The following is a 144,179-nucleotide window of genomic DNA, read 5'->3' on the forward strand; positions in this document are numbered from 1 at the left end:
GTGGATGGAGCCCTTAATTCGCTTAACAAGGATTCACGGGTGGTCAATCTGTTGAAATCAGAGCACTACATTTTGGCCACCGTGCTCGATCCTAGATTTAAAACCTACCTTGGATCTCTCTTTCCGGCAGACACAAGTCTGCTGGGGTTCAAAGAACTGCTGGTGACAAAATTGTCAAGTCAAGCGGAACGCGACCTGTCAACATCTCCTCCTTCACATTCTCCCGCAACTGGGGGTGCGAGGAAAAGGCTCAGAATTCCGAGCCCACCCGCTGGCGGTGATGCAGGGCAGTCTGGAGCGACTGCTGATGCTGACATCTGGTCCGGACTGAAGGACCTGACAACGATTACGGACATGTCGTCTACTGTCACTGCATATGATTCTCTCCCCATTGAAAGAATGGTGGAGGATTATATGAGTGACCGCATCCAAGTAGGCACGTCAGACAGTCCGTACTTATACTGGCAGGAAAAAGAGGCAATTTGGAGGCCCTTGCACAAACTGGCTTTATTCTACCTAAGTTGCCCTCCCACAAGTGTGTACTCCGAAAGAGTGTTTAGTGCCGCCGCTCGGGTTCACTACGGCTGGCCGGCGGTCGGGCTCCCGGCGACCAGCATCCCGGCGCCGGGAGCCCGACCGCCAGCTTACCGACAGCTTGGCGAGCGCAAATGAGCCCCTTGCGGGCTCGCTGCGCTCGCCACGCTACGGGCACGGTGGCGCGCTACGCGCGCCACACTATTTTATTCTCCCTCTATGGGGGTCGTGGACCCCCACGAGGGAAAATAATTGTCGGTATTCCGGCTGTCGGGCTCCCGGCGCCGGTATACTGAGCGCCGGGAGCCCGACCGCCGGCAAACAGAAGACCACCCCCGCCGCTCACCTTGTCAGCAATCGGCGTACGAGGTTACATCCAGAAAATGTGGAGAAGATGATGTTCATTAAAATGAATTATAATCAATTCCTCCGTGGAGACATTGACCAGCAGCAATTGCCTCCACAAAGTACACAGGGAGCTGAGATGGTGGATTCCAGTGGGGACGAATTGATAATCTGTGAGGAGGGGGATGTACACGGTGATATATCGGAGGATGATGATGAGGTGGACATCTTGCCTCTGTAGAGCCAGTTTGTGCAAGGAGAGATTAATTGCTTTTTTTTTTGATGGGGGTCCAAACCAACCCGTCATTTCAGTCACAGTCGTGTGGCAGACCCTGTCACTGAAATGATGGGTTGGTTAAAGTGTGCATGTCCTGTTTATACAACATAAGGGTGGGTGGGAGGGCCCAAGGACAATTCCATCTTGCACCTCTTTTTTTCTTTCATTTTTCTTTGCGTCATGTGCTGTTTGGGGGGTGTTTTTTGGAAGGGCCATCCTGCGTGACACTGCAGTGCCACTCCTAGATGGGCCAGGTGTTTGTGTCGGCCACTAGGGTCGCTTAGCTTACTCACACAGCTACCTCATTGCGCCTCTTTTTTTCTTTGCGTCATGTGCTGTTTGGGGAGTGTTTTTTGGAAGGGCCATCCTGCGTGACACTGCAGTGCCACTCCTAGATGGGCCAGGTGTTTGTGTCGGCCACTAGGGTCGCTTAGCTTACTCACACAGCTACCTCATTGCGCCTCTTTTTTTCTTTGCGTCATGTGCTGTTTGGGGAGTGTTTTTTGGAAGGGCCATCCTGCGTGACACTGCAGTGCCACTCCTAGATGGGCCAGGTGTTTGTGTCAGCCACTAGGGTCGCTTAGCTTACTCACACAGCTACCTCATTGCGCCTCTTTTTTTCTTTGCGTCATGTGCTGTTTGGGGAGTGTTTTTTGGAAGGGCCATCCTGCGTGACACTGCAGTGCCACTCCTAGATGGGCCAGGTGTTTGTGTCGGCCACTAGGGTCGCTTAGCTTACTCACACAGCTACCTCATTGCGCCTCTTTTTTTCTTTGCGTCATGTGCTATTTAGGGAGTGTTTTTTGGAAGGGCCATCCTGCGTGACACTGCAGTGCCACTCCTAGATGGGCCAGGTGTTTGTGTCGGCCACTAGGGTCGCTTAGCTTACTCACACAGCTACCTCATTGCGCCTCTTTTTTTCTTTGCATCATGTGCTGTTTGGGGAGTGTTTTTTGGAAGGGCCATCCTGCGTGACACTGCAGTGACACTCCTAGATGGGCCAGGTGTTTGTGTCGGCCACTTGGGTCGCTTAGCTTAGCCATCCAGCAACCTCGGTGCAAATTTTAGGACTAAAAATAATATTGTGAGGTGTGAGGTGTTCAGAATAGACTGAAAATGAGTGGAAATTATGGTAATTGAGGTTAATAATACTTTGGGATCAAAATGACCCCTAAATTCTATGATTTAAGCTGTTTTTTAGGGTTTTTTGAAAAAAACACCCGAATCCAAAACACACCCGAATCCGACAAAAAAAATTCGGTGAGGTTTTGCCAAAACGCGTTCGAACCCAAAACACGGACGCGGAACCGAACCCAAAACCAAAACACAAAACCCGAAAAATTTCCGATGCTCATCACTAATAGCACCCCACATGGACTGATACAGCAGAGCACTCCTTTCAGATACAGCAGACAGAGCACCCCTTTTTCAGATACAGCAGACAGAGCACCCCTTTTACAGATACAGCAGATAAAGCACCCCTTTTTCAGATACAGCAGACAGAGCACCCCTTTTTCAGATACAGCAGACAGAGCACCCCGCCTGGACTGATACAGCAGAGAGAGCACCCCTTTTTCAGATACAGCAGACAGAGCACCCCTTTCAGATACAGCAGACAGAGCACCCCTTTCAGATACAGCAGACAGAGCACCCCTTTTAGATACAGCAGACAGAGCACCCCGCCTGGACTGATACAGCAGAGAAAGCACCCCTTTTTCAGATACAGCAGACAGAGCACCCCTTTCAGATACAGCAGACAGAGCACCCATTTCAGATACAGCAGACAGAGCATCCACCCCACGCCAGACAACACAATACTGAGATGGACTGGGGACCTTTATAGAATCCTAAACCTGTAAGAATCCGACAGCGGGATGATAGGAGAACCGGACCCACTCATCTCTACTTATGAGTGAGTCTTTGTGGCTTTTCCATGCAAATACATATGCCACCGTAATTACTCATACCACGCGCTAATACGCACTACCGCGTAAGCGGCCATACGCAACTTGTGAATATGCGCACGCACGGTAGAATAAGTACGCGCACGGAGGCCATCTGTGTGGTGTTTGTACTTGGTGCGTATGGCTGCAATAGTTACGACTTCGACACTAGGAAAATGTCCTTACTTAGTTAAGCAAAAGTCAACTGGCAGCAGCAAACCTTTATACTTTATCCACTTGCCTGGTGTGATCGCATCAGATGCGACCAAACCAAGCTAGACTTTCCCTGACATGAGCGCATCAGACGCGACCATGTCAAATTTCCCACCGGTGGCTGCTATTAGGTAATCTTCCAGCAACTGCAGGGCTCTTCAGGTACCTTCCCCAGTCCCCTCCATCTGCCCTAGGCATAGAGAAGGGTGATCCTAAAGAAGACAATTTTCTTGCAGTCTGATCTCAGGGTGCTTAGGTCAGCTGTGGGCGGCTCCAGACACTACTCTCAACGGTGACACACAGTCTGTGATCAGCTATCCTAACATGGTCGCCCACCATCTGAACTCTCTGCAACAAGCTGCACCTCCTACCAGTCTCTCCCCCTCTTCCAGGAAGAACAGTAGCAGAAATATATGATCCTTATGATGACCCACCCCTTGTAGCTGGGTTCTTTTTGTGAAGTCCTGTAAGAAGTAGTTTTATACAACTTAAAAAAACAAAAACTGTACTGTGTGAACGATAGATTCCATACACAATGCTCTGTTCCTGGACTTCCTTGCCAGTGGCTGCTCTCTAGGGGGGCATGTGCCCCAGGGTGCCGGACTTGAGGGGGCGACTGACCTGGACATAGCAGGGACTATCATAAACTCATTTTCTTCCATGGCTGTAACATTTAAAATCACTAGTGCATTCTCTCAGTGGGGGTCATTCCGAGTCGATCGTAGTTGTGCTAAATTTAGCACAGCTACGATCAGGCACTCAGACATGGGGGGGGACGCCCAGCACAGGGCAGAGGCGATCGCTACGGAACTGCGGCGCCAGCGCATGCGCAGATCCGACCCGATCGCTGCGCTGCGATAAACTGGAGGGCATTTCCATGCTGGGCGGCCTTGTGCGATCGAAGCCAGTTGCAGTTTTGCTATTTCAGCAAAACTGCAACTGAAGCTAAATAAGGTCCAATATACAGCACATGTTACAGGCAAAGTGGAAAATCCAGGCATTGTGAACAATTCCGGAAGCTTTTAGGCCAATTAGGAAATGTAGGAACTGTGACCTGCTTTGCCTAAGTATTGTGCACAACACCTTAATGCATTTAGGCAAAGTGTTAAATACTTGCAGCTTCTTCACTGCCTATATTTCAAAAAATACAATGAGAATAGAGAGGTTGCGGTGGTGAATTATGTCATCATGGAGTTAGAGATGAAGTCCCGGAGACATCACGCCCACAGGCACCCAGCTCTGTTGCTCACTGCCCTCTTTGCAGATCATGGCACCCCCTGCAGCAATCGTGGTGCCCCCTGTAGCACTCACGCTGACAGTATTTTTTAATTTTAGGGGAAGGGATGTGGCTACACCTTCTAGATTTTGCTCTGCCCCCCACAGTACCCGGGCTCATCCCTGCTCTCATTGGCCCTGATAATGTTATAGTTTTGAACAAACCCCTAATAACAAAAGTTTTAGAGTTTACAGATCAAGGTTTAGTGTGCTTCAAATAAAGTTTTAATGTGAATATTAATAGACAATATGTATTAATAACTGTACATATTATATATAAAATTGTACAGTTGTATGTGAAAGAGGGAAATTTTATATATATGTACAGTTATTAATTGGTTTTATCCATATAACTTACTTATATTTTCAATAAACTGTGTACTTTTTATGTTTAAGCTTTATATTGTCTGCCTGTCCATCATATAGAATTATGTCACTGGAGCACAACTCTACCTACTGTACATATTGCCTATTAGTAATCTCTAAATGAGCTCAGAAACTCATAGGGGTATATGCAATTCTAGCCGAATTGCGTCTTTTTTTCGTCCGTTTTAGGATTCGAATGTACTCGACAGCCGAACCCCTCCGCCCGGGACCATGAATTCGACATATGCAATACAAAACGCATTCGACACTCCCCTTGTCGAATAACGGACCAATCGTTGAGTAGTGGGTGTCCTGGATTCGACTTCCCGCCATTTTCAGCCCTTTAAAGGGCTTGTTTGCTGCGTGCTCAGCAGCCATTTTGTGAACCTGCAGAGAGGTGTGTGGAGGTGCTGCAGAGCTAGCAAATTGGTGTTGTTTGCTGTGGTTTTCGTTTGGACACCCAGCAGGCTTTAATCCAGGACGGACAGGAGACCTGTTACCCCAGAGGAGAGTCGTTTTAGGAGCGATTTCTACATTTGTAGGTAAGTACCACATGTAGTTTGGCGTTGCATGTATGTGTTTGTGTAGTGGGGGGGTGCCATGAGGTGTACATGTGGCGTTGCTTTGGGGTGTTTGGGGTATGTATATGTGTGCAGGTATGTGTATATAGCTCCTGCTTGTATTGCTGCATGTTTTTTTGGGAGTTGTTTGTTTGTTGGTAGTTTTTCACGTTTTTTTTTTTTTCATAAAGTGGTTTTTGGGTCATGCTTTTGCATTGGTGTAGCATTGGTGTACCTCCAGCATGTGCAGGAATGCTTTTTGGCTTGTTTGGGGTGATTTTAGAGTGTGTTGGTATCCGACATGTGGTCGACATGTGATGTTGTTTGTTCCCAAAACATGTTTTTTTGCTCATATTTTAGCACTGGTGCATGCCTGCACATGCTGGAGGTACTTTTTGGCTTGTTTGGGCTGACTTTGACCGTGTCGGTATCTGGCATATGGCCGACATGTGGTGTAGATTGTTTCCAAAACATGTTTTTTGCTCCTGCTTTAGCACTGGTAGACCTCCAGCAAGTGCAGGGATGCTTTTTGGCTTGTTTGGGGTGATTTTAGAGTGTGTCGGTATCCGACATGTGATGTCGTTTGTTCCCAAAACATGTTTTTTGGCTCATATTTTAGCACTGGTGCATGCCTACACATGCTGGAGGTACTTTTTGGCTTGTTTGGGCTGACTTTGACTGTGTCGGTATCTGGCATATGGCCGACATGTGGTGTAGATTGTTTCCAAAACATGTTTTTTGCTCCTGCTTTAGCACTGGTAGACCTCCAGCAAGTGCAGGGATGCTTTTTGGCTTGTTTTGGGTGATTTTAGAGTGTGTCGGTATCCGACATGTGATGTCGTTTGTTCCCAAAACATGTTTTTTGGCTCATATTTTAGCACTGGTGCATGCCTGCACATGCTGGAGGTACTTTTTGGCTTGTTTGGGCTGACTTTGACCGTGTCGGTATCTGCCATGTGTCCGACAGTGGTGTAGATTGTTTCCAAAACATGTTTTTTGCTCCTACTTTAGCACTGGTTGACCTCCAGCATGTTCAGGCTTGCTTGTACTGGGGTTTTGGCTTGTTTGGCTGTGGTTTTTTTCAAATTTTCATTTTTTTTTCTTGTTTGGTCCTGCTTGAGTACTGGGGTCCCAGCAGCATGACGTGTGGTTGCATGTAATTTTGTAATGTGTGTTAAATTTGTAAAAATATATATATTTTTTTTTTTACAACAGAGATGTCCAGGGACAAGCGGCCCGATCCCCCCTTCCCCCCACCCCTCAGAAGAACTTTCCCTGCATAGCAACGAGGAGTGGGAGCCGACCCAGGAGGAGGATACGACCGACCAGGCATGCAGTGACCAGCCGCGGTCGTCAAGGGACCAAATGGAGAAGTCAAAGAAAAAGAAAAAGCCTAGAAAGGTAAATACCGACGACACCTGCAGACACAATAGCATCCAACTTGACACACCCTAGTTTGCGCCCTGCCATGCACACCTACAGGTATTTTTGCGCACTGCCAGGGATACTGACACTCACAGGTACATACCGATCTTATTAAATGCACGTTTTTGTTTTTTTAATCCCTAAAGGCAAGAAGCCAGCCAGAGGAGCAGTCGGAGGAGGAAGCCTCTGGTGAAGATGCAGGACCAAAGAAGCCGCGTGGACCCAGATACACTGAGGCGGAAAACTGTGCCCTAGTGGATGGCGTCGACAGGTCCTACGACATTCTGTATGGACCAAGGGCACAGAGCACAGCAGCTAAGACCAAGCAAAACATCTGGGAGGTCATCGCGAGACAAGTCACTGCAGTATCTGGAAACCACCGGAGCACCAGAAACTGCATGAAGCGGTACAGTGATTGCCGCAGACAGACCAAGAAGAAGATGGGGATTCAGCGCCGACATGAGACAGCTACGGGAGGTGGCCTGGCTCTCAATCTGAAGTGGCTACCCTGGGAGGAAGTTATTAAAAGGCACATGAACCCTGCCATGGTCCAAGGAGTATGCGGAGGTGTGGACTCTAGCCGTCCTGCTGGCTTTCCCGAGGAGGAAGAACCGCCCAGAAGATGGAAGACGGCGGGAGACAAGCAGTCCAAAAGGGGGCCTGATGGTAAGAATACATTCAGATGAGCTGTACTAAATCTTTTTTTTTATTTTTTTTATTTGCTAATGTGTTTGTTCTTTTTCCCCAGACACGCCTGCCCAGAGGACATCACCTGCTCGCAGGACATCACCAGCGCGTGGACCATCACCTGCGCAGCAGGCATTGGCAGCAGCGCGCGGACCATCACCTGCGCAGCAAGCATCAGCAGCGCGCAGATCATCACCTGCGCGCCAGACATCGTCAGCGCGCAGACCATCACCTGCGCGCCAGACATCAGCGCACAGAACGTCACCTGTGCGCCAGACACCGTCGGCGACCACACCAGCAGCTGGGCGCCAAACTACATCTCCTGTGTGCTAAATCTTTTTTTTTATTTTTTTTATTTGCTAATGTGTTTGTTCTTTTTCCCCAGACATGCCTGCCCAGAGGACATCACCTGCGCGCAGGACATCGCCAGCGCGCGGACCATCACCTGCGCAGCAGGCATTGGCAGCAGCGCGCGGACCATCACCTGCGCAGCAAGCATCAGCAGCGCGCTGATCATCACCTGCGCGCCAGACATCGTCAGCGCGCAGACCATCACCTGCGCGCCAGACATCAGCGCACAGAACGTCACCTGTGCGCCAGACACCGTCGGCGACCACACCACCAGCTGGGCGCCAAACTACATCTCCTGTGTGCTGGCCATCACCAGTTCATCATCTCTCCAGGAGTTCTGGGACTGTGACCGAAGAGCCTCAACAAGACACTACCCTTGTGGACCCATCACCCGAACTGTTTGAGTCTACAGGGTTAACGGACGAAACTTTTCTTGGGTTTGAAGACAGCCGTGCAGAAGTATCCAGCCAGACCCTTGAAAAGTCTCCGGAATTGAGGACAAGTGAAGCTCCTGGAGCAGCGGCACCACCGGATGGAGAAGGTTTTTATTTTTATTTTTTTGGGGGAGGGGGCGGGAGGGGGGGGTGCGCCATTTTTGTATAGTTTATTAACTTTAATTTTTTTGTTTTCTTTTGCAAACAGAGGTGCCACGGACCAGCAGCGGACTTGCATCGGGGATTGGTCTCTTCTTCAGGCCGGATCCCCTACAGGATTCGTCGGATGACGAGGTGGAAGTGCAGCAGCCTGCTGTTTCTACATCCCTGTGTGAGTAAATATTGAATTGTGAGCCTTCAAACAAATGTATGATTGTGTATACTAATTTCTAATTTTCTTTTCAGCTCCACAAATGCAATTGGTGGCAGACGTACAGGAAGGGCAGGATCCCTCAAATGTTCAGAGGGTACACACCCTGGCAGCCGAGACTTCCCGCCAGGATACTTACACGAATGTCGTTGGATCCAGACTGGACGCCATTGAGAAGATAATGGAGAAGATGGCAAACGGTCTGGTTGAAATGCAAAAGGCTCATGCCGACAGCACGGCCTGAATGCAAAAGACCAGAAGAGAAGATCACAGGGAGACTATGGACATCCTTCACATTCTGGCCACATCCATCAACCGGCTGGTGGATAACACATCATGCCTGGCACACAGCTTTGACAACATGTCGGAGAGCCAACGACATTCGGCATCCAGCCAACAGATCATCGCAACCACACTGCAGATGATGTATGATAAGCTCCCAGAGCCAGCTCATCAACACGCTGGTGAACCACCACTTCCGCCATCACAAGCCACACGGACGCCTCCTTCCCTTCCTCCACCGCCATCCTGGTATGGACGGTCACAGCTGTACCAAGGATATACAGGGATGTACCACACCCACCAGATGCCTCCACCACCAACACCGGCCGCATCATCTACACCCGCACGGCCACCGAGGCCAAGTCAACGCACTCCACAGCCGCCCAGGGCATCGACGCCCCATCAGGAGGAAGAAGAGGATCCGGACGGACAACCACCATAAGCCCGGTCGTATTGTTTTATTATTTACTCTTATGTTTTTCATGTTTCCCTTTCTCCCCCTCCCATTAGTTTGTTTTTTTTCTTAATAATGTTATGTTTGTGTTGGGCTCCACCACTCTCGACCGGATACTACATGTATGATGGGCCAAAGAGCTATTCTGATACCACTTATTTTTTTTTAACAAAAAAACTCCTTTTTGTATTGATGTACAATAGGCTTTCACTGTTGTGTGATTTTACTATTCATTAGTGTTTATTTTTGGCTTATTCATAGGATTGGGTGGAAAATTGAAGTGGACGGCGTAGTTCGTGTTGTGCATACCAAGGTGAGTAAAGCCATGTTTCAATGTATATATTCAATCCACTTTGGACCGCCTGCCCTTGTGGAACCACACAGCCCAGCAATGGGTCATGCTGGGCTGTGTGGTTCCACGAGTGCAGGCGTGTCAAAGTGCTGACCACTGACACCACTATTCCACTTTGGACCGCCTGCCCTTGTGGAACCATACAGCCCAGCAATGGGTCATGCTGGGCTGTGTGGTTCCACGAGTGCAGGCGTGTCAAAGTGCTGACCACTGACACCACTATTCCACTTTGGACCGCCTGCCCTTGTGGAACCACACAGCCCAGCAATGGCTCATGCTGGGCTGTGTGGTTCCACGAGTGCAGGCGTGTCAAAGTGCTGACCACTGACACCACTATTCCACTTTGGACCGCCTGCCCTTGTCGAACCACACAGCCCAGCAATGGGTCATGCTGGGCTGTGTGGTTCCACGAGTGCAGGCATGTCAAAGTGCTGACCACTGACACCACTATTCCACTTTGGACTGCCTGCCCTTGTGGAACCACACAGCCCAGCAATGGGTCATGCTGGGCTGTGTGGTTCCACAAATGTTCTTGGGAAAGGAATGAACATGACATCATTAGTGTCTTTACTTAATATGTTTTTTTTTCACAGATATCTACACAAGAAAAGAAAGTAAAGAAGAACAAACACTACCTTTTTTGTTTTATTACATTTTATTTTTTATTCCAAAATAAAATACAATTATATATTTCTTCAATACATTTTTCAAATGAGAAGTTTTCTGTGGTTTTTCTTTAAATTATTAGTAAATAAAATATAAAATATGAGATGCAGTGGTATTGTGTTAGGTTGCCCATGGTACAGCAGGGGAACTGTTGTGTCCCTTTTCATCCATGATGATTCAAGCAACTTGGGAAGGATTCTCCGCAAGACCTGTGGAAGAGAATAGTATGAGGTTCCAGCTATTGGTAATAGTGTCACCCTTGTATGGAAAAGAAAAGGTACAAGCAACACTTTTTGACACAAGCAGGTTACAGCGGCCTTTGTCCCAAATGCAGCCCTCCGGGCGTAAGCTTTGCTGTCAGGGCATGATTGGATGTGCAGTTTTGCAAATGCCGGAGGGCTGCACTTTGGACATGCCGGGGTGACTTGGACAAGAGGGAGTTTTGAGCAATACATCTCACCTGAGGGGGGTTGTCTGCTACATGGCGGAGGTTCAGGTCCACATCACAAGTAGGTTGCCCATGGTACATCAGGGGAACTGTCGTGTCTCTTCACATCCACGCAACTTTGGAAGGATACTCTGCAAGACCTGTAGAAGAGAATAGTATGAGGTTCCAGCTATTGGTAATAGTGTCACCCTTGTATGGAAAAGAAAAGGTACAAGCAACACTTTTTGACACAAGCAGGTTACAGCGGCCTTTGTCCCAAATGCAGCCCTCCGGGCGTAAGCTTTGCTGTCAGGGCATGATTGGATGTGCAGTTTTCCAAATGCCGGAGGGCTGCACTTTGGACATGCCGGGGTGACTTGGACAAGAGGGAGTTTTGGGCAATACATCTCACCTGAGGGGGGTTGTCTGCTACATGGCGGAGGTTCAGGTCCACATCACAAGTAGGTCGCCCATGCCATGGTACATCAGGGGAACTGTCGTGTCTCTTCACATCCACGCCACTTGGGAAGGATACTCCGCAAAACCTGTGGAAGAGAATAGTATGAGGTTCCAGCTATTGGAAAAGACAAGGTACATGCAACACTTTGACACAAGCTGGTTACAGCGGCCTTTGTCCCAAATGCAACCCTCCGGCACTTGAGAAACTACACATCCAAACATTCCCTGACGCAGCGTAAGCATTGCTGTCAGGGCATGATTGAATGTGCAGTTTTGCAAATGCTGGAGGGCTGCACTTTGGACATGCCGGGGTGACTTGGACAAGAGGGAGTTTTGGGCAATACATCTCACCTGAGGGGGGTTGTCTGCTACATCACGGAGGTTCAGGTCCACATCACAAGTAGGTTGCCCATGGTAGAGTTAGAGAGACGGGTCCAATATTTGCGACAACCCAACAACAGGAAAAAAACAGGAGGTAACAGGTCATCATCAGGACAAAACTTGGAAAACAGGCCTGGGAATGTGCGTCAACAGGACATAAATAAAGATTTTTTTTTTAGAATATTACAATCTCAGTTTACACGATAATACAAATGTTACAAGTATACTCACAGGCAGTGGAAAAAAAGCTTTGGATCAATGTCCGTCGGGAATCATCTCCTTCGTCCATACCAACCGGTAGAGCAGAAGAACGGTTCCTGCGTCGGAAAGTACTGCGACGAAGAGTCACTGGCAAACGGTTTGCGACACATATGTTGTGTAAAATACAACATGCATTTACCATGCCGCAAACCTTTGCCGGTGAGTACAAAAGAGCACCACCGGAAGTGTCTAAACATCTAAACCGGCTTTTAAGTACACCGAAGGCACGCTCAATTATTTGCCTCGATGCTTTGTGTGTCTCTTGGTAACGTTTTTCTGCTCTACCAACCGGATTAGACAATGGGGTCAAGAGCCACGATTTGTTGGGATAACCCGCATCGCCTATGGAAATGAAAAAAAAAAGGTGGGTAATATAAAAATAAATAAATAAAAAAAAAAAAAAAAAAACAATTAAAATAAATACCTAACAGCCAGCCACCCGGCATGTTTCCTGTTTCGAACTTCTCAAACAGCGATGACTGGCTTAGGATGAAGGAGTCGTGAGATGATCCAGGAAATCCCACAAAAATTTCATGTTGACATCACAGACCGCCTGTACATTCATGGAATGGAAATGTTTTTGGTTCCGAAAACATTCTTCCGAATTCCGTGGCGGTCTGATCTGCACGTGGGTACAGTCAATCGCGCCCAGAACATTGGGAAAATTGTATTTGGTAAAAGAGCCTAATTTGATCTCACGACATCCGCTGTCCGTATCTGGAAATGTGATGAACTGGATCGTCAATTTGCGGAAAGCCCTAATGACCTGGGTTATACAGCGCGACAGTGTCGACTGTGAAAAACTGCATGTTTGAGACAGTGCAGGCTGGAATGTGCCTGACGCCCAAAAAAATGTAACGTAGCCAGCAGTTTCTGGAAACCGCTGACTGCGCGATTGGTCCTTGCCCGAGGTTCCAGGTCGGCCTCCAACAGAGCGTACAGCGAATATATGTCGCGAGTCGATAAGTGATAATTTTGAATCACCTCAAACTCGCTGAGATCCTCCAGTTCACGCCTAGTGTGATACTGGCGTGGACGTGGATATGAAACACGTACTACTGACTCACCCAATGCAGACATTTGCTGACTTTGATTCTGATGTTCACCAGCTATTTCTTCCTCCATGCTTGCAGCCAGCATGAACATCACAATGTGGTCAGAAAAAGGCTCCATTATTGTAGTCAGTACAAAAATGGGATTGTGTTTTAAAACGCAGGGATTGTCCTAAAAAAACGATTCCACAAGAGAGCTGACTGTAATGGCTCCTCTCCCATGAGTCTCAAAAACGGGAGTGAGGAGATAGGAGGGGCTTTGCAGAAGTGTATCCTGGGTAAAACTGTGGAATCATGGGTACATTTCCCTCAGCAGAGTGAAGAAAAAAATATTATTTTAAAAAATCAATTAAATAATACTTGTGAGTCAAAAAAAGACAACCAAGTAGATAATCCCTTCAAATATAAATAGATATGCTATTAGCAATACAAAAAGAAAAAAAAAATACATTTAAAAAAAAAAATGTAATTAGATACCGCCAGCAAAGTGAGGCGGACTGAAAATGACGAAATTGCTGTCGAAAAGCACTGTTGTCGAATCGACATTCTTCAATTGAATATACTTTTGTCGAAAAGCCGCATTTTGACCATTGCAGACATGTCGAATTTTGAAAATGTCGATTTGCAAAAAGTCGAATCTGAAACGGCAGGTATTTTGTCGAAAAGTACTGTATTGCATTGACGAATCCAATTCGACATGTTTTATTTGTCGAAAATGTCCCGTTTTTCGACTTTCGCGTCAATTCGACCGCAATTGCATATACCCATAGAGTTGCAGCTGAATTGACCAGATTCTACTGAGAGAACCTAATTAACTTACTTAACTGTTCAGCGCCCCAAAGGTCAGTTTTTATAGATTGTGAATATTGGGGGTCATTCCAAGTTGTTTGCTCGCTAGCTGCTTTTAGCAGCATTGCACACGCTAAGCCGCCGCCCTCTGGGAGTGAATCTTAGCATAGCAGAATTGCGAACGAAAGATTAGCAGAATTGCGTATAGAAAGCTCTTAGCAGTTTCTGAGTAGCTCGAGACTTACTCCTACACTGCGATCAGCTCAGGCCGTTTCGTTCCTGGTTTGACGTCACAAACACACCCTGCGTTCGCCCAGCCACTCCCCCGTTTCTCCAGACACTCCCGCGTTTTTCCCTGACACGCCTGCGTTTTTTAGCAAACGCCGGGAAAACACTGAGTTGCCACCAGAAACGCCCCTTTCCTGTCAATCATTTACCGAACACCAGTGCGACTGAAAAGCGCCGCAGACGCTACAGCAAAACAGCTAAGTTTTTAGTAAAATAACTAAGCGCATGCGCTCTGCGTACCTTGCACATGCGCAGTAAGCGACTAATCGCAGTATATAGCGAAAATCGGCAACGAGCGAACAACTCGGAATGACCCCCCTTGCCTTTTTCAAATCCCCCAACTAAACAAAATTACAGCATTTTTGGTTTAAAACAGGCCAGAAAATGTAAAAAAAAAATTGTGTTTTGAACACACCAACAAAACAAAATTACACTATTTTTGCCCCCCCCCCCCCCAAAAAAAATAACATAAAAATAAAATAAAAATCAATAACTCAAGTTTTTGATATGTCAAACATCAGTTTCTGTAGCCAGTGGCGCAGAGAGGGGGCAAGTGTGTGGTAATTACGCAGGTCTCTGTAAGGGCTCGGGATTGCAGGGAGGCATTGCCACTAACTGATGCCATGCCCCCATATGAGGTGACATTGGCAACAACCCCAGGAATGCTTGGAACTGCCTTGTTGCCTAGCAGAACATTATACAGATATCAAGCCAGAGAGTGTAGGGAATGTGGCCGTGCCCCCTTCCCAGCACCCGGGCATTCCAGGGTTCTCAGTCGCCTTGTTTGTTGCCACAAAACACAATCATTTGTTACAAGAGAGGATTTATTGACATCTTGTCCCACATTACCTAACATACATTAGGCATTGTTAACATTTCCTAGACAAAGCAGGTGATTAACATTGGGGGTGATTCCAAGTTGATCGCAGCAGGATTTTTGTTAGCAATTGAGCAAAACCATGTGCACTGCAGGGGAGGCAGATATAGCATGTGCAGAGAGAGTTAGATTTGGGTGGGGTGTGTTCAATCTGCAATCTAATTTGCAGTATAAAAATAAAGCAGCCAGTATTTACCCTGCACAGAAATAAAATAACCCACCCAAATCTATCTCTTTCTGCACATGTTATATCTGCCTCCCCTGCAGTGCACATGGTTTTGCCCAATTGCTAAAAACTTTCCTGCTGCGATCAACTTGGAATTACCCCCATTATTTCCTACTTTTTAACAAGTAAAGTAAATAAATATATATATATAAAAAAAGACTGCACTATTTTACAGAACACACACACTAAAAAGTTTCAATATCAAATTTTAATTTTTCTGCCAACTTTGACATTGATGATGAGTGAAAAAATCCATGTAGTCGGCTGCATTTGGAAAACAACTTGGAAAAGCATTTTCACCTGGCTGGTTTCATCAGCTCTGTGCAGCATTTCACTACGTCCTGCCACAGGAAATGCTGTATAAAATGAAATGATTTTTCTATCACACACAGAATTGTAAATAGCAACAACATCTGAATATACAGCATACTGTACTTCATTCCACACAACGGATCAGAAATAGAATCTTACATTGCTTTATATGATAACACTTACAGGCTTCATTTTTTTGGTGATTCGTCAGTGATTGTATGTAGCATTACAAAAACCACAAAGATTTACTAGGATATTCTGGGAGTAGTTCAACAACATATTAAGAACATAAAATAAATGTAACCCTGGTTGAGAATATAATGATCTTCCAATTAGGCTTCAGTATCATATGTACTGGTTCACTTGCTCATATCTTTCTTTTATATATCAAGTGATTGTACAGTATATCATGCATTCCGTGAGGTCCTATTTAAATGAAAATTTTCAGAGGTAGGGAAGATACGATACATCGTTGTCAGCTGTGTGAAAGGGCTGTCTGTCCTCATGCACCCAGAGGTAGACTTACCAACCCCAGAAAATAAATACAATGTTAATTGTCTGTGTTTTTAAAATAGCACCTGTCACTCAAACCCATGCAGCCAGAGGTGGCAGATGAGGTTACTCCCACTTGCTCACTGTTTCAAGACATATACAGTAGCTAGCAGAGAGGCAGAGCAGTGTCACATCCACATTTATTTACCAGACTCATCAAGACAAAACAGCGCAACAGTAAGACTGAAATGCCTTTAATTATAAAAGAGTTGTACCGTGTGTGCAATTAGAATATTTATAGCATGATTATTGAAACTTACAAGCTTCCTTTTGTTAGACTTTTTAAGCATTAAGTTATAGTATGTTTACAATTTTTTATTGATTTATGTGTAGAACACTGTAGGGCAGATGTACTAAGCCTTGGAGAATGAAAAAGTGGAGAGAGATAAACTACCAGCCAACCAGCTCCTGTCATTTTTCAAACGCAGCCTGTAACATGACAGGAGCTGATTGGCTGGTACTTTATTTCTCTCCACTTTATCAGTCTTCAAGGCTTAGTACATCTCCCCCTGTGTATGCTAATCTGATTGTAGGTCCCATTTATACAGCAAAATTACAATTCTGTCTATAATAATAATAATAATAATAACAATAATGGATGTCTTGTGCACATATTCTTATTTGTGTTATTTACCATCTCCCGACCAACAGCAGTCACACAAACTTATGATCTTCATGTTTTCCCATGTTATTGTAATTAGGCAGAATACAGGCTATTAATAATGACACAAAGTTTAACAATAAAAATGAACATACATTTCTATTTCTACAAATTTGCATTCATCTTTTCATTCTGTGCAATCCAGGGTATACACTACCAGCCACTTTTTAACATGTAACCCGTACAATGGGAAGCCTGTACATGTATTTATTATACCTCATAATCTCATCAAATGTATACTAAACCAATGTGTGCGTGCGTGCAAACATTTTTATTTAGATATTTTTATGTATTCTATACTTTACTAATAATGTTGATGGTAATAGTAATGGTAGACTGAAGCACCCCTTGAATGCATGTACAACAGATAGAGAACCTAAGGTGTAGACCATGTAGAGTCTTGTTTCTTCTTAAGGTAGATGAGGTTTACCCTAATTAAGGAATACTAAAATTATTCTTCTCTTAAAGCCTTCTATTTTGATTTGATGCTGTCTATAATATACTTACAGGCAAATAATCTGTTGCATTGTCAATCTCATTAAAATGATAGAAAGATTCAAACCTCTTATCTAACCATTAGGTGGCACTAACTGTGCTGCAAAATAATTACTATAGGGCATACTGCATCTTGTATTGTAGAGTATGTAGATACTGAACAAGAAGATCTGTCTGAGACCTTTACGGTTAACGACTAATATCTTAATAATCAATGTCGCAATATATTCGTTTTTCCTTTTTAACAATCTTGAACAAATCATTTTAATACAATAGTGATATGGTTAGTCCCTGGCTGCGCTGTCCTGCATGTACAGTATAAGGGTCGCTGACGTTTCTATAATGGGTACAGTGTGTGGTGCACAGGGGACCCTGAGTCCAGAGGGGGACCCCACCGCACACGCTGCACCCATTTTTAATATACTCACCCCTCCGGAGTCCAGCCCCATTATCCGCAGCGCTGTTAAAACACCAGAAAAATGGCTCAGCGCCCATATTCACGGAGTTCTGCGCATGCGCAGTAGAGAAATTCCAGGAAAAATGGCCACCACGCCATTCTCCTGGAGATCTACGCATGCGCAGTAGAGTCTGACCCCTCTAGTGCTCAGACTCTCAGCGCTGCCAGCAGAGAGGCATGGGCCCCGAACGGAGAAGGCTGAACATGGGCCTCCTCCTCTCTTAAAATGCCCCTGATAAGGGTCCTCCCTCTCTTTAGAAATTTATACAGAAGATACTGAAATAATGGCGCTGGATAGGCTTAAAGTAATTCTCTGATGTTACATTTTCTTTCTGAATAATATTAATACACAGTGTCTGTTCTTATATAACCTTCGGTACAAGATACTGAAGTAGCAGTGATGCTGATCGCAGGGACAGCAGCTGTCTCTGCATCGGAGCAATGCTTAATTGCTCCAGTAAGTGTCCCCCCGCTACAACTCAACTGGCCCCTGATGATGAATAGGCCCCTATGTAGGTACATTATTGCTGCAAGGTCCCATAGCCATAACTAGACATGTGTGTTCCCTCTATAACCCTATGTGTATGTTCGGAAGAACTAAAGATACACTGCAGTTTGCAGCAACATTAAAATGACACAGCAGTACTGGCAATCTAAAGCTCGGGATCTCGGCGTCAGTATGGTGACCAGCGGGATCCCAAACGCAGCTCACCCGAACCCAACCTGAAGTATGCAGCCCAAACGTCTGTATGCTACTTAGGGGTCTATTTACTAAGCCTCGGATGGAGATAAAGTGGACGGAGATAAAGTACCAGCCAATCCCTGCCTAACTGCCATGTTACAGGCTGGGTCTGAAAAATGTCAGTTAGGAGCTGATTGGCTGGTACTTTATCTCCGTCCACTTTATCTCCATCCAAGGCTTAGTAAATAGACCCCTTAGTACTTTTAGGCATGAAGAAGTGGTGCCATGGAGACATGCCTGTTCAAAGGAGGGTACCAGTCTCCCATAGATAATATCAACAACAGAGATAGTGAGTGCTAATATGTCATCTAATATATTGCAAATTCAAGACAAATTATAAAAAAAAATGGTTTGGTTATAATAATATTAACCTTTTAATACTAAACAGGGAAATGGATTACAATTAGAATATATAAAATCAGCATAAAATCGATATTATTGATAGTATGAAGGAATGCAACACCTGCGCTTTTTCTATCGCCCTCTTTATCTGGATACCAACCATCTCCATGTTGTGGGGTTTTATGGATGTGTGTTGGGACCAGGGCCATAGCTACACCTTTGGTGGCCCCATAGCACAATGTCCACGGACCTCCCAGCGCATTGCCTTCCCCCCATCCCCGGCCAGACTACTTAGGGCTCAGTCCCTCAATTCCCTCCCACAACCCCTTCCCCCAGATGGACAGAGAGCGGGTGGAGCCGGCGTGCAGGCACTCACCTTCAAAGCCCTGCATTGGCTGCACTGCAGGATATCCCGGCCTTGCTCTGTCTCTCTCTCCTCACTGACTGAAACAGGGTGGAGGCAGGGCTGTGGTCCGGGGATGTCCCTGTAGGCACATCTGTGCCTCCTCCCAGCATCAGTAACTGTGAGGAGAGACGGGGCGGCCAGGACAGCAGATAAATAAAAAGCAGTTAGCAGCACAACTAGGTGCAGGGAGAGAGCAGGACCAGGAGGCAGTCACACTCCCTGCACCTACTGTAGCTACGCCCTTGGGTGAGACTGCTTACTGCCGTCTATGCAGGGCACAGTCAGTGTCGGAGTACAGTGTGTTGGGTGAGGGATGGAGGAGTATGATCTGTTACATAGAGGTCACTAGTCACCATTTGTGGGTACGGAGGGGGCGACAACAGAGACCATTACATAAAACAAGGGCAATTCGCTCCCGTTTTGAGTGTGTGCTGTGGACAGGGTCTGCATCTTTTGACGCAGATTTCTTGGCCCTGGCAGTGCGAATTCCTTAACCAATGCTCACGCAGAGTGATCCCATGCTGTGTCTTTGGATGCAGCAGTGGATCACAGAAGCCGGCATGTGGTGTCTATTTACACAGGACGCCTCTGCGGCATTTCCATATCTATGTACAGCGGCTACGTCCAAAGTTTCAGCTGCTGTGCAAACTACATACATCTCTGAATCAGATCCAGTATTAATCTATATATATTAATGCGAAAGCCCTCAGTCACTGACTGACTGACTCATTCATTCACTCACTCACTGGCTCATTACTAATTCTCTTACTTCCCGACAGTGTCTGACTGGGGCATGTAGGGTCCACCGGGGGAATGCAGTGGTAGGGGCCCAGTCTGCAGAGGGGGAGTGGCCTGCCACCTCATTGGTCTGACTAACCATTAGAGAGTGCAACGTCTGGACCCCTTCCAAAATATGTACAGTAAATTCAGCTGCTGCAGGCATGATAATGATCCAGATTAATAACAGATTAATAACAGCAATGCACTGTAGAAAATACTAGTGATGAGCGGGTTCGGTTCCTCGGAAACCGAACACCCCCAAACTTCACCCATTTTACACGGGTCCGAGGCATACTCGGATTCTCCCGTATGGCTCGGTTAACCCGAGCGCGCCCCGAACAGCATCATCCCGCTGTCGGATTCTCGCGAGATTCGGATTCTATATAAGCAGCCGCACGTCGCCGCCATTTTCACTCGTGCATTTGAAATGTATGGGAGAGGACGTGGCTGGCGCTCCGTTTATTAATCTTGATGCAAAAATATTTGTGCTTATTCCTTAATTGTGGGGACTGGGGAGCAGCTGTATTATATAGGAGGAGTACAGTGCAGAGTTTTGCTGACAGTGACCACCAGTATACGTTGTCTGCCTGAAAAACACTCCATATCTGTGCTCAGTGTGCTGCATATATCTGTGCTCACACTGCTTAATTGTGGGGACTGGGGAGCAGCAGTATTATATAGGAGGAGTACAGTGCAGAGTTTTGCTGACAGTGACCACCAGTATACGTTGTCTGCCTGAAAAACACTCTATATCTGTGCTCAGTGTGCTGCATATATCTGTGCTCACACTGCTTTATTGTGGGCACTGGGGACCACCAGTATATTATATAGGAGGAGTACAGTGCAGAGTTTTGCTGACCAGTGACCACCAGTATACGTTGTCTGCCTGAAAAACACTCCATATCTGTGCTCAGTGTGCTGCATATATCTGTGCTCACACTGCTCTATTGTGGGCACTGGGGACCACCAGTATATTATATAGGAGGAGTACAGTGCAGAGTTTTGCTGACCAGTGACCACCAGTATACGTTGTCTGCCTGAAAAACACTCCATATCTGTGCTCAGTGTGCTGCATATATCTGTGCTCACACTGCTTTATTTTGGGCACTGGGGACCACCAGTATATTATATAGGAGGAGTACAGTGCAGAGTTTTGCTGACCAGTAACCACCAGTATACGTTGTCTGTCTGAAAAACACTCCATATCTGTGCTCAGTTTGCTGCATATATCTGTGCTCACACTGCTTAATTGTGGGCACTGGGGAGCAGCTGTATTATATAGGAGGAGTACAGTGCAGAGTTTTGCTGACAGTGACCACCAGTATACGTTGTCTGCCTGAAAAACACTCCATATCTGTGCTCAGTGTGCTGCATATATCTGTGCTCACACTGCTTTATTGTGGGCACTGGGGACCACCAGTATATTATATAGGAGGAGTACAGTGCAGAGTTTTGCTGACCAGTGACCACCAGTATACGTTGTCTGCCTGAAAAACACGTCATATCTGTGCTCAGTGTGCTGCATATATCTGTGCTCACACTGCTTAATTGTGGGGACTGGGGAGCAGCTGTATTATATAGGAGGAGTACAGTGCAGAGTTTTGCTGACAGTGACCACCGGTATACGTTGTCTGCCTGAAAAACACTCCATATCTGTGCTCAGTGTGCTGCATATATCTGTGCTCACACTGCTTAATTGTGGGCACTGGGGACCACCAGTATATTATATAGGAGGAGTACAGTGCAGAGTTTTGCTGACAGTGACCACCAGTATATATAGCAGTACGGTACAGAAGGCCACTGTTCTACCTACCTCTGTGTCGTCAAGTATACTATCCATCCATACCTGTGGTGCATTTCAGTTGTGCGCAGGATATATAGTAGTAGGCCATTGCTATTGATACTGGCATATAATTTCACACATTAAAAAATGGAGAACAAAAATGTGGAGGTTAAAATAGGGAAAGATCAAGATCCACTTCCACCTCATGCTGAAGCTGCAGCCACTAGTCATGGCTGAGATGATGAAATGCCATCAACGTCGTCTGCCAAGGCCGATGCCCAATGTCATAGTAGAGAGCATGTAAAATCCAAAAAACAAAAGTTCAGTAAAATGACCCAAAAATCAAAATTGATAGCGTCTGATGAGAAGCGTAAACTTGCGCTTCTTATCATTTACGGCACGGAGTGGCAAGGAACGGCTGAGGCCCTGGCTTATGTTCATGGCTAGTGGTTCAGATTCACATGAGGATGGAAGCACTCATCCTCTCGCTAGAAAACTGCAGTGCCACTCCTAGATGGGCCAGGTGTTTGTGTCGGCCACTTGTGTCGCTTAGCTTAGTCACACAGCGACCTTGGTGCGCCTCTTTTTTTCTTTGCATCATGTGCTGTTTGGGGACTATTTTTTTGAAGTGCCATCCTGCCTGACACTGCAGTGCCACTCCTAGATGGGCCAGGTGTTTGTGTCGGCCACTTGGGTCGCTTAGCTTAGTCACACAGCGACCTTGGTGCGCCTCTTTTTTTCTTTGCATCATGTGCTGTTTGGGGACTATTTTTTTGAAGTGCCATCCTGCCTGACACTGCAGTGCCACTCCTAGATGGGCCAGGTGTTTGTGTCAGCCACTTGTGTCGCTTAGCTTAGCCATCCAGCGACCTTGGTGCACCTCTTTTTTTCTTTGCATCATGTGCTGTTTGGGGACTATTTTTTTGAAGTGCCATCCTGTCTGACACTGCAGTGCCACTCCTAGATGGGCCAGGTGTTTGTGTCAGCCACTTGTGTCGCTTAGCTTAGCCATCCAGCGACCTTGGTGCACCTCTTTTTTTCTTTGCATCATGTGCTGTTTGGGGACTATTTTTTTGAAGTGCCATCCTGTCTGACACTGCAGTGCCACTCCTAGATGGGCCAGGTGTTTGTGTCGGCCACTTGTGTTGCTTAGATTAGCCATCCAGCGACCTTGGTGCAAATTTTAGGACTGAAAATAATATTGTGAGGTGTTCAGAATAGACTGAAAATTAGTGTAAATTATGGTTATTGAGGTTAATAATACTATGGGATCAAAATGACCCCAAAATTCTATGATTTAAGCTGTTTTTGAGGGTTTTTTGTAAAAAAACACCCGAATCCAAAACACACCCGAATCCGACAAAAAATTTTCAGGGAGGTTTTGCCAAAACGCGTCCGAATCCAAAACACGGCCGCGGACCCGAATCTAAACCAAAACACAAAACCCGAAAAATTTCCGGTGCACATCACTAGAAAATACACCATAGTCCAGTATAAGGTAACATATGTATAATGTATAATTCAAGTGCACAGTCTACAACCTGATCCTTAAAGCAGGAGGTGGGCCCCCAGGCAGTGAGGCCACCGGTGGTTTCCCCTGTACACCTGTGGGCCAGTCCAAGCCTGCTTCCCGATATGTTAGGAAGCTGAAATTCAACTTAGGTATTCTGCAGGTGGGACATAGGAAAACTACGTAATTGTAATTTTAATAAACCTCCCCTAAGGGGGTGAAAAGGGGGTTGACATAATGATGTCATTACCGATGTGTGGCTTGCATTGCGTGAACTTATAACGTTCAAACAGACAATCGCATCAAAATTTGGATTGTACCTCCAGTGTGTAGAATTTAATAAACTACAAAAATGGTCCTGTCACTTTTTACCGTATCTTCTACGGGTGCTCCTCTGGTAACGCCAAGAACCATGGATTAATATTTACCTACATTAACATATCTCAAATTTACATCTCTATAGATTTACCAAATTATTAACATTCATTTATATTTACAACCGTGAAAATCAGAAACTCCCGTGTGAAGAACGGGTAGAACAGCTACACTGTAGTAATATATAAGTCACATTTCACAAATACTCCCTTAATATATGTAATTCTGTATATCATTATCAGTGTGGGAACCAAACAGCAATGGAAAAATAGGCCTTTTATAAAGCCTGTTAAAAATGTTTAAAAATCTAGCCAAAAATGTACTAAAAGAATTCTTATTTTTATATGTGAAGAAAAAGTAATTAACTTAAGTATGTCTTCTCGCAACTTTTCATTTCTAGACCAACTTTTTAATTATACATTACTTGCTTTTAGTAATCTTTTGATTTTAAATATGTAGATGTTCAGAAATGCCATTTAAATGTAAAGGGTTTTAGATGAAGCATATCATGAAATCATTACTTAAAGGAAAAAAGAGAAGACGTACTGTAAATGTCTATGGTTTCTAAACTCAATGCCTGTAAAAACGTCCAGTATATTTACAGTGAAATGACCAGACAACTGGCGACAAGCATAAACATGATTTACATGGAACAATCTAATAACCTCAGAAGGCACTACTCCCCAGCTGCCATGCCACAGAAGGCACATTTCCAGACATTTTATACGCTATACTCTACATAGTACACAGTATACAGTTCAGCTATAGGACATGATCTTTTATAGTAACATTTACAGCAACCTTGTTCAGCCTTTGCTTGCTAGATCATTAAAAACACTGGCGGCCCTACCAGCACTGGGTAATGTTGCAGTAGAGGCCATTAGGAGAAAGGGCATATTGCTTTATATTCACAACCCTGACGGATAACCAATCAATTTCACAGCCCTTTTGTTTTTCAGTGCATATCCTTTTATATCGCAGAGTCAGGAAAGCAAATTAAATCACACAACATAATCTTTATTCTCAGCTATTACATTTTTGATTTGAGCACATTAAGTGAATCTTCCATCAAACCTGGAACAACCAGACAGAAAGGGAAGGCATAATGTAAATACATTATACTTCTAAACAACATGATTTATTCTTTATCTTGTATAATTTCCAACTTTAGGCTGTATGTTCTACTGCTTCAAGCGGTATAAAGAATCATTAATTTGTTACATAAAGCTGAGATTCACAAATGCCAACACTATATCATAGCCAGAAACAGCAGACAAACATATTTATTAATAATATTTGCATCCGCTCCTTGAAGCAAAGTAGTGTTCTGCTGCTTCAGAATATGCCCAAAATATATCCAAACTTACAATACTAACCATACACTGTATTGAGAGAAATTTATGAAACCAACATGACTAAGGGTCTTATTCAGGTTTGTTAGCAAACCAAAAAACGTAAGCAATTTGGAAAAACCATGTTGCAGTGCAGGTGGGGCAGATGTAACACATGCAGAGAGAGTTAGATTTGGGTGGGATGCGCTCAAACTGAAATCTAAATTGCAGTGTAAAAATAAAGCAGCCAGTATTTACCCTGCACAGAAACAATATATAACCCACCCAAATCTAACTCTCTCTTGGCACATGTTATATCTGCCCCACCTGCACTACACATGGTTTTGCCCAGTTGCTTACTTTTTTTGGTTTGCTAACTAACCTGTATAACCCTCTAAAATTGCTAATTTTTGGTGTTAATGGTGAAATGTCCAGAACTCTGGGAATTCTTTTAATACACATTCCTTTATATAGTGCAAAAACAACAAACACAAACATCAGTACACTGAAGTACAAGACAACCTCCAAACAATAAAAGGTAGCTCAATTACTAACTAAAGAACTGTTTTAAGAAACATCATAGTGCAAGGACAAATGTCTAACCATAACAGGGCTCATTTATAAAACTCATTGTGAATGATAAAACTCTTTGCTATTTATAGGCTGGAGCACCATTTATCATATGCAATGAGTTTTATCAATCACAATGAGTTTTATCACTTGTTCATAAATGAGACCTTAATCTCTTAAACTCATTGTTTTCATTATCTAACTTGTGCTATAGTAGATAGATGAAATCGAATTGCCTATTGGTTGCTATGGTTTTGCCGGTGATTTGCATCTATGAACAACATTGATAAATAGCTCTTGTTGGCTTTGATCAGTAAATAATGTTGTTTTTCTTTTTATGAAAGTAATAATGACATTACACATTTATCTTTTTACAAAGCAAACTATAACAACATGCCACCCAATTGCGCCCGGGAATCAGCATAAGCCATTTTACAGCTAAGCCCGCCCCCCGGCCAATAGGAGTCCAGGAGGGCAGGTTAAACTCCATAATGGAGTATGCTGATTCCCGGGCGCCGTGCATGCTGCACGGCTGTCCCCAGGGAATCAGGAGGTAGTATGCACGGATATCTTCCGGGGTAGCCAGCACTGTCAGCACTGGCTAACCCAGAAGATTTCCATGCATACCACTGAAGGGGTTAATGGGGAATTCAATTCTTAGTGGATTGCTGTAGGGAGTATACACTGACACTGTGCAGCTGCCGGACGTCAATTTGGTGTTACTAAGATTACACATGCCTGCAAGGGAAACATTGTCTGTAAAGAAATAGCTGATTTTTATAGGTCTTTGGGTGATATTTTCAGAAAACATACTAAAAAAGTTCCATCATGTACCATTTTTTTGCAAACGCAAATTTTCACTTTCAGGGTTTCCAGAATTATACCCCTTTCACACCGCAAACCCGGGTCCGACCCGGTATTTTGAACTTGGGTCCAACCCGGGTTGGATACAGGTCAGACCCTTTCACACTACACTTTCAACCCGATTAATTGCAGGGTTGGCTCCTTTTAACTCAACCCGGGTCAGCAATTAAAACACCATGGATGTCATTTTAAATGGACTCTTTGGCTCAGAAAGATGAGGTGTTAGAAGGGGACAAAAGGAGAGGGTGGGGACAGCGGACAGTATTGCAGGAATCATGGCTGACAGAGTGATGTTTTTATATACAATTGCATCTTTACTGTTCCAGTAACTTACCTCCCAACTGTCCCGAATTTCGCGTGACAGTCCCGTTTTTTGGGGACTGCCCCGCTGTCCCACCCGCGACCCGCAGTGTCCCGCGATGGGGGGGAGCAGTTGGGAGGGTAGGGTCACTGCTGCACTGCTTAGCATAACAGCGGTAAATTGACGCTGTGCGCATGCGTCTATTCACAGGTGACAGAGGGTGCATGTCAGCAGCTCAGAGAGCACTACAGTGACACAAGGCAGAGCTGGCTGGAGTGACACAGGAATATCCTGGCAGGAGTGTAACATGGGGGAGTTGACTGGAGTGACGCAGGAGGGTGCTGGAAGTAGTGACACGTGGGAGAACTGGCTGGAGTGACATAGGAGGGTGGTAGCAGCAGGGGTGTATCTAGGGGTCACAGCGCCCCTGGCAATGAAAGAGACTGGCGCCCCCTCCCGCCCTGCCTGATATTTTCCCTTCCCTATGTTTTTTTCTCTCACCTCATGTTAACAAAAAAATTAATAGATTAATTACATTTAAAAAAAAGTATTTTAAGATGAACCTCCCACTTCTTCCAACTCGACTTACACCTCCCCACCTCCACCACCTTTAGCCTTCAACCTCCCCCAACTCCACTCACAATTCTACACCAGCTACAGGCAGGGGCTGGCTGGCAAATCTTAGCCTGGGGAGCCCACTCACAGTACTAGCCTACGAGCAGTGACCCATTATTCAAAAGTGGTAGTAGCAGGGACGCAGAAGACAGATGGCAGCAGCAAGGATGCATAGAACAGATGGCTGTAGCAGCAGGGATGCATAAGAAAGATGGCGGTAGCAGTAGGGACACATATGACAGATGGCGGTAGCAGTAGGGACACATATGACAGATGGCGGTAGCAGTAGGGACACATATGACAGATGGCGGTAGCAGCAGGGACACATATGACAGATGGCGGTAGCAGCAGGGACACATATGACAGATGGCGGTAGCAGTAGGGACACATATGACAGATGGCGGTAGCAGCAGGGACACATATGACAGATGGCGGTAGCAGCAGGGACACATATGACAGATGGCGGTAGCAGTAGGGACACATATGACAGATGGCGGTAGCAGTAGGGACACATATGACAGATGGCGGTAGCAGCAGGGACACATATGACAGATGGCGGTAGCAGCAGGGACACATATGACAGATGGCGGTAGCAGTAGGGACACATATGACAGATGGCGGTAGCAGCAGGGACACATATGACAGATGGCGGTAGCAGCAGTGACACATATGACAGATGGCGGTAGCAGCAGGGACACATATGACAGATGGCGGTAGCAGCAGAGACAGATATGACAGATGGCGACAGCCGTAGAAATGTAGATGACAGCTACTACTAGCAGCAGTGACACAGGTGACAGATGACAGTTGTAACAGAGACTGTCTATTTACTAAGCCTTGGATGGAGATAAAGTGGACGGAGTTTAGGTACCAGCCAATCAGTGTCTAACTGCCATGTCACACGCTGGGTTTGAAAAATGACAGGAGCTGATTGGCTGGTACTTTATCTCTATCCACGGCTTAGTAAATATACCTCATAGGTGCCTGCTGGGGTTAGTGAAGCTAGTGTCAACATCAGGTAGAGTATAATATAAGTGACATAGATTTTGTTTTGTTTTTTGCAGAAAGGACCTTTCCAATCAGGCACTGGGGCAACATCATAATCTATTGGGAATAGATACTTGTGGCGAGCGAAGCGAGCCATAAGGCGCTATGCATGGCAATGGAAACCAAATAACAATAAAATTATAATTACTATACATTTTGGTAAACATAAAAACACTTTAAGGGCATGAAAGCACTTCTGCCCTCGGGTTGGTATCAAGTTACCGACAGTCGGGATGCCGGCTGTTGGGATCCCGATGTTCAAAATACAGACAGTGGTTGATTTCTAAAGTTATCCCTGATACCTAACCAACCTGTCCCACTGCCTGACCCAACCCCTCCCCCCCCACCTTGGCCTAACCCTAACCCCTCTTCCCCAGACTAAACCTAACCCTCCCTACACCGCAGCCTAACCCTAACCCTCCCCCCGCAGCCTAACACTAACCTCCCCCCGCAGCCTATCCCTAACCTCCACCCGCAGCCTAACCCTAACCTCCCCCTGCAGCCTAACCCTAACCTCCCTCCCACCCCCAGGGCTTACCTCTCCAGTGGCCTGTGACATCCTCGTTCGGCATCCTGGTGGTCGGGATTCTGTCACTGGGATAGTGATACTTGTCTGGTTCTCTGCCCTGGTACTGTAAGTAGTGTTGGGATCCCGGCGTCGATATTTTGACTGTCAGGATCACAACCGGATCCCCCTCCCTCACCTGACATCACATCTGGGTGCTTATGGTGAAGGGAAAATAGATTCAACCATAGTAGTAGTAGCACTGACTGAAAACAGCTGGGTGTGCTGGAATAGTGGTAGTAGCACACACTGGGTGAGAGTAATAGCAGGGACACAGATGTAAGCTTGGGGAAGTACAAGTAATAGGGACATGTTGTTGTAGGCTCATACAAGATGACAGGGGAGTTTTCAGCTATTACCTGCACTTCTGGAAGCCAGGATGCACCAGACTTCATTAGGTGGGGCAGCTGTAGGAAGTGAACCCTGGCACTCCTCTGACTGCTTCTCAGAATCTTTCCCAGCAGCAGCTTCTCTCATAACTGGGACTGGACTGAGAGCTGCAGTCTGTCACTCTTTCTGAGTCCCCGTCCCTTGATCAATAAGCTCCGCCTCCTGCAGCCTCAGTCAGGACTCGGAGGTGATGATAGAACTGTGCCTTCATGTTTAGATAATGAAGCACCGCGTGGGCTGCCGCTGCACATTCTTCACATTCCATGATAGCAGTGCTGGAGTGGAAACAGACAGCTCAAAACAGCACATGATCCGTGCCCTGCCACCCAGCCCAGTCCGCCCCTGGTGTCATAGGACGTGATATTCATCCAGTTATTGGTTGATGAGCTGGGGCGTTCTTCTAGATGTGATTGGTGCAGGTAGTCTCCGTCACCACCTCTTCCAGGTCTAACTGTGTGAACAGCAGCAGCAGCAGCAGCAGGCACTCAATGTCATGATCGATCAGGCTCTGTCACTACTGCATGATTCTATCCCCTGACCACGGATAGTGCCGCCGTGTGGCGCCCCCTTTTGGCTGGCGCCCCTGGCGGTTGCCATCCTGGCCAGTGGGTAGATACGCCCCTGGGTAGCAGGAGTGACACATGGGAGAGCTGGCTGGAGTGACACAGTAGGGTCCTGGCAGTAGTGACACATGGGAGAGTTGGCTGAGGTGACACAGGGGGTGCTGACAGGAGTGACACATGGGGTAGCTGGCTGGAGTGACAGGAGAGTGTTGGCTGGAGTGACACATGGCGGAGTTGAAGTTTATTATGTGAATCTGGCTTTTTCACTTATTTTTTATGTGAAAGTTGTTTTATCAATGGATCTGGTGTTAAAAATTTATTTTATGTATTTTATGTCGTTCTGGCTTTTCCAATGCATTTTATACCAGGGGCGTGGTCTAGCAGGCACAAGGCAGCATTACATTTTTGCATGTGCGCCTTCGGCTTGATGTCGGCTCATTGAGTACATAAGAAGGATTTTTGGCTCTTTGTCACTGACTGGTTGGCCACCCCTGCAGTATACAATACTTTACTCAGCACTTCACAAAGAATGTTTAATCATCCACATTAGTCCCTGCCCCAGTGGAGCCTATAATGCTCTTAAACACCCAATATTGCTGTTTATACAGCATTTGCACACACAAAATAAAACATATGTGAACTCAAACCACATAGTTAAGTTATAAGAAAAGTTTAGTAAGCATACTGTAGCTACATCTTCAATTACTATTAGCTTTAAATATCAACAACATTATAGCAGTGTAAACAGCTATTGGGTCACCTGCCCCCCTATTATTCAGTTACAATACTGCATTGGCCAGCATGAAAATTATATTGTCCTATGGCAACCATCATTCTAATGCAAAATGAAAAATCTTTAGGATGCTTCAGGCAATCTCAGTGTAGAACCTTCTGCTTACTTTGAAACAAATAAAGAAACTTCCCCAGCAGCGAAAAACATTGCAAGACTACCAAGCAAATCATTTGAAAGGATACAGCTTATTAGAATTGAAAAATGTGGTGCAATATTATGGAGACACTGAACGCGAAACCTGTTTTGTTATTATTGTTAATGGTTAGATTTCTTAGCAGGTGTAAGATTGGGGCATGCATTTCCCAATAAAAATACATTTATAACAGCCAATTGCAGAAATTAAAATAATATATTTAAAATAAAACACACACTTTTATACATTTCCTACATATATTCTAAAATATGGGACAATTTAGTTACCACACTGACAGTATGTTGTATGAAAATATGATACAGATTCCCATTTAAGCTTGTTGAACACTAATAATTACTTTGCGCCTTAATGGGCCATTCCAAGCCCATGTATGTGATAGTAATAATTAATATTTACTCTTATATACATGCACCACGATATTGGCTCACAATAGTCTTTACGTACACTATTGTTTAAGTATTAAACTTAGTTATTAAAGTATTACTTAATTCAATATGAAGATATAATAATATTGATTAACATACACGTTTTATTGTCGAAATTGATTCTTAAACCATTTGGAAGTATATATTAAATATCTGCTATTACTAAAATGGAGAACTTTAATAAAAATGCTAATTTCTAAAGAAGATAATACAGGTAAAGAGGCAATGTCCTTAAAATCCAATAATTAATAATTACTACATGGGTCCTTTAGTTGCTACTGTATAAAGGGACAATAAATAATTGTTATGCACTTATTCTGTTATATAAAGAATGTAAAAAAATACCAATTTAACAGTGTTTCTATAATTAAGAATATTTTTGGGATATAGCCAACATTTCAAACAAAGCTGCCTTCCATTAAGTAATACGGCCGCAGTCCCACTTGTTGTTAGCATTGGTGCCCTTAGTTTGGTTCCGATCAGGATGCTATCTGCAATGGACTGTTCATGTGACTTCTTATGAAGTGAAATAAACATTCTCTGTCTGTAAAATAATATGACTATTTAAATTTAAATACAACATACATTACTGTGTGCATAGAAGTACAAAACTAAAGACTTTGTAGCCTTATAAAGTACTTGCTTTGTTATGATTCGGTTTTTCTCTTCTGCTATTTGTATTTCCTTCTTTGCTATTTGCAGTTTCTACTTTTGTAAAGTGTTAGTATGGCGTAATAACATTTCCGTAAAAATTCTGCCCTTCAGTAATCACAATCATCAATATATCAATATATATATATATATATATATATATATATCGTTATCATATCATATTGTAATTTAATATGCCAGAATTCATCCATTAATTGAAAGTGTATGTGGATATATAAACATGAAATTTGAATATAACCTATTTTTTTTTTAAACACATTTTTATTTTTATTTTGCAGCTAGGATAATCCACAATGAATTGCTACAAAGACATGATACACAGTGGCGTAACTCCCGGAGGCAGTGGAGACTTTTGTCGCCGGGCGTTAGCCATCAGGGGGGCACATAAGAGCGGGCACCGGACACTGTAGGTTATAGATTAATTAATCTATAACCTCTACTTGTGTGCGCACTGAGGACTTCTGCAGCGAGCAGGCAGTGCTCCTGCTGCTGCTGCTGTAGCTGACAAAGCCGAGTCCCGGGTGCCTGTCTTATCGCTGCGCTGGCATTGGTCCAAGTGACAGAAGGGAGGGGGCGTTGCAGCTGTCCCTCTCCCTCTCTCTCTTCTGCTCTGCTGTCCGCGCGGGAGGCTGGGTGGAGGATCGGCGTTCGATCGCGGAAGTCTGTGTCTGGAGTCCCACCGGAGCCAGCAGCAGCTTCCAAGCCAGCAGCCAGCATAGGGAGGTATGTTATTAAACATTAAAAAAATATTCCCTGACTGACATCCCCTCTTTATATACTGAGCATATCTAATATTATTATATTACTATATTATGTGCCACAAGTGCTATCTGCAGTATATGGGGGTAACCAATGCTGGGGGGGGGGGGGCACCGCCATCCATATCGCCTCCGGGCGCATGACATGAACTTACGCCTCTGATGATACAGTATATAGCAGGGTCAGGTTATTTCCAATGGAGTGACTACAGTTTATGTCTATTCATAATATGTATAGAATTACAGCAACTACTAATTAAGAGTAAACTATCATTATTATTAACAATGACAGTTTTGTGCAGGTCACAATGAGCATTATCACATAAAATAGATTAATCATCCAGTTAGTCCAATTAAGTTAGGTACAGATACAACGTCTCTTTTTAATTAGACCCTTCTGCATTTGTTAAAGGTCAGCCTGGGAAAGTAAACATGCACTTTTCAAACATTAGGAATAGAAAATGCTGTAATTTTACAAGCCTTGTTTGACAGTTACAAGACACTCTGACCTTAATGTGACACTCTTGAAATACATCTTCTGTAGTTACAAAAAAATAAAAAAATCCCTGTGCATTCCTACTATTAGTTACTGCTTGTAAATTTAGCTTTGTGAGCTAGTTAAATATTTAAAGAGACCATACTTAATATTATAAACAAATTAATTTGATGACTTTATATGCTTAGTTAATGTAGTCTGAAAACGAACACTTTGTGTAATTGCTGACTGCTCCACAAATATGTCAATGTCTTGTTTTTTTTTGGTGCAGACTGTATTTGTTAAAGACACATTGGGCCTGATTGTGAGTGAGACACAATCACAGCTGCGACTTTATGCTAATGCTGATATAAAGCCCTTCCTTGCTCTACATCCGTGCTTCCAAATGTGCTCACAGTCCCTATACAGTAGATCCTACATTCATTTACAGCCTGGTAAACGGATACACCATCAAAACTTGCAGCAGACCTATTGCAGGTGCAGTTCCTCCTTGCATTACTGTAGTGGTTCCCAAATTGGGTGCCAAGGCACCTTGGGGTGCCATGGGTCACTTGCATGGATGCCACAGGTTGGGAGCTTAGGACCAAAACAAATTATTTATGGTCAATGTGATAGGCATAAAAAGTGATAGTGGCTGCCAATCATAAAATCTGTGTACAAACTGAAGCACAACCCTGTCCACCATCACATAACTTTTGGACTAGCTATGCTGAGAAAAGCTGCTGATACTCTAGGGCACCGTGATTCAAGAAAGTTTGGGAACATCTTATGCAAAAATGACAGTACCTAAACCACACTACACTATGAGCTATACTGATGTACAGCTCTGTGATAGTAATGTCACTGTACAAGAGCCAGATTACCCACAAGGCAATACAGGCTGCAGCTTGACCAGGCTGCCAATGTCATAATAGTTAATGGGGCTCTATATGTTATAAGAGGTGCTCACTTAATATAGTAATTTCTTATCATTTCTTAACATTGTCATTTAATGTGTCATTTCTATTATTATTATTATTATTATTATTATTATTATTATTTGGTGCACAATGGTTCAGTAGCAACATAGATAAGGAACAAATAACATATTGCCATGTGCAAACTGTTAGACAGGGTCATAATTGTATACACTGTATACACAAAATGACAGCCTGCAATTTACAGAATGACATAGGAGGTGATATATTAAACCTTCCAGAGAGATAAAGTGGAGAAGTTACCAATAGCAACATAACAGCTTCTGGCTATCATTTACCCAGCACAGTCTATGAAATCACAGAATCTGTATGGTGGCTATGGGTAACTTCTCCACTCTATCTCTCTCAAAGGTTTGCTACATCTCCCCCATACAGAGAAACAAAGAGAAGGCACCTCTTGTAAGAGCTTATATTCTAGAGCAGAGTTTCCAAAGAAGTTCTCTTCTGCATCCTCCCAGACAGGGGATTTGGAGTATAAAAGAGAGGGAAGTGTTGTCTAGGCATAGGGAGCAGGGTGGAGTAATGGGGGACTTTGGCAGGGGGAAAGACAATGATTGGTTTTAGAGATGTTGAGGTTGAGGAAACTTTGGTTCACCCTAGAAGAAATGACTGATGGGCAGCTAACATGAGATAGGAAGAAGAGGAAAGATCAGTGCAGAAGAGGACAATTTAGATATTGTTGTCATACAGGTGGTATTGGAGCTCAAAAGAGCTGATAAACTTACTGAGGGAAGACTTGTACAAAGAGAGAAGAAGAGGACAAGGACAGAACCATACACCTCTCCTGCCTACTGATTGCCTCCTCCCATTCCTACCTCCAGGATATTGCACATGCTGCTCCCTTTCTCTGGAATTCTCTACATCTCCCCCTCACTTCTCTACAAAACTTTAAACAGGCTCTTAAGACACATTTCTTAACCAAACCCAGCCAACTCTCCTCCCTTGCCCTCTGTGGCTCCCAATAACTTTCTACCCCATCTGTGTCCCCCCTGTCTGTGTGACTCTACTCTTTAGAATGTAAGCTTTCAGGAGCAGGGCCCTCTTCCCTCATGTGCTTTTTTTATCAAGTCTTTCTTTATTAAATTTCATTTTTGCAGTACACAATTTCACATACATATTCCCATATATTAATTCATAATACATTTAAAAAAATATATCCCAACCATTACCCATACCCTGCCCAGCATACCTCAAACATAATACTCTGCCCTACCCAACCTGTTCCCACCAGTGTTTGATACCATTGCAAAAAAAAACAAAAACAGAACATTGCAAACAATTCAGGAGTAAATTAGGGCATAGCTCATTAACATTCCCACCTTCTATTACCAGGATATATTACCTACTTTGCCTAATCTAATCTTCCTTAAACCCACATTATCCTAATTATGTGTACCATAAGCTTCCAGTGGTATAATTTGATGCTTAATATGTTCCACTCCAGTTATATGTATAACCCATAAGTTTACCTACATATTACATACTATATTAAGTGCAACTTGCCATAGTGTGTTCTCATGCCATGCATATGTGCTGACTACATACTCAAATACTATCAATAGTGACTTTAGTATTATACTAAATGTATTATTCTGTGTCCCCTCTCACTCTTTATATTACATGGCTGTTATTTTACTTTATCTTCCCTTTTCTCCCTCCCTATCCCTCCCCCGCCCCTCCCCCCTCTCTGACCCAAGCCTACCTGTGCTACGTGGAATTCAAAAAAAGATGTGTTATATTCCATACTTCATATCTTATTTGTGACCTTATCTATTGTGTTAACAATACATAGCCATCTACTATGCACTTACTCCTGAACCAGTGGTTAGAAAAGAAAAGTCAAGGGAGAGCCACAAGTAACAAAAACATACAAAGAAAGGGAAAAAAATCTCTCTCTATCCCCACAAACCCCGCTACCTCTGCTTGATCCTATTACCGCTATTTTTCCTCCATCATTACACCCAGCCTCGACCTTCTCCAGCGGTCCCATTTCTCATAATACTTTCCCAGGGCATTTCGGGAGGCATACATAACTCTCTCGTGTCTCATAATATCATTCACCAGTGCCCTCCATTTAACTTCTTCCGGGGAATTGCTTGACATCCATTCACGAGCAATGACAACTTTGGCCAGTGTAGTAAGATTGGTTATATAACTATACTTCTTATTGTTATACATTACATTTAGTCCCAAGCCCAAAATACAAGCGTGTGGGTTTAATTTGGATAGTGTTGAGATTGTAGACCCTATATCCCTCCATATTTGCTCCCAATAGGAGTATACCTTCGGGCATTCCCAAATCAAATGCCCAAACCCTGCCTATGCTGGTTTACACCATGGACATAAAGTATTATCTCTCAGATAATTCAAAGATAATGGTGTATGATACACTCTATGGAGCACATAAAAGTGTACCGGTTGATATCTGACACATGCCGTGGCCTCCTTTATTGTGCCTAGCACCTGGGTCCATTGCTCATCTGATATCCAGCCCAGGTCCCTTTCCCACTTCAATTTAAGGTTCTCAAGTGGATCTAAGGATAATATATCGTTCAGTAAAGCATACACTTATGATATCCTACCCTTATGGCCGAGCATGGTCAATATAATCTTTACAGGGGAAGATGATATAGTAGGCACTTTCTGCTCGAACTGGGCCGTTATGGCATGGTGTTATTGCAAATATCTGAAGAAGGCGTTTCTAGAGATATTGAACTCCCGCTGTAACTGATGAAATTATTTAAAAATGCCGTTGTTATATAATTGTCCAAAAGTGGACACACCCTTAAGGGCCCATATATTATCTTGTGATGTTTTTACTAACTCTGAGAAGGCATTGTTATACCATATAGGAGTTTCTTCATCTGTATCATGCCATTCGTAGATATTATTTGCATACCTCCAGACCAGCAACATCTGTCTTAACGTATGAGACATATTTTTCCCCACTGTCCCTGAAAGTAAGCACATTAATGGGGAGCTATCTAACTCTGTCCTCTCCTTCATCAGATCTTGTAGTATAAATCCTTCTGGATTCATTATCCAGCCGGACATTTGGACCACCTGTGTTTCCACATAATAGAGTCTTAAATTGGGCAGGCTCAGTCCACACAGGTTCTTGTGCCTATATACTCTAGCTGGCCTAGTCCACCATATACTGTATATGACAAGATCATACTTTCTATTAATATAAATATCTACGTATGTTGGAGAGTGCTGCAATACATACAAGTACTTGGGTAAAATGCTCATTTTAAAAAGATTTATTCTTCCCAGAACGGACAAAGGCAACTTTTTCCAAATATAAGCTTTTTTTTAAACTTCTCTGTCACTGGATTCATGTTTTGTATTACATAATCTGTAACCTGTGGTGTAATCCAAATACCCACGTACTTGAATCTGAGTGTCCATTGCAGACAGTGTGCTGCTTGCAGCCCCTCCGGTACACGCCCCAAAAGCTTCAATAACACTGAGCATTTTCCCTATTGATATCTCTGGATTTTCAAGAAAAAACAACATGTCATCTGCATAAAGTGATATAACATCTTCCTTCTGCCCTATCCGCATACAACGAATTTCCTGGTCTGCACGAAGGAGGCAAGCAAGAGGCTCAATATCCAGTGCGAATAGCGCCGGAGACAGTGGGCACCCCTGACACGTTCCTCTGGCCAGGTGGAATGAGTCTGAAACATACCCATTTACAGATACATGCGCTGTTGGTTCCGCATACATAAGTTGAATCCATCTTATAAAGCGGGGTCCAAATGCAAATTTCTCTAAAACTGGCCAGAGATATGCCCACTCTACTGAGTCGAAGGCCTTGGCGACATCTAATGATACCACCACAGCCTCTGGCCCAGCCATACCCCCCCCCCCCACTCTGCAGATGACAGAATAATCTTTGTAGATTCTGTATTGTTGACTTCCCTGGCATAAGGTCAGTTTGGTCTGGGAGCAGAATTAACGTTATTACTAGATTTAATCTCAAGGCTAAAATCTTTGCTATTATTTTTACATCTGTTGTCAAGAGTGATATAGGTCTATATGACTCTAGACAAGAGGGATCCTTTCCTGACCACTACGATTGCCTCCTTCATGGATGGAGAGATCGAGCCCCATTCATATAATGAATTAAATAGTTCTAGTAGATATGGAAAGGAGAATGCCTTAAATTTTTTACAGACTTCCGCCGGAATTCCATCAGAGTCCGGAGCTCTAGCTGATGGAAGGGAGATAACCACTTTCTCAATCTCCCCCAGCGTGAAAGTAGCCTCGAGAACTTCAACCATCTTCCTCGACAATTTAGGCAACTCAATTTGATCTAAATATCCATTTAGTTGTTCCCTACTGGAAGTAACCCTAGTTGAGTATTGAGTAAAATTCCCTAAAAGCATCAGCTATTTTAGGCCTTGTTGTGCACTCCTGCCCTTGGAGGTTGCAAACACACTGAATCGCCCCATTATCGCTTTCCTCTCTGGCCAAAAAGGCCAGATGTTTTCCTCCTTCTTCAGCTTGAGAGTATTGCATATGCCTATTAAATAACAACCTGCGTTTTGCTTTATCATGGAGGCAGTCCGACCACTCCCTCGGTGCAGCCAGCCACACCTCCCTAATACTTGGCAAGGCCGAAGCAACATATTGAGCCTCTAGCTTCCGCCATTTGAGTCATCCAATATGGATTTAATTTCCAAAAGGACGCCCCGTTATTCTTTGCTAACTCTATATTTAAATACACAGGGGAGTGGTCGGATATACCCAGGGCATGATTAAGACTGGTGGGGGCCCAGGGGAAACAAATTTGTGGGGGCCCCCAGTAATAACAGCAGGGAGGGAGAAGGGCCTAAGAGTGGATGCTCACTGTCACTGCTCAGCCTATACACCCACCATGCCCACAGTCACTGCCCAGCACATACACCCCTCATGCCCACAGTCACTGCCCAGCACATACACCCCTCATGCCCACAGTTACTGCCCAGCAAATACACCCCCCATGCCTAGTCACTAACCAGCACATACACCCCCCATGCGAGCAGTCACTGCACAGCACATACACCCCTCATGCCCACAGTCACTGTCCAGCACATACATCCCCCATGCCCACAGTCGCTAACCAGCACATACACTCCCCCATGCGAGCAGACCCCCCACATGCCAACAATCACTGCCCAGCTCATACACCACCCCTATGTCCACAATCACTGCCCAGCACATACACCCCCCATGCTCACAGTCACTACCCAGTACATACACCTCCCCCACCCCCCTTGCCCACAGTCGCTGGACAGTACAAACACACACACACCCACATCCCATGCCCACAGTCACTGTACCAGAGTTCAGCAGAGTTAGGAGCAGCTACCACAGCAGTATGCTATCTGGGTGGGAAACAGTCTATGCAGCTGCCGGTAGATGAGAAGAGAGCTCCCCACCGTGCAGCCTGACCCCAGTGTAAGGTGAGAGGGCCAGCTGGCTGGTCAGCAGTTATGTATGCACAGGCGAGCACCTGCCCACTTGAAGCCTGAGCCATTCAGTCAGATCTGTGGGGGTGCGTGCACGTGGGGGTAAAAAAGTAATCAGATGCAGCGGCCTGACTGGGTGCAGGGGAGCGGCAGGGCCACACCAGCATCTCAGGACCCATTGCAGCCAAATCCCCTGCACCTACGATAGTTACGCCACTGCCCGCAGTGCTGTTGACAGTGCTGTGCTTCGGCATCCAGTCTCTTCCTGGACTTCCAGGATTGGCTATCGCGCCATAAGAAATGCCCACTACTGTGAGGCCCCACCCCGCTCTACATGCATGTAGTGTATGAATATACAGTGAGGCTGAGCTGTTGCTGCCTCACCTCACATCTATCGCCGTGGAGAGGATGAAAGAGGAAGGAGAGACGGAGCAGCACCGCGGTGAAAAGATGTAACTCACTGGACATGGGGCCGGCCGGAGGTTAGCTGCAGCAACAGGAACCCCTGCCGCCTTTTGTGCCCAGTGCCGATGGAACTCCTCCTCGGTGCAGGGCACTGTGGTAAAATATGAACATGTGTGCAGGGGCCCCTAATGTGTGGGAGCTCCGGGACAACCGACCCTGTCGCCCCACCTTTAACCCAGCCCTGGATATACCCCCAGACAAATACCCAACATCACTAACCATTAGACCAAGACACGTAGAAACCAGGACCATATCTAAATGAGATAGGGTATGGTACGTTGTAGATTGACATGAATATTTAGCTGTTGTAGGGTTGCGTATACGCCAGACATCTATCCAGCCTAATTCTTCTATAAGGCTTGCGAATGGAGTTTTTGCGGGACATATTATGTCTGCAAAATACTTTCCTCCCCACCTATCCAAGTTATTATCCATAACATTATTGTAATCCCCAACACTTATGACTGGAGTATCTGGTGATTGATTAATAAATAATGCCGCCTGCCACAGTACTTCATTAATGAATGAAGGGGGAATATAAATTGCTAATAAATGCATTAATTTCTGGTTAATCTTTGCTCTTAGAAAAACAAACCTTCCCCTAGGATCAGGAAGACTAGCTTCCAGATCAAACTGTACTGATTTTTTTTATAAAAACCGAGACTCCCCTGGCGTTGTTTGAAAAGGCTGCATGGTACATATGTCCTATCCAAGGTTTTTTAATGGCTAATTGTTTACTGCCACTTAAATGTGTCTCGGATAGGCAGATTATATCAGTTTTATATTTTTTAATCTGGGCCATGACTAACGCCCTTTTAATCTTGTCATTAATTCCCCTAAAATTCCAGCCCAGTGATCTTTATTCTTCTCTCTGCGTAATCATTAAGACAAAAACAGAACATTATTACCCAGACATAAATAAACCTTCGGATATGAGTGTAGCATAACACATTAATGCCATACGACCAGGCAGCCTTCGCCTTTATATACACTGAAGTCACTGTCTGCACTGTTTTCACCAGACAGCAGCGGATGCAAAAAGAGGGGGAGAGAGAGAGAAGGGAAAAGTAAAAAAAAAGAGGGGGGGGGGTACCAACACCGCCCGTTCTGCTGGGCAACACAAACACCTTAAAAACAATCTCAGACATAATTTACCTTCCCATTCCTTCCCTAACCCACCCTGTATATCTAAATCCCATTCTGCCCCTCTCAACCTCTTCTCACTTTCCTCACTCAATCACCCACGCAACAGTGGGGATATAGGAAACAAGTCCTATAGCTATATGCAGCACAGAATACAAACTTCCTAACCTAGGATATTTTCCCTGGAGTTATTAGCCAGCAAATCTAGTTATTCATGGTTGCTGCTACTCTGTCCTTTAACCCTTAAATAGACCAATATTATATCATAAACACATGTAAACTCTACACCATTACAGACCAATTTTTATCCAACATTATTTTTCAAGCAGCCTTAGGCTGCCTTTAAAGCCAGTCCTCTGCTTCCTTAGCAGAGGTAAAGAACTGTGTACTATTATTATACACAACTCTCAAACGGTCTGGAAACATCATGGAATATTGTATATTCCTCTCTCGCATCCTGCGCTTGACTTGCAGGAATTGATGACGACTTTTCTATACATCTTGAGCAAAGTCTGGATAGAATGAAACTGTGCTGTTATCAAACTGAATTGCACCAGAGTCCTGTGCAAGGCGTAGAATAATGTCTCTATCTCTAAACTGCAGCATTCTAGCAATAAAGGTCCTGGCAGTAGCCCCAGGTGTATGGGACCTGGAAGGTACCCTATGGGCTCGCTCCACTGATGAATATCTTAATCAGCCAGTCCTCTAGGAACTTTTCAGTTGGCGTCCCTTCCATCCCTATCAGGCAACCCTACCAATTGTATATTATTACGTCTGAGCCGTCCCTCCATATCCGACATTTGAGCCTGTATACCAGCCACTTGGATTGATAATTCCTCAACTTTATTTTTAAGAGGTAGCAATTTATCCTCCAGGTCTGATATTCTATTTTCCATCTCGCCAACTCTTTCTCTGATGTTTTGTAAATCCTGGCGAAGCAAAGATACATCTGCTTGAACATGCCCTATTTTTTCTGTGACCCTCTGTTATGAGGCTACTATAGCGTTCAAAATTTGCTGAGTAAAGTAAGCGTAATTACTACCATCTGCCCCCTGTTCTGGTTTTGTGGGAGAGGAAGGATTTGATGCAGCCTTTGTTGTTTGTGATCTTCTTGCATAATTTTCCAATTTAGCCGCTGCATTAGCTGCCGCACCTGTCTTCCCCATTATTATTATTTTTAATCACCACATATTTTGTATTGCTGCTAGCATTCTAGCCCAGGCCTCAGGCCCTCATAATGCCATCTCTTCAAGTAAATGAAAGATACAAAGGGGTAAATTTACTAAGATGGGAGTTCTATTTAAGATGGGATGTTGCCCATAGCAACCAATCAGATTCCAGGTATTATCTTCTAGAAGGTGCTAGATAAATGAGAAATAGAATCTGATTGGTTGTTATGGGCAACATCCCATCTTAAATAGAACTCCCATCTTAGTAAATTTACCCCACAGTCTCTTGCGACAGCCAGAGGGCCTTAATGGTTTTTAAATTCCACAATCATATAGAACTGGGCACATACAGTATAGTAAAATGCACCTACTGTATTATTAGCAATTCAGACAAACCATCACAGCTGCTCCTTCCTACAAAGGATGTATATGCCTCCGGTTCAGTGTCTAAGATTTAACAACAAAGTCGATTAAATCATATAAATAATATACACCTGATATTTCTCCACATACTCAGTCCCGCTGTCACATCCTTGAGCCCAAACAAGACTAAAAAGTCCTCTGGGTAACATTAGCAATATCAGAACTTGCTATGTTCTGCTTAATTAGCAAGTCTCAGCTGTTGATACTCTGTTTCTTTTCAGATAATGTATCGACCGATGTTAAACTTCTAACATCCAGGATTCACAGTGACCAAATAGCACATACTAGGCAAATGTTCAGGCTGCAACAACAGTAGACACTTTTTCAAAATGCAACACTTTTGTAGCTTTTGCTGTTATAACTCTTCCAAATAATGTTGCAACCTTGTTTCCAAGTGTACTGCTCCACAATTTTATTTCTACATACATCCATCTGCCAGGTATAACTGCTACTACTTAGCACATCCAGTATCACAGTAGCACTTATATTTAGGCCGGTGTTCCAGCCGCGGTACCCCAATTTCTCAGGCAGCCCGGGGTCCATCCACTTGCTCCAAAGACCCCTCTCACTGGGTACTACGTCTGCTCCGCCCCCCCCCCCCCCCCCCTTCCGGCACCATCAGCTCACAAAGCTGCCCTCGGCTGTTAGTGGCAGCTATGGCTCTCTCACAGCCGTTATTCTCAGCATCTGATGCCTTCCAGTGCGGGACAACGCTGACCACTGCTACAGGATTCCCAGCTGCTCTCACCAGGCACAGGTTATCACAAGAAGCACATGCCGCGGTAATAGCGGCAACCAGCAGTGCCCCACTCCACTCTCCTCAGCCAGACCACAGGGATTTTCAAGAGACAGCTGGTCGAAGTAACTACGACCAGCTTCCCCGGCGTTCTTTACGGAGCCCAAGGATTCCCCGCCGGCCGCAGCCGCATACAGAATGGTGCAGGTACAGTTGTCCAACACGGGTCCTAACAGGGAACTTTCAACTCGAGCACCTCAGAAATGCCAGCCCCGGACCCCGAACCGACCAATATAGACACCTGGCAGACCCCACCATAAGCTTTGTCAGCTATTTATCAGGGAGCCAGGTTATAAAGTCAGGAGTTTCTTGGGAGCTGCAGCCTGCACGCTGCTACTCCATGCTGCTCCAAACTCCTCCCCTCCTTCATGTACTTGAACATCTCTTACTTAACCTATCTTCTTTTCAATTCCCATTGATGGCACCAAATCTCCCAGTTTTCTGCTGCCCTGATACTTATTTCAGTACTGTTTACTGATGCAGCTATGTTTATATACCCTGTACTTGTCCTTGTATTGAATTGTAAGTCACTGTCTTCACGGTTTGCTTATTTATTTACTCTGTAATTGGGTACTGTAGATCCCATGTGGTGCCATATAAATTAAGGATAACAATAATAACCATGAGGTCACTAAAGGTGTTGAGGATTTGCAGTAGGTCGGGACAATCAAGTAAGTCAAATGGCACTGTAGGGTCGAGAGCAGAATGAGAATCGAGAAGTGGCCCTAAGATTAGTTTTTTGAGTTTTTGGAGGTAGTAGAAAAAAGAAGAAGAAGGTAAGGTGGTTGTAGATAAGGAGACATAGATAAAGCGAGAGAGATGGGGTGATAATTAGAGAGACAGTAGTTCAATGGATTATCTCTTAAAATGTAGGAGTCCGTAAGTGGAGGGACAAGGAGAACATAACAGAGGAAAGGCATAGAATTACCAAGTGGGTCATGTGGGAGCAAGTATCAAGAGTTAAAAACCAGAAGAGGAGGGATAGCATTGAGGTGACAAGCGTAGATTTATATGAAACAAGATTAATGCAAGTTAGAGATTGCTATAGTTTAGGTCAGTTCTGTGACCTACCTCCCTTTTACTTATGTTCTTAATATCAAACAGTGAAGGCAGTAGGATATGGTGGTATCTAGAAGTGTCATCAAACCTAGTACATTATTGTATTGAAGATCTACTGTATTATCATCTGAGTTCAGTGCAAGTCGAAGTTAGTTAAACTGCAGTTGGCGTTACTATCTCTGTTTCTCCCTGGTGATCTCCGTGGCCTTCTTGGTAGCAGCAGCTGTTGCCACAACTTCTGCAAGCATGGTGAGCAAGTATTCTGGCTCTGAATCCAACAGGGGGCATAATGCCAAACAAAAATACCAGACACATAGTTAGTCTAGGCTGGTGAATCACTACAGTAGTGCCATGAAGCACAAGACTGAAACCTTTTCTAGAACTAGGACAGTTATGGTTACCAGCAGCTGTTAGAAGAATTCAGCAAATAATGATTTATCCTCTATGTCTGTACTTTCCACTGCCTCTCCTCATATCGATTTTACCACCCGACTGTAAACTACACATTCTATAAATTTCAACAACTGTTTTATTGTTGAAGTCTGGTAATGCATAGTAGCATAGTAACATAGTAACATAGTAATTGAGGTTGAATAGAGGCAAAATGCCCATCGTGTTCAACCTGTATTAAGTTGAGTTGATTATAATGTATCTGCTGAAGTAATGTTTTATGACTAGTTAACAACTATAAATCATGTTACACCCTGATTATCATCGTCAATATTTTAAATGTTATAACCTTGGTTATAATTTTCAATCAGAAATGTATCCAATCCTTTTTTAAATGCAGTTACAGAGTCCGCCATTACCACCTTACCTGGCAGGGAATTCCAAATTCTTATTGCCCTAACAGTGAAGAACCCTTTCCTCCGTTGCGTATGGAATTTTCTCTCCTCCAGCCTCAGCGAGTGCCCACGTGTCCTAAACTGCATTCTTTTAATAAATAATTTCTCTGATAACTCTTTGTAATGTCCCTTTACATATTTGAAGATATTAATAATATCTCCTCTTAGACGCCTCTTTTCCAGTGTATACATATTCAACCTAGTAAGCCTTTCCTCGTAATCCAGTCCCTCTAGCCCTTTAATCAATTTAGCTCTCCTTTGAGCCCTTTCGAGTTCACTGATATCTTTTTTTATACAGTGGTGCCCAAAACTGAACACAATATTCCAGGTGCGGATGTACCAATGATTTGTACAGCGGCAGGATTACATCCCCATCCCTTGTCTCAATGCCCCGTTTTATGCATGCTAGCACCTTACTTGCCTTCTTTACTGCGCTTTGACATTGTATATAGTTATTAAGCCTATTATCAATGAGTACCCCCAAATCTTTTTCCAATACTGTTACCCCTAGACTTTCCCCATTTAATATGTAGGATGCAAGTTTGATTTTAGTCCCAAAATGCATGACCTTGCATTTTTCTATATTGAACCTCATTCTCCATTTAGACACCCAGTTTTCAAGTTTAGAAAAATCATTCTGCAGAGACTCCACATCTATTTTTGAATTAATTACCCTACACAGTTTAGTATCATCTGCAAAGATTGACACTGTGCTTTCCATGCCTATTTCTAGGTCATTGATAAATATGTTGAACAGTAGTTGCCCGAGTATGGACCCTTGTGGTATTCCGCTGACTACTGGGGTCCAGCTTGATGACTTCCCGCTGACCCCTACTCGCTGTACCCTGTTATCCAGCCAGTTACTTATCCATGTACAAACAGTTTTTCCTAGGCCAAGCTCCTTTAATTTGATGATCAGTCTCCTGTGAGGCACTGTATCGGAGGCTTTTGCAAAATCAAAGTAGATCACATCTACTGCTTTTCCCTTGTCAAGATTATCACTCACTTCCTCGTAGAAGCTAATTAAGTTAGTTTGACAAGATCTGTCCATTACAAACCCATGCTGGTTCTTGCTAATAATCTTAGTGGTCTGTAGATACTCCTGTATGCTATCCCTTAGAATTCCTTCCAATATTTTCCCCACTATAGACATCAAACTAACTGGTCTGTAGTTACCCGGATGATTTTTGGAACTTTTTTTAAATAATTGGACTACCTCAGCTATACGCCAATCCTTTGGTACCATGCCTGATCTAATTAAACTATTGAAAATCAAGTATAGGGGTCTTGCTAGTTGTGACCTAAGCTCCATAAGAACCCTCGAGTGAAGTCTATCAGAACCGGGTGATTTATTCATCTTAATTTTGCTTAGACTCTCCCTGACTACTTCTTCACTTAAACAAGTATCTAACCACAAATCATTACTGTCACTATCGTTATGCACTACTCCCAGCATCAGTTCTTCTCTGGTGAACACTGATCCAAAAAATGTGTTCAGTATTTCCACTTTTATTCCATCATCATTTATCAATACTCCAAATTCATCTTTTATTGGACCTACTGTATGTTCTCCTTTTTTAACCTTTTACTGTTTATGTATTTAAAAAACTTTTTAGAATTGGCTTTACTCTATAGCAATTTGCTTTTCATTTTCCATTTTAGCTGCTCTTATTGCTTTTTTGCAATTTTATTGCATTCCTTGTAATACTGGAATGACTACTCCTTTCCATTAGAATGAAATGCTTTGAAAGCATGCTTCTTTTTATCCATTTCTGCTTTGACCTTCTTCTGTTTTTTTTTTTAAGTTTTATTGGTCGATTTACAGTAATACACATAAACTGTGTGTTTCATAGGCATAGAAAAACAAAATAGCACTAAGATGTACACAACAAAGTAATAACATAACAATCAAGCGAGTAAATCTTTTCTTTTTTTAAGTGAGATGACAGAGATAGTGCAAGAGAAGAAAGAGTCCTCTAGGTCTACGGTGTTGCCAACCAGCCCAGGGGAGTTAGAGAACGGAAGGAATAGAGACAGGAAAAGGAAGAGACAATACTGTAGGCAAAAGGGGGAAATAGATATAGGAGGAGGAGAGGTCTGAGTGGCGGGGCCCGGGCAGCCAACATAAAAAGTGGGGTGTGTAGCTTAATCAGCTACAGAATGGGGAGGGGGCATTTTGAGAAGTGAGCCAAGGTGCCCAGATTTTATCAAACGCCCTGGCAGATTGTCTAATGACACTGGTCATATATTCCATCTTATAAACGTACCAAATGTAAGCAACAACGGATTGTAGGGATGGTGGGGAGGGCAACCTCCAGGCCTTCGCAATTTGACATGTCGTGGCAGTAGCCACATGACGTAATAACTTTTTCTGATGTTTAGTTAAAGTCGGGAGGTCCAGAGGCAGTAGAAAGTATTTAGGGTCCAGGGGGATTGGGGTAGAAAATAGGAACGAAAGAAGTCGGACAACTTCTTTCCATAAAGGTATTATTTTCGGGCAAGTCCACCAAATATGCATGTACATCCCCTCAGCAGCACAACCCCTCCAGCAACGGTCTGTAACATCTGGGTACATCGCCTTTAAGCGAGAAGGTACATAATACCAACGGTAAAACAGTTTATACACATTTTCCTTGATCATAACACAGATAGAGCTAGAGGACGCATTACTCCAAATATCACCCCAGTCCTCCTCATCTGAAGTGACACCCAGATCTCTCTCCCAGGCCAATTATCTGTGATCTCTGGAAGTAGCAGAGCCCTGTAATAGCAAAGCATAGAGATCTGATATAAGACCTTTCGTAGAAGCGCGTTGCATGCATATATTTTCAAGAGTGGTGAGAGACCTAGAAGAGAGAGTGGTATGAACACCGGAATAAAAGTGTCTAAGTTGAAGGTAGCAAAAAAATTCACTATGAGGGAAAGAGTATTGTGTCTGAATCTGGGTAAACGAAGGAAAGGGTGTACTAGAGGCAATATCGTGAGGAAGGCAACGTTTGCTTGTTTACAGAGTGAGAAAGCAGATTTTTCCATTCCCGAAGGGAAGGCAGGGTTATGGAACAGTGGTATGAGGGGGGATGGGTTAGGGGCCAATTGATGTTTCCTCACTACAAGATCCCAAATGTATAAAGAGCGGGCCACCACTGGGTGAGATGAGGTGGCACGAGGGCGGGCGGCTCTCGGGAGCCACAAAAGGGAAGAAAGTGTGGAGAGTCCCAGCTCACCGGCTTCAATAGCTATCCATACCTTGTCTGCCCCCGGACCACACCACTGGACACAGGATGCCATCTGAGCTGCGTGGTAATAGTATTTAAAATTGGGTATTCCTAAGCCTCCACTCCCGGAAAGCGGTTGTAGCAGCGAGAGTTTAATTCTAAGGTGTTTATTGGCCCAAACAAAACGGGAAGTTTGATGCTGCAAGAATTTAAAAACGTAGAGGGGAACATAGATCTGGAGCATCTGGAAAAGATAAATAAGTCTGGGAAGAACATTCATCTTTACAGAATTGGCGCGTCCAATCCATGAAATGAAATCGGAGGACCAAGTCTGGAGATCCGAGCGAATTCGGTCTAAAAGATGTGGGAAGTTCGCTTGAGTTGATGGTGTCTGTGGGTTAGATAAATACCTAGGTATTTGAGTTTTCGGTTATGCCAGGAAAATGGAAATGTTGATTCAAGCTGTGACCTAGACGTAGGGGTAATGTAAAAATCGAGTACTTCTGTTTTAATGGCGTTTATCTTATAACCCGAGTATTGCGAATAGAGGTCAATCTCAGAGAGGAGAGGAGAAAGTGACGATGTCGGGTTTGAAAGAGAAACCAGTACATCATCAGCATAAAGTGCAATTTTGTGTTCCGCGCGGCTGATTTGAATCCCCGTAATATTTGGGTTGAGACGGACCCTGGCCGCTAAAGGCTCCATGACGAGGGCAAAAATCAAGGGCGAGAGCGGACATCCCTGTCTGGTACCATTAGATATCTCGAAGCATGAAGAAGTGACCCCATTGACAGAGACACGCGCTGAGGAGTTGCGATACAGTGCCGAGACACCATCATAAAACTTACCAGAAAAGCCCATGCATTGGAGAACAGGGAAGGCGAAGGGCCACGAAATGCGATCAAACGCCTTCTCCGCATACAGGGCTAGCAACAGGGAAGGGGACTTTTGTTGGTGGATAGAATGGATAATATCAATGGCCCTTCTAGTGTTATCAGAGGCCTGTCGGCCTGGGATAAATCCAACCTGATCGGGATGTACCAGTACAGAGAAAAGGGGGGTCAATCTCAAAGCTAGGATTTTTGCATAAATTTTCAAATCAACGTTGAGCAATGAAATGGGCCTATAATTACCGCACTGAGTAGGGTCTCTGTCAGGCTTAGGGATCACAACGATATCAGCTTGAGTAGTTGCCAGAGCAAAGGATGCACCCCCCAAGATCTGGCTAAAAAGGGCGGTAAGGTGAGGGGCTAATACTTTAGCAAAGTGTTTATAATAGTGTGCCGTGAAACCGTCAGGGCCGGGGGCGGCTGAGGATCGCATGGATTTCTGTGCTGTTAACGTCTCCTCTACTTAGATATCCTGATTTAATGCATCTAATTGAGCTGCGGAGATGCCCGGTAGAGGGGTCGAGGACAGGTAGGAACGTAATCTCTCCGAATCGAGGGAAGGGGAATGCGTCGGGGTCGTCAAGTTATAAAGAGAGCTATAGTAGTCCTTAAACTCATCAACCATTAGTTTAGGATCGTAAGTAGGCTCACCCAGAGTTCGGGAATTCAGTTTGTCAATTGCTCCAGTCGCTTGTTTACGTCGCAATTTATTCGCCAACAGGGAATCTAACTTGTCCGCCTTTTCATAGAATTTCTGGTTTAATTTTCGCAGAATGAGAGCCGCACGACGGGACAAAAGCGCATTCAGTTGGCCTTGTAAATTAGTGATTTGTGCAAATAAAGCAGGGCAGGAGGTTAATTTATGCTGGGTGATTAGGGTAGCTAATTGAGACTCTAACAAGTGTATCTCCTGCGTCGTTTTTTTTACGGAGCGAGGAGGTCCGTGCCATAAGGAGACCACTCAAGGTGGCCTTATGAGCCTCCCAAATTATACTAGAGGAGACATCAGGCGTGATATTCTCAGCAAAATATTGTTCTATCGCCAATTGTATTTCCGTGGAGACTGACGGGTTAAGCAACAGGGATTCATCGAATCGTCATTTGCGAAAAGTGTGTGTGGAATGATGTAGATCCATGAGAACATAAACACCAGAATGGTCAGTCCAAGTGAACGGGGTTATTCCCACATCAGTAATTCCAGAGGCAATGGAGGACGAAATGTGTAACATATCGATCCGGGTGTAGTGCTGATGCGGGGCCGACTAGTAGGTATAGTCTCTGGCTACAGAGTGGCAGAGACGCCACGAGTCCCGGTGGGTCATGAAACTTAAGGGAGGCTGCAAGTGTACGTGAAGCTCTAGAGGCAAGGGGGGGACCAGTCCTATCTAAAATGGGGTCAAGAATGGTGTTAAAATCCCCACCCAATACAATGTGGCCCTGTGCAACCTTGCCAATGTGATGGAAAAGGGAATGGAAAAACCGAGGCTGATCCTGGTTAGGAGCATATACAGAAATAAGTGTCAGGACTTCAGAACGGAGGGTACCAATAACCATCAAGTACCGACTGTCTGGATCCGCCACAGTTTTGCTATGTGTGAATGGAATGTGGCGATTAATTAAAATTGCAACCCCACGTTTTTTACAATCTGCCGAAGCAAAGAAAGTTTGTGCAAACTGCCTACCGCGGAGTTGTGTATGGGAGCCCGTAAGGTGAGTTTCTTGAAGAAAAACTACATCAGCTTTCTCGCGTCTACAGGCGCCCAGGAGCACCGTCCGTTTTTTGGGGGAGTTGAGGCCATTTACATTAACGGATAATATCTTAAGGGGCATGATGGCTTGAGTAACAACATCACATTGAGAGTCATAAAAAAGGGGGTACAGAAACAAAGGCCTCCTGGGACCCAACTACCCATAAAAAAAGAAAGGCAGGTGAAATAGATACCCAGGACTCACCACAAGGGCCAGGGGAGAAAAGGGAAATGAGAGAAAAGAAGGCCACAGAAAGAAAGTAAAGACAAGCAAGAATAGAGGAAAAAAGTCCATTCAGGCAAAAACCCTGTAGCAATGGGGCCCGTAACAAGACCGCCAAACAAAAGAAAAACCTAATCAATAAAGTACTCAAAGCAGGGAGCATGGGGGTAGTGGCACAAACCACCATATCAGTCTGTGCGGCCTGACCAAGAACAAAATGGCCAAGGCCAAAAAAGTATAAAACACGAAGATGAAACCTGTGTCAGGAGGGGAAGGAAGGGGGAGGAAGGGAGAAGGGGAAGAAAAAAAAAAGGGGGGGGGGGAGAAATGGGAAGGAAGGAAAGGGAAGGGGGACATGAAAGGGGGTAATATAGCAACAACATGTAGTCCACATAATAGGTTAGGCATCGTAGGACCAAACCTCAAAACGACCTGTCATCCTGTGACCATGAACATGAAGGCAAAATGTATCATAGGAGACATAACAGGTGGAACATTTAAAGAACAATCATAGAAAGTGCCTGAAATAAACCAGGGGGTACATGGGGCAGGGACCAGGTCAACCAGCTCAGTGGAGAGCCCTCAGTGCTCAAAGAAACATTAAAGGCAAAATATCAGTCAACATATAAATTGAAACAAAGGAGGTCCAAAGAACCAGGGACGGTCAGTCCAGTCCAGGGAGAGCCTCCAGCAAATTGGTGCAATGACATAGAGAGACCAATAGAAGAAAAGAGGGCAGGTAATCAGGGGGGGCATCATCTTCACCCCTATGGCGAGACACTCTCGTCCAGTCCGGCTGAGGCGGATGGGGTTGTTGTGATTTCGGTGAAGCAGATGGGTCGACAGAGGAAGATGATGAATCTGGAAGAAGATCAAGCTTACAAAGCAATTCCTGCCCTTGTGCCAGGGTCTTAATTGCATAGTTGATGCCATTACAAGAAAGCTGCAACTAAAAGGGGAATCCCCAGCGATATCGAATTTGGTGTTGGCGTAGAAGCCTAGTAATCGGTTGGAGGTCCCGTCGTTTCTGAATGGTCGAGGGCACCAAGTCCTGGTAAATCTGCAATTGCATGCCCCGGAAGGCTATATCAGAGCAGTCCCGGACAGAAGCAATTATTTTCTCATTTGAGCGGTAATAATGGAGACGGGCTATAATGTCCCGAAGGGGTTGTGATGTTGAAGGTTTGGCCCGCAGGGCCTGGTGTGCCCTATCAAAGAGGCAATCCTCATCAGACAAGTCCGGGACCAAATGCTGGAAAAGGTCTTTCAGGAAGGAGGGCAACGTAGAGCTCTGGACTGAGTCTGCCACATTACGTATCCGCAAGTTATTGCGACGGGATTGGTTCTCTTGGTCCTCTTGGCGCTCCTTCAGGGTCTCAACTTCAGCATGGAGCCTCGAGAGCTCGTGGTCTAGACGCTGTTGTGAGTGACATAAGTCGTCGATATTTATCTCCAGAGCATCCGTACGATTTCCAAGCGAGGCAATCTTCGTTTTGAAATCCAAGACAGCTTTGGATAGTTCTTGTTTAAAGACTGTTTGCACGCCTTCCAGGAGGCCAGACATCACTGCTTGTCTATGAGGGTCAATACCCAACTCCAAAGAACGTGGTGATGAAGGGGACTCCGGGGAGTGCACCATGTTCTGGGGGACCTTAACCTTGCTGCCGAAGAAGTTTTTGGAGGCCTAGGGAGCTTTCTTGTTCCTTTGTGACATAATAAATGCAGGCAGGGGGGAGGTCTTTCTTTTCCAATAAAGTTGCAAAAGAGAGGGGGAAGGAGCGTTGGGGTAGAGGCTGGGAATTGACACAGGTGGGTTATGAGGCGGTCAGGCCGACCATGGGGCTTTATTCATCCAAAAGACCATCGGAGCCGCGAGGAGCTCCAGGGCCAGACTATATAGGTAGCCAAGGTGAAGAGGCAATATTGCAGCCGTGGGTAGCAGCTACCACTGGAGAGGGTTAGTGTATCAAAAATGAATCATTCAAAATAGAAGTGTTAAAACCAGGAAAGGGATTTACAGGAGAGCGTCCAGAATCTGTGCAATAGGTGAGGGAGATGCAATATATGAACCAAAAGCAGGGGGCTCTGGCACACAGTGCAGTGAGTGAGGTCCAGGCAATGCTTATAAAATACTGGGTAACAGTGAGAGGTATGAGGTGCTGCATGTACTATATAAGCCTGTGCCCAGTAAATATATAGTGTAGACTGTCCCAGGCTATGATTCTATATCACTAGTAAACTGCAGGATCCTTACAGTGAGTGCTGACTATGCCCCCTCCAAGATGGCTGACGCCCTGCAGCTCCAGCGGGCCTCACCTCTGCCTGCCGCTATCCATGATCCGTCAGCCCAGGGGCTATATGCCGTCCCCGCAGCCCTCAGCTAGGCACCAGTGGCGGGAAGGCTGCAGCTAATGGGGGCCATCCGTGTGAGCGCGGTGCCCGGAGTCCACTGCCCGCCTCTACCAAGATGGCCGCCAGCACCGGATCCCCGCTAGCAGGGCCGCAGCTTGTCTCAGCACTTGGATCGCAGCTCCAGGGGCTCAATTTCACCGCCGCAGCTCCCGGTAAGACTTCACAGACGGGGGTTTGCAGAAAGTGTAAGCTGTGTGATGGCACACAGCAACCAGATCACGCAGGAACCCGGTCGGATGTCCCCAAAATATAGGTCCCGGCTTCACCTCGGGTGGGGGGGGAGGCCGCAACCTGCAAGTATGGGATTAACCCACACTCCGGCTCCGCAGCTCACCACCGTACACTGTGAGGTACTTATAGCGGCACAGGGGGCAAAATTAAGGGCATGCAGGCACCTGGAAAACTGTGAATAGAAGCTCTTTAGCTGGAGCTCGGGCATCACACGTCTGCTCCGGTGTCCCACTGGGCCACACACCACTCTGCTTTGACCTTCTTGTTAATCCACATCGGTTTGAGTTTAGTACTCCTGCGTTTACTGCCCATGGCAATAAATTTGTGAATATTGCTATCTAGTAACCCTTTTAAAGCATCCCACATTTCCAAGTGTTCTTGCTATGAAACAAAACTTCCCACTTAATGTCATTAAGTGCACATATCAGCATACTGAAATTAGCCTTCCTAAAATTAAATGTTTTGGTTGAACCCTTATAGCTATGTTTCCTGAAACTGATGTCGAATGTGATCATATAGTGATCACTGTTACTCAAGGTCTCCCCAACTTTAGTGTTTGATATAATGTCCACATTATTAGTAATTACTAGATACAGAGTAGTTTTACCCCTAGTTGGGTCCTCAACTAATTGAGACAAGTAGTGATCCTTTAACATATTTAAGAACATATTGCCCCTAGCTTTAACACATGAATCGTTACTCCAATTTATATCAGGATAATTTAAAATCCCCAAGCACTAGGATGTCCCCCTATCCCGCAGCCCTTTCGATTTGCTGCAAGTGTTGTTCTTCCTCATGTATGCTAATATCTGGCTGTTTGTAGCACATGCCTATGACTAGTTTTTTTGCATCAATACCCACACTTGAGATTTCAACCCATAGTGACTCCACATTATCACCAGTTCCCTCATAAATAACCTCCTTTAAGTATGGTTTAAGAGATGGTTTAACATAAAGACATATACCTCCTCCTCCTCTTTTGCTTGCCCTGTCTCTCCTGAAAAGAGAATACCCCTCTAAGTTTGCAACCCAGTCGTGAGAGTCATCCCACTATGTTTCCGTAATACCTATAATATCATACTCAGCCTTTGACACTAACAATTCCAATTCCCCCATTTTACCTGCTAGGCTTCTTGCGTTTGCAAACATACATTTTAGTTTAGCGGTTCCCTTGTCCGTTTTTTTTTAAAGGTATCCTATCATGGTTTACTAGTGCTTCCCAAGACTTACTCTTACTGACTGTCCTTCTCGCTCCCTCTCCACCCCCACCATACTTAATACTGCCCATTTTACTCTTCTCTTTGATCAACCCAATGTTTCCGTCTAAACTCTGCCCTGATGTAAGTATTTTCCCTTATGCTTCGTACATCATTTTCTATATGCTCTAATGATGACACATAATTGTTGTTAGTTAATGTTTTGGCAATAAGTTTGTTAATACCCTTTTTAGAACCCATGTAAATACCCTTGCCCTTGCCGGCTGCTCTTTCTCTCCCCCCTTCTCCACCCCCATTTAGCTCCCTACCACCATTCTTACTATTCTCACTGCATGACCCATAGTTTCTAGCTATACCCTCCCCCGAGGCTCCTAGTTTAAAAGCTCCTCCAACCTACTAACCATCCTTCCCCCCAGCATCACAGCCCTCTCCTCATTCAGGTGCAATCCATCATGACAAAAAAGATGGTGCCTGACTGAGAAGTCCACCCAGTGTTCCAAGAACACAAACCCCTCCTTCCTACTATACCAGTCTCTAAGCCACACATTTACCTCCCTGATCTTCCTCTGCCTCTCTGGGCTAGCGCGTGGCACTGGTAATATTTCGGAAAATATTACCTTAGATGTCCTTTCTTTTAGTTTCTGGTCTAAGTCCCTATAACCTTTCTTAAGGAGATCCTACCTACCACTAACTTTGTCATTGGTGCCAATGTGCACCAAAACCGCTGGGTTGTTCCCAGCCCCTCCCAACAATCTATCTACCTGGTTCACGATGTGCCGTACCCAAGCACCTGGTAGCAGATTGCCCTATCTGCCTTCCTGATGATAGATTCCCCTACCACCACCATCTGCCTGGGTGCCTCTCTAACTTTCATCCCATTTGAGCCACTCCTCCGGTTGCTAGAGGGAACAGTCTCCACCGGTTCTGTCATTTCCTCGCTATCATCCACCGAATCTTCATCCAATCGTGCAAATTTGTTCGAGTTTGATAGTTCAGAGATGTCGTGCCTCCCCCTTTTTTTCTTCCTTCTAACAGTGACCCAACTGGCTATTTGATTATCCTCATCTACCGGTGAACCCCCCTGCAACTCCTCCACCATTCTATCTAAACTTTGCTCGAGATTATGAATATTCCTCAGTCGCGTAACGGTCTGCTCTAGATCAGTTACCTGGGCTTCCAGGGCAACTGTTCGCACACATCTCGTGCATTTGTATTCACACTGGGACGGCTGCTGCATACATCTTACATGACATGCACTAAGTGAGACTCTCAATCATGGCTCCTCCCATTTGTTTGAAAACTCTAACTCCCTATTACCTTCCGAAGAACAACATAAAACACTACAATCTATGCAATACGATATTGACTATGACCTAGCTGTGAAGAGAATCAATATTCACACAGCAGTAATAGCCAATTCAATCACATACACAATAAAGTAGATAATCAATACTTATCTGAGCGGGTCCTCTCGTGCGTCACCGCTTCTCCTCCTTGTAGTTGCTCCAGCTCTCTGCACCTCCTTCTCACTTGCTGCCGTGCACCCGGCTTCCGGCACCTACTTCCTCCACAGACCTCTCACGCAGGCTGTGGCTGCAGCAGCGCATGCTCACTCACCCAGCAGCAGCAGCCCTCACACCCTTTGTCTCCCCTAGCAACACACTCTCACTCACTCTCCCCCTGCAGCACTCACACTCTCTCACCCCTAGCAGCGCACACTCAGTCACTCACCCACCAGCAACAGCACTCACACTTCCCTCTTTCACACACTTTTTACACACTTACACACGTAAATGTGGCCCTCACACACTTCACAAGCCACAGTAGCAGCAACGGTCCGGCAGTGCCCTCGCACTCACGCAATCTCACTCACTCACACACACAGCAGCGGCAGTACACACACAGCAGCGGCAGCAATTCTCCCACTGCCCGCTCCGCTGTACGCAGCTCGCAGCCCGCTCAGCCCAGCGCCACTTCTTGACTCCCAGACTCCTCCGCACATGCTCGTCACTTCCGCTTCCGCCCCCCTGCTCTCATCAGCACCATGCATGTGCCTTATAGTAGCCACACATAGCTAGGTATACTTTCCCCACTACCCTTATAATTAGTATTCTACTAAATTATGTTGTTTTATGGTATTGTATGTTATCTATTTGTATCATGATTCCCTCAATGGATAGCAACAGTACTTATGTAATATGTTGCTGTGTGACTATATCACATGGCCACACTAAACACTTTTTTCCATCGCAATCTAGTTGGACAATATACAGTACAATATGTGGCACTTAACATAATGTAACTAACTCCTATTTTCCTGTACTGTACATTAGATTGTAAGCTTGTATGTAAAACAGAACGTAGATATGCTCTTCGGTGAGTGTAACGCAGTCAAATATGCAATATATTAAATGTATTGTAAATATTAGTTATTTCACCCAAAGTGCATTTCTAGATATACTGTAGGATTAAGTGAAATGAACAAATATGCAGAAGACCTTATTTTTAAGTACTATTACAAAAGCTTTTAAAGTATGTTGCTTTTAATTTTCTTGATTGCGTCTATAAAATAGATATTTGCTTTTTTTTTAGAGAATGGATGCCAAAAATATTCTGGGCCGCCGAGAGATAATGTCCCATGATGCCGATGGGTTAAAAAACTTTTGGGAGAAGAAAATAGAAAAACAAACAGTTGAACTTCAAATTGAGGATGGAAGGAAAAGCAAAAGTGCTCTCTCAAAGTGAGTATTTCGTCTCCACTAATACCATGAAATGATAAAGACTAAAACTTTGTCCCAAACTCTTTCAATGACACATATGATTTTTGGTTCTTATTAAGCATTTAATTAAAAAAGATCACTATGATTGGTGCTGAGAACAAACTATCATCACTTTGTAAATTAAAAAATAGGGATTGCAAGATTGCAATTTAAATATATAAAATAAATAACTTTCCTATCCCTGAAGAATAATATTCTGAAAAAGTAATGTGTTGTAATAACTATACTATTCAAATAAAGTACTGCACTTTTCTTATTTAAAAAAGCAAAGTTAGTTTGGGAGATATTGAAAATTACATTACAGTAGTTTGAAGCTAAATATGAGACAATACAGTATATAACCCCTGAAGGTATGTGCTACAAACACGTCAGCTAAACAGAAATTGCAAACATAACATTTATTAAATTAAATAACTTCTCATTGCTAAAGAAAATTGATCTCTATGAGTGATAAATGAACTTTTCTCTCTGTCTGAAGCTGAGAAACAGTTCTTCGTATGTACATATTGATGATGCCAATTAAGTGTAGTCTATCTTATGAATTGAAATAAGTTTATACATTTATGACAAATGGAAATATAAGTGATTGACCAACTCAGAAACATTTTCCCTTTCAGAGATGATTGATTTTTTTTTAAAGAAGTATATGAGTGCCTGAGTTGAATTGTTTAAAAAGAAAGTTATCTAATATAATAAGTTAAATATTACTTAATATATTGAATGCAAAACAATACAATAAATAATATTTTACAAATCATAATCTAACTCAAATGATATTTCCCCTAGAGGTGGGAGAATTGGAAGATTGTGAAAAACAGGGAATCTCATCAGTTTACATATCAGTCCAGAATGACCCAAAATGTACTGAATAATTTCCATTCCTCTAGAATAAGGTTAATCACAGTCTATTGCACGAATATAAGATAATTAATAAAAGAGCAATACATGTTGCATATCTGCAGTCTTATGATAGTTGCATTCATCTACTGTATGTGGCTGCATTACTCCTATCCATCCAGAAGTCATCACCACTATAAGTACACTATACCTGGTGCAAGATATCCATCCAAAATCAGCCCACATTTCTGCCTACATGCCCATGACTTGCCCTCAGTCAATTTATCCTATGTACTTTATGAAAGCCTTATTGGCACTAAGTTTCACCCCTTCAGCCACAAGTGCAGATGTGACTCAGTTGCCTATGACTCTGATTCCCCTGTAATTGCTCATAGTTGAGTACATTAGTCTATGGAGCATGCCCAGTGCTAAAAATAGGATTTTAATTACCTACAGGTATATCCTTTTCTCGTAGTCCATAGAGGATACTGGGGTCCATTTAGTACCATGGGGTATAGATGGGTCAACTAGGAGCCATGAGCACTTTAAGAATTTGATAGTGTGGACTGGCTCCTCCCTCTATGCCCCTCCTACCAGACTCAGTCTAGGAAACTGTGCCCGAGGAGACGGATATACTTCGAGAGAAGGATAGATAAGGATAGTGGTGAGATTCCGAACCAGCACACACAACAAGAGGAAAGCCAAGCTAACCAAACTTGAAACAGGAACAGCAACATTACTTAACATTACAGTGCAGGAAGAACGAAACACTGGGTGGACACCCAGTATTCCATACAGACTACAACAAAAGGATTTACTGGTAGGTAATTAAAATCCTATTTTCTCTTACGTCCTAGAGGATACTGGGGTCCATTTAGTACCATGGGGATGTACCAAAGCTCCCAAACCGAATGGGAGAGTGCTGAGGATCCTGCAGAACTGATTGACCAAACTGAAGGTCCTTAGAGGCCAAAGTATCGAACTTGTAGAACTTAGCAAACGTGTTCGAACCTGACCAAGTAGCTGCTCGGCAGAGCTGTAAGGCCGAGACACCCCGGGCAGCCGCCCAGGAAGAACCCACCGACCTAGTAGAGTGGGCCTGTACAGATTTTAGACACAGCAAACTTGCCATGGAATAAGCATGCTGGATAGTAGGTCTGATCCAGTGTGCAATTGTCTGCTTTGAAGCAGGACACCCAATCTATTGGGATCATAAAGAACAAACAGCGAGTCCATCTTTCTGTGACGAGCTGTTCTGGTCACATACACCTTCAAAGCCCTCACGACATCCAAAGACTTTGAAGTAGCAGAGGTGTCGGTGACAACCGGAACCACAATCGGTTGGTTGATGTGAAATGCGGACACCACTTTAGGAAGAAATTGCTCATGAGTTCTGAGTTCAGCTCTGTCGGTCCACCGTCATGCTGAAGTCTTTGAGGAAGCTGAGTCTGAGCTCTATTCCTGAGCACCTGCTGTTGCTGGTTTGCGTGGTTTACTTCTTGCGCCGCTGGAAGACGTAGAAGCACCTCTGGATTTGTCTTTGGACTTGGCCGTCCAAAAGGACTGTAACTTAAAAGCTGAAGATACGTAGACTTACCCGCAGTAGCTGTGGAGATCCATTTGTCTAATTCATCTGCAAACAAGGCCTCTTCTATGAATGGTAGGCCTTCCACGCCTTTCCTGGAGTCCGCATCAGCAGTCCACAGGCGTAGCCACAAGCCCCTGCATTCCGACACGGCCATAGCGGTGGTGCATGCGTTAAGCATGCCTATTTCCTTTATGGCTTCCACCATAAAGTTCGCAGAGTCCTGTATATGCTGCAGGAGTAAGACAACATCCCCCCTAGATAAGGAATATAACCCCTCAACTAGGTTACCTGACCATTTTGCAATGGCTTTAGTGATCCACGCACATGCAGTAGTGGGTGTTTGGGACACCCCAGCAGCTGTGTACAATGATTTGAGTGTAGTCTCAATTTTACGATCAGGGAGGCTGCACCAGGAGCAGGCAATCCAATTTTACGTGACAGCCTAGAGACTGATGCGTCCACTATCTGTGGATTTTCCCATTTTTTCCTATCCTCCAGAGGAAAAGGAAAAGATGAGAGTAACTTTTTAGGGATCTGAAACTTCTTATCAGGATTAACCCATGGTTCTTCTGCCTTTGACACAGGAAAAGTAACTGAGGACTTCTTTTTTTACATTAAAATAAGATTCCTCACACTCCTCTGACACGCTATCAGGAATATGCAGAACATCTCTGATAGCCTCTAGAAGAGCCTCTATTCCCTGTGACAGAGCTGTATTCACCCCCCTCAAAGTCCACCTCCCCCTCTTCCATGTCTGACCTGTGAGCGTCATAGTCAGACTGCAGGATATGGGCCAGAGATCGCTTTTGCGGACAAATGGGAGGGGATTGAGACGCTGTTTTGGGGATTGAGTCTCTGTTCATAAACTCATCCACAGTCTGTTTTAAGTATTGCGTCTCTTTCTCATTGCGGGACAATTTTGTAGAAAGCATTAAGATCATTCCCTTAAGAGAATTAACCCATTCCTGTTCAGCCCCGCTAGTCTGTGTACCCAGTAGTGAGGCCCCATGTGAAGAGGAACACTCTGCGGTACAAGAGACACACTCTTTGCCTGACATAACGTAAATGTGTCAGCACCCACACACAGGAAAGGTTAAGCACAATTAATCCACAAAGAGCCCTTCAGGGAGACACAGAGTTGTTTGGAGCCAGCCCCCACCGTGCCCTTAATGCTAATGCCAAGCTTAGCCTGGTCTCAGACTAAGTACCCTGATAGGGGACTTAGTACACTAATAGTCGCATCCTCCCTGCTATGACCCCCTGGTACCGCTGAGGTAATCTGGAGTCACACTGGAGGAGCTGCGCGTCCCTGTCCTGTCAGTGTCTGTGTCCACTGCTGAGGGAAAATGGCGCTGCTGGATCCTCTCATATTAAAGCCCTGTCCCTTCAATGGTGCGCGGTCTTCCCACTTTTTTTTATACTGGCTGAGGAATCTGGTGCTTAAAATGGAGAAAACCGTTTTAAGGCTGTTTGGCCAGTATGGGTACAGTACGGGGACGCAGTTGTGTACTGTGTCCGGAGACGCATTCCACACATGTAGAAGCCACGCATCTCCATACCCTCATGCCGCCATAATGGCCGGCACCCTACTAGCAGGGACGCTGGCTCAGTACTCACCACTCTTCATTCTTCTGGCTGTTAGGGGTAGCGGCGTGCTGCGGGAATGTACGCTCGCCGTGGTGGGGCTTGCAAACAGTTCCCTCAGGAGCTCAGTGTCCTGTCAGCAGGCAATGGGACCATTAACCCTTCAAGAGGTTGGGCAGTTCCCCCCCCCCCCCCCCCCAAGTCCCATGAAGCAGGCAGGCTGGTGCCAACCAACCCTGCCTGAAAATAACAAACATAGAAAATAAATCAGAAAACTCTTCAGGAGCTTCCTTCAGCGTGACTAGCTCCTCCAGGCACATTTTCTAAACTGAGTCTGGTAGGAGGGGCATATAGGGAGGAGCCAGCCCACACTATCAAATTCTTACATTTCCCATGGCTCCTAGTGGACCCGTCTATACCCCATGGTACTGAATGGACCCCAGTATCCTCTAGAACGTAAGAGAAAATATGAAAAACTCAATTCTTGTACACCCACACCCACACACACAAAAGGGAAACATATTGCTCTGTCCTGTATTTCTGCTGCTGACTACACTAGATGCTGAAACTCTATAAAAGCCTTAAAGTAGCCAGATCTGTCAGGTAAATGTAGCTGCATGCAAATCACTATCAGTCCCATAATCACTCAAACCTGTTTTCATGGCTGAGGTTAGCGCATATATATAATTTTAATTTAAATACCGTACTTTATATGCCCTATGGGTTATATTTAGTAAAGTCGATATTTGGTCGATGTTTGTTCAATTTTTTTTATCTATTTCGTACTTCAGGGTCTAAATTACACATTTACTAACATATTTTTGATCGTTTAAAAATGTAAAAAAACAATCATCTGTTAGTAAATGTGGAAAGACCCTGAAACACAAATTCAACCAAAAATCGAGTTTTAGTAAACATACCCCTAAATCCCACATTTACGAACAGATGATTTTTGACAAATTTTTAAAAGGATGTCATAAATCTTCTGTTAGTAAATGTGTGATTTAGACCTTGAATCACAAAATCAATCAAAAATTTACCAAACATCAACCAAAAATCGATCAAAAATCAACCCATATCGACTTTTAGTAAATATACCCCTATTTATCTAATTGCTTCCTTTAGACATGGCAGTTTATATGCTCTATACATGTAATATTTTTTTATTAACAGTTCCTTATATAGCGCAGCAAATTCCGTTGCACTTTACAAATGGACACAATGATAAAACAAAACTGGGTAATACTAATAACAAACAGTCATAGAGGTAGGAATATCCTGCTCGCAAGCTTACAATCTATAGGAAAATAGGCATTGATACACAAGGATAGGTGCTATAAATTGCATAGTTGTCCACCGGATTGCAAAGGTTCGAGGTGGTCTGCATGATATCACATGACAGCAATGATGAACCAGGGACAGAAGGAAGGGAAAGTGAAGAAAGAGAAAATATGTGGAGGATATGTGCGGACTCTAAGGTGGGGATATAATTGGATAGGAAAGCTTATGAAGGTTGAGTGAGTGGTTCTGGAATGTGATAAGCTAGCCTGAAGAGATGAGTTTTCAGGGAACGCTTGAAGGTTTGGAGTCTAGGGGAGAGTCTTATTGTGCATGGTAGGGCATTCCACAGAGAAAGTCCTGCAATCGTGCATGGGAGTGAGTAATGAGTGTGGATGAGAGACGTAGATCTTGTGAAGAGCGGAGATGTCGGGTTGGGAGATATTTTGAGATAAGCAAAGAGATGTACATACTGTAGGTGTAGTTTGGTTAATGGCCTTGTGTGTGAGTAAAAGTATTTTATATTGAAATTGGTAGAATACAGGTAACCAATGACAGAGTGGACAATGACTGACAGAGTGAATCTGCAGCCGATGAACGTCCTGCGAGGAAGAAGCTCTATGTATGAAATTCATGTAAACACTGCTGCTGTTTAATTTTACTACACATCTCAGCTTCATGATTTCACATAACTGAGTAAATATGAGAGAGAAAATTTTAATTATTCTGTCATTTTTGTTTAATTTAAAATGACATTTTTAAATGTCAAATTCTAAAATAAAATGCAATAAACGTATTACATTTACAATATACTGTAGGCCCATTATGATTTGAACATAAGATTTTTTCATCTAATTAATGCTGAAGCCAATCCTGGAATGGGAGAAAGGCCACATACAGTACTGCAGGTCCAAGCTGATGAAGGTGGTAATCTAGGTGTGGTGCTGTAGGCTGTTCCTTATGTTGCAGCAAGTGAATATCTGCTTAGTTTCTTCCTTTATTTTCTCTTTCTTACTTTACGGGGTCGGGGCAACGTTAAAGCAAACATTGCTCGTAGCCTTTGCCCTTGGCCTTTGCTTAAATAAATGACTATTGTATGTATGTACTATAGAGCACCTTTTGCTTGGGTGATTGGTACATCTGAGCACCAGAGCCTGAGTATTTTTGTTGGACTAGGGGGCGGATTAAGGGGGTAATTCAGAGTTGATCGTAGACGTGCTAAATTTAGCACATCTACGATCATTTACTCTGACATGCAGGAGGACGCTCAGCACGGGGCTAGTCCATCCCGCATGTCAGGCCCTAGCCCCCGCCCAACTCAAGTACAAAAGTAACGCACAGCAGCGATGCTTTTGTACTTGACAAGTAGCTCCCTACCTGCGCAGCTCCTGCGCTCAGGCAGGGAGCTACTTGATGCATCCCGGTTTGCAGCAACTGCGTATGACATCACACAGCAGCCGCGGCCCGCCGCCTGCATGGTCTGGACACGCCTGCATTGCCCAGACCACCCCCCCAAAATGTCGGCTGAACGTAGCCGTCCGTCCCCTCCCGCCCAGCAAACGCCTCTGCCTGTCAATCAGGCAGTGGCTATCGCTGGGCTGAGATACCGATCGTATCTCTGGCATGCATATGCGCACTACGGCGCATGCACAGTACAGACCTGATCACCCACTGTGCGAAAACGCACAGCAGCGATCAGGTCTGAAGTAGCCCCTAAGAGAGGAGGGGGCCCGTGTGCAGCTTCCATGCATGCACCCTCTCCTCTGCCAGCGGCTGCAGTGCTGTAGATTCTTGCTGTGTGCCAGAGTCTACTGCGCATGTACACCTTGTTCACGGGTAAATATATAGTGCACATGTGCAAATCACTGGGAAGATGTCTGCAGCGCCGGCTGTCACAGAACTCAGGTAAGTATAACTATATGGGTGCAGGGTGTGTGTTATGTGCCCTCCATGGACCCAGGGGCCCATGTGCATTGCACACTCTGCACCCATTATATATATGTTAGAGTAGAGTGTTGGATGGTCTGCACTTCCCTACCTCACTCCACTGATGTGGAAAAGAGGGGACAGTGTTGTTGTGGCACTATCCTATGGACTACCTTGCTGTTAGTCTAAACAAAAAACAAGCAACCTATATGTGAATATTTACATGTACAGTAAACTATATAATAGAGATGAGCGCCTGAAATTTTTCGGGTTTTGTGTTTTGGTTTTGGGTTCGGTTCCGCGGCCGTGTTTTGGGTTCGAACGCGTTTTGGCAAAACCTCACCGAATTTTTTTTGTCGGATTCGGGTGTGTTTTGGATTCGGGTGTTTTTTTCAAAAAACACTAAAAAACAGCTTAAATCATAGAATTTGGGGGTCATTTTGATCCCAAAGTATTATTAACCTCAAAAACCATAATTTACACTCATTTTCAGTCTATTCTGAATACCTCACACCTCACAATATTATTTTTAGTCCTAAAATTTGCACCGAGGTCGCTGTGTGAGTAAGATAAGCGACCCTAGTGGCCGACACAAACACCGGGCCCATCTAGGAGTGGCACTGCAGTGTCACGCAGGATGTCCCTTCCAAAAAACCCTCCCCAAACAGCACATGACGCAAAGAAAAAAAGAGGCGCAATGAGGTAGCTGTGTGAGTAAGATTAGCGACCCTAGTGGCCGACACAAACACCGGGCCCATCTAGGAGTGGCACTGCAGTGTCACGCAGGATGGCCCTTCCAAAAAACCCTCCCCAAACAGCACATGACGCAAAGAAAAAAAGAGGCGCAATGAGGTAGCTCTGTGAGTAAGATTAGCGACCCTAGTGGCCGACACAAACACCGGGCCCATCTAGGAGTGGCACTGCAGTGTCACGCAGGATGTCCCTTCCAAAAAATCCTCCCCAAACAGCACATGACGCAAAGAAAAAAAGAGGCGCAATGAGGTAGCTAAGGAAAAGAACAATTAGCAGCGCTAATAGATGTATATAAACATAACAATATAATAGAAGGATTGGGTGCTGATATAAAATAATTTAATCAATTTTGATCATTAACACACTATAAACACGATAAAACATAAAATGGATAATATAATACTAAATAGTATTGGCTAAAAAATTGAGGGATCACAATATTGCTGCCTGCTGTTAATGTAGTCCGTTCCCAATTAATATGGACTGGATAGTGCAATGGATGAACTACTCTGGACTGACGGCGCAGTCTCTGGATGATATTTAGTTACCACAGTTGTACCGCTGGAGGAATTGATGTCCCTTCAAGATGTTAATTGTGGGTCCTCACTGCATCGCGGTGTCTCCTTAGTTGCCAAGGAGTGGTGGTGGTGCAGTTGGATGGAGTGTTCAGAAGGTCCAAATGATAAGCACAATGTCCAGTCCTGGTCCGGATAACGTGGCAGCAAATTTCCAATAGGTGATAGCCCCCAAAAGATTGGTCCCTGACGCGTTTCGCTGCAGGTCCTGCAGCTTTTTCAAAGGTGGTTTGTATGAGTGAGGAGACAGGGTTTATATACTGTGTCTAATGATTAGATCAAAAACGGCTGTGCACCCAATCCTTCCTGTTTTGCAATTAACAATTTAAAATTACTCAATTGAGATGAAAAAATCTACATCTAAGACAGACTCAATTTCCTTTAATATACAACATGTATTTTTCTCAACGAAAATAATTTTATATTCATGTTTTGGTGCTAGTTCAACTTAACATGGAATTACTTCCGGGTCAAAGATTCTCGGTTATACAGTTTCCCTTTCTTATATATACCAGGATCTAAGTGTTTCTAGTTAAATATGATATAGTCAACCGCCACTTTCATGTTAGGATTCTGTTATAATAAAAAATGATAAAAACGTTACATATATTAGGAGAGTAAACATTTTGCATTATTGTAATTGCTTCCGGGTTTCGGTTACATCATTTCCGCTTAATGCACCGCAAACCACGGCCTTTCAATAAGTAAAAAAGAGAGAGGAATCTTCGTCCTTTTCGAGCGGAGCTACACATCGGAACTTCCGGGTATAGCGTAGTGCGTCATAATGCGTCACTTCCGGTAAATGAAACGCAAGCCGCAATCACTATAGGGAAGTGTCAAATTGTTTCTTAAATGCCTCACTGGTGGATATAGTACAAAAAACTCCATTCTTATAGTACTTATGGAGCAGGGATATTAATCTTATATATATATATTACTTTAGAGAGTATTTTTCAGCATAAGCAGCTTTTGATATATACTGACATTTATATTTGTAGAGGCTATGAAAAACTTTTAACAAACATTAGTTAATTGTGTTTGTAATTTCTAACGTTAGTGTATATATACATAATCAGTAAGTGCTAAAGACAGATCAACCTAAGATCTACACAAAAAAAGTAACCACTTATCATTAAATCACAGCATTTAATTCTACAGATTCATTAAGGCCATCTGGAAAAATCGTATTCATTCGGTACATCCAAAATACCTCCTGCTTACATAATTTTATGAATCTATCCCCACCTCTTGAGGTATGGGGTATAGATTCAAGCCCTACTACTCTTAGACACTTTGGATCTCCATTGTGGACTGCATCATAGTGTTTAGAAACACTATGTGTTTGTATTCTCTTTAGGATATTTCTCCTATGTTCTAAGAATCTGGTTTTAAGAGGTCTAGTTGTACGACCTATGTATTTTTTCTCACATCCACATATTAACATGTATATAACATATACTGTATTACAGTTAATAAAACTGCCAATTTCAAATGAGGTCTCTTCTATATTTGATGGGGGGATCTTCTTTATTCGATTTAGTATGTAGTTACAGGTTATACATTTATTCATCCCACATTTGTAACAGCCCTTTATTCTATGTTGTTGATAATTTTTAAGCCAATCTCCTTTAGTGGTATCTTCCTCTCCGCTCTCTTTGATAACCCTAAGATGGCTGGGAGCCAGTATATTTTTTAGAGACTTGCTCTTCCGAAAGCGCCCGATCTATTTATCACACTTGATAGATTACTTTCTCTGCTACTACACATAGTCTTGATTGGGCAGCATGGGCTGTTTCTCAAACTTTTCAGACAGACTCAATAGGCGACAAGGCTATCTCTCTAAATGGGAGACTCCTTTTGCAAATAAAACGGAAAGCCGGGATGATCTAAAGGAAGACTTCTTTAAACTAGAAGATCTCCTAAAATCAGAAGTAAGACATTGGTTGGACACAATCAATATGCAGAAATATATTGACAGAAAAATTATACCTAGGGGCCTTAGGTTGTCTAAACCCTCTATCTTTCATGACAATGTAGAGTACCAAAAACGATGGGACTCTACACTAGATCGGTGTTCACTGACCCTTATGGGAATTGTAATTGATTACAGGACAGAGAAATTAAAAACGATAGAAACAGAGATTGGAAATTTAAAGGATAAACTAGAGATACATAGCCAAAGCAATGAATTTAAAGAGAGAGATATGATAATAACAGAGAGAGTAAACAAATTCGAGCAGACAATTTTAGAGACTAAGTGTAAAAAGTTTCAGAGAGATGTAGAAGACTATCGAACAGACAATGTAAGAACTTTTAAACAATATAGAAACTCTAACTTCAGAGAACCACAAAATAATTACAATAAACCCGTATCACAATATAGATCAGAAAGAAGAGGTCGAGTAGACACTCCAAGATCACAACAGATGATGAGGAGACATAACAACAAAGATCCACAAGAGAGATTTGAATATAAGTCACCTAATAAGAAAGTAGACTCAGGGATTTCTCCTACATCTAAGAATAGTGACCTAGGAGCAAGGCCCAAATCACATCCTGATAGCTCCCTGACTACGAGTAGTTTTTTAGAGCAGCGAAAAAGAAGATTCCAGGATCAAGACAGGGAGTGGCAAAAAGAAATAGGGAGGAAAAGAAGAAATATCAGCTACGAGGAAGAAGAGGAGGAAAGAAGGAGGCCATTAAGAAACTAAAAAGGAGTAGGAGGGCCACACAACAAAAAGAGTGCATTTTCAATCTGTCTGCTAAAAAATTGACAGATAATGAAACTCAAGTCCTAAATAAGGGACTAAAATTCTCCCCTTCAGCACCTCCTAACATGTTTACCCTTTTTGTAGAACTGAACCGTTTTGTTCGGACTTTATGCAGAAAAAATTTTTTTGCTAAACAAAAATTATTGAAAAATGCTGATGAAGCCTTCCCCATTGTTCTTGATAGTGAAGATAAATTAGCCTTAGAAGCCCTTAATGACCTTCTAGAAGAAAATACTAGTGATGTCCCCTTAAAAACCCAACCATTATTTAACATCAACGGGAGAAAAGAACTAAAGATAAAATCTGAGTTCTATCCAATTAAAACAAAGGGGTCCAGTATAGACAGCTTTTATAAAACAACCCTGGAAGATTTTAAAATTTTATGTTCTAAAACCACCAATTCACAAAAATCAGACAATCTTAGCAAATGGGAGAGAAAAGCCCTACATAGACTAACGAAAGATAGTTCAATTATAATTAAGCAAGCTGACAAGGGGGGGGGAATTGTTCTACAAGATAGATCTGATTACATTAAGGAGGCATACAGGCAGTTAAAGGATGTTAAGTTCTATAAAACCCTTACAAGGGATCCTACCTCTGAATATCTCTCTGAGTTATATGATCTTCTTGATGAGGCAATGTGTAATAATCTGATCTCCAGGGAGGAATTTAGATTTCTATATAATTCACACCCCACTGTTCCCACATATTATCACCTCCCCAAAATCCACAAGTCACTCACTGCACCCCCTGGTCGCCCTATAATTTCCGGTATAGGTTCCCTCACATCTAATCTTTCTCACTATGTTGATATTTTTTTACAGCCACGAGTGTCTATGCTCAAATCACACATTAAAGACACAACTCACTTTTTGAACCTGATTAAAGATGTTATATGGAAAGACACTTATGGTTTTCTCACTCTTGACGTTCAAAGTCTTTATACTAATATTCCACATAATCTAGGTATTAAGGCAATAGCTAATAAACTCACTAATGATGGAGATCTCACTATCCTACACCAGCGGTTTATTTTGGATTCAATATTATTTATCTTAACCCACAATCACTTTTTGTTTTTGGATGAGCACTATCTGCAGGTGATGGGGACGGCCATGGGAACCAGGTTCGCGCCTAGCTATGCCAATCTCTACATGGGCGAGGTCGAGGACCTGCTCGTGTGGGGTGGCGGCTTTGACGCGAACCTGGTTCTCTATGGCCGTTACATTGATGATTTGTTTATTATTTGGGATGGTGATGTGGATTCAGTTATATCTTTTGTCACTCACTTAAACTCCAACCCATATAATTTATCTTTCACTTATTCTTTTCACCCCCACAAGACCAATTTCCTGGATATTTCCCTCGAGATCAGAGATAATCAAATATCGACTACAAATTTTATTAAAAATGTAGGTACTGATTCATATCTGCATTTTAAGAGTAGTCATTATATACCTTGGAAGAAAAGCATTCCAAAGAGCCAACTATTACGACTCAGGAGAAATTGCTCTGATCTTACTTCCTTTGACAATCAAGCAAGACTCATGTCAGAGGCATTCCGTAATAGAGGTTATCCAGATGAGCTCATTAAAACATCCCTTGCAGAAGTTAGAAGTAAAGATAGGAACGAACTACTAAAAACAAAAACCAGGGAAGAAAGAAAATGTGATGAAATAGATGAGGTAGCATTCATCTCTACTTTTAATAGGTCACATGTAGAAATTAAGAAGATTGTCTCCAAAAATTTTGGGATCCTTAAGCATGATCCCCAATTATCTGCTATACTAACCTCCGAACCAAGATTTATTTTTCGGAAGAGCAAGTCTCTAAAAAATATACTGGCTCCCAGCCATCTTAGGGTTATCAAAGAGAGCGGAGAGGAAGATACCACTAAAGGAGATTGGCTTAAAAATTATCAACAACATAGAATAAAGGGCTGTTACAAATGTGGGATGAATAAATGTATAACCTGTAACTACATACTAAATCGAATAAAGAAGATCCCCCCATCAAATATAGAAGAGACCTCATTTGAAATTGGCAGTTTTATTAACTGTAATACAGTATATGTTATATACATGTTAATATGTGGATGTGAGAAAAAATACATAGGTCGTACAACTAGACCTCTTAAAACCAGATTCTTAGAACATAGGAGAAATATCCTAAAGAGAATACAAACACATAGTGTTTCTAAACACTATGATGCAGTCCACAATGGAGATCCAAAGTGTCTAAGAGTAGTAGGGCTTGAATCTATACCCCATACCTCAAGAGGTGGGGATAGATTCATAAAATTATGTAAGCAGGAGGTATTTTGGATGTACCGAATGAATACGATTTTTCCAGATGGCCTTAATGAATCTGTAGAATTAAATGCTGTGATTTAATGATAAGTGGTTACTTTTTTTGTGTAGATCTTAGGTTGATCTGTCTTTAGCACTTACTGATTATGTATATATACACTAACGTTAGAAATTACAAACACAATTAACTAATGTTTGTTAAAAGTTTTTCATAGCCTCTACAAATATAAATGTCAGTATATATCAAAAGCTGCTTATGCTGAAAAATACTCTCTAAAGTAATATATATATATAAGATTAATATCCCTGCTCCATAAGTACTATAAGAATGGAGTTTTTTGTACTATATCCACCAGTGAGGCATTTAAGAAACAATTTGACACTTCCCTATAGTGATTGCGGCTTGCGTTTCATTTACCGGAAGTGACGCATTATGACGCACTACGCTATACCCGGAAGTTCCGATGTGTAGCTCCGCTCGAAAAGGACGAAGATTCCTCTCTCTTTTTTACTTATTGAAAGGCCGTGGTTTGCGGTGCATTAAGCGGAAATGATGTAACCGAAACCCGGAAGCAATTACAATAATGCAAAATGTTTACTCTCCTAATATATGTAACGTTTTTATCATTTTTTATTATAACAGAATCCTAACATGAAAGTGGCGGTTGACTATATCATATTTAACTAGAAACACTTAGATCCTGGTATATATAAGAAAGGGAAACTGTATAACCGAGAATCTTTGACCCGGAAGTAATTCCATGTTAAGTTGAACTAGCACCAAAACATGAATATAAAATTATTTTCGTTGAGAAAAATACATGTTGTATATTAAAGGAAATTGAGTCTGTCTTAGATGTAGATTTTTTCATCTCAATTGAGTAATTTTAAATTGTTAATTGCAAAACAGGAAGGATTGGGTGCACAGCCGTTTTTGATCTAATCATTAGACACAGTATATAAACCCTGTCTCCTCACTCATACAAACCACCTTTGAAAAAGCTGCAGGACCTGCAGCGAAACGCGTCAGGGACCAATCTTTTGGGGGCTATCACCTATTGGAAATTTGCTGCCACGTTATCCGGACCAGGACTGGACATTGTGCTTATCATTTGGACCTTCTGAACACTCCATCCAACTGAACCACCACCACTCCTTGGCAACTAAGGAGACACCGCGATGCAGTGAGGACCCACAATTAACATCTTGAAGGGACATCAATTCCTCCAGCGGTACAACTGTGGTAACTAAATATCATCCAGAGACTGCGCCGTCAGTCCAGAGTAGTTCATCCATTGCACTATCCAGTCCATATTAATTGGGAACGGACTACATTAACAGCAGGCAGCAATATTGTGATCCCTCAATTTTTTAGCCAATACTATTTAGTATTATATTATCCATTTTATGTTTTATCGTGTTTATAGTGTGTTAATGATCAAAATTGATTAAATTATTTTATATCAGCACCCAATCCTTCTATTATATTGTTATGTTTATATACATCTATTAGCGCTGCTAATTGTTCTTTTCCTTTGTTGTGTTTAAATTGGGGGTGACTAACCCAATTCTTATAGCAGCAGCTGTTTGAGCAACAGCACCATTAAGCGCCCGATCTATTTATCACACTTGATAGATTACTTTCTCTGCAATGAGGTAGCTGACTGTGTGAGTAAGATTAGCGACCCTAGTGGCCGACACAAACACCGGGCCCATTTAGGAGTGGCACTGCAGTGTCACGCAGGATGTCCCTTCCAAAAAACCCTCCCCAATCAGCACATGATGCAAAGAAAAAGAAAAGAAAAAAGAGGTGCAAGATGGAATTGTCCTTGGGCCCTCCCACCCACCCTTATGTTGTATAAACAAAACAGGACATGCACACTTTAACCAACCCATCATTTCAGTGACAGGGTCTGCCACACGACTGTGACTGATATGACGGGTTGGTTTGGACCCCCCCAAAAAAAGAAGCAATTAATCTCTCCTTGCACAAACTGGCTCTACAGAGGCAAGATGTCCACCTCATCATCACCCTCCGATATATCACCGTGTACATCCCCCTCCTCACAGATTATCAATTCGTCCCCACTGGAATCCACCATCTCAGCTCCCTGTGTACTTTGTGGAGGCAATTGCTGCTGGTCAATGTCTCCGCGGAGGAATTGATTATAATTCATTTTAATGAACATCATCTTCTCCACATTTTCTGGATGTAACCTCGTACGCCGATTGCTGACAAGGTGAGCGGCGGCACTAAACACTCTTTCGGAGTACACACTTGTGGGAGGGCAACTTAGGTAGAATAAAGCCAGTTTGTGCAAGGGCCTCCAAATTGCCTCTTTTTCCTGCCAGTATAAGTACGGACTGTGTGACGTGCCTACTTGGATGCGGTCACTCATATAATCCTCCACCATTCTATCAATGTTGAGAGAATCATATGCAGTGACAGTAGACGACATGTCCGTAATCGTTGTCAGGTCCTTCAGTCCGGACCAGATGTCAGCATCAGCAGTCGCTCCAGACTGCCCTGCATCACCGCCAGCGGGTGGGCTCGGAATTCTGAGCCTTTTCCTCGCACCCCCAGTTGCGGGAGAATGTGAAGGAGGAGATGTTGACAGGTCGCGTTCCGCTTGACTTGACAATTTTGTCACCAGCAGGTCTTTCAACCCCAGCAGACTTGTGTCTGCCGGAAAGAGAGATCCAAGGTAGGCTTTAAATCTAGGATCGAGCACGGTGGCCAAAATGTAGTGCTCTGATTTCAACAGATTGACCACCCGTGAATCCTTGTTAAGCGAATTAAGGGCTCCATCCACAAGTCCCACATGCCTAGCGGAATCGCTCCGTGTTAGCTCCTCCTTCAATGTCTCCAGCTTCTTCTGCAAAAGCCTGATGAGGGGAATGACCTGACTCAGGCTGGCAGTGTCTGAACTGACTTCACGTGTGGCAAGTTCAAAGGGCATCAGAACCTTGCACAACGTTGAAATCATTCTCCACTGCGCTTGAGACAGGTGCATTCCACCTACTATATCGTGCTCAATTGTATAGGCTTGAATGGCCTTTTGCTGCTCCTCCAACCTCTGAAGCATATAGAGGGTTGAATTCCACCTCGTTACCACTTCTTGCTTCAGATGATGGCAGGGCAGGTTCAGTAGTTTTTGGTGGTGCTCCAGTCTTCTGTACGTGGTGCCTGTACGCCGAAAGTGTCCCGCAATTCTTCTGGCCACCGACAGCATCTCTTGCACGCCCCTGTCGTTTTTTTTTAAATTCTGCACCACCAAATTCAAGGTATGTGCAAAACATGGGACGTGCTGGAATTTGCCCATATTTAATGCACACACAATATTGCTGGCGTTGTCCGATGCCACAAATCCACAGGAGAGTCCAATTGGGGTAAGCCATTCCGCGATGATCTTCCTCAGTTGCCGTAAGAGGTTTTCAGCTGTGTGCGTATTCTGGAAAGCGGTGATACAAAGCGTAGCCTGCCTAGGAAAGAGTTGGCGTTTGCGAGATGCTGCTACTGGTGCCGCCGCTGCTGTTCTTGCGGCGGGAGTCCATACATCTACCCAGTGGGCTGTCACAGTCATATAGTCCTGACCCTGCCCTGCTCCACTTGTCCACATGTCCGTGGTTAAGTGGACATTGGGTACAACTGCATTTTTTAGGACACTGGTGAGTCTTTTTCTGACGTCCGTGTACATTCTCGGTATCGCCTGCCTAGAGAAGTGGAACCTAGATGGTATTTGGTAACGGGGGCACACTGCCTCAATAAATTGTCTAGTTCCCTGTGAACTAACGGCGGATACCGGACGCACGTCTAACACCAACATAGTTGTCAAGGCCTCAGTTATCCGCTTTGCAGCAGGATGACTGCTGTGATATTTCATCTTCCTCGCAAAGGACTGTTGAACAGTCAATTGCTTACTGGAAGTAGTACAAGTGGGCTTACGACTTCCCCTCTGGGATGGTCATCGACTCCCAGCAGCAACAACAGCAGCGCCAGCAGCAGTAGGCGTTACACGCAAGGATGCATCGGAGGAATCCCAGGCAGGAGAGGAATCGTCAGAATTGCCAGTGACATGGCCTGCAGGACTATTGGCATTCCTGGGGAAGGAGGAAATTGACACTGAGGGAGTTGGTGGGGTGGTTTGCGTGAGCTTGGTTACAAGAGGAAGGGATTTACTGGTCAGTGGACTGCTTCCGCTGTCACCCAAAGTTTTTGAACTTGTCACTTATGAATGCGCTGCAGGTGACGTATAAGGGAGGATGTTCCGAGGTGGTTAACGTCCTTACCCCTACTTATTACAGCTTGACAAAGGGAACACACGGCTTGACACCTGTTGTCCGCATTTCTGGTGAAATACCTCCACACCGAAGAGCTGATTTTTTTGGTATTTTCACCTGGCATGTCAACGGCCATATTCCTCCCACGGACAACAGGTGTCTCCCCGGGTGCCTGACTTAAACAAACCACCTCACCATCAGAATCCTCCTGGTCAATTTCCTCCCCAGCGCCAGCAACACCCATATCCTCCTCATCCTGGTGTACTTCAACACTGACATCTTCAATCTGACTATCAGGAACTGGACTGCGGGTGCTCCTTCCAGCACTTGCAGGGGGCGTGCAAATGGTGGAAGGCGCATGCTCTTCACGTCCAGTGTTGGGAAGGTCAGGCATCGCAACCGACACAATTGGACTCTCCTTGTGGATTTGGGATTTCGAAGAATGCACAGTTCTTTGCTGTGCTGCTTTTGCCAGCTTGAGTCTTTTCATTTTTCTAGCGAGAGGCTGAGTGCTTCCATCCTCATGTGAAGCTGAACCACTAGCCATGAACATAGGCCAGGGCCTCAGCCGTTCCTTGCCACTCCGTGTCGTAAATGGCATATTGGCAAGTTTACGCTTCTCCTCCGACAATTTTATTTTAGGTTTTGGAGTCCTTTTTTTTCTGATATTTGGTGTTTTGGATTTGACATGCTCTGTACTATGACATTGGGCATCGGCCTTGGCAGACGACGTTGCTGGCATTTCATCGTCTCGGCCATGACTAGTGGCAGCAGCTTCAGCACGAGGTGGAAGTGGATCTTGATCTTTCCCTAATTTTGGAACCTCAACATTTTTGTTCTCCATATTTTAATAGGCACAACTAAAAGGCACCTCAGGTAAACAATGGAGATGGATACTAGTATACAATTATGGACTGCCTGCCGAGTGCAGACACAGAGGTAGCCACAGCCGTGAACTACCGTACTGTACTGTGTCTGCTGCTAATATAGACTGGTTGATAAAGAGATGTCTATGTAACTATGTATGTATAAAGAAGAAAGAAAAAAAAACCACGGTTAGGTGGTATACAATTATGGACGGACTGCCTGCCGAGTGCAGACACAGAGGTAGCCACAGCCGTGAACTACCGTACTGTACTGTGTCTGCTGCTAATAATATAGACTGGTTGATAAAGAGATGTCGTAGTAGTATGTATGTATAAAGAAGAAAGAAAAAAAAACCACGGTTAGGTGGTATACAATTATGGACGGACTGCCTGCCGAGTGCAGACACAGAGGTAGCCACAGCCGTGAACTACCGTACTGTACTGTGTCTGCTGCTAATAATATAGACTGGTTGATAAAGAGATGTCGTAGTAGTATGTATGTATAAAGAAGAAAGAAAAAAAAACCACGGTTAGGTGGTATACAATTATGGACGGACTGCCTGCCGAGTGCAGACACAGAGGTAGCCACAGCCGTGAACTACCGTACTGTACTGTGTCTGCTGCTAATATAGACTGGTTGATAAAGAGATGTCTATGTAACTATGTATGTATAAAGAAGAAAGAAAAAAAAACCACGGTTAGGTGGTATACAATTATGGACGGACTGCCTGCCGAGTGCAGACACAGAGGTAGCCACAGCCGTGAACTACCGTACTGTACTGTGTCTGCTGCTAATATAGACTGGTTGATAAAGAGATGTCTATGTAACTATGTATGTATAAAGAAGAAAGAAAAAAAAACCACGGTTAGGTGGTATACAATTATGGACGGACTGCCTGCCGAGTGCAGACACAGAGGTAGCCACAGCCGTGAACTACCGTACTGTACTGTGTCTGCTGCTAATATAGACTGGTTGATAAAGAGATGTCTATGTAACTATGTATGTATAAAGAAGAAAGAAAAAAAACCCACGGTTAGGTGGTATACAATTATGGACAGACTGCCTGCCGAGTGCAGACACAGAGGTAGCCACAGCCGTGAACTACCGTACTGTACTGTGTCTGCTGCTAATATAGACTGGTTGATAAAGAGATGTCTATGTAACTATGTATGTATAAAGAAGAAAGAAAAAAAAAACACGGTTAGGTGGTATACAATTATGGACGGACTGCCTGCCGAGTGCAGACACAGAGGTAGCCACAGCCGTGAACTACCGTACTGTACTGTGTCTGCTGCTAATATAGACTGGTTGATAAAGAGATGTCTATGTAACTATGTATGTATAAAGAAGAAAGAAAAAAAAACCACGGTTAGGTGGTATACAATTATGGACGGACTGCCTGCCGAGTGCAGACACAGAGGTAGCCACAGCCGTGAACTACCGTACTGTACTGTGTCTGCTGCTAATATAGACTGGTTGATAAAGAGATGTCTATGTAACTATGTATGTATAAAGAAGAAAGAAAAAAAAACCACGGTTAGGTGGTATACAATTATGGACGGACTGCCTGCCGAGTGCAGACACAGAGGTAGCCACAGCCGTGAACTACCGTACTGTACTGTGTCTGCTGCTAATATAGACTGGTTGATAAAGAGATGTCTATGTAACTATGTATGTATAAAGAAGAAAGAAAAAAAAACCACGGTTAGGTGGTATACAATTATGGACGGACTGCCTGCCGAGTGCAGACACAGAGGTAGCCACAGCCGTGAACTAACGTACTGTACTGTGTCTGCTGCTAATATAGACTGGTTGATAAAGAGATGTCTATGTAACTATGTATGTATAAAGAAGAAAGAAAAAAAAACCACGGTTAGGTGGTATACAATTATGGACGGACTGCCTGCCGAGTGCAGACACAGAGGTAGCCACAGCCGTGAACTACCGTACTGTACTGTGTCTGCTGCTAATATAGACTGGTTGATAAAGAGATGTCGTAGTAGTATGTATGTATAAAGAAGAAAAAAAAACCACGGTTAGGTGGTATACAATTATGGACGGACTGCCTGCCGAGTGCAGACACAGAGGTAGCCACAGCCGTGAACTACCGTACTGTGTCTGCTGCGACTGGATGATAAATGATATAAAAAATATATATATATCACTACTGCAGCCGGACAGGTATATATTATATATTATATAATGACGGACCTGCTGGACACTGTCTGTCAGCAGAATGAGTTTTATTTTTATAGAATAAAAAAAACAACAACACACAAGTGAAGTCACACGACGAGTGTTTAACTTTTTCAGGCAATCACAATATAAGTATACTACTAACTATACTGGTGGTCAGTGTGGTCAGGTCACTGGTCAGTCACACTGGCAGTGGCACTCCTGCAGCAAAAGTGTGCACTGTTTAATTTTAATATAATATTATGTACTCCTGGCTCCTGCTATAACCTATAACTGGCACTGCAGTGCTCCCCAGTCTCCCCCACAATTATAAGCTGTGTGAGCTGAGCAGTCAGACAGATATATAATATATATAGATGATGCAGCACACTGGGCTGAGCCTGAGCAGTGCACACAGATATGGTATGTGACTGAGTCACTGTGTGTATCGCTTTTTTCAGGCAGAGAACGGATATATTAAATAAACTGCACTGTCTGGTGGTCACTCACTATATAATATTATGTACTCCTGGCTCCTGCTATAACCTATAACTGGCACTGCAGTGCTCCCCAGTCTCCCCCACAATTATAAGCTGTGTGAGCTGAGCAGTCAGACAGATATATAATATATATAGATGATGCAGCACACTGGGCTGAGCCTGAGCAGTGCACACAGATATGGTATGTGACTGAGTCACTGTGTGTATCGCTTTTTTCAGGCAGAGAACGGATATATTAAATAAACTGCACTGTCTGGTGGTCACTCACTAGTAAACTCTCTGCACTCTCTACACTTCTACAGTACTCCTCCTAGTCCTAAGCTCCAGTAAATCTCTCTCTCTTATAATCTAAATGGAGAGGACGCCAGCCACGTCCTCTCACTATCAATCTCAATGCACGTGTGAAAATGGCGGCGACGCGCGGCTCCTTATATAGAATCCGAGTCTCGCGAGAATCCGACAGCGTCATGATGACGTTCGGGCGCGCTCGGGTTAACCGAGCAAGGCGGGAGGATCCGAGTCTGCTCGGACCCGTGAAAAAAACCATGAAGTTCGGGCGGGTTCGGATTCAGAGAAACCGAACCCGCTCATCTCTACTATATAAGCAATGTACAAACAAGGTTTACTTAAATGAGTGTATATGTGCTTAGAATTCTCTGCAATATAGACACTTGCGGTTTCAAATCTTGTCATCATTAACAACCAGGAGGAACATGCTGATAAACTTGCTACATGATATCATTTGTGTTAGCATTCTGCAAGCCTCACATGCACATGATTCTGCTGACAAGAAGGCTTGTAATATGTAATAGGTATTGGTGCTCGGATACCTGTCAAGCTGCTTGTCACTTTTCACACACGATATCACTTTACTTTAATGCAAAGCCTGGTGGCAAGAAACACTTTTCAATCAACTGTGCTGATAGCAGGATGTCATTTCAGTATTTCCTTTGAAGCATTATTTGATAAGGAAAGCGCCCACTGTAAAACAATGTCATGCAATCACTACTATTACAAGTGCATATGAACCAAGTATAAAATGCTGATTAACACAGGGAGAAATTCTATCTAGCAATGATGAAGCAACAAATCATTTTTAAAACTAATACACAGACACGTGCCGGCTGTAAAATAAGGATATGAAATATATTTAAAATATAAGATACCAAAGACTTCCTATAAAACTACAAAGCTACATTCATACAGTTCACATACCTCTAAAGTGACTTTGAATGAAATATAGGAGGTGTGATCACAACATATCCTCTTTAATACCTCTTATTTTTAGCAATATAAAATAAACTTATTATGCATAAAACTATGAGAATGCTCACGCAAGAATAGATGATAACAGATGACAAGTGCCATGCCTGAAGTCACCATCATTTCCATGAAACATGATTCCTGATAAAAGAATGTGTATGATCATGATGTAAAACTTGTTGTGACGAATAAAACTTATTGCATATGATAAATGGTGCTCCAGCCAATCAGCCCCCAGCTATCATCAAACAAATGACAGTTGTGAGCTGAACACACGATAGTTAGGAGCCGATTGGCTTGAGCACCATGTATCATACGCAACAAGTTTTATCACTCACAATGAGTTTTATCACTCATTGATGAATAAGCCCCTGTATTTGTTGCTTATCCACATATCCACAGCTTTCAAGCTGGCACCACTAAAATAACCAGTAAAAAATCAGAATATTGAATTGTTGAGTATGCTGATCTTACTGAAGTGACTGAGGGGCAGATTTATTAACCACGTAACTGACAATTTTTTCCTTCAAAATTGTTCATACTGTATAGTTGTTTTTTTATTTATTTTTTATTTCACATAGTTTACATAGTATTTTTTTTAAATATTGAAAAATTATATTATGCACATCTGCAGAACGGATCTCCTAGTCAAAAACTGGGGGACACAATGGGACAGCACAGTTGCATGTAATCTGACTATGCCAGTTAAGTGGTTAAGCCTGGTGAAGTGATAAAGTGGAAGGTGATAATGCTCCAGTCAGCTCCTAACTGTCACTTTTCAAACCCAGCCTGGAACTTGGAAGTTAGGAGCTGATTGGCTGGTGAGTTATCACCTTCCACTTTATCACTTCACCAGGCTTAATAAATCTGCCCCTGTGATACTGGAGAGTGGGAAGCCGCAAACTGGCAGATAAAGGAAAGAGCTGTCAAACTGATGCAGGAAGATTGTGTTGTCAAGCAAACCTCTCTCTATAGGAAACACATTTCATACAGCCAGTGTTATTGTGCTAGTTAGTATTATCACGTTAATAAACATGTGAAGGCATATAGAGTGTTTGAAAATGTAAAATCTACAAAATACCAAAATACCAATTTTCTTATTAATCTTCTACATCTGGCCTATTTCAGACTAAGAGAAGAATGGAAAGAGAGGTTGGAATGCAGAATTAGTATGTTGCAGTCTCTGCAGGAGGAACAGAAGAGGCAACTGTACAGCAAAGAGGCTGAGCATAAAGCAAACACTGCAGCTTAAATTATGTTATGACAAGACTGGTGTTTTACTTATGTCTTATGGCTTTCTCTCCTGCATTTACAAATCTCTTTCAATATCTGTTTATGATTATGCTGAAAAGAAAGCAGTGTGGGTGATAGCACAAATATTGGCAGAGTTAATTAACTCTGACTATAATGCCTAAATGTAGAAAAGCTAATGTATTGTTTTTCATACGGCTGTTGTTATCGGTATTAATAAGCTTTCTCATGCAGCAGCCCATTGTAGACACAGAAGACCTAGCTTTTAGGACTGAATAAATTATAAACTAGTGCTCTTCTGCATGCATATTTATAAGGTGTGCAATGTCTTTTTGTCATTAACATCCAAATTAAGCAACTCTAAAGTGCATTGATAGATTCATTTACAGACATTAATTATTTTTTGCTTCCAGATGCACATAGTGAGAAATGAAGTGTGACACCTTGGGTCCACTAGTGACAATGTGCCCCGTAGCGCATTCTTCTGCCATTGTACTGCATGTGGCTTTGGCACAGAAGAACTGCGAGTGTGTTACTATACAAGCACGACATGCAATCTATGATAACTATACACATACACACACACAAAAACACACATATATAAAAGATCTGGCATTAAATTGCCTTGCTAGGATCTAATTAAACAACAAGTATATGCTTAAGAAGGCGATGCACAGGGGAAGCAGTTAGCTTCCCGAACGATGGGATCCCTGCGGTCAGTATACCAATGTTGGTATCCTGAAGGAGGATGCATTGCCAGCATCCACATACCAATGCCCCTCGGGATGCCGGCGCTACATTACCGACAGTCGGCATCCCAATCGTCCTTGCAGCAGGATGCGTTGGTGTCCTGCCGTGGGGGGGGGGGGGGGTTGTTAGGTTTAGGTAGGTGAAGGGGGGTTAGGGAGCAGTTAAGGTTAGGTTCCAGGGAGGGAGTGTTAGGGTTAGGCACATAGTAGCAGAGGTAAGGGTTAGGCATCGAGCAGGGAGGGTTAGGTTTAGGCAGTGGGTAAGGGAGGATTAGGGTTAGGCGCCAATTGGGGAGTGTTAGGCAGTGGGGAAGGGAGGGTTAGGGTTAGGCACCAAGCGGGGAGGGTTAGGGTTAGGCACCACCAGGGAGGGTTAGGGTTAGGCACCTGGAAGGAAGGATTAGTGTTAGGATAGGGAAACTGAGAGGGTTAGGGGGCTGAATGGGGGGCTGTCGGGATTATGATGGAAGGAATACTTTAAAATACAGGTCTCCTAAAAAATGTACAATACAAAAAGAGAAAGAGAAAATAATTCTAGATAAGAACATTTTTTAAGCAAATGTCACAGCAGTGACGAGAATTCATTATGGTTATAAATTTATGTCAGTATCGTATCTCTTATAGATCAATACAATAGAGGATAATTTGCAGCAAGAACAATTGTTTTGTCCTGAAATTGATTAGATCACAGCACACCCTTGTGGTCAAGCTAATGTATTCCACACAAACCTTAATTGGTCACTGTATTTATTCAATTTGTTCCCACAACAAGATAAAAATAGAGCAATACTTTAAAATAATTCTCTAACTAATGTGGCATATTTTCTTCCATGCTCTGAACTAATCTGATACTTAGTTGGTTACCCTGGTAGTGAGAAAGATTGTTTTGCTCTTAGAGATTAAAACGGAATGTTAAAGAGGAGAACGATTAAATAATGGTGAATCTGCTTTCGATGTTAGACTGGAATGTTCCGTAAACCCAAAACCTTTGACACCGGGTATTCCCTGGGGGTCTCCAAACAGGTACTGGCCCAGCTCTACACTTTATTGCTTCAAAGATCAGATGAGATTGGGCAAATTCAGTGTGGTTTGGTAGTAAGTTGTAATGATATTTATCCTGAATCTTTGATAAGAGTTCACAGAAATATAGATGGAAGCAGATAAGTGGGTGTCTGGGTATTATAGAGAGATTGAGGCAAACGAGACGGATCTGCTTTTGGTGTTGGGCAGTAATATGACCCTGTCAGTTGGAAAACTGCCACAGGATTAAATATCTTTTTACTGGATGACCAATGAGAGACCATGAAATATAGAGTGAGAAAAATCAGATCTGTATTTTAAAGTGTTACAATATCAGATTAAGGGAACCAATATCTATATATCAGACAGTATAAATTAAAGCAGTGCTGATATATCTCTTATATGTGGCAATGTCCCTTTAAGGGATACAACAAAGGTCAAAATAAGAATGTACTTATGCATGTCATAAAACAGATAACCTAATTTAGGACAAGATCTATGTTTTCTCTAGATCTATAGATATAATCTATGTTCCCTATCACATGTACACACAGACACATTCATGCTATGGTTAATTTTGTTTGGAGCCAATTAACCTACAGTACCTGTATATTTTTGGATTGTGGGAGGAAACTGGAGCACGGAGGAAACACGTGCGCACAGCGTCTATTCATGGAAGACAGAGGGACTGGGGGTATGCGAGCAGCTCAATGAGCACTGAGCATGCCCCTACAATGATGGAAAATGGGGGTCTCCGCCGCACACCTTGCCCGGCCACAGCAACTAGGGATCATCGTATCCCGGCTGCTGTCCAGTTTAAAGATGGCATTGGCTGCCAATCAAAATAAGGCTTTTTTTTATTCTTGTGTGAGCCAATCATGGCTAGCATCCACAATCTGCATTTGTGCAATCATGCAATGCTGATCCTGCACATGTGCAGATCAAAAATTATCAGAGATTTATTTCAATAATACGCTAACGTTCATCCCTGAATCAGACTCTTCCGGTGCTACTGGAGGTGCTATCATAGCACCTCATGCTGCAGTAGTGATCTGAACTGCATCGGATCAGGCACCCACCATCTAGCGACTTGCGGCACGCATGGTGCCACTCAAGCCGACCGTCGCAGAGGACAGGAATTCCTGACCACTCCTCCTCCACCCCCCTAAACGGCACTGGCATGCCATCGTTGCCCTTCCCCATCCCCAAAATGGCATTAGACTGTCAATCAATGACAGTCTGAGGCCGGGTTGCTTGCGACGTAGCATGACCCGTTTGCACACGCACAGAAAAGGTTCTGCGCATGCGCACAGTACTCAACATTGTTACTTTGCAGCATGAACCACCCTAGCAACCGCACCTGAATGAGGGCCAAAGTGTCTTAACTGTTCTTACTTAAGTTCTACTTGGAAGTCCTATTTAGAAGTTCTGATTTTAGTCATCATGCAATTGTTATTAACATATATAATATAGAACATAAGAATATAATGGTATAGTTAAATAATGTACAGATGGCTTTAATGGAAAATAACATGCAGATATCGGGTCTTATTCAGTGCTTTGCTTTGAACAGGCCCTATTATGCTAAGATGGCTTGACTGCATGTGGGGCAAATTTAAATAGCGAAGACAGATTACGAGTTGGGAGGGGCATGTTCAAACTGAAATCTAAATTGTAGTGTCAGTAAAGCAGCCATTACTTACCATACATGCAACAACAATGAATGTACTTTCACTCCTTCGCTGTCTAGGTGTACAGGGGCAGATTTATTAAGACTGGTAAAGTGATAAAGTGGAAGGTGATAACGCACCAGCCAGTCAGCTCCTAACTGTCATTTTCAAACCCAGCCTGTAATATGGAGTTGATTGGATGGTGCATTATCACCTTCCACTTTATCACTTCACTAAGCTTAATAAATCTGCCCCACAGTTACTTCTTTATTTTTGTTCCAAGCTCAGAATCAGCCCCATAATCATTTCTGGTCATAGAACTTTTGTTACCAGAATTTCTGGGGCTGTATCTTATTGTGAGTATATAGTGATATGTAAGAGTTTTGTGATAATTTTTAGGGTGCAATGGATATTATATGAATATGTTATAACATAACATTAAAATAAAATAAAAACATTATTTTCATATCCCTGATATAATAATAAAACTGACAGCATTGTCAGAAGATGTGTATTTCTTTTAAAAGGCAGCAGGACAATATTTTACAATAAGTGATATTGTACTATCAGTAGTGGTTCTGCAGTAATAAAAATGATTGGTGATAGTATATCAAAACATTGTTTCCTATAATGGCTACATTAAACTTGTGTCTGTGTTTTTAATCTGTTTGTAGCAAACAATTACTGTAATAAAAAGTCTCCTGTCTCATAATGTGCAAGAATATATTATTTCTTAATAGCAACACTTGGGTTGATCAATGCATTTAAGCTTGTAGCCCAAAATCAAGGGACTCCATCTCACATCCTACTCTATCACCCAGACTTCTGAGAACCTGGCAACTGCTATCACATTAAAATCAAACTGAATATGTGCGACCTGGTTTAAAGCTCACCTGACAACTACTGTAACTCATGGCTATTAAAGGTGAGACAGTCACCAACACAACTCCTGAATTACCACCAAGGAAGCAGCTGACATAGGTTTAAAGTAAATGAGCTTAGACAAGGGTACATGAAAAAGCTGAGATCAAAAACAGGTTCATTAAAAATGAACCCAAATATACACACACAGAAATCCACTGCACTCGCCATTCCCAGGAATGAGATGTATTCAAAATGGATCCCGGCGTTCAGGAGAACGACGCCAGAATCCCGACAACCGACATTTAACCGGTGGTCAGAATGCTGGGAATCCCCCCCCCCCCCCACACACCCCATTCCCGATTGGTTGGTGGGTCCACGCCACCAATCAAGTGGGAATAGAACATGCGGAGAGTAAAGCTTGCCATCGGGCCTGAAGCATGTAGAGCACAGTGGCCCAACTAGGGGACTCGCTGCCGGTATACAGGCAGGATGTCGCTATCGGTAAACTGACAGCCGGCATCCTGTCTGCCGGTATATCATACCGCACCCCTCACCATAGTAAGCTCACTCATCATAATACATACATACATAAATAAATTATGGAGTTTTTGTTTCATGGATTGACCAATTAATTTAAGCTTGTAGCCCAACATCAAAGGGCCCCATCTCACTGTGTGTGTGTGCGTGCGTGCGTGCGCACGTGGGATGAACTGTCTTAATACTATAATAAACTCTCTATATTTCCGATTAATCTGTTCAGCAAACTACAAATATTTATATGTGTTTACTGTTAACAGATCTCTTATTGTCTACATGTTATACCACAAATATTACATAGTAAATAATCCTATTTAGATGTACTCTTCTGGGGAACATTATACATTAGTTTATTTTGTGTATTTTACTTTAAATGATATATTGTCCTAGTTATAACTTCCTAAACTTACATTTTATTTCTTAATCATAAAAGTTACTCAGCTCAGGAGAGTGATCACGCTGCTGTTATGGAATCAGACAGATGGCTTGCTTTTCTTTCTTAATTTTTTATTAATATTGTTTTGTGAGTTTTTAAGCCTCTGTGATCTGTTTAAATATTTTCTTTGTAGAATGAACTTACTTCATTTGCACAGTGATGTTACTTTGTGGTGAGCCTTTTATTTTATTGTGCCATAGCTTAGTCTAAGAGAATTTGGTTCATTACATTACTGTACATAACCAGTGGCATCCAGCAGCGCTTTTTAGTGGTAACGCTAATGAACATAATGTAAGTGATACAGTATTTCTTTAATAATATATTCCAAGGACAAAACACATTTTATTTTGTCAAGGAATGAGATTTACGCTTGCAGCTAATACACGCGTGCAATGATACAATATGAATATATTCGGATGATAATTTGCAGTTACCCATTGAATAGATGTGTTCTCTGGGGGTCATTCAGACCCGATCGCACGCTGCATTTTTTCGCAGCTGTGCGATCGGGTCTGAACGGTGCATGCGTGTGACCCGCAAAGCGCAGACGCATCGGCCGCCGGCGACACCCATCGCCAGACAGCGACGAATCTAATGAAGAAAGCGATCACACGGCGATCGCAAGAAGATTGACAGGCAGAAGGTGTTCGTGGGCGGCAACTCACCGTTTTCTGGGAGTGTCCGGAAAAATGCAGGCATGCCAAGCCGTTCTGGAGGAGGATTCCTGATGTCACCACCTGTCTGGATCATCGCAGCGGCTAAGTCCTGGGCTGTGCAGAAACTGCACAAACATTTGTTTGTGCAGCTCACTGCACAGCTGATCGCACTCCTGCAAAGCATTTACCCCCTTCCTGTAGGCGGCAATTACCTGGTCGCAGCAGTGCAAAAAATAGCCTGCGTGCGACCAGGTCTGAATTAGGCCCTATGTCATGTGCTTTATTGTAGCCAATATTTGATCGATTTTTTATCACTAAGTGCTTAAACCTGATTGTAATGTTCATGCACTGTGAGTAAGCCAGGGTACATTTACAGAGTTTAGAGTTAAAAGCACATAGAAAATTAATATTACTTAACTTTCTAAAATGTCATTACTTGTACAAATTAAATTGACAGTAACCATAGTATAGCTACTTTAGCAGGGCCGGTTCTACACCTTGTGGCGCACAGTGTGAAAGTTTCCACTGGTGCCCCCCCGCCTGGCAAAACAGTTAGTTCGTGAAAAATAGGGGCGTGGCTTCATAGGGGAGGGCCATGGCCACAGTGATGCCCCCAGTAGCTGTTCCGCCAGATTTGCCCCAAGTAGTTGTGCCCCCAATTGATTTGCCCCCTGTAGCGGTGCCCCCCTGTCGATTTGCCCCCAGTAGCTGTGCCCCCAGTAGTTGTGCCCCCAGTTAATTTGCCCCCAGTAGCTGGTCCCCCTGTAGCTGTGCCCCTTGTAGCAGTGCCCCCTGTAGCAGTGCCCATTGTAGCTGTGCCCCCAGTTGATTTGCCCCCAGCAGCTGTTCCCCCTGTAGCAGTGCCCCCAGCATGTGCCCCCTGTAGATCTGCCCCCAGTAGCTGTGCCCCTTGTAGCAGTGCCCACTGTGGCAGTGCCCCCTGTAGTAGTGCCCCCAGTAGCTGTGCCCCTTGTAGCTGTGCCCCCAGTAGCTGTTCCCCCTGTAGCAGTGCCCCCAGTATGTGCCCCCTGTAGATCTGCCCCCAGTAGCTGTTCCCCCTGTAGCAGTGCCCCCAGTATGTGCCCTCTGTAGCTGTGCCCCCTGTAGTAGTGCCCCCTGAACTAGTGCCACCAGTAACTGTTCCCCCTGTAGCAGTGTCCCCAGTAGTGCCCTCTGTAGTTGTTCCCCCAGTAGTAGTGCCCCTTGTAGCTGTGCCCCCTGCATGTGCCCCCAATAGTAGCGACATATTCAAAGCCTAAAGGAAAAATACTGACACTAGGGGTCAATTTTGACCTCTAGCGTCAGTCAGTGATTCCGGCTGCAGGGGGCGCACACGGCGCTTGCTGCAGCCGGGGAGACAGGGAGGGAGGGAGGATTAGTAGCGGCTCTTGCCACGGCGGTGCCCTGAGGGTAGCAGCGCCCCGGGCAAAAAACCTGCTTGACCATGGCAAGAGCTGTTACTGTACTTAAGATGTGTGAGGATTCAGAAAATGGGACCTATTAATATCATGCAAGAAACAGATTAGAATCATAGCCGGTGGGCATCTCTGAACAGGTCGGGTTTATTACTTGTCAAGCTTTATTTATGCAGTTATGTAACAGCTTACATCATGGGGGCAGGTAGTTCAAATAAGGCTCATTCTGTCAGCATTTTGGGAGCTATTGTGCATACTCAGCTCCTGAATTTCTGTGTATGACCCTTGGCTGTCCAGTGATTATTCTCTTTGATTCACCTATGGCTTACTAGACCTGCAGTGTATGACATTCAGCTTACCATTGACTATTATCTAATTACTATAACCTGTGGCCTCTGAGACCATTCAGTAAACATCTCCCTTGTCCATGTCTCTCAGCAGCTATTCATCTGTGGCTACAACGATCTGCTTTGGTGCCAGTACTTCGCTTACCGACTTCTTCCAGTGTTAACCCTCACTAGCCTGTCATGCCAGGGACCATTGCAAGGGGCTGTGACCTACATATCAGCAAAACTAAGATCATACCTCCTTGCAGGGGTGAATACCACTGGTTTGTTAGACTCCGCACTTCTGCCACTGCCAGTGTTAATACTAGTTGTGTATACGAGAATCCAGAGTATTCCGCAGATTTGACAAAAGTCTTAAAGAATGGTGGCCTATTTCTCTCCAGAACACGGACTGCAAGATACTAACCAACTGGCTAAAGGCTGTCTTTGGACAGATTGCCAAACCAGATCAGACCTTTGGCATTCGCAGGCAGAGGCAAGGTTCACTACATCAAATATCACCATGTGCATATTTGCATAGTCAACCTTGATTGTGTCTCACATGAGATCATGGGTTTGGTGATTGGACACCCCCATGCAAGTGAAATAGTGTGTTCCTGCAGCAGACACGTGTTTGTGAAGGTATAAAATGGGTAGAGGGGCAGTGATTAGATAATTTGCTAATTAAATGGTTTGCCGGAAGGAGCTGACCGAGTTTGAAAAGGGCATCATTGTAGGCTGCTTAAGCGGATGTGTAAGTGTGAGAAGCACTTAGGATGTTAGGTAGGTTCCTAAATCCACTGTGTCTTTTGTCATTAATGCGTGAATGAAGAACAGTCATTGCAGGAATGTACTTCACCCTGGAAGACCCCCAAAACTGCAACCCAGGGACAGGAAAGTGCTAACCAGGGAGCTGCGAAAGAACAGGGGTCATCCCATGAATACCATTGCACACAAGTTCCAAATGGCCACTAATGTGCCAGATTTGACAAGAACACTTCTTAGGGAGGCCCATGCACTTGGATATCATGGGCAAGCAGCTGCCTTTATTCACAAAGATGAATGCTGTCCAGCACTTACAATGGTGTAAAGAGACCAAAAACTGAACAGTGGAACAATGGCGGCTATCAGATGGACGTGTTTGGGTTTGGAGATTGCCAGGAGAGCATCTGATGCCAGAGTGTACAGTACCTACAGTAAAGCATGGAGGTGGTGGCATTATGCTGTTGGGCTTTTCAGCTGATTTGGCATGGGTCCACTAGTTGTAACGCTTGGTCAAATTAATTCGGAGAAGTATAGAGATGTTCTCAAGAAATCTGTGCTCCCTATATTGTGGCAGTTCTATGGAAATTACAAATGTTTTTATCAGTATGACAATGCAACCTGTCATGTTTCCAGGGCGACACTGGAATACAGACTGGTATGCAGAAAATTCAGTTACCCGGATAACTGGCCAGCTCAGAGTCCAGATCTTAACCCCATTGAGAAACTCTGGGATGAATTGGAGAGTCAAGTGCATTCTAGGCCGGGTCAACCTTCTTCAGTGTAACAGTTGGTCACTGCACTTAAGGCAGAATAGCAAAACATTAAAGGTTATGTCAAAGCGCTATGAGGGGAAGGGGAAGGGGGAAGGGGAAGATACCAGTATGTTTACAGCTCTTTTTTGAATTAATGAGATGAGTGTCCGGAATTTTTATTTTTTAAGCAGTATGTTTGGATTCCATATATATGCCTTCTGGGGTGTCCTCAGCAGGTAGTTATAAGCTAGCTTTCCCTATCTATACCTTGCTGTATTGGTAACTTCTGGCTCCAGTGGCTGGTTTCCAAGCTCCTGCTACACTGTATTCACGGCCGAATTGCGGGTTTCGAAGCACTTCCGGTCGCGGCAATGACGTACTTCCGGTCACACGGTCCAACGCGTTTCATGCCTCAGCACTTAGTCATGGATCTACCTGCTGAGGACACCCCAGAAGGCATATATATGGAATCCAAACATACTGCTTAAAAAATAAAAATTCCGGACACTCATCTCATTAATTCAAAAAAGAGCTGTAAACATACTGGTATCTTCCCCTTCCCCCTTCCCCTTCCCCTCATAGCGCTTTGACATAACCTTTATTGCTAATTTTAAAACAAAAAGTCGAAGCAGCTCACATATACAGGCGCAGAACTGGGAATTTTTTATACCCCAGAATAGCAAAACATACCGCCTGCTGTTATCCAGGAACTTGTGGACAGTTTGCCAAGAAGAGTGTCTGCAGTAATCACTGCATGTGGTCGACCTGCAAAGTACTGATGTCAATACAATCTCGTTGATCTACTTGCAGTCAGTATCCAATCACTTTTGTCAATTTAGTGTATTAAAAATTGGGTTCTCTTGCTCATTGAAAATGCATTACCAATTACAATTAAAGGGAAAAGTTAAAACAAAGTAATTTTTTAATAGATTTTAGAGTTTGGTGAAATAATTAACAAGAAATCCATGACAATTTAGGGTGTATTTAACTAAACTTGACAGAATGGGATGGACAATAAGTGGAGCAGGTTGAATTGTCATCAAGATGAAATGTAGAGCCAATGGAGACATACTGGAGCAAATTTACTAAGGTGGGAGTTTTTTCTAAAACTGGTGATGTTGCTCATAGCAACCAATCAGATTCAACTTAACATTTGCTGCTTCTAGAAGATAATAGATATAATCTGATTGGTTGCTATGGACAACATCACCAATTCTAAAAAAAAAACCTCCCACCTTAGTAAATTTACCCCATAGAGTAAGATTCAAATGCTTCTCCAATCAGCGCGATCAGCTGCCAGTGCTGGAATTTAAGCTCACTACCCCCTAAGGTGGCGAGCTGAAATGAGCGAAAAGTGACTCGTTTAGAGTGCCCAAATGGGACTTTTGCGTTTTCCCCATTAGTTTAGTCGATTTTAGCTGCTTTATGTAGCTGAACCTGACACTAATGGGTGCAATTAGCACAATAAAAAAAGAACAATTGAATAATTGTAACAATTAGATGGGAGATTGGGCATGATACAACAATTGAATCTCACCGGGATACGGTAATTAGTTCGACACAGCTTAGGTCAACATGCATTATGTCGACATGGTCATTAGGTTGACATGTACTAGGTCGACAGGTCAAAAGGTCAACATGAGGGTTTTTTTTTTAAATTAATTTTTTGGACTTTTTCATACTTGATGATCCATGTGGACTACAATTGGGAATGGTAACCTGTGCCGAGCAAAGTGGTAGCGGAGCAAGGCACCTTGCCCAAAGCATGGCAAGCGAAGCGAGCCATGCGAAGGGACATGTTGCACTAATTGGGGTTCCCCATCACTTTACGAAGAAAACGACCTAGTACATGTCGACCTAATGACCATGTCAACCTAATGACCATGTTGACTTATTGCCTCTGTCAACCTAATGCATGTTGACCTTCCATGGTCAACCTAATAACTGTCGACCTAAGTTGAGTCGACCCAACGGCCCATACCCATCTCACCCATAGGGGGAAATTTTTACTCTTGGACCGGTCCTGGTTCCAAAACTACGGGGAACAAAATATGTGGGGGTCCCCCGTATTTTTGAAACCAGCACTGGGCTCCACTAGCCAAGGAGCTAATGCCTCAGCCGGGGGACACATTTATACTGGTCCCTGCAGCCGTGGCATTACCCCCCTCCCAACTAGTCACCCCTGGCTGGGGTTCCCTGGGGGAGTGGTGACCCCCCACAATAAAGGATCCCCCTCCAGGCACCCAAGGACCAGGGATGAAGCCCAGGGCTGTCCCTGCCATCCGGGGGCTGTAGATGGCAGGCTAATAACCCATGTGTAAAAAAAAGATTAAATATTGTCTTTTACCTGTGGATATACAGGTCCCAGGAAGCCTCCCCCATGTGCTGGTACTTGGAGAACCACAAGTACCAGCATGCGGGGCATTAAAGGGCTCGCTTATATCTTTAGTTCCTCCTGTAAAAGAAATATTACAATAAAGACAGGACACACACACCGTGAAAGTACAACTTTAATTACAAATACATGCACACTTACACACTCACACATACTTACTTTAGTGTCCAACGGAGCCCCTCAAATACTTCTCTGCATGCTTTTCCCTATGGCAGTGGCATTGTTAATGCAACATTCAACCAAAGTAAGTTTCAAATCTGTACTTTCGAAAGTGCAAGCCTATCCCACCCACTGTTTTAACGTCCACAGATGCTACTGACGTAATTAGTATAGGCACCTGCACCAGCCCCTTGCTAGGTGCAAGAGATCCATCAGAAAAGGCTGCCCTTACCCTTATGCATGATCTCATGGAGGGTTAGATAAATGCCCACCAGCTTGTGACTTATGACAAATCATATTGGCATCTGCGCACATCATGTTTTGAGATTCAGAAGTATGCACAGTCAACTTGAAATCAGGAGATGCATGCGTTTTCACAGGTGCGTTGGTCTGCTTGATTGTTTTAAATAATAATGTTAGCACATGTTTAAAACACATAGAATGCGATAATAAAATAACGTGATCATTTTTAAAGCTTTCACAGCCTTTATCACCCAGGTTCTTCAACAAAGCTATAATGTATTTAAGAGAGGTAGTAATTACTCTGCTGATAACAAGCAACACTGTTGACAAATACAATTGTTGCAAAGCAGCACATTGGTTACTATACTACATAACAATATATTTTAAAATACGGAGAGAATGATTACTGCAGATTGGTGAAAGATAGAGTCCTCCCGTGGCAGTTACGGAGTGTGAATATTTATATATTAATATCTGCACATTTATCTCCCTAATACTCTATATAAAAGAGGTGGAAGAAAATACATTAGTTTGTAACTGACTGCAATGTGCTACAGTCAAATACACCTAGGACACACATAAAATCTGGCCTTCTAAATAAACTTCTGTGCTTCGAAGGTGCAGTGTGACAGCGTTGAGGTGAATTCACTATTATTTTCTTTTCTTTGCACAAAATACCATATTTGAAGTAAATATTTTGCTCTTAATTCACTCAAATGACAGCTATTTTTCATACTATTAAGTTTCCACACTGTACATAGTATAGGTTCTAGTGTCACTTTGCAGGCTATTACATAAGCCTCATATTCTTTTCAGTAAATGTTTTCACAAGTGGCATCACCATGCTTTCATGTTTGGCTATACCCACCTATAATACTAGGCCTGCCGTAGGTCTCAGCAGCCCTGGACAAGGGCTCAGATCCACTTGATAGTTTCTTGACAGTTGAAGTGACATGTTTGAAGATGGCAAAAAGTAAGATGTCATTAGAGAGGACAGGTTGAAGAGGTGAGCAAGCCGCTAGAGATGAGAGTGGAGAAGATTAAAGAAAGTAAGGTCTAGGGTGATGGGTTGAGATAAAAGAGGAGGGGAAGAGTAAGAGGTCCTCCGAGTCAATGGCAGATGTTGAGCTGGAAGGAAATAAGAGATTTGACAAAACAAAGCGTAATAAAAAGAGGATGAATATGAAGTGGATGCAGTCAGTGTCAGAGCAGGACTTTCTGTAGAGGTGCTCAACAGAATGGGAACACCTTTATAGGTACTGATTGATCTTGGTGTGCCAGGGTTGGGGCTTAGCAATAATTTGCTGTTACAACTACTATATTCAATGTACCTTAAATTATTAACAAACCCTGTCCCAATGGCTGTGGATTCATACCATGCACTATAATATGTATTTTGGATTCAATCAACTAAGGATGGAAACAAATTAAACATACCTCAAATGTAATCCCCACTTAGGTCCTGTAGGATTCTTTTTATATCTCGTGTTTATCTGGGATTTATAAAAATACAGCAGAGAATAGCTGTAATAACAAGTCAGAAGCTCCAGTGTCATTAAAAATGAACCCCAAGTAATCCAGAACTAAACCCTCTCACACGCTGCTTAGGAAATATTTGTCTTGTAGTGATGACAGCCAGTCAATTTTTCCATGACTAATGGCAGCGCTGTAATAAGTAACAGACTGACACTTTTGTGGAATGTCCCCTTCAGACAGCATGGACTACAGCCACATCCAGATATTCTAACACCTCAAACCACAAGATGGACATTAACAGCGATCACTCCAAAGCTCTTAAATAAAGAAAAGTGTAGCAGTGCAGCCTTCACAATGCCGGCATGTATGCTATGCTTTGGTAGGCACAAAGAGATTATATTACAGACACCTATTGTTAGATGGATATAGCAATGTCTTTCTAGATATTTATACACTAATCTCTGAAAAACCATTGATAAGCATAGGAGCTCAACACAATAGATGTGTAATCAAGAAAAACAAAATAGCATACAGTAGCAAACAGTTCCCTAGAAATAGGTAAGCAAATAGGGTGGTCTTCAGTTTGCCGGCTGTCGGGATCCCGGCGCGCAGTATACCGGCACCAGAATCCTGACAGCCAGCATACCGACACCTTTTAACCCTCTTGGGCGCACAGTATACCGGCGCTGGAATCCCGACAGCCGGCATACCGACACCTTTTCTCCCTGTTGGGGGTCCATGACCCCCCCTGGAGGGAGAATAGATAGCGTGGCGCACGTAGCGTGCCACTGTGCCCGCAAGTGGCTCATTTGCGCTCACCCAGCTGTCGGTATGCCGGCGGTCGGGATTCTGGCACCGGTATGCTGGCCACCGGGAGCCCAGCCGCCGGCATCCCCTACTACACCCGTTAAATATACCTCAATAACAAATATTATGTTTTAAGCAAATTAACGACTTGTTAAAATAATAGATCATAGAGTAGAATAGATCATATGTACAAAACATAATGGGCACCTAATATAATTATTTTGTAGTGCGGTAAGAAATCATTTATCTACATAACATTTGTTTTGACTGTGATAAAAATGTAAAAGAATTGCTTTGTATCACAAAATCAGTTTTGCTGGCATGAAGTAATCTGAAAAAGAAACTGCCCGGTGGAGAAAAGTGACATGATGTAAGTCATATTAGTCGCTTATATCAGGCATACAGTATACTTAATCAAATTGCAAAGGGTCTCTACATAATAGATCTAGTTTACAGAATGCCTATAACAAGCCCTGTACAAAGGATAGGTTTTATGTATGTATTTCAATGGGAACTGCAGATTCTGATTACAAAATTGCTAGGTTAAGCTGGGTACACACTTCTGCAATTACATTTTCAATGCGATTTTCCGATTGACTTCGCTTATGATCAGAAGTCTCGACCACAGTCCAGATACGCATGTATCACCTTTGCAATTTAACATTCCATCTTCGACCCCATTCTGTCTAAAATATGGGATGAAAAGATACAAAGGCAGCAGCAGTACAAGCAGAACGGACAGGCAGAAGTGTTAGCAGTGCGTACACACTTCTCTTTTGGTCTGATATGACACCATGAAATCTGATGAAAATGAATCTGCACATCAGACTGGATCTTCAGATGTGACCTGTTTTCTTCAGGTAAAACAGGAGCTATCTCATGAACGGGTCAGAAATTGAAAGATCGGCCCCGGCGATTGTACTGTGTGTACTCAGCTTTAGACATTACATAAAACACTCCTGGTAAATGGCTGCAATGCCACTAGTTCAAGTGCATACGGCATGCTCAGGGCCACCTATAAAATTCTGGGCACTCCCACAATTTTGTATCACAGGCACATGTCTCCTTGAAAGATCATTTTGAAAAATGTCACATCTGAATAATAAATCAGTTGAATTAAGTTTGAACATTAACGTTATTATTTTTTGATGTGGGTAAAGCAAACATATGGCGGGTTACTACAGTGTCCTTTTCTTTATATTGATCAGTTCCACAATAATAGTTATAACTAACCAACATAAAACACACACATTAGGGTATATTCAATTGATGGGCCTAATTCAGAGTTGGTCGCAGCAGCAAATTTGTTAGCAGTTGGGCAAAACCATGTGCACTGCAGGGGGGGGGGGGGGGGGGGGGGGGGCAGATGTAACATATGCAGTGCACATGGTTTTGGCCCAGGATTTGGCCATTCATGACAATGCCAACCTGACTTTTTAAAAGTCGGATTGACATTGTCAGAAACGGGGCTAAAACCTGTTGGATTTGTCCACCGCTTCCGACAAAACATGTGGATCTGCAGCTGTTCCGCCAATCCACGTGTTTTCCGACAAGTCAGAACTCCCAACTTGTTGGAAAATCTGAGGGAGCATTGAATGGGATGCGGTCAAGATGCCGCCGGCCGGAATCCCGGCGGTCGAAATACCGGCGCCGGAATCCCGACCGCCACAAGCCCGACATATTCTCCCTCCGTGGGTGTCCACGACACCCATAGAGGGAGAATATAATAGTGTGCCGAGCGTAGCAAGGCACCGTGCCCGCAGCGTGGCAAGCGGAGCGAGCCCGCAAGGGGCTGCGTTTCGCTCGCCACCCCTTTGGCATTGTGTGGTCGGGATTCCGGCGTCGGTATTTCGACCGCCGGGATTCCGGCCGGTGGCATTTAGTACTGATACCCATTGAATAGGTTGGAATCCCTACCGACCTAATAAAGATGGAAACTGCTGTCTTTCTAACAAGACGGCAGTTTTCAACTAGAATTTAATGCACCCAATTGTGCTAAAGATATGTATGAAAAGTAACCAGTGTGCAAATTAATAGCAATTTAATTAAAGTAAAACAAAACTATGGGGGGTATTCAATTAGTGCCATTTTTTCGACCAATCGAATAAATGGCACTTTTCTTTATAAGTTGAATTTACTTTTGACCTATTCAATGCCCATGCTGTTTTTTTGGCTGGTTGAAAAATAATCTGCAAGGGCGAAGACCATCAATTCGCCGCTGATCCATGTGTTTTGTCTTTTGTTGAATTTGCGTTTTCAACAGTTTTTGGGTCCGTTTTCGCCCTTGCCAATTCAACAAAAAACAACCTGTAAAGGCATGGGTAAAAATGGATTAAAAAATAGGAGAAAATGCCCGCTATTAAATACACACATGTCGAATTAGTGCCGATTTTTTCCGACTGTCGGAAAATTTGTCACTAATTGAATATACCCCTATACAGTATTTAAGTCAGCTCCCGTGGGCAAGAGTTTAATAAAAGACATGCAATACTGATAAGATATCAATGTTTGCATTTGGTGTATGGATGTGTCAGTCAGAGTAATTGTCAACTGGAGCGGTGTTGTACTGAAAACTCAGAGGTTTTATGTAGTTCCTTCTTATTGATGTCGAAGGACTTAATGTTCAGAGGATGCAGGAAGATGCAGTGACTAGCACTAGGTACAGTAGTTGACGAAATCCAGTGCAGGGTATCTATAACATGGGATTGGAACCAATGGTATCTGTATTATCGGACTGGAACCAATGCTATCTGTAACATATGTTATCTGCATTATCGGACTGGAACTGATGGTACCTGTAACCGAAGATATCTGTAATATCGGACTGGAACCGATGGGGACTGTAATGGGACCGTAGAGCGGACCGGGCTGCATCCAAAATTATGACACTGGAGTGCTGGTCAGACTGAATATGGAATGATGAAACTGGATGATCCCTTGGAAATGCAGATGGTAACGCAGGTACTGTAGCAAATAGAAAAGCTCAGAAAACGTAGGTACTGTGCAGTAGCTGAATACCCAGAGGAGCGCAGCTTCAAAGCTCACACACAGATCTGTGTGATTTATGACACTGGCAACCTGAACACTGAGAAGCAGGAAGCTTTAAACTCCTTGGGGACACAGGGTTCGATAGAACACTCAGGGTGCATAGAATTGGTCAGAGACTGGTCACCTGACACCTAGCAAGATGGCGTTGTCCATGCTGCTGGGCTGGCAGGCGCATTGCATAAAGAGTCCCCAGCCCCAATCGCCGTGACTTCTGCGGCTGTACGAAGAGCATGATGCCGGACTGCCAGAGCCTGCCAAACCCTCATAAGCAGCCTGACAGGTAGGAAACAGGGAAAACCTTTAGCAGCATCCTCTGGGGCCGTTACAATCAAACAGTAGACAGAATAAAATAATGATATCAGTTGATTGCTCAGCATCAATAAAGTGATATAAATACACTCTCCATTAGCACAAGTTGCAGTCTTATTTAATCACTTGCCTTATTAACCACTTATTTAACCACTTGCAGTCTTATTTAACCACTTGCCTTGTTTAACCACTTGCCAGATGTGACCATGCCTGCAAGTGCTCTATCTGACCTGGTCGCACAGGATGCGACCAGTCAGATAGAGAGTGTTAGCAGCGGCAGGGAAGATAAACTTCCCACCGCTGCTGCTGTCAGAGGGACCGGAACGTCCCTCTGCCTCCCTGCACTCTCCCCCACTGATTGCCGTGCTGCCGATCACTGCTGATTGGTCAGTACGGCAGGATCCTCCACCTCCAGCGGCTGCAGACAATGGCAGCCACTGGGGATTGTAAATGAAGCCTCCCAAGCCACCCCCAAATCCCCCCCTGTATACCTACAGGCTGTCCCGGCTTTCAAAATGAAAGCCGCGGTGGTCGCGATGTTCCGATGGTCGCTATGTTCCCGGTCGATGTTTCGATGTTTTAGGGGGGGAACTATTTATTTATTTATTTTATATATATATATATATATTTTTTTTTTAAACTAAAATCATTTGGGATAGGGTTAATTTCATGTTCTTCATCTAATTCACTCATAAAAAAACAGACAATTTCAGAGCGGTTTTTGGCGAAATAAATCGTCAGTTAAGTGGTTAAACAGCCTAACCTAAAATAATTAAATTAGCAACAAACAGTCCTATTTAATAGGTCTGCATAAAAATGTCAACACCCCAGAATGCAATCTAACAGAGGAATAAAAACTGTAGTCAGTAGTAAACGCACAATGCTCACAATTCTTAATTAGGCTAGAGGATAGGTTCTCAAACTTTCTAACTTGTGTCTTTTTTCATTTTTAATCCTGAGTATGGGTCGTTGGGTTGACTCAATTTAGGTCGACAGTCATTAGGTCGACCACTGAAGGTCAACATGGGCATTAGGTCGACATGTGCTAGGTCGACAGGTGAAAAGGTCAACATGTATTTTTGGGCTTTTTTGGTGTTGTTTTCTTCGTAAAGTGACCGGGAACCCCAATTAGTGCACCGTGTCCCCTCGAATGGCTCGCTTCACTCACCATGCTTCGGGCAAGGCGCCTCGCTCCGCTACTGCTTCACTCGGCACAGGTTATCGTTCCAATCGTCAAGTATGGAAAAATCCAAAGAATGAAAAAAATATGCAAAACTCATGTCGATCTTTTGAACTGTCGACCTAGTACATGTTGACCTAATTACTGTGTCAACCTATTGACCAAGTCGACCCAATGCATGTTGACCTTCAGTGGTCAACCTAATGACTGTCGACCTAAGCTGTGTCGACCTAATGACCATATCCCTTTAATTCAGTGTCTATTTAATTTTGTGTGAGAGTGGTGTGCTTGGGATTAGAGTAGAGTGTGATGGAGATGTGTGGGACAGCGTTTGAGTTGGACAGACAAAGTGGACGGTTGGTCAGTTGGATGGTTGAATGAAAAATGGTTTGGTGTATGGTCAGCTTTAGGGGTGATTTATCAAAGTTCAGAGAGAGATAAAATGTAGAGAGATAAAGTACCAACAAATCAGCTCCTGTCATTTTTCAAACACATCCTGTAACATGGCAGATAGGAGCTGATTGTTTGGTACTTTCTCTCTCTTCACTTTATCTCTCCTCAAGTTTTGGTAAATCTCCCCCATCAGGAACGTGCGGTGAGCTAAATAGCTCAGGAGGCACTGACTAGCACCAGAGCCAGATTTACATGCAATATATGAGCCAAAGCATACATCTGGGCATTATACACAGGTGCAGCAGTATAAACTCCTGGAAATTTGGCGAGTTTTGATCAGAGATGTGCGGAAAAGATAAGCAGGCGAGGCACTGCCTCACCTGCCATAGACTTTTACTCCAGAGTTTTGGCTATAAAAAGTATTAGAATAATACAAAGAAGATATTTCAAACATATTCTTTGTATTTTTCATATGCTTTATGCAGTCAAAACTCTGGTACAAACGTTAATATGACAGGAAAGGCTCTGCCTCACCTGCCTCACCCCACTGCACGTCACTGTCCCATATTCTTAAACTCATTGTCTCTAATGCTTTTCATTTAATACATTTTCAACTTGCTTGTCCAAACAAAGCTTTTATGCTGTCTCAATTGTTCCTTTTTTGGCTTTATATACTGTAGTAACCTGTCACAGTCTGGGCTCTCTTCAGAATTTCTGCATGCTTTATAAATGTTGGATAGTAATAATAATAATAATAATAATAAAACTAATAACAATAATACAGTGCCATGTAGTAATCATTTGTCACTTTACTTGGATAGCCTTAGTTAAAGTAAGCTTGCTAATGACAGCAGTTTGACCTAAGAAGCATGTAAGGACACAGAAGACCTGCACAGAGCAGCTCTGAAATATAAAAACTTTACATTTTATTTATCTAGCACTTACTGAAGGATTTCACTCTATATTCATATTACACAAAATTCATTCTTCATAAGAGTGTTCTTTTAGAGGTTGGTTTTGCCTATTAAACATTGGGCAGACTTACTGTAACCTTGCCGATGCCTGCATTGCACAGGCTATTACATCTACCACCTTCTGAAGAAATGAAAGAAAGGTATCAGTGGGATGATACTATAAGACTTTATAGTAATCTTACGGTTACAGGCCTGATTAGGAGGTAGATGCTATCTGCATTTAATGCACAAATGTGCTATTGTGTACGTGAAAGCTGGCACCATAACTGGAGAGGTATAGCGATGGGCGTTCCTGGGCAGTGCACGGGAGGTGGCCTGAAGGGAGTGCAAAAAAAGAAGAAGAAGCCACATGGGCATGTAATGGGCATGTCACTGCAAGTGGACTGCGTATTCAGACACACAGCTGCTTCCACAGAGGCCACTCTCAGATGAAGACACTGACATAGACTGATGCAAGTGTCAGTGGTGAGCATGATGATGTGCCGATGCTGGACTGTCTATAACCATCAGCGGTGCTACTGCAAACGGGCGCAGAATGTGGGTGTCTCAGAGCTTGCACTCTCTGGCGCATGCTAGAGCACAAGGAGGGCTGAAACTAGCCTTAGCATATAGGCCCAATTGTATTAAGCCTTAAAAAGTGATAGAGTGGAGACAGATACAGAGTAATAAAGTGCCAGCCAACCAGCTACTGACATTTTTCAAAAACAGCCTGTGACATGGCAGCTACTAGCTGATTGGTTGGTCATTTATCACTCTTTATTCATCTCCACTTTATCACTTTTTAAGGCTTAATGCATTTGGGCCTCAATCACACCTGCGTCTCTGGCAAAGGGTGCTAGTGTGGATGCAGCAGTGTCCGCCTCTGATTCAGGCCCTCTGTGTTACATCAGTCTGACTTTTAACAAGTTTATTCAGTTAATATGTAGTGAGCTACAGGGGAAAACACAGGATTTCTAGAAGGCTGTTTCCAAATGCAATCCACACTCACCCACTCTGCAGAGCATTGGAGCAAGTGTGGGAGTTTGGGGGAGCAGTAAAAGAACCTAGTACCAACCCTGGACATTAATGTACACATCTGTCTTTTTATACACTGTATGGAATACAGTATTTATATTTAACACTATAGATGGTCTATAGTATAGGCTGTATCAAACATATTTAATTAATATAAATAACATAAGTGGTCAGGAAAAGGATAGACATCCCAAAATAACTAAATACACAAACATAATAGAACCAGGAGATAAAGAACTGCAAATTCTAAGAACGTATTCTCCCACCTCATGGCAAGGCACCTGTCTCTTCTTCCTGACAGCTACTGTCCAGTGGCGATCCAGTAAGGATCCCAGCGGTCGGGATCCCGGCAGTCAAAATACGGACGCCAGAATCCCAACCCCACCTGGAATGCAGACACTGGCATCTCAAATAGGATCACAAGCCCAACGCCAGAATTCTGATCATGTGCCGGCTCATCTGACAGGAAAGCCACTGGGGGGCACTTAGGCTGCGGGTGGCGGGGGTTAGGTTTAGGCTGCAGGGAGGAGGGGATAGGTTTAGGGACTGCCCGGGAGGGTTAGGGTTAGATTGCGGGAGGGGGAGGATTAGGTTTAGACTGCTGCAAGCGAGGGATAGGGTTAGGGGGCCATTAAGGGAAGGGAAGTATACTTACCTTCCCCCTGTCGGGATTATCAACATCAGCATGCCGCCGCTGGCATCCCGATCACCGGCATTTCAGTCCCAGCCCGGTCGAGTGCACTGGCCCAGATCATCACACAGCAAACTTGGCAGAAGAGGCTGCTACCACTGGACAAGTGCAGCAGCTCTGCTCGGCCCCTTAAGCTGCATGTTGTGGCAGCAGCTCTACTAATCGTATTATATACTATTGCTATTGTCATAATTTGAGCCACTGTCCAAGAAGAGGGGGGTATCCGGGCAACTAGAACACCCCCCCCCCCCCTGTGTTTGCCTATGAGCTGTAATTTTAGGATATACTCACTGAGACACTGACTTGTCATCAGTTTACATTCCCACTCTGTGTACCACAGAACCATAAGCCATATGGTTATGATTACTTACCATTCGCTGGCCAACATTTAGCATTTTGAGGCCCCTATTTAATTCCCACGAATGAGGAGTTGCTATTTTAACTGAGCTCACACCCAAGAATCACAGGACAGCAATATTACAGCTTTTCCTGCAAACATCTACAGGAAAAATCTGCAGCATTGGTAGTCACAAGGAACCAGAGATGCGGTCGGAACGCAAGTACCTATCAGTCACTCCACTAATTGAATTGCACCCTAAAGAGCATCAATATTTTGGAGTGTTTTATTCCACAAATAGGGATTTTATGCATGTGTTGGTGGACCCATGTACCCATAGCTACATTTCTGCAACACTGTATCCTTAAACATTTAAGAATCAGAAGTGGAATTGGACTGATCCCTAATTATAAGTAATTTAGGATTTTATAGGCATTAATGAGTTTGAGTATTTATTATATTTCACATTGTAACCGGTATATTATTGTTATTAAATATAATTCTTTTCTTCTACTATAGGTGGGGTACATGCTACACAGTATGGTATATGTTTAGCTTTATTTATTATTCTTTTTTGGGGCACATTTTCTTCAAACCACAACCATAACCTGGGAAAAATCAAATTTATTTATTTTTAATCATAGTACTAATTGTAACACCTATTCACTTATGGCTGGGACCTGGCTGAGAAATCACAATAATAAGACCAGTTTCTTCTGTTAGTTGTTCTCTGTCTGGTGGTGCCTCCACCAGATTTTTCATAGTTGATTGTAGATGGCAGTCCACCAGGGGTCTACCAGTGTGATGGACTATGATTCCACCTTTTGTCAATATATAATAAACAAAGGGGGAAATCAAATGTTTGCACCAGTGGATTTCAGTGTCAGGCTGCCCAACGGAGCAATTTAATTGTCGCACCGTTAAAACAGAAATTTGCAAAAAGTGACCAGTTTGGGCGCCCAAACGTCACTTTTTGCATCACACTCAGCACTTTGGTCGGGTTTAGAAATTTGATGTCGTTAAATCCGGCACTGCAGGGCAAGATCAGTGCATAAAGATGGAACAATTGAATAGTGCCGCCTGATCTCCTGTCACTTTAGGTGGGAGATTGGGTGCGCATAAAGAATTAAATCACCCACATAAACTCAGAATATGGAAAAAATTACCCAACAAACGGTTACTATCATTTTATTAAAAGAAGGTGGACGAGTAATGCAGGAATACTTATAGTAATGCATTCACTCACAAATGCTGCTAAATGTTTATCAGGATTATATCAAATGATATTTGCTGTGTTAATGATAACCTGATGAAGTTGTTGGTGTGCATTCAGAACTGACAGCATTCTAGCAATGACACAAATCAGTGTAATAAACTGTGACTGTAGCTAGTTCAGTATAATTCAGAAAAATCATAAAAACTGTGGACCCAGTGTGAGAAAACTGTTAGGTAGTCTATAGAAGTTAGAGATGTGCGGTATGGTTCTCCAGTAATACAAATCCACCCAAATTTTGTGGCTCAAACCAAACCAAAACCCAATCTGGATCGCCAGAGGAGATCTGATCTGAAACGAGGCACGGATTGGATCTTCCCGCAGTTCATGTTTTAAATCTGATTTTATGAATTATCCTTCATTTTGTGATAAACAGACTCAGGGCTGCCCCCCAGATCCTGGCGCCTTAGGAAGCTGCCTAATGGTAGAGCCAGCCCTGTGTGGCTCTACTCCGAGTATTTGTACTATGTCCCATCTGAATGGCAATCTTCCCCTCCACTGTCATTACTACCATGTCGACTGCCAACACCATCAGGCTAAGTACTTGCATTGTCGAGTGTATCGACATTCTGGGGTGACAAAGGAAGCATCTTATCCTGTCCTGAAGCTTCAGGACTTTTTCCGGAGACAGGAACAGACGTTGACTGTGTGTGTCCAGGAGTGCCCCCAGGTGCACCATGCTCTGAGATTGGACCAGTGAGGATTTCTTCCAATTGATGAGCAACCTATGGGCTTGTAGGAAGCTTACCGTCAGTTGTAGATGACTGAGGAGGACATCGTGGGAGTTTTCCAGGATCAGTAAGTCGTCCAGATATGGCAGGATCCTGACTCCTTGGCAATGGAGATGTGCCGTCATTATGGCCATGACCTTGGTGAAGATCAGAAAAGCCGTAGCCAGTCCAAATGGCAGCGCCTGGAACTAATAGTGTAGGTTGCCAATAACAAGCCACATATACTGCTGATGTGAATTGGCAATAGGTATATGCAGGTACGCATCCTGAATATCCAAGGATACCATATAGTGTCCGGGTTCCATCGCCAGTACAATTGAGTGCAGCGTCTGCATATGGAACTTGGACACTCTCACAAACGTGTTTAGTGATTGAGGTTGAGTATAGGTTGGAAGGACCCTCTGGGTTTCGGGACTAGAAACAGGGTTGAGTAGTAACCACTGCCCCTTTGGTACAGAGGTACCGGCACTACCACTCCTGTATCCAGGAGAGAGCTCACAACCTGCTGCAGAGCTTGCGTCTTTAGTGGATCCAAAGGGATAACTGTGGAGCAAAACTGGTGAGGGGGACGTCTCCTGAAAGAGACTGCGTACCCGTGAGAGACAACTTCTCGTACCCATGAGTCTGAAGTGATCTTCAACCAGACATGGGGGAACTGCAGAAGTCAGCCTCCCACCCTGGGGTCCCCCAGGGGGAGGCCTGCCCCGTTATGCGGCAGGCTTGTCTTGTTTAGAAGCAGGCTGATGGGCACTCAGGACTGCTTCATCTTGGGCTTAGTGGTTTTGGAAGCATAAGATTGTCTTGAGTATGTCTGACCTTTTGCTTTCCCTTGAGGTCGAAAGAAACGAAAAATGGTACTTTGTGCCTTCTGTGCAGAAGGATTAGTATTTGGGAGAAAGGCAGTCTCGGCAGCCACCAGTTCAGACACAATTTTATTTAGGTCTTCCCCAAACAATATGTCTTCCTTAAAAGGGAGTACTGTACATCCAAGGTTTTTTTGGAGTCTAGGTCCACCTTCCATGACCTTAATCACAGAATACAGCGAGCCAGGACAGCTGTAGTCGACGCCTTTGCCGCCAACACACCCGCCTTAGAGGAAGCCTCTTGATTATAATAAGAAGCGGTGGTGATGTGAGACAGGTATTGTCTGGCATTGTCAGATATATCCTCGGGCAGCTCTTCCTCTAATGCCTGAACCCATGCTTCAATACCTTTAGCTGCCCAGGAGGCAGCAATATTGGGTCTATGTAAAGCACCTGTCAGGTAGTAAATAGATTTCAGGCATCCCTCCACACGCTTATCTGTCAGTTCTTTCAGTGAAGTGACAGTGGTGACAGGCAGAGTTGATGACACCACTAGGCGGGTGACATGAGAATCCACAGGCGGTGAATTTTCCCACTTGTTACATAACTCTGCAGGGAGAGAATAGTGAACTAAGGACCATTTAGAGAGAGGGAATTTCTTCCCTGGATTAGACCAGGGTTCCTGCATGATGTCCACCAAATGGTCAGATTGTGGTACCATCATTTTAGCCACCTTCTGCCATTTAAACTTGTCAGTTTTCTTGGTGACAGTAGTGGGTTCCTCATCATCAGTGATTTGTAGGATTTGCTTAATAGCAACCACTAGAGCAGGGACGTCAATTTGCATTGTAGAATCTTCATCAGAAACGCCTGATTCAGTGTCTGACAGGACAGTATGCTCCCCCTCCTCTTCAGATGAAACATCTGAGAGATTTGTGGATTGTGAGGAGGAAGCAGTCCACTTAGATGACCCAGCGAGATGGGAGTGACCGGAGGTAGATTTTTGTCTGACCAAGGAATGAGTCAACTGCTGCAACTGGTTAGACAAGTTGTCCGCCAAAGGCGGATTAACCATAGGAACTATTTGAGACTGTAATGGTACAGGTGGTCCCGTAGGGGGCGTTAGGCATTCCACTAGAGTACCCAGTAGGCTTGAGAACACTGGGGCTCCTGATTGGATACAGGAGTTGCGGACTGACTAGAGGGTATATGACACATGGTACACAGATCATCATACACAGCTTCCTCCTCTGGTAAATCTTTGGCGCATACTCTGCATGATGCAGGATCGTCCACAGATTTACTGCCCTTCCTGTTAGACATTGTACACAAATGCAACAGAGAGCGGTTTAGTACGATGAAGCCAGACAGAGTATAATACCTGCAAATAAATCCAATAGTATGTGACTGAGTCCCCAGTACACAACACCTGCGAATAAATTCGGTATTATGTGACTGAGTACACAATAGAATACACTGAACAGGTAAATACTGTGATGCACTATATAAATATATATGATCCTGACGCACCTAATCCCTTAGGGTACAGAATATAGTGATAGATCTCTGGGAAACACTGAAAGTGAAACCTCACAGCAGAAACAGGCACACACAGTCACATTAGCAATGCAGATAATAGTATGACAATAAAACTGCACTGAACAATATATGTACACATATATATGTATACATACACATCGCGGTCCTAGACCGGAGGTATATAGTAGAATACTCTCTACAATATATTCTGTATTTTGTACACTTTTTCTTAACTAACGCTGTCTGTATAGAGACATGTAGAATACTCAAGTGTTTGTAAAGTCACAGTGCTGTATACAGGCGGCGTTACAAGGGAGACCTTGCCCTGCAGTCCCAGAGACTACCCGCAGCTATACTCCTAAAATGCATCTCAGTCTGGGAGTGCGGGAGAGTGTGAGTAAGTTCCAGGGTGGGAAAACCGGCAGTAGATGTCGCCCTGGGCCGAGTAGAGGCTACAGGTCAAGTGCCGACTCCCCTATGCTGGACCTCACCACCGGTACTATGGAGACTTATCAATAGGGGCGTTACACCCGACCTGTACTCCTGGCGGATATAGTGGGGTCCCTGCTCGGTGACACCAGTGTCGCAGTCCGTCTCCATAGACTGCGATCAGGAACGCGATTAAATGGCGGGTCATGCCTTGGGGACCCTCTTACCTCCTCCCTGTAGCAGCCACGTGAACAAGGAGAGCATCTGCGACTGTGTGCCTAAAGCCATAGCATCTCCGTTGCAAGTACCAAGGAACTGAGCCGTGGGAGTATGCAACGTCGTTTGGGAGGGGATGGAGCTGCAGCGCTGAAGTGTCAAAATGGCATACAGTGCTGACAGCCCAGTTTTGAAGACATTTTTTGTCAGAAAAAGTTTTTTCAGGGCAGCCATCCTGTTAGGTGACCTGCTGATACAGGCACCAACTCAAAACTGAGCTCACAGTGCCTGGAGGCGGGGTTACAGAGGAGGCCCCAATGCATCCTGGGACAGCCTAAAGCTTTAGCCTGTTGGTGCCTCTGGATCAAGATCCACCCTAGACCCCAATGTTTTCCTGTGGAACACAGTGTACCCCGCTGCAGAAATGATAGCTAGAAGTTGTTTTCCCCTATATCTTGGCAGCAGTTCCCCCCTCATCAGCTGCTAAATCCACTGCTGGTCTCTATCCCCCTCAACATATGTAGTGGCAGCTGGTGGATACCACCTCTAAACTAACTGAAAATCAACTATCACAGTCTCTCATGTCTCCAAAAAATGCTGTGGTGCCAGGGCCGCTGCAAGGTTTCTCGACACCCTAGGCAAAACTTCAGCCTACTGCCTCCCCCTTCCTCCCCCAAACCACATACAAGTATCCACTTTCCAGCCCCTCAGGTGAAAGCGTGGAGGTAGCATCTTAGAAGTTCATAGAAGTTCAACAACCGCCATCTGCATTAAGTCTAACAGGAATGTATATTTCAGAATTATCCTTCATTTTGTGATAAGCAGACTCAGGACTGCCCCCCAGATCCTGGCGCTCTAGGAAGCTGCCAAATGGTAGAGCCAGCCCTGTGTGGCTCTACTCTGAGTATTTGTACTGTATCCCATCTCCATGGCAATCTTCCCCTCTGCTGTCATTACAGTCAGCAGCACCAGTTACACTGAAAATACGCAACAGCAGTAATGGAGGGTTACATGATATTTCTGTAGCGCCATTTTTGTTTTGTTTTTTGTTTTGTATTTTGCATTTTGTTGATTGTAAGTAAGGAAAACATATTAGGACATATGAAAAATGGAGTTAATTTTCAGTAATAATATCCTCTGAACAAAATAATAATGGAAAGGCAACAGTGGGTTCAGTCCTGTATTGATGCTCCTATATCCAAAATTCCAAAATAGGGACTATTCCAAAATACTGAATTTTTTGAGCACTACTGAGATAGTGACATCATTAGTTTCTAATAGGTCAATGTACGCAAACTTTGTTTAATGCACAAAATTATTACAGCCTTCAGGCTGTGTGTATACAGTGTTTAGACTTGGGTCCCATCTCCATGATATCTCATAATGGTACGCATCTATTCCAAAATACAGAAAAATACAATATCCAAAATACTTCTGGTCCCAAGCAATTTTTTATGAGAGACTCAACCTATAAAACATACAGTAGATTAATCAATTCGCAAATTGGTTTACTGTTTCTGTTAACATCAATAAATTTATATTAATAATTTTAAAAAATTGGGAAAAGGGTACAGAAAAAAAGGTAGGGTGGGGGAACAAATACATGGAGACAATTACAATACAAAGGTGCAATGGCAAGTTACTGTACAAAAAAATCAGATACAGGTTGAGTATCCCATATCCAAAATGCTTGGGACCAGAGGTATTTTGGATATCGGATGTTTCCATATTTTGGTATAATTGCATACCATAATTGGATATCATGATGATGGGACCTAAGGCTAAGCACAGAATGTATTTATGTTACATATACACCTTATACACACAGCCTGAAGGTAATTAAAGCCAATATTTTTTTATAACTTTGTGCATTAAACAAAGTGTGTCTACATTCACACAATTCATTTATGCTTCATATACACCTTATACACACAGCTTGAAGGTCATTTAATACAATATTTTTAATAACTTTGTGTATTAAACAAAGTTTGTGTACATTGAGCCATCAAAAAACAAAGGTTTCACTATCTCACTCTCACTCAAAAAAGTCCGTATTTCGGAATATTCCGTATTTCGGAATATTTGGATATGGGATACTCAACCTGTATCAGATTAAAGCGGACAAAAAACAGCAGGGTAGAACTGTTAGGCCCCAAAATCGAATAGAATCGACCAATGTGAAGAGTGAGTTAAATTATCAGAGGAAATAGGAGGGTCACAGAGTACTTAAACAGCAGCAGATACATCATCTTCCATAACACACAAATACCAGGAGGACCACTTCATAAGAGGAGATGAAGCAGCAGTAGACTAAGGAACTTGAAATGGTTCCATATCAAAATTAATTAATATTTTTGAAATGATCTTCTGATTGACGATTGTATATCTCATGTCCTACTTTTGCACTCCTTTTTCTGTCCTACTATTATGAGTTGTTCTGTCCTGCCATGTCAATGTCTATTTATATCTGTTTTTCTATTTTTATTTTTTGTTTTCACTCCATCCTTAATAAAAATATTTGAAACAAAAAAAGAAATGACCTTAGACAAAGACGGAGGGGAGGGGGAGTTCCAAATTTATTCCAAAGTGGCACTAACAGCCAGCATTATTTGATCCAAAATATAATGCTCAGACTTAGGAACAGTTAATGGATAGCAATGTAAGAGAGCAAGAGATGTGTCTGGGACCACAGGGGAACCTGTATAATTTTAGATATTAAATAGAATACTTCAGACAAAAATGGGCATACAGGTTGCGTATCCCTTATGCAAAATGCTTGGGACCAGAAGTATTTTGGATATTGGATTTTTCCGTATTTTGGAATAATTGCATACCATAATGAGGTATCATGGCGATGGGACCCAAGTCTAAGCACAGTATGCAGTTATGTTTCATATACACCTTAGACACACAGCCTGAAGGTCATTTTAGCCAATATTTTTAATAACTTTGTGCATTAAACAAAGTGTGTGTACATACACACAATTCATTTATGTTTCATATACACCTTATACACACAGCCTGAAGGTCATTTAATACAATATTTTTTATAACATTGTGTATTAAACAAAGTTTGTGTACATTGAGCCATCAGAAAACAAAGGTTTCACTATCTCACTCTCACTCAAAAAAATTCCGTATTTTGGAACATTTAGATATGGGATACTCAACCTGTATAACAGAGCAATTCTAAAACATATGAAAAATGTCCCCAACAACGGTGCATTGACACCAGCAGTATTTTGCACAGTCCCATTTTATGTAATTTAGCAGGAGTAAAATACAACTGATGGAGCAATTTTACATGTATTTCAATGTAATTCATACACTTTTTATGCAAAAGGAATAAAGATGGATACTCTCCCACTGCTTAATAGTGAAAGTGTGATGGAGATCTAGCTACCATCAAGTTTGAACAAGTTTGATTTGTTCAAAGCTTTTGTTAATATATATGAACTCTTTACCAAGGCTAAGGAGAACCCCTTGACATCCCCAACCCCTGGTGTCAAAAGGCCCATTAGGGGTCAAGGGTCTTCAGTCTTCCCTCAAGGCCACAAGGCTCGGGTCACCCCTTTCTCCCCAGAGCTGGAAAAGGGCTTCACCCTAGAGAATGGATTCTTTAGCTCTCCCCAAAAGAAGAGAGCCTCAGGTAACTTGGGCCTACACTCAAACCTCCACAAAAATGTGACACACACATTAAACATAAAAAGGTGCAGTGTAAAAAAGTTAAATTCAATAAATAAATAAATAAATAGGCCCAACCTTTCAGGCAGGAATATGAAAAAATTATGCTTGCCCCAGCCAGAAGGCTAAGGCAAAGGAAATTGTGCTTCCTGGAAAAAAGAAGTGCCTTTCTAGTGCAAAGGTGTGGTCCTTCACTAGTTCATTATAGGGCACCAGTGGCACGCAAAACATCTCAGGCTCCAGGCCAGAGGATCAGGTGATGGGCCATTGCCAAACGTTTAACAAGTAATATGTGGTGCAGATAGAAAGTATTTGTAGCTTTGCCTGGATTATAAGCTAAAATAATTTATAGTTTGGTTCAATTTATTGTGGTGTAAAATGAGAAACAATGTACATACAGTTATCATATTTTGGAGGGGAACTAAGTCAGCCAGTCATTCAGCTTCAGGTCATCTATGAGGCAATGAGGTAGAGTCAAGGAGTTAATTATAAATTAAGGAAATCATACTCTTTCCTATAGAGTTACAAAAGCACAAATATTCAAACAGCAAGAAAGCATCCAGAACAACATGGCATGTTTGGTTGGAAGTAAAGTAATAATTTTCTAGTCTTATAATATTTATTTTCCCTCTGTGTCCTTTAGAATGTAAGCCCTAATGAGCAGGTCCCTCTTTCCTGATGTGCCTTTCCTTCTCTCACTTAAATCATCTCCAACGGCATCAAATCCCTTGGTTTTCTACCACCCTGATAGTTATTTCAGTTTTGCCTGCTGATGCAGCTACAGTATGTTTATACACTCTGTACGTGTCCTATGTATTCAACTGTAAGTCACTATTTTCCTATTTTGCTTATTTGTTAATGTGCTGTGTAACTAGGTGCTGCCGATCCCTTGTGGTACCATATAAATAAAGGCTAATAATAATATCTTAGCTGCAGGCTTTCACTGACTACATAAGAAGCAAGATATACCCTTAACTAAAAAACTAGGGTCCGCCAACATATAGGAAGAGCATACAAAGTTTTAGTCACTACACTAACATGTAAAGAAAATGTATTCACTAAAAACACAGGTGGAGCTGTGTCAATGTACAGATGTAGCCATGCTCGTCTTACTGCGAGGCATCATGTTGCATCAAGAAATGCTGCAAAGCATTCCAGGCTGTGACTAGTTGTATGTACTAACATATGCAAGTAGCATCGCAATGTGGTGATGCGATACCTGTCAGAAGGTGTGCGGGGGGGGGGTCACCGTCACCTTCCTGTGGTCTCCGCCACTTCCCATGCCGGCAAGCAAGAAGCAGTCAGCCCGGGCTCCTCCTCCTCCCTGCAGCCGGTGGTACCTCCATCTGTCTTGCTGGGGGAGGAGGAGTTTGGGTTCCGGGACCAGGGCTGCCTGCACACAGGTATAAGCAGCGAGGGGCGGTGGAGGTGGCGGGATGCACTGGCCGGCGGTAAGAAGCCCATAGGCTTCAGTAGGGTATCGCCATCAAAAGATGGTGATACCCTCATCAGTGAAAATCTGGCGGCCGGGAGTTAGTACATATGATAATGCAGTAAAAAAAAAAAAACGAAAACGTGGGTTTTTAACGCATTTTCCCTTTAGTACATCCAGCCCTCAGTGTCCATTGACTTGAACTGCATTGTGCATCAGTTGAGGGCCTTATTCAGGTTTGTCAGAAACAAAAAAGTACACTAATGGGCAAAACCATGTTGCACTGCAGGTGGGGCAGATGTAACAGGTGGGGCAGATCAGTCTCTACTCATAGTATCCAGATATCTATATCTGTTTGTTGCACCCCCACTAAAGATTACAGGACATACCTTCATATATATTGTACATGATTGAGGTAGACTGTGACTCAGGTTTACTGCAGGGATTAACTTCCCCTCTCACCCCCCACATGTATTGCAGCTGGAGGACTCTAGGACCCAGGACCTGGCAGTGTGTGCTTCATGTGCAGATTACAGGCTGAAAGTGAAACTACGAAGAGAGGCCCATCTAGTCCACAGAGATACTGCCAATTGACTAACCAGCTTTCCAGTCTGCAAATTGACTACTACGCATTATATATACTCTAGTGTTAAGGAGACGTGAGTAACCTTACAGGCAGAGAACGGCACAAATAGCCTGTTGACTAAACAGTGACTGTAACTTGTTTGTCCCTTAAGCGGATATTGTGCTTGTGAGTCTGGATCACCATCTGTTTACTTATGCACATTAATGCAAACACAGAAGCAGTTATCTAGACTATACCCATGTGATGAGGGGGATTGTCAAAGAGTCCCCTCAATAAGCGGTGCAGGGAAAGTTGCAGAGTCTAGTACTGAAAGTCTTATTACAGTAACAAGCCCTACTCTGGACAGAACTAATTACAGACTAAGACAGAGAATAAACCTTGGCAAAACTTGCAGGAATTTAATATGCTAGTGTTTCAAGGTATTTTTGGGGAACTGTACACATTAATTTCTCATAAAGCCAGAGGGTTTGCACCTTCATAGAAATAGGTAATCGTACAGTATGTAAGGGTGGTAAGAATTGTGATTGCATAATGCTGTTTGTATCACTGTGTCTGTTTTGTTGGTAACCAAAATTAAGTTGAGCGCTTGACTAATAGTGCTCAGTACTACAAAGTGACCAGCCACGGAGTTCCAAGTGAAGTAGAACCATTTATTGCTTGATTGTACCTTGTATTGTAAAGAACCACGCATTTCCTGTTCATAACAAGTATTAAAGTTTAATTTTCTTTTTAATGCCTAATCATGCTGAGCAAAGAGAATCTTCTCTTAATAAACGCGTTCTCAAGTGAGAAATGATGAACCAGCCTCCTTGTGTGAACACGTCCTCCTTACCTCTCTGAAGAGATCTGGAAGAACCTATACTAAGGGTGGAGAATTCGACCAACAGGTAAAAGAGAACACCATTACATGAGTTTACCAACTTAACTGCACATCCACCTGATTTCACTCCTATAATACTTACCGGGGTAGAACGTGTTCACACTCAATCGCCCCTAGGCCTTTATGAAAAGAAGCTTTATCAAGGCCTCAAGCTTTGTTTTATCTACTACCAATAAAGCTAATCCCATGGGTCTTGATCCAAATCTACAAAACTCTAGTGATAATAAACTAGTTTATTATATTTCTGCAGTCAAGAATCCTAGTAAAGTCCACTTTATTTGCTGCAGTATAGTGGGTATTCATCCTGTTATGATTGTTTACTGGTAACAGCTGATACATAGAGTCCAGACCTTTTAGCTGAGCATAGTTGACAGTGGTCCTCCTGTGATGTTTAAACCAGCTCAGAGACGTTTCTTGTGCTCTAATGAGAGCATGGTAGTTTAATTAAGACACTCAGAAATTGGGGCAGTCAATGGTGTAATAAATCCTAGAATTGTGTAGAACAGCCGATATGTATTGTCCATGTATACAATTTTGACATAGGTGTGCAATCAATTTGTTTGTTCAATCTTAAAAAGCCTAATAGTAAAATTAAGTGTACAGCAACATATATATATATATATATATATATATATATATATATATATATATAGTAGTTTTAATTATAAGTATCTTAATAGTGACAGATAAAAAGAGACAGGTATAAAATTCTTAATTTAATTTGAAGCTCATTTGTGGTGAATTGCAGTAACAAAACTTAATATGCAGATGTGATTCCTAAATTAGTGTGTTACATATTTATCACTGTCAAACATTTTATGTGGATGATTGAATAAATTGATTTTTATGTCCGGTTCAAAGAGTATTGTTTTAAGAAATGTAATGTTGTTTTAAATTAGCCGTAAAAATGTAATTAGTATGCACTGCTTCATATTATATTGTTTTCAACTACCGTATATACTCGAGTATAAGCCGACTTTTTCAGCACTTTTTTTTGTGCTGAAAAAGCCACCTCGGCTTATACTCGAGTCAGTGCAGGCAGAGGCAGAGCAGTGTGAAGGAGGGACATGGAGCGCACAGCGCGCGGCGCTCCTGTGTCCCTCCTGCATCTCCGGCGGCAGCAGCGGCGGTTCTATTACAGGAAATACCCGTTCGTGACCTCTGATCACGAACCGGCACTTCCTATAATAGACCCGCCGCGGCCGCCGAAGATGCAGGAGGGACACAGGAGAGCCGCGCACGCTGTGTGCTTCGTGTCCCTCCAGAAGACAGCGCGGGATCGACGGAGGGGTAAGTAACAGCACTGTGGGGCATACCTGGCACTTGGGGAGGGAACGTATCTGGCAGCACTGTGGGGGCATATCTGGCAGCACTGTGGGGGCATAACTGGCAGCACTGTGGGGGCATATCTGGCAGCACTGTGGGGGCATAACTGGCAGCACTGTGGGGGCATATCTGGCAGCACTGTGGGGGCATATCTGGCAGCACTGTGGGGGCATATCTGGCAGCACTGTGGGGGCATATCTGCAGCACTGTGGGGGCATAACTTGCAGCACTGTGGGGGCATATCTGGCAGCACTGTGGGGGCATATCTGGCAGCACTGTGGGGGCATATCTGGCAGCACTGTGGGGGCATATCTGGCAGCACTGTGGGGGCATAACTGGCAGCACTGTGGGGGCATATCTGGCAGCACTGTGGGGGCATATCTGGCAGCACTGTGGGGGCATATCTGGCAGCACTGTGGGGGCATATCTGGCAGCACTGTGGGGGCATAACTGGCAGCACTGTGGGGGCATATCTGGCAGCACTGTGGGGGCATATCTGGCAGCACTGTGGGGGCATATCTGGCAGCACTGTGGGGGCATATCTGGCAGCACTGTGGGGGCATATCTGGCACTATGAGGGCATATCTGGCACTGAGGGCTGTGTACGGCTAGAGCTGCATTTCCCACCCTAGGCTTATACTCGAGTCAATAAGTTTTCCCAGGTTTTTGTGGTAGAATTAGGTGCCTCGGCTTATATTCGGGTCGACTTATACTCGAGTATATACGGTATATTGATATGTACAGTATATTGAAGTGATATACATTTCTATTCTCATGCTTCCCCTTGTGGATTCCTATTAGTAACCCTTTGTTTTGCAGAGGCACAGTAATAAATGAATAAGAAGCTGGAAGATTGGATCCCTGGAATTCTGCATGCACTCCCCATTACATTGAAGAATTGAGCAGATTCACACATTGCAAAATCCCACAGTTTACATTCTTACATACACAAAATTGAAAGATGGTAAAAAAAATACCTCAAATACATACTGTATAAGGAAGATTTCCTTTACTATAAGGGGTCAATCCAATTAACCATGAAGGGGTCAAGTTGCTGTTGCAGCGGTGTTGGAATGCAGGCATCCGCACTGAAATCCACTCCCCACGCAGCCTGATCACACTCCGGATTCATGGATTTTTCTACACTAGGGTTTGCGATCAAAATCCACGAATCCAGCAGTAGCGTAAGTGCGGCATACAGCTGCACTTACTCACGCCCCAATGAACTCACGATTATTATTTGACCTGTAAGCCTTTTATCACTTTGTTTCAATCTGCTCTTTCTAATACTAAATGATAGTATTATAAAACTCTTAATAATTATTATTTCAACAAATATGGTTTTGCCTCCACATTTATTTCATTGCTTATCACTCCTTTTAAAATTGATTTCCACCTTATATCCTAGCCCAGTGATTCTCAACTTCAGTCCTCAAGACCAGCAACAGGTCATGTTTTGTGGATTGCACAGGTTTACTTTAAAAGACATAGGGCTGGGGGAGGGGCGTGGCCTGTGAGGTGACTGGAAGCTATTGCACTGGGCTCCCACCTCAGCCGATTAACTACGGGCTTTATACCTGCCCTAACCCCCTACTGAGCCACCACAGCCTCATACACTCTCCCATAGGGCCCCCCTGTACCTAACCTGAGAAGCCGCGGAGCCGGGAGACGTCCCTGCACGTCTCTGCAGGTTGCGGCCTAGCCGGGTCCGGAAGCCGGGGGCTCGAGTGCGCGCCGCACCCGGGATTCGAGCTCCGGAGGCCGCGCGGGTCGCGCACCGGAGGGGAACGGCCGCGGACGCCGCCCAGACAACCTGCAGTGCCTATAAACACCCCAGGACCCCTGGGCAAGGAGCTGGAGGTGGAGCATCTGCCTGTTATAAGTCCACACAGGGATCTTTTAAAGCAGCAGAACCAGCAATAGGAGGCCGTGGCGGCCATCTTGGAAAACCCCTGCTGACCCTGGAGCTGGTATTTTCTATCACCTGCACCCTCAACACCCCTGGGCTCAGGGGCTGGGTGAGTGCACCTTTATCACCACCTGCTGCACCCTGGCTCTGCTGCAGGCAGCTAGGTGGGATGCTGGCAGTGAATCTCTGATGTGACCCCCTCTTGCCCTCCTCCACCACTCATGCTTAATGTGTCTAACACCTGACGGTCCTCCGTGTCCCGCATCTCTGTGAATAAAGTAACCTACCGCTACGCCTGTCCTGGTCCTTTACAACTACCTCTGTACTCTTCTGTCATGGCACCTAAAAAGGTAAAAGGAGCGCTGCCATCTAAAGTGTCTTTTCCTAAGCAGAAGTCACCTCCGACCTCATCTTCCCCGCGGGGAGAACGCCCAGCTACTGCCTCGACCCCTCTGAAATCAAGTAATTCACTGGGCACCATGTCGATTGCTGGCATAGATGTGGACTCTGAGGCGCCCCTGACGGTGAAATCTCTATGTCAGATTCTGGTGGCATTTAAATCTGATTTAACTACCGATCTTACAGCGGCTATTAGAGAAGTCAAGACAGACTTAACCGAGGTTGGAAACCGTACAGATCATTTGGAGCATAAGATGGAGGAACTTGTGTCATCCCACAACGATCTCATCACCGCACATGACCAGCAGAGGGCCGACCTGGACGCGCTACGATATAAGATGGCGGATATGGAGGACCGCTCCCGCCGGAACAACGTTAAAATAAGAGGCATTCCGGACTCTGTGACTAACTCGGAATTGGAAGGCTACACCATGACCGTTTTTCGCAAGCTGTTGCCGGACGCTGACACTCGTGATTTACTTATCGACCGTATACACCGCTTGCCTCACCCGCGTACGGTCTCTAACGATCTTCCCAGAGACACTCTACTACGCATCCACTTCTTTTCTACCAAAGAAAAGATTCTTAAAGCGGCAAGAAATGTAGGAGATTCTGATGTTCTGGGAGGACTCCAAATCTTCCAAGACTTCTCAGCTGTAACAATGGCGAAAAGAAGAAACCTGGCTCCGATAACGACAGCACTACGTGCTAACGACATACCCTACAGATGGGGTTTCCCGGTGAAGCTGATCATCACTAGCGACGGATCCTCGTATGTCGTTTCCTCTCTGGATGCCGGTATCAAGCTACTGTCGGACTGGGACATCTCCGTTAAACAGCCCCAGGGCCTTGGCAATCGCCCTGGAATACGAGCCGAGTGGTCTACTCATTGAATCTCTTGACCCCTTCTGTTGGCTAAAATATCTTGATTACACCGGATTGTTGGTCGTTTCCTGTTCAGGACTATACCTTGCGATTGGGGCTATCCCCTGGGACTATGTGAGTTATACGACGACCCAATCGTGCACAAAGTAATTTCTGATATGTCAATGTGATTTATGTGTTGAGTTTTTACGTTCTCTCTCTGCCTAAAGGTTCTGTTTAATTGCTGTTTAGGTTATGTTACTTATAAATTCTAAGCACCTCGGTTGATTAGCTGTCCCGAATGTGATAAATCGGAATTATTTTAATAGTATATAAACGGGTGGCATGAGTGGTGGCGTCAGGCCACATCACCCCCTTCCTCTTGTTATTCTACTGCACCTGTTCCTCCCCTTGCAGTAGCTATGCAGGCCCGATATACAGGGCCTTCTTGGTTTATTCCCCTGTTATTTATGCCCAATTTTAGTTTACACCCATGTACCTCTTTTCCCCTGTTTCTTTTTTGTCAGCTATTTTTTCCTGGGAAACATCTACTATTTGGTAATGAGGTAGGCCGGTGGTTCACTGTACGATTGGTGGAGACTGCTGACATGCATTTCATCTATCTAAACCATGGTTCGGATTTTGTCTTTGAATGTTAAGGGGTTAAACTCCCCTAATAAGAGGAGATTGGCCCTTACATACTTTTTTAAACAGAAGGTGGATATTGCAGCGGTACAAGAGACCCACTTCTCAGCTTTGAAACCCCCGGTCTTTGGCGACCAAAGATATCCCCAGCGGTTTTTTGCAAATGGCCCGTTTAAGCGTAATGGGGTGGCGATTCTAATCGGTGCAAAAACACCCTTTGTGTTGCAAGCACAGGCGTCTGATAAAAATGGCAGATACCTCATAGTGCAAGGCCTGTTAGCTGATAAACTGGTGACGATAGTATCGGTATATGCCCCTAATGCCAACCAACTTCCCTTTTTGCGCAAATTATTCACCAAAATTCAAGCAATTCGTAAAGGTTCCTTGATAGTTTTGGGAGACTTTAACCTAGTCTTAGATCCATCCTTGGATAGATCTCCGAGAGGTGTTCCACTATGCTCGGCCCCCCCCTCTCCAGCTTCCACTGGGTTTAGGACGTTAGTGAACGAATTTGACCTATACGACATATGGAGAGTCCAGAATCCTTCAGCAAGGGATTACACCTTTTATTCACCGGTACATAACTCATACTCACGCATTGATATCACTTTCTGTGACAAATGGACTCTGCAGCATATCCGCTCAGTGGACATCCTTCCCATAACATGGTCAGACCATGCCCCGATACTTTGCCGGTGGGATCTTGATAGACAGTCCCTACCTCCCCACCCGTGGCGACTATCCCCCCACCTGCTCTCCAACCAGGTATCTAAAAAGATGATTGAGGATAGTATATCAGGCTATTTACTGTCCAATGCCCCCTCTGACACGTCCACATGTAACCACTGGTGTGCCTTAAAAGCTGTAGTTCGGGGAGCGGCTATTCAAGCTGGGGCATTATTAAAGCGTCAATCAGCTCAATTGCAAAACGATTTGGAAGCTAAATTAAAATGCTTGGAAGACCAAAACAAACAAACCCCGTCTCTGTCTGTTAGAAAGGAGCTTGCCGAGATACGGGGCCAATTGCAGAAACTCTTAATGGCCCGAACACAACAAGCTTTGAATAGATTGCGCAAGAGATTTTATATAGCGGGTAATAGACCGGGCAGATTACTGGCCCGAAAATTACGATCCCAACAAGCTCGGAATAAAATTAAATTCCTGATGTCCCCCTCCGGTTTAAAAGTTTCCAATCCCCTGGATATCTCAAATCAATTTGCCCATTATTATGCCCGACTGTATAATCTCTCGTCGGACCCTACCACCCAACAACCTACAGCAGCGTCCATTGATAGTTTTTTAAGTTCCTTGCACCTCCCTTCTTTGTCGGAGGCCCAGGTAGAGCTTTTGAATGCTCCCTGGGCCTTGGAGGAAGTTATGGAGGCAATACGGTCGCTGCCCTCAGGTAAAGCTCCGGGACCAGACGGTTTCATAAACGATTTTTATAAAATGTATCAGGGACTTCTAACACCCACATTGACCAACGTTTTTAATGACATAACTGAGACGGGTACCCCCCCCAGGGAGATGTTGGAGGCACAGGTGGTGACGTTACCTAAACCAGGGAAGGACCCCTCTTCGTGCCAGAATTACCGCCCCATAGCGTTATTGAATGGCGACATTAAATTATTTGCCAAGCTTATTGCCACTCGAGTTAAACTCTTCTTACCTACCTTGATCCACCAGGACCAGGTGGGGTTTATACCGGGAAGGCCCGCAGAGTCTTTGATCTTCTTGATTCTTTACCGTCTGATCGGGGCCTTCTCCTGCTATCCCTGGATGCGGAGAAGGCATTTGATCGGTTGGGTTGGCCATATATGAAATCTGTTTTATCTAAATTTGGCTTCAGCGGGCGTATTCTCTCCGGCATGCTTGCATTATACCACTGCCCCTCGGCTCGGGTGTTTAGCAATGGCTTCTTATCAGACGTATTTCCCATTACCAACGGCACGAGACAGGGCTGCCCCCTGTCCCCGCTAATATTTGCGCTCGCTATAGAACCTCTGGCAGCGAAAATCCGCCTCAGCCCCCTGTTCCCTGGTGTTTCCCTTGGGCCCCAGTCGCATAAATTGTGTCTTTTCGCTGATGATGTTTTGCTATTTGTCACAGATCCCATAGAATCCCTACCCCACTTACACTCCCTATTAGATGATTATAGTAGAGCCTCTTATTATAAGCTCAATACTGCAAAAACGGATGCTCTGCCAAATAACCTCTCTGATTCTCTTGCCACCCTTCAATCAAAATATCCCTATAACTGGCAAACTTCGTCTCTTACCTACTTAGGTGTTTCTATATCCCCTAAAATAGACACGGTACTGGAGGAAAATCTTAATCCCCTCCTTATCTCACTCACAATTTTAACCAGATCCTGGGCGCTTTATGATATTTCTTTGCTTGGACGCTTAGCTGCGTTCAAAATGTCCCTCCTTCCCAAGTTGATGTATCTTTTCCGAACGATACCTTACTCTTTTCCCAAACGATACATTGACAAATTTACGGCCATTATGGTAAAGTACATATGGGCAGCCCGGGCCCCTAAAATAGCACGCACTCGAATGGTCCTACCCAAGGCTTTGGGAGGACTGGCGATGCCAGACCTTGCACTTTACCATGAGGCGTGTACATTAGCACATGTAAAGATGTTTGGGGCAGCTGGATTAAACCTGGGATGGGCTAATCTGGAAAGACAAGCGTGTACGGCTTACCCATTGGGGGACATCCTACATACCCCTAAGAGCCTTCGCCCACCTTCTCTATCAACACTTCCATCTACACGCACTTCACTGCAAACATGGGACAAATTAACTGCGAAACTGACTGCTGCACCACCTACCTTTAAATCTATTTCTCTCCATGCCTTGATGAAACTAATCCCAAATTTGAATATCTCCCGATGGCATTTATGTGGCCTCTCCAAACTGAGTGATTTGTTAGACGGGTCAGTAATGATACCCTTCCCTGCCCTGCAAACTCAATTTTCCTTACCTGATTCCTCACGACTGAGCTATTACCAAATTGGTCATTGGTGGAGCTCGCTTCCTAGTATTACTAGAGAGGTCCACCCATATACTCACCGGGTTTACGCTAGACTGAATGTGACAGACTCTAAGGGAGATATATCCTTTTGGTACAACGTTCTCGTGGCCCTACTGCCCAACCCTAAGGTCAAAGCACAGATTAAGTGGGAGAGGGACTTGGACCTCAGACTGTCAGATTCCCAATGGAGTAACATCTACCTATCTACACACACTATGTCTAAGTGTCTTAACCACACTGAGATGCACACAAAGTTGCTGAACAGACTTTATCTCACCCCAGATAGACTTCATGTGTTTTGGCCCTCATGTTCAAAATTTTGTTGGAGGCAATGTGGGGAAGTAGGTGATATTTTCCACATTTTTTGGACCTGTCCCTTACTGGCCCCCTTCTGGGCAGCTATATTTGAATTAATCAATAACGTTCTTCATATGTCCCTAAGCCCCTCTCCTAGTATGGCGTTGCTCCATTTGATGCCGAATACTCTATCTCCCCGTCACAAATATGTATTGGGTCACATCCTTATAGCGGCAAGAGCCGCTCTGGCACAAAACTGGAAACAGTCTACATTGCCTCATATTTCGAAAGTTATTCAAAAAATTGAATTTCATTGTGAAATGGAAACACAGTTTGTGGCAATGTCACCTCTCCCTTCTGCGAAACTACCAGATTGGTCATTATGGCGGGAATATGAATCAAGTAGAGCCCGGCCCCAACCCTTACCGACTATTTCCAGTCCTAACCCCAGCCAGTTCCCTTTAAACGAACCGAATGATCCCCCGGACATTAGTCCATAAATACTCCAATCTCTCAGTACTGCTATATGCTTGTGTATTTATATGCAGATGTCATGTACTAATTGGATGCAAAGTGAATCTGTTATTATAGATGTTTCTCTCCCCCCTAATTGTTTATAAATGTTTATTATTCCCCCCCCCTCCCTCTTTCTTTTGTACCCTACCCTTTTTGTTGTTGGAAAGAAAAACAATAAAAATTTAATGATGGTAAAAAAAAAGACATAGGGCTAGATGCATCATTGCTTGGAAAGTGAAAAAGTACCAGCCAATTAGGTCCTACCTGCCATGTCACAGGTTGTGTTTGAAAAATGGCGATTATGAGCTGATTGACTGGTACTTTTCCACTCTCCATTTTATCACTTTCCAAGCGATGATGCATCTGGCACATTGGCAGTTTACAAAGTGACCATGACATTTTCCGTTGCCTTTATGGTTACACCTCTGTTACAGATTTGTTCTTCAGCTTTGAAAAAAATATGGGTGAAATGTAATACAGGTTGAGTATCCCATATCCAAATATTCCGAAATACGGAATATTCCGAAATACGGACTTTTTTGAGTGAGAGTGAGATAGTGAAAACTTTGTTTTTGATAGCTCAATGTACACAAACTATGTTTAATACACAAAGTTATTAAAAATATTGTATTAAATGAGCTTCAGGCTGTGTGTATAATGTGTATATGGAACATAAATGAATTGTGTGAATGTACACACACTTTGTTTAATGCACAAAATTATAAAAAATATTGGCTAAAATGACCTTCAGGCTGTGTGTATAAGGTGTATATGTAACATAAATGCATTCTGTGCTTAGATTTAGGTCCCATCACCATGATATCTCATTATGGTATGCAATTATTCCAAAATACGGAAAAATCCCATATCCAAAATACCTCTGGTCCCAAGCATTTTGGATAAGGGATACTCAACCTGTAGCCAGTGAGAACGAAGCAGGCTGTGGAGAACTTTGCGTGAGTCTGCCCTGATTTTTAAAACAGCAATAATTTTTGCTGCTGGGTTTGGTTCAGTTATGATGCACATATCCAGCATCATGTGGACAGTGGGCCAAGTTTGTATGAAGCTGTTGAAAGGCTACAATCATAAACTTTCACTTAGCTGATAACTACAAATATCTTGACTTCATACAGTGAAAGAAATGCTTATATAATTCCAGGGTCACGTTTAGCAAAACCTACTGTAAGCATTATACAGTAAAGAATGAATACAACTTTCTGTAAGGCAACAAGTGGTCATTTGTAGAAACTACCTTCTTTGACTAATGGATTTATTAATATAGAAATGCAAGTACTTATTCTTCTGGTCAGTCTTAGTGATACACATGCAAAAATCTTAGCTGTATGACAGTAAATACTTATAATGGGTGAAGAAAATAAAACTTCTTTGGTAGCTAACAAGATGCTGGTGACTGTCCAAACAAGAGAATCAGCTGAGAGCAAAAAAATATCTATTTTTGATGCCACAGTATAAGTTCTACAGAGACTATAACAGGCTATGATATACCGTAAGCCAGTGACTTATCTATAATGGGTGCATGGTGTGTGGTGCACACCCTGAATCCATTTTTTCAAAACTTACCTCTCTGGAGTCCTCTGTCAGCGGCAGCACCTTTCCACAAGTCACCAGTGGCACTGAGGCCATTTTCCCAGTTAGGAGATCTCTGGGAGAAAGGCAACTGCGCCATTTCCCAGGAAATCTGCGCATGTGCAAAAAAGCCTGTGCCCCCTAGTGCTCAGTCTTCACTATGCTGCCAGCTAGAGAAGGGGAGACCCGAAGGTGGAGGCTGCACACAGGCCTCCTCCTCTGTTAATAAGTCCCTGGTATTTGTTTTACAGATGTGTCCACATACACCTAGCCTCAATACACCATGCAGCACAAGATGCTTGGCATGTATGTCTGATTTGCACCACAGACACAGCGAAACACTGCTCAATCTATACCACAGACACCGGGCTGTGACTGTAACTGCACAGGAATTAGTTTAAATACTGTATGTACAAAGTTGCATCATAGCAATTTGTATACAGATTCAGACTCATTCACAAACAAATATACAAGTGTCACTTTCTAATTAATCAGTGCAGTGATTTTGTTGCATCCCATTGCAACTGAGACACACATTCATGTGAAAACGACTAAAAAAAATAGGCTCGGCGCAAGATGAGTCAAATAGGATTTGGCGCGACTGTGGAAATAGTGTATGAGACATACCTTCCAACTTTACAGATGCTGTAATTGAGACCTTCAGCACCGGAGCCCAGTCCTCCCTGAAAGGGGGTGGTACCTTGTGCTCATTAAACCACACCCCTTGACGGATGCCATTTTCGTTCCCTTTCGAGATGAAAACGGCAGGTTTGTGAGAGGTGCTGTGTGTGTGGGTTTGAAGGAGAGGGAGGAGTCAAGGTTTACTCCAAGAGAGAGCACTTGGGGGTTAGATGAGATAGTAGTGCCATCAATAGATAATGAAATTGTGGGAGGTAAGGTAGTGCGGGAGGGTGGGAAGATGATCAGCTCAGTCTTAGACATGTTAAGTTTAAGAAAACGCTGGGACATTCAAGAAGAGATAGCGGAGAGACAGTTAGAGATACAAGTGAGGAGAGCAGTGGAGATGCCCGGTGGGGAAGGGTAGATTTCAGTATCAGCATATAAATGATATTGTAAGTCAAAGGAGTGAATAACCTCACCTAAAGAGGATGTATACAGAGAGAAAAAGGAGAGGATCAAGAACAGAACCTTGGGGGGCATCTACAGTTTGTGTAAATGGGGGGAAGGTGGAGTCATGAGAGGGAGTGAGTGATTTGCAGAAGGAGAGGGTGGTCCACAGTGTCAAAAGCAGCAGAGAGGTCAAGGAGAATAAGCAGAGAGCCCTTGGATTTAGCAGAAAGGATGTCATTGCAGACTTTCATGAGGGAAGTTTCAGTGGAGAGGATGGAAACTAGACTGGTATGGATCAAGAAAAGAGTGGGAGTAAAGAAAGGTAAGCATTTTGGAGTTTGGAGCCAAAAGGGAGGAGAGAGATTGGTCGGTAGCTGGAGAGTGTGTGTGGATCAAGGGTAAGTCTTTTAAGAATAAGGGAGACAAGAGCATGCTTAAAGGCAGAGGGGACAGTGCCTGACGGGAGGGAGAGCTTGAGGAGGTGGGTAAGATGGGAACATGTAGAAGTAGAGAGGTAGCGGAGGAGGTGGGAGAGGATAGGGTCAAGTGGAGGGGGAAGGGGAGGATGAGGGTCATGGCTTCCTCACCAGATACATAGTAGAAAGATGTCAGAGGGCCTAATTCAGGTTTGAAAACATTTGCAAAAAAGTACACAACTGGGCAAAACCGTGTTGCACTACAGGTGGGGTAGATGTAACGTGCAGAGAGGTTTAGATTTGGGTGGATTATATTGTTTCTGTGCAGGGTAAATACTAGAGATGAGCGGGTTCGGTTTCTCTGAAACCGAACCCGCACGAACTTCATGTTTTTTTTACGGGTCCGAGCAGACTCGGATCCTCCCGCCTTGCTCGGTTAACCCGAGCGCGCCCGAACGTCATCATGACGCTGTCGGATTCTCGCGAGACTCGGATTCTATATAAGGAGCCGCGCGTCGCCGCCATTTTCACACGTGCATTGAGATTGATAGGGAGAGGACGTGGCTGGCGTCCTCTCCATTAGAAATTAGATTAGAAGAGAGAGAGAGATTGTGCAGAGTCAGACAGAGTTTACCACAGTGACCAGTGCAGTTGTTGTTAGTTAACTTTTATTTATTTTAATATAATATATCCGTTCTCTGCTATATCCGTTCTCTGCCTGAAAAAAAACGATACACAGCAGCAGCCAGTCACACAGTGTGACTCAGTCTGTGTGCACTCAGCTCAGCCCAGTGTGCTGCACATCAATGTATAAAAGGCAAAGCTTATAATAATTGTGGGGGAGACTGGGGAGCACTGCAGGTTGTTATAGCAGGAGCCCCCAGGAGTACATAATATTATATTAATTTAAAATTAAACAGTGCACACTTTTGCTGCAGGAGTGCCACTGCCAGTGTGACTAGTGGTGACCAGTGCCTGACCACCAGTATAGTAGTATATTGTTGTATGTATTGTATACTATCTCTTTATCAACCAGTCTATATTAGCAGCAGACACAGTACAGTGCGGTAGTTCACGGCTGTGGCTACCTCTGTGTCGGCAGTCGGAACTCGGCAGGCAGTCCGTCCATCCATAATTGTATTACAATATATACCACCTAACCGTGGTATTTTTTTTTCTTTCTTTATACCGTCGTCATAGTGTCATACTAGTTGTTACGAGTATACTACTATCTCTTTATCAACCAGTGTACAGTGCGGTAGTTCACGGCTGTGGCTACCTCTGTGTCGGCAGTCGGCAGGCAGTCCGTCCATCCATAATTGTATTATTATTATAATATATACCACCTAACCGTGGTTTTTTTTTCATTCTTTATACCGTCATAGTGTCATACTAGTTGTTACGAGTATACTACTATCTCTTTATCAACCAGTGTACAGTGCGGTAGTTCACGGCTGTGGCTACCTCTGTGTCGGCAGTCGGCAGGCAGTCCGTCCATCCATAATTGTATTATTATTATAATATATACCACCTAACCGTGGTTTTTTTTTCATTCTTTATACCGTCGTCATAGTGTCATACTAGTTGTTACGAGTATACTACTATCTCTTTATCAACCAGTGTACAGTGCGGTAGTTCACGGCTGTGGCTACCTCTGTGTCGGCAGTCGGCAGGCAGTCCGTCCATCCATAATTGTATTATTATTATAATATATACCACCTAACCGTGGTTTTTTTTTCATTCTTTATACCGTCGTCATAGTGTCATACTAGTTGTTACGAGTATACTACTATCTCTTTATCAACCAGTGTACAGTGCGGTAGTTCACGGCTGTGGCTACCTCTGTGTCGGCAGTCGGCAGGCAGTCCGTCCATCCATAATTGTATTATTATTATAATATATACCACCTAACTGTGGTATTTTTTTTTCTTTCTTTATACCGTCGTCATAGTGTCATACTAGTTGTTACGAGTATACTACTATCTCTTTATCAACCAGTGTACAGTGCGGTAGTTCACGGCTGTGGCTACCTCTGTGTCGGCAGTCGGCAGGCAGTCCGTCCATCCATAATTGTATTATTATTATAATATATACCACCTAACCGTGGTTTTTTTTTCATTCTTTATACCGTCGTCATAGTGTCATACTAGTTGTTACGAGTATACTACTATCTCTTTATCAACCAGTGTACAGTGCGGTAGTTCACGGCTGTGGCTACCTCTGTGTCGGCAGTCGGCAGGCAGTCCGTCCATCCATAATTGTATTATTATTATAATATATACCACCTAACCGTGGTATTTTTTTTTCTTTCTTTATACCGTCGTCATAGTGTCATACTAGTTGTTACGAGTATACTACTATCTCTTTATCAACCAGTGTACAGTGCGGTAGTTCACGGCTGTGGCTACCTCTGTGTCGGCAGTCGGCAGGCAGTCCGTCCATCCATAATTGTATTATTATTATAATATATACCACCTAACCGTGGTTTTTTTTTCATTCTTTATACCGTCGTCATAGTGTCATACTAGTTGTTACGAGTATACTACTATCTCTTTATCAACCAGTGTACAGTGCGGTAGTTCACGGCTGTGGCTACCTCTGTGTCGGCACTCGGCAGGCAGTCCGTCCATCCATAATTGTATTATTATTATAATATATACCACCTAACCGTGGTTTTTTTTTCATTCTTTATACCGTCGTCATAGTGTCATACTAGTTGTTACGAGTATACTACTATCTCTTTATCAACCAGTGTACAGTGCGGTAGTTCATGGCTGTGGCTACCTCTGTGTCGGCAGTCGGCAGGCAGTCCGTCCATCCATAATTGTATTATTATTATAATATATACCACCTAACTGTGGTATTTTTTTTTCTTTCTTTATACCGTCGTCATAGTGTCATACTAGTTGTTACGAGTATACTACTATCTCTTTATCAACCAGTGTACAGTGCGGTAGTTCACGGCTGTGGCTACCTCTGTGTCGGCAGTCGGCAGGCAGTCCGTCCATCCATAATTGTATTATTATTATAATATATACCACCTAACCGTGGTTTTTTTATACCACCTAACCGTGGCAGTCCGTCCATAATTGTATACTAGTATCCAATCCATCCATCTCCATTGTTTACCTGAGGTGCCTTTTAGTTCTGCCTATAAAATATGGAGAACAAAAAAGTTGAGGTTCCAAAATTAGGGAAAGATCAAGATCCACTTCCACCTCGTGCTGAAGCTGCTGCCACTAGTCATGGCCGAGACGATGAAATGCCAGCAACGTCGTCTGCCAAGGCCGATGCCCAATGTCATAGTACAGAGCATGTCAAATCCAAAACACCAAATATCAGAAAAAAAAGGACTCCAAAACCTAAAATAAAATTGTCGGAGGAGAAGCGTAAACTTGCCAATATGCCATTTACCACACGGAGTGGCAAGGAACGGCTGAGGCCCTGGCCTATGTTCATGGCTAGTGGTTCAGCTTCACATGAGGATGGAAGCACTCAGCCTCTCGCTAGAAAACTGAAAAGACTCAAGCTGGCAAAAGCACCGCAAAGAACTGTGCGTTCTTTGAAATCCCAAATCCACAAGGAGAGTCCAATTGTGTCGTTTGCGATGCCTGACCTTCCCAACACTGGACGTGAAGAGCATGCGCCTTCCACTATTTGCATGCCCCCTGCAAGTGCTGGAAGGAGCACCCGCAGTCCAGTTCCTGATAGTCAGATTGAAGATGTCAGTGTTGAAGTACACCAGGATGAGGAGGATATGGGTGTTGCTGGCGCTGGGGAGGAAATTGACCAGGAGGATTCTGATGGTGAGGTGGTTTGTTTAAGTCAGGCACCCGGGGAGACACCTGTTGTCCGTGGGAGGAATATGGCCGTTGACATGCCAGGTGAAAATACCAAAAAAATCAGCTCTTCGGTGTGGAGGTATTTCACCAGAAATGCGGACAACAGGTGTCAAGCCGTGTGTTCCCTTTGTCAAGCTGTAATAAGTAGGGGTAAGGACGTTAACCACCTCGGAACATCCTCCCTTATACGTCACCTGCAGCGCATTCATAATAAGTCAGTGACAAGTTCAAAAACTTTGGGTGACAGCGGAAGCAGTCCACTGACCAGTAAATCCCTTCCTCTTGTAACCAAGCTCACGCAAACCACCCCACCAACTCCCTCAGTGTCAATTTCCTCCTTCCCCAGGAATGCCAATAGTCCTGCAGGCCATGTCACTGGCAAGTCTGACGAGTCCTCTCCTGCCGGTGATTCCTCCGATGCATCCTTGCGTGTAACGCCTACTGCTGCTGGCGCTGCTGTTGTTGCCGCTGGGAGTCGATGGTCATCCCAGAGGGGAAGTCGTAAGCCCACTTGTACTACTTCCAGTAAGCAATTGACTGTTCAACAGTCCTTTGCGAGGAAGATGAAATATCACAGCAGTCATCCTACTGCAAAGCGGATAACTGAGTCCTTGACAACTATGTTGGTGTTAGACGTGCGTCCGGTATCCGCCGTTAGTTCACAGGGAACTAGACAATTTATTGAGGCAGTGTGCCCCCGTTACCAAATACCATCTAGGTTCCACTTCTCTAGGCAGGCGATACCGAGAATGTACACGGACGTCAGAAAAAGACTCACCAGTGTCCTAAAAAATGCAGTTGTACCCAATGTCCACTTAACCACGGACATGTGGACAAGTGGAGCAGGGCAGGGTCAGGACTATATGACTGTGACAGCCCACTGGGTAGATGTATGGACTCCCGCCGCAAGAACAGCAGCGGCGGCACCAGTAGCAGCATCTCGCAAACGCCAACTCTTTCCTAGGCAGGCTACGCTTTGTATCACCGCTTTCCAGAATACGCACACAGCTGAAAACCTCTTACGGCAACTGAGGAAGATCATCGCGGAATGGCTTACCCCAATTGGACTCTCCTGTGGATTTGTGGCATCGGACAACGCCAGCAATATTGTGTGTGCATTAAATATGGGCAAATTCCAGCACGTCCCATGTTTTGCACATACCTTGAATTTGGTGGTGCAGAATTTTTTAAAAAACGACAGGGGCGTGCAAGAGATGCTGTCGGTGGCCAGAAAAATTGCGGGACACTTTCGGCGTACAGGCACCACGTACAGAAGACTGGAGCACCACCAAAAACTACTGAACCTGCCCTGCCATCATCTGAAGCAAGAAGTGGTAACGAGGTGGAATTCAACCCTCTATATGCTTCAGAGGTTGTAGGAGCAGCAAAAGGCCATTCAAGCCTATACAATTGAGCACGATATAGGAGATGGAATGCACCTGTCTCAAGTGCAGTGGAGAATGATTTCAACGTTGTGCAAGGTTCTGATGCCCTTTGAACTTGCCACACGTGAAGTCAGTTCAGACACTGCCAGCCTGAGTCAGGTCATTCCCCTCATCAGGCTTTTGCAGAAGAAGCTGGAGGCATTGAAGAAGGAGCTAACACGGAGCGATTCCGCTAGGCATGTGGGACTTGTGGATGCAGCCCTTAATTCGCTTAACAAGGATTCACGGGTGGTCAATCTGTTGAAATCAGAGCACTACATTTTGGCCACCGTGCTCGATCCTAGATTTAAAGCCTACCTTGGATCTCTCTTTCCGGCAGACACAGGTCTGCTGGGGTTGAAAGACCTGCTGGTGACAAAATTGTCAAGTCAAGCGGAACGCGACCTGTCAACATCTCCTCCTTCACATTCTCCCGCAACTGGGGGTGCGAGGAAAAGGCTCAGAATTCCGAGCCCACCCGCTGGCGGTGATGCAGGGCAGTCTGGAGCGACTGCTGATGCTGACATCTGGTCCGGACTGAAGGACCTGACAACGATTACGGACATGTCGTCTACTGTCACTGCATATGATTCTCTCAACATTGATAGAATGGTGGAGGATTATATGAGTGACCGCATCCAAGTAGGCACGTCACACAGTCCGTACTTATACTGGCAGGAAAAAGAGGCAATTTGGAGGCCCTTGCACAAACTGGCTTTATTCTACCTAAGTTGCCCTCCCACAAGTGTGTACTCCGAAAGAGTGTTTAGTGCCGCCGCTCACCTTGTCAGCAATCGGCGTACGAGGTTACATCCAGAAAATGTGGAGAAGATGATGTTCATTAAAATGAATTATAATCAATTCCTCCGCGGAGACATTGACCAGCAGCAATTGCCTCCACAAAGTACACAGGGAGCTGAGATGGTGGATTCCAGTGGGGACGAATTGATAATCTGTGAGGAGGGGGATGTACACGGTGATATATCGGAGGGTGAAGATGAGGTGGACATCTTGCCTCTGTAGAGCCAGTTTGTGCAAGGAGAGATTAATTGCTTCTTTTTTGGGGGGGGTCCAAACCAACCCGTCATATCAGTCACAGTCGTGTGGCAGACCCTGTCACTGAAATGATGGGTTGGTTAAAGTGTGCATGTCCTGTTTTGTTTATACAACATAAGGGTGGGTGGGAGGGCCCAAGGATAATTCCATCTTGCACCTCTTTTTTCTTTTCTTTTTCTTTGCATCATGTGCTGATTGGGGAGGGTTTTTTGGAAGGGACATCCTGCGTGACACTGCAGTGCCACTCCTAGATGGGCCCGGTGTTTGTGTCGGCCACTAGGGTCGCTTATCTTTCTCACACAGTCAGCTACCTCATTGCGCCTCTTTTTTTCTTTGCGTCATGTGCTGTTTGGGGAGGGTTTTTTGGAAGGGACATCCTGCGTGACACTGCAGTGCCACTCCTAGATGGGCCCGGTGTTTGTGTCGGCCACTAGGGTCGCTTATCTTACTCACACAGCGACCTCGGTGCAAATTTTAGGACTAAAAATAATATTGTGAGGTGTGATGTGTTCAGAATAGGCTGAAAATGAGTGTAAATTATGTTTTTTGAGGTTAATAATACTTTGGGATCAAAATTACCCCCAAATTCTATGATTTAAGCTGTTTTTTAGGGTTTTTTGAAAAAAACACCCGAATCCAAAACACACCCGAATCCGACAAAAAAAATTCGGTGAGGTTTTGCCAAAACGCGGTCGAACCCAAAACACGGCCGCGGAACCGAACCCAAAACCAAAACACAAAACCCGAAAAATTTCAGGCGCTCATCTCTAGTAAATACTAGCTGCTTTTGCATGTAGCCCACAAATGTTAAACAACTTTACTTTTATACTGTAATTTACACCACACCCAAATCTATATCTCTCTGCACATATTACTGATATTACTGCCCCACCTGCAGTGCAACATGGTTTTGCCTATTATTTTTTTATTTTATTTTTTGCTTTGCTTGCAAACCTGAATCAGGCCCATAGTTGGTAAGAGGGAAGGGGAGGGGTGATCAGGGAAAGAAGGTCACTGGTTGCTGGTAGGATATGATGTCCTGATGCAGAGGTGTCACCAGGTGTGGGTACACCCGGTGCGCACTCTGCATCACTACACCCCCCCCCCCCCACCCCTCTTCCCACACTCACCCCACCGGAGCCGTGGCCGGATGAAAAGGGGGCATGGCCTAATTAAAAGGGGACATGGCCTCGCGGGTCTCCTCTTCTTCATTTCGGGGGGTGTATCCAGCTTCCTCTGAAATGCTGGCTGCCCCCGAAGACTAGGCAGCGTGCAGTGCCGGCTCCTTTTCTGTGACAGGAGCTGAGTGCTGCAGAGGATTATCTCACTGCAGCACTCGGCTCCTGTCACTGCAGAAGAGCCAGCACTTGGTGTCACCCCTTCCGTGGGTGATGCCTGGGTGCGGGCCGCACCCCCCGCACCCACCTTTCTAACGCCACTGTCCTGATGTATGGAGTCAATTTTGGATGTGAAGTAAGTGGCAAAGTCAAGAGTAGATAGTAAGAAGGGACGTTGAGGTGGGGGTGGGTAGAGGAGAGAGTTGACAGGGGCAAAGAGGTGCCGGGGGTTCGAAGATTGGGAGACGATGAGTTTCAAACTAACTGGAATTACCTGGGACTAAGCATGGATATTCTTAAAACCTGGGCTGTTGGGGTGCCTTGAGGACAATGTTTGGGAACCACTGGATTAAATCAAATTGATTGAGGTACTAATTAAGACCTGTGCCCAAGCTTGGTTACCCTTAACACCTCGTCCACTAGGACCTTGAGGACTGAGTTTGGGAACCTCTGAGATAAAGGAAAATTCTTCACAAAGTAAAAAATAAAAGTGTTCTTTGATCATTTTAGAGCTCTATAATTAATGCCCTTAATAGGGGAATGATGCTTGTTCTAGTTACTGTAACATACCTCCCAATATGATCCATTTCAGGAGGGGCAAAATGCTCTGTTCCTGGGCTTCTCTCTTAATATATGATTGCCCACACCTGTGGTAAAACATCTTATGCAAATAATTAGATCAACACAGGTGACAGCAATTATAAATTAAGAGAGAATCATAGGAATGAATCATTTTGACCCCCCCCCCCCCCAAGGAATGGGCAGAGCCGGCCATAGGCATAGGCAAACTAGGCAATTGCCTAGGGCATCTGATATGCCTAGGGGCATCAGCAGCTTCTGCTGATTAAAATGATATGCGGCATGCCTATATTCTGTGTGTAGCATTTCATATGCAGATGCAGCCACAGTCTCACACAGTATATAGGCATGCTGCATATCATTTTAATCAGCAGAAGCTGCTTGTGCATCCTAGCCACATAGCAATGCAAATAAGATGCATTTTCATAAAAATTAAATAAAAAAATAAATATGTGTGCCCGAAGTTAACATTGAGGCAAGATTTATGAGGACACATCTGTATCCAAGCAGAGACAGAGGTCACAGTGTTAGTGGCAGTGTGAGTGCTGTGTGCATGTGAGTGGGTTGGTTGTGCAGTAGTGTTCGGAATATGTGTAAGGAGCATCATGTGTGTCATGTAAAAATGCATAAATAATGTGCAACAAATGTGTAAGGGGCACTATGTGTCAGTATGTGTATAAGGGCATTAATAATGTGCAGCATATATGTAACAGGGTACTACTGTATGTGTGTCTTTATGTGAATAGGGGCATTAATAATGTGCAGCAAATGTGTAGGGGCACTATGTGTCATTATGTGTATAAGGGCATTAATGTGCGGCATATGTGTAAGGGACAGTATGTGTAAAAGGGCATTAATAAAGATTGTCATAATGTGTAAGGCGCATTATGTTTATAAGGACAGTAATAAGGTGTCTCATATGTGTAAGGGGCATTACTGTGTGGAATGTGTATAAATGCATTACTAATGTGTGGTATTATGTGTAAAAGGTGCTCAGGTGCTCTACTATGTGGCGTTGCATATAGAAAGGGCACTCCTGTGTCATCTAATGTGAATGAAGAACAATAGGGTGTGGTGTAACGTGAATAAGGAGCAATTCAGTGTGATGTAATGTCAATAAGGGTCTCTACTGTGAGGAGTAACGTTTATAAGGTAAAGTGATACTACTGTGGGATGTAATATGAATTATGGACACTATCGCATGATCAAATGTGAATAAAGTTGCAGTACTGTGTGGCGTAATTGGAATTGGGGTTATTGTGTGGCCATGCCCCTTGCCAGCAAACACACCCCTTTTTGGGCTGTGCGCCAAATGTGCGAACTATTCCTATTTAAAATATAGGGGGTACAAACACCAAAATAAGGACTGCTATGGGTGAGGGGTGATGGTGCTGGGAAAGAGGTGCAAGGTCAGAGGCAGAACCAGCGGTGGTGCTAGGGGGCACCAGCCAAAATCTTGCCTAGGGCATCATATTGGTTAGGGCCGGCTCTGGGAATGGGTCATGTTGGGAGGTATCCTGTAGGAAACATTTGCAGTCCAGTGTCTTCAATGCAGAATAAGCTGAAAGAAATCTATTTTTCTTATGAAAAATAATGTCATTAATAAGGATATATGTTTTACCCTAGTGTAAGGTTTGCTCGGTTGTAATGAAATAATATAGTTTACATGGGGGATCTACTTTTTGTTAACTATATGTACAAAAGGGTTTTTCGATGTATGCCTTGTAAAGCTTCACTTATTTTCTCTTAAATATATAGCAAGACTATACATGTATTGCCATAGATTCGCTCATTATATAAGTAGCAGCCACAAATGGGCCACTTTTTCAAACCATTTTATGACAATTAAAAATTGTAAAAATAAAAATATTACTAAACTGTACGGTTCACTTAACTGTAACTACAAAGAATATAGGCCAGTAGCTACATTATGTCAAGTAGAAAACAGAGAAATATTGAAAAGATGTATACGAAGATTAATGGCTCTATATTTTATGTGGCTGTTTTTCTTTCTTCTTTAAAAAAAGATAACAGATATTCTGTTAGTTTACTGACACTGAATACAATTAGTTTTGCGCCCTTTGCCTGTTAATTTATGTATGTTAATAAAATGTGAAGACATATTGCTCCCTGTTCTAGGTTTTGCTATTCATAACATTTGGCTGTAAGTAGATGCAGTGTAACAAGCAAAGGTTATCTCTTTGAAATAACAGCACAGCAGACCAAATATTTATGTGTAGCAGTTGACAATTATATGCATGAAAGGCATCTCATGAGTAAATGTATCAAATCTTATAGTTCAATTTCTTTTTTTACAACGTCAAATGAACTGCCTTGCATGTCAGATAACAAAATTCAAAATACTACAGTATATAAGTGAGAAAAAGGTATATATACATATAAACAAAACATAATGAGACAGTACTAGATTAATAACCAATATTGTAAACATACTGAAACACAGAACATACAGTAAGTACACTATACAACAGATAACCGAGTAAAAGTACAAAGCCAATGTACTATACAAAGCATTACCGACACATGGTAGCATACAATGGGCATACAAAGCCACATTATTACATACATGACAATTATAAATAGAATACAATTGATTGGATGCTATTTCAAACAAATTGCATGGTAGACAGGATAGTTGGGAATAAGATATAAGTAAAAGACAGATATACACATAAATAACAGTTATGCAGAATGAGATGAAATGATGAAGCATGATCAAAACATAAAATCAGGGATTACCGCATGGAAACCCAATGATTGCCCATACATTGTGGAATCAATTAGTTTTCCCGGCGAGTGAACACCCATTTTCAACTGAAGATACATAAAGGGTCCAAAGATACACAAAAGGGTTTGCCTTTGGAATGGAGCTGTTTGGTCAGATCAATTAAACCTGTGGGATCTCAGGATCAGGTCTTTGCGGCGAGGCAAATGGCTCAGGAGGCACAGGCTAGGGCCAGAGCCAGATTTAAACACAATATATGAGCTTGAGGGTTCATATGGGCATTATACACAGGTGCAGCAGTATATACTGCTGGAAATATGGTGAGTATTGATCAGAGATGGGAAAGATAGGCACTGCTTCTCCTGTCATAAACTTTTTACTCCAGAGTTTTGACTATAAAAATGATTAGAATAATACAAAGAAGATATTTCTAATATAGTCCTTGTATTTTTCATATATTTTATATAGTAAAAATTCTGGCGTACACGTTAGTATGACAGGAAAGGCTCTGCCTCACCTGCTTCACCTCACCACACGTTACTGCTCAGGATTCTGCTATTGAGGGGAGCTGTGGATCATATATAATAAGGTCCTGAAGCTAAGCTAATGATCATACAAAGTGTGTTTTATGTTAGTGTGGGAATTGATGTTTGGAAACATATATATGGTCTATCGTATGATGTTATGCAGCTAATACTGTCCATTTCCACAAGAGGTTGTCTTACTTTCATTGCACAGTTGAGAGCTTCTGATTTTTTTATACTTATCAAGCTGCTATCAGTTGTGATTAGTTACTGAAGTTGAAGGGCATAGCTACCATAGTTAGTGCAACTGCTATGGGGTCCAGTGGCGCAAGTTCGTCACAGTCGCCCGGAGGCAAGTTCATACCAGTTGACCCCCCTTATATTTAGATACATATATGCACACATACATACATATATTTATGTGTGTGTGCATGGAGTGTTCTGAATTTTTTTTATATACTGTATATATACATTTCATTGTCTTTTATTTTAAATCACACTTCTTAGCAGTCATACCCAGGATTAGAACCCACTGACAGCAGACACTTTACTGATGGTGCTATTTGCTCCAGTACAGGAAGCATGAGAATTGTACAGTAACTATATGAAGTTATGTGTAATTGTCATAGAAGTAACTTCATATTGTGAAAGGATAACGGCAGCCATCAATTAATTTACTTCAATGGTGTCACAGAATGGGAGGAGAAGAGCCCCCCTTCAGAGCAGGAGCCCGACGGCAGATGACTCCGTTTGCCTCCCAGAGTTCTGCCTCTGATGGGGTCCATAGAGGGGCTGAGAGGGGCACATCTTCCCTGTGTTCTATACATTTTTCACCATTGGGTGGTACATAGGTGACCTTACAAACTTTTGCCATGGGGCCTACAATATATCAATATACAATATATCAAGTTATGCCCCTGGACCTGCTCATTGTAATGTGGTATAAAATAGAGATGAGCGGGTTCGTTTCGTCGAGATCCGAACCCCTACGAACTTCACGTGTTTTTCATGGGTCCGAGGCAGCCTCGTATCTTCCCGTCTTGCTCGGTTAACCCGAACGAGGCCGAGTGTCATCATCCCGCTGTCGGATTCTCGCGAGATTCGTATTCCATATAAAGAGCCGAGCGTCGCCGCCATTTTCACTCGTGCATTGGAGATTGAACGGAGAGGACGTGGCTACGTTCTCTCCCTGAAAAGCTCCATATCTGTGCTCAGTGTGCTGCAAATATCTGTGCTCAGTGTGCTGCATTGTGGGGACCACCAGTATATTATATTAGTACAGTACAGTAGGCCATTGCTGTATCTTGCAGCTCCGTGTCAGACTCAGTTCTAGACAGTATCCTGATCAGTGCTCAATATCTGCTGCATTGCTGTGTGACCAGTATATACTATATATATATATATATATATATATATAGTAGTACAGTGCAGCATTTTGGTGACCACCAGTATATAGTTGTACAGTACAGTAGGCCATTGCTGTATCTTGCAGCTTTGTGTCACTGCAAGTATCCATATCTGTGCTGCATTGTTGTGAGCAGTATATAGTAGTACAGTGCAGCATTTTGGTGACCAACAGTATATAGTTGTACAGTACAGTAGGCCATTGCTGTATCTTGCAGCTCCGTGTCACTGCAAGTATCCATATCTGTGCTGCATAGTTGTGAGCAGTATATAGTAGTACAGTGCAGCATTTTGGTGACCAACAGTAAGTACACAGTTGTACAGTATAGTAGGCCATTGCTGTATCTTGCAGCTCCGTGTCACTGCAAGTATCCATATCTGTGCTGCATTGTTGTGAGCAGTATATATAGTAGTACAGTGCAGCATTTTGGTGACCAACAGTATATAGTTGTACAGTACAGTAGGCCATTGCTGTATCTTGCAGCTCTGTGTCACTGCAAGTATCCATATCTGTGCTGCATTGTTGTGAGCAGTATATAGTAGTACAGTGCAGCGTTTTGGTAACCAACAGTATATAGTTATACAGTACAATAGGCCATTGCTGTATCTTGCAGCTCCGTGTCACTGCAAGTATCCATATCTGTGCTGCATTGTTGTGAGCAGTATATAGTAGTACAGTGCAGCATTTTGGTGAGCAACAGTATATAGCTGTACAGTACAGTAGGCCATTGCTGTTCCTTGCAGCTCTGTCACTGCAAGTATCCATATCTGTGCTGCATTGTTGTGAGCAGTATATAGTAGTACAGTACAGCATTTTGGTGACCAACAGTATATAGTTGTACAGTACAGTAGGCCATTGCTGTATCTTGCAGCTCAGTGTCACTGCAAGTATCCATATCTGTGCTGCATTGTTGTGAGCAGTATATATAGTAGTACAGTGCAGCATTTTGGTGACCAACAGTATATAGTTGTACAGTTAGTAGGCCATTGCTGTACCTTGCAGCTCCGTGTCACTGCAAGTATCCATATCTGTGCTGCATTGCTGTGAGCAGTATATAGTAGTACAGTGCAGCATTTTGGTGACCAACAGTATATAATTGTACAGTACAGTAGGCCATTGCTGTATCTTGCAGCTCCGTGTCACTGCAAGTATCCATATCTGTGCTGCATTGTTGTGAGCAGTATATAGTAGTACAGTGCAGCATTTTGGTGACCAACAGTATATAGCTGTACAGTACAGTATGCCATTGCTGTACCTTGCAGCTCTGTGTCACTTCAAGTATCCATATCTGTGCTGCATTGTTGTGAGCAGTATATAGTAGTACAGTGCAGCATTTTGGTGACCAACAGTTTATAGTTGTACAGTACAGTAGGCCATTGCTGTATCTTGCAGCTCCGTGTCACTACAAGTATCCATATCTGTGCTGCATTGATGTGAGCAGTATATATAGTAATACAGTGCAGCATTTTGGTGACCAACAGTATATAGTTGTACAGTTAGTAGGCCATTGCTGTACCTTGCAGCTCCGTGTCACTGCAAGTATCCATATCTGTGCTGCATTGTTGTGAGCAGTATATAATAGTACAGTGCAGCATTCTGGTGACCAACAGTATATAGTTGTACAGTACAGTAGGCCATTGCTGTATCTTGCAGCTCCGTGTCACTGCAAGTATCCATATCTGTGCTGCATTGTTGTGAGCAGTATATATAGTAGTACAGTGCAGCATTTTGCTGACCAACAGTATATAGTTGTACAGTACAGTAGGCCATTGCTGTATCTGGCAGCTCCATGTCACTGAAAGTATCCATATCTGTGCTGCATTGTTGTGAGCAGTATATAGTAGTACAGTACAGCATTTGGGTGACCAACAGTATATAGCTGTACAGTACAGTAGGCCATTGCTGTACCTTGCAGCTCCATGTCACTGCAAGTATCCATATCTGTGCTGCATTGTTGTGAGCAGTATATAGTAGTATAGTACAGTAGGCCATTGCCATTGGTATAATAATATTACTGGCATATAATTCCACACATTAAAAAATGGATAACAAAAATGTGGAGGGTAAAATAGGGAAAGATCAAGATCCATTTCCACCTAGTGCTGAAGCTGCTGCCACTAGTCATGGCAGAGAAGATGAAATGCCAGAAACGTCGTCTGCCAAGGCCGATGCCCAATGTCATAGTAGAGAGCGTGTAATATCCAAAAAGAAAAAATTCAGTAAAATGATGACCCAAAAATCTAAATTAAAAGCATCTGAGGAGAAGAGTAAACTTGCCAATGTGCCATTTACGACACGGAGTGGCAAGGAACAGCTGTGGCCCTGGCCTGCGTTCATGGCTAGTGGTTCAGCTTCACATGACGATGGAAGCACTCATCCTCCCGCTAGAAAAATTAAAAGAGTTAAGCTGGCAAAAGCACAGCAAAGAACTGTGCATTCTTCTAAATCACAAATCCCCAAGGAGTGTCCAATTGTGTTGGTTGCGATGCCTGACCTTCCCAACCCTGGACGGGAAGAGGTGGCTCCTTCCACCATTTGCACGCCCCCTGCAAGTGCTGGAAGGAGCACCCGCAGTCCAGTTCCTGATAGTCAAATTGAAGATGTCACTGTTGAAGTACACCAGGATGAGGATATGGGTGTTGCTGGTGCTGAGGAGGAAATTGACAAGGTGGATTCTGATGGTGAGGTTGTTTGTTTAAGTCAGGCACCCGGGGAGACACCTGTTGTCTGTGGGATGAATAAGGCCATTGACATGCCTGGTCAAAATACCTAAAAAATCACCTCTTCGGTGTGGAATTATTTAAACAGAAATGTGGACAACTGGTGTCAAGCCGTGTGTTGCCTTTGTCAAGCTGTAATAAGTAGGGGTAAGGACGTTATCCACCTAGGAACATCCTCCCTTATACGCCACCTGGAGCACATTCATCAGAAGTCATTGACAAGTTCAAAAACTTTGGGTGACAGCGGAAGCAGTCCACTGACAACTAAATACCTTCCTCTTGTAACCAAGCTCCTGCAAACCACACCACAAACTCCCTCAGTGTCAATTTCCTCCTTAGACAGGAAAGCCAATAGCCTGCAGGCCATGTCACTGGCAAGTCTGACGAGTCCTCTCCTGACTGGGATTCCTCTGATGGATCCTTGA

Source organism: Pseudophryne corroboree, chromosome 1 (genome assembly GCF_028390025.1).
Source record: "Pseudophryne corroboree isolate aPseCor3 chromosome 1, aPseCor3.hap2, whole genome shotgun sequence".
NCBI classification, from domain to species: domain Eukaryota; kingdom Metazoa; phylum Chordata; class Amphibia; order Anura; family Myobatrachidae; genus Pseudophryne; species Pseudophryne corroboree.